This window comes from Copadichromis virginalis, linkage group LG9, assembly GCF_057382275.1.
Source record: "Copadichromis virginalis isolate Kocher_CV1m ecotype Utaka linkage group LG9, C_Virginalis_male_GT1.1, whole genome shotgun sequence".
Taxonomy (NCBI): Eukaryota; Metazoa; Chordata; class Actinopteri; order Cichliformes; family Cichlidae; genus Copadichromis; species Copadichromis virginalis.
In genome coordinates, this window is record NC_140626.1 from 11,777,675 (window position 1) to 11,888,260 (window position 110,586).

The following is a 110,586-nucleotide window of genomic DNA, read 5'->3' on the forward strand; positions in this document are numbered from 1 at the left end:
AAGCAGAGAAGCCCAGACCTCCCTCTCCCCAGCCACCTCCTCCAGCTTATCCGGGGGAATACCAAGGCGTTCCCAGGCCAGCCGAGAGATATAATCTCTCCAGCGTGTCCTGGGTCTGCCCCGGGAGGATTATTATTAGGATTAGGATTATTTTTGTAATAATAATAATGATAATTACAGACTAATGTAAAGACAGAAAATATTTTCCTTTTCTTTTACCTTAAAAAATATTTTATTTTGTTTTTAGCTTTCATTTTACAGTGGATCACTTTCGGCGAACAAATCTGGTTGTGAACACAGCCTAGAAACAGAAACCAAGGTCCAATATACAGAAGTTTTGAACTGTAAATTATGCAAAACTACTCTAGTAGAGTCCATAGCTGGAAACTAGTATTGTAGTTCCTATTTGAGGCTGATTAAATTGCAGCAGTTAGACCAAACGCAGAAATTATCTTCAAGATTTTGACATTATCGAAAGCTTCAGAGATAATTATGTCATCTAAGTCTTCTTTCAGGTTTTGGTTGTATGCAACATGTGTACAAAGTACAACGATGTTGATGGGAATGACATTTGTTCAGTAACTCTTTAGTAATGTGATTATTTGAATTTCTTCCACAGTGAGCCTAAACGTCATTGAAACCACCGAGGCAACACAATTCAGCTCAGTTAACATAGAAAAATTAGCAAGACAGCTAACAGAATCATACCAAATCCTTTCATTTTAAAGCATCTGCTAAGTAGTTGCTTACTGCAAACCAGCAATGCTGGTGGTTGCTTCTGCTAGATTCAATTTCCTTGTGTTTAAGTCATTTAACAAGACAGTCTGTCTTTTGAGACGCCATAAAAACATCCCACAGACATATGAATGATGAACTGAATGTCCCAAGCTGACACTGCATATAAATTATGTTTCAGCCAGTCACAACAGGCACCACATGCTGTTTGTGTTGCGTTTAATTTGTGTCAGAGTGGATTACAAAGTCATTGTGCTGACAGATATAGTGGATCAAGCCATGTGAAAACTGAAGATTCATGTGGCCTGCAGATGTTCCATATTGGAGGTACTATGAAGTTATAATTTGAATGTCATTATAAGTTACGCAACAGTTACTATAGTTTGAGTCTCTTTGTAAGAAATATTCTAGCATAATGTCTGTTTTCCCCTTGAGCCTAAACAATGCTTAGAAAAAGGAGATGTGGCATGTGATATTTAAAGATGCACATTGTGGATCTGGATAGCGCAAGTTGGTAATCATGGCATAGAGTGGTTCTCGGGTACTGAGCTAACCTCTCATTCTCAGGAGTCCTTGCAGCTTATCGGAGTCCGGGCAAAGACGGAAATAACATGAACTGGAGAGCTGTTGTTTAAACAGCATTTCCCAACAAGCATTTGATGGGTGGTGATGGAGAGGAAATGGTAAAGTTCAGCCTACTAGGTTTTACATGATAAGCAGTTTCAGAATCAGCCCAAACATGAGCTTTAAAGTCACAACGATGTAGTGTAACTGTGTGTTAAAACACACCAAAATCACTTTGCCAAAAAGTAAAGCTGCAGTCGTAAAATCTTTCTTTTCTTCTGTTCTGCAGACAGAAGATACTGAAGAACAAATCCCCCTGATTTAGAATCGTGTAAACAGGCTACTTGAGAGATCATTTATGTCTGGCCAGTCCACACACCACTCCAGCCCTCAGCTGTGCTCTGCGATTAATGATAGTACAGGCTGCACTGTCATTGGATAGGCTTAAACAAGCTCACGAGTTTCCTTTTGTCTTCCTGACTATGCAGGGAAAGCCTTGATGAAAGAAGGCAAGAAGCGAGCAGGGGATCAAACACCGCGTCACCCACCGTGGAAGAAGACTGCAAGGGGTGAAGGGAGGTCAGGAATCCAGGGTTGAGGCAGAATGTGAGGAATGTTCCCTCCAGACCTGAACAGTGAAAACCAGCAGCCATAGAGAGATGCTATCTAAGGATTTGCAGAGCAGCAGCAAAGGGGTCAAAGTTAAAGGCTGAGCTATATTAGTGAGGGTCCAGCCCAAATGCATGAAGTCGTGTGAAGGAAGGGCCGTTTGCACCGATGAAGGGCTGCACCTTTTTCAGCAAGTAAAATGAAAACAAGCTGTGCATGACTTTCATGTCCAGGTCACCAATAACTACCACTTAGCAAATTATTATTTCACATTAAAGCACGTAACTCAAAACACGTGCAGTAACATGTCAGTTGAAGCATTTTCTTCCTCCTAGTGGCGTGCTTCGACACCATTACATGATCTTCATCCATGCTGAGGTTTGAGGAAACCACAGAGGGCTCTGGGCATAAGGCTGTTAAGCTGTGGTTTATGCTAGCGCTAGTCAGCTGGTATGGTGACGGATTCTCTTAGCCTGGAATATGACTCGATCAATACGATGAAGACGTGAAAAGTTTTCAAGAAGAAAAGCTGCAATAATGATTTGAATTCCTTTTAAAGTCTACATGATAGTTTTACCCTTCGTTTGAACAGGACTGAGAGTTTATTTATTTATTGCCTCTGTCTGGAAGTAGTTAGTCACAGCAGTGCTTTGAGCGAGTCACTAATGGCAGAATGTTCACAACAACAATGCTGAGATCTGATCTTTAGCAGATGTTTAACACGTTCAACATGATGTTTGTGTTAACATGTTTGCATTCACTGATTAGTGTCAAATACATACAGCTGAGGTTGAATAGCCTTTCTTTAAATCAGGGAGTTACTTTAAAAAATCATTAGAATTGCATATATTAAACTTTAATAATGAAAACATATCAAATGTCACTGATACATTTGGGTCAGGAGATTTCCTCTCCATTGTCACTAAGTGCTTACTCGAGGGAGAAATGTCTCTAAAATACTGTAAGGTCTTTCCCTTGTCATGTAAAATGATCCCATTGCACGATAGTCTCCAGTATACCTTCACCAGCCACTTTTCGATGCAGCTGTTCAACTGCTTGTTAACACAAATATCTAATCAGCCAATCACGGGGCATCAGCTCCAAACATTTAGGCTTGGAGATCTGGTCACAATGACCTGCTGAAGTGTGAACGGAGCATCAGTGATTTAAATGACTTTTAATTTGATGTTCATAGTCACTTAAATCACTGCTGATAGGATTTTCCCACAGAACCATCTGTACGGTTTAAAGAGAATGATCTGAAAAAGATTTATTTATTTTGGGTAAAAATTCCTTGTTGATGCCAGAAGTCTGGAAAATCGTTTTCAACTGGTCTGAGGTGAAAAGCAACAATAACTGACCCCACAAAGCTCGAATGATTTCAGAATCATAGACATGCAGCCAGCAAATCTGCAGCAACTGTGTGATGCTGTCATGTCAATGTGGACCAAAATCTCTGAGGAATGCTTCGAGCATCTTGCTGAATCTATGCGATGGAGATATAAGGCAGTTCAAGGAGGGAGAAGCAACATGTACGTGCACTCAAGTGTCTGGTGAATGCATTACAAGTATATTTGTGCTCTCTGTCACTCAAAATAGGAACCAAAGAAAATAATCCTTAAAATGTCCAATGTTAGCAAATGGTGGGAGCACTTTCTGAATAGAAACCAAAATGTAAACTAGGCCACAGCACTTTGCTCAGCTCAAAGGTCCTTTATTGACAATTTTAGTAAAAAGGTCTTTTACCCTGTATTTTGCTTTGCCATCCTGTTTGATATTTTGTCAGGCCACATCATCCCAATCTGCCCGTTCAGCCTGCGCCCACCCCAAACTGCTAATTATCTCTCTAATGCAAGGGCACCTCCCAGAGTCTGACTGGACCACATTGAGACTGTAAGCACACAGCTGGATTAAAGCAGGCATCTTCCACTTTCTGCAGGCATTTCATGTCCCTTAAAGGTTGTTTCAGCCACAGATTTGTGTCTCGGCGATTGTGTTTCTTTTTTATGTAAAAAGAAACAGTTGTTTCTTTTACATAAAAAAGAAACACAATCGCCGAGACACAAAAAAAGAAACAGTTGTTTCTTTTTATGTAACACAATAATTGAGCATGATTTTATCTTTACTTCACTCTGACATTACCTCAAAGGCTTTTCCCTAAAAAATCAGATTGTCAACACTAGAAAACAGAGAAAAATTATTGAAAACAGCGATTTCAGTCCCATCAAAAAACTATTTTCCAGAAAGAAAAAAAGAAAAGAAAACAAGAAAAGAAAAGAGCAAAAACCCTCCACATTGATCTGACATAATTTAAACACCTCACAAAATATACCAAGTGGGAACAAAAGGCACATACGGAGACCATTCACAAATCTGATAGATTCCAGATACGGCCTCGCAGCTGTGCTCAAAACCACTGCTGCAGAAAACAGGCATTGATTTAATGGTAGTACACACGCATCTTTCTTCTCATAACATGATCATTTTTTGCTTTGGGACGTTAGACTCATTGTTAAGCTTCAAATGGTCTTATACATTAGCTCTTTTCATGCACTAAAATGCTCTATGCAGCCACGTGTGGGATTGCTGGGATTCACAATCCATAACAGTACTGAAGTGATATGGAAGAGATTTCCCATGCAGTTAAAGTCACAGGGCTATTTAAGGACAGCCGTAATGTGGGAAGGATGGAGAAAGATTCCCACCTCTTTACATGTCGTGCCTGCTAGTCTCCACTAACTCTCTTGTCAGGCTGGAATTCTCCAACTCATAGCTGTTGAAATCCAAATCCAATTTATTTATATAGCACATGTAAAACAGAGGTTGGAGTGGGCACAGTAAAAAGAGTGTCAGTCAACTCGGAAAAAAATCCTGTAAATGATAATCTTTTAAATATCCTGTGATGACTCATCAACCTTACATTACTTATTAGTTTACATAAAATCTTAGATATAAATAAGAGATAATAATAATGATCATTCTCTGCCAGAGAGATATAGTGTACTGTAAAGGGTGACAGAATGAGCGAAAGATTTCTTTTATGCGTCCTCAGCAGAGCTGAATCAGGCTGTTTCAGACTGCTGCCTGTTCAGTAAGTGGTGCAACAGCTGGTCAGGATTCTCCATAAACTAACAGCTTGTCAGTGACCTCCTCTCAATCACAGCTTCAGAAGTGTCCAGTTTGCCACCAATCACAGGGTCAGCCTTTCTGATCATTTATTCAGTCCATCTGATGCTGCTCCCCCAGCAGACCACAGCAAAGTACACTTCCCTCATAACAACTGAATACTAGAAAATCTTAATCATTTTGCGGCACACACTGAAGGACCCGCTCCTCCTCTTTCAGCCTGCTATCAGTGCCCAGGCACCCCATCCATCCATATCCTGTCTCAGGATTAACACAGACTGTGTGGTTATTCTCTTCCCTCTGAAATTAATCATCTCTTTGTTCTTATTCACAGAGGATTTCTTTCAGATCACTTAGTGTTTTTAGTATAATGTGATCACTGTTTTTGTCCTTGTCACATGATCTGTAAATAGTGTCTCTGCATGTTTTTACTAACTTGTGTTTAACACCAACCTGCCAGAGGGTCTGCAGGTGGAAATTAGCCCAAGGCTATAATCTGGCATATTTACATTTGTTAAGATGTTCATTAATATGTATTGCCCCTCTTTCTAAAGAAAATAAATAAAATAAATGTCACAAAATCATCCACTTGTGCTCATACTCCTCCTCCTGCCCATCATTAATGCATCCAACCACTGCAGAATCATCTGAGTATTTCTAAAGATAGCATGACCCGGACTTGTGCTCAAAGTTTGAGGTGTTCCAGGTGAACAGGAATTGATACAGCACATGAGCTCTCCCTGCTTCTTTACTGCACATCACAAAATCAGGCAGAGCACTTCCTACTTCCACTTATACATCCTGTCTGTCAGGCAGTCAGTGATCCACGAGATAGTGGATGTGTTTAGCTCTCAGTTGCTGCTGGATCATGTTAAATGCATTTGTGAAATCAAAGAAAGCCATTCTCACCATTCACCTGTCACTTTATAGATGGAAAGAAGCTCTTTGCAGCAGGTTGATGGTCATCCACTCTCAGATTTGGTCTGTATGCAAACTATAGAGTGTTGAAAGGTGTTTTTCAACTGTGGTCTCAGGACTAGTCAAGGCTAGTCTCTCCAGCACCTTCTTCACATGTGATAAAAAATGATGGTCCAGGATCAGCATTGAAACTGAGCAGCCACTGAGCTTATGCTAATTAAATCTGGCTAGCAAACTAACATGAGTAACTTATATTGGCTCAATATTTTACCTCAGTTACACTCAAGAGAATGCATATGTAACCGGTGTGTTCCTGCGTTATGTCTGACAATGAAAGGTAAAAGAAAGAAAGACCTCCAAGTAATTAACTTGCCCGCTCCAGCTCCTCTCCCACAGGGGAATTGTAGAAAAGGGCTGCATTTATTTTTACATTTAACATAAAGTACGAACTTGCATGGAACATTTGATATAAGTTTAAAAAAGGACACCAACACGAAATCAGACATAACTGACAATGAAAGGTAAAAGAAAGAAAGACCTCCAAGTAATTAACTTGCCCGCTCCAGCTTCTACAACCAAATACAAACAGTAGGGAAGAGGGTTAGCTCAACCCACCACAACTTCCAAGCTAGCCAGAATTATCTATTCATGCTAGCGTTAACTGTGCCTATAACACAGACGCGGCACATACGTACTACACATTTACAGGATCTAGGAAAGACAGGCATAATGATGATAAAATTGAACTAAAAACACAACCAGAAATTTCAGGGTTGCTAAATATACAGTATGTGTGTTTTACAGTGTTGGAAAAGAAATTACACCAACCTCTCCCACAGGGGAAGTGTAGAAAAGGGGAGAGGCCAAAGGGGTACCCTGTATTTATAGGGTTGCACCAAAGAAGAAGAAGAAGAATGAGGAGGGGCTCTAACTGATAATGAACACAACTACACGCTTGGAGGTCCTAAAAGTCAGGTTTAAAAGGAATGGTTTGGGGTCACATTTTGTTTAATTATAACAATATGTAATTTATGACCCAGTTACACATATGTCCACAGTGGATACCTCCAAAGCTAGGCAGTTCACGCTAAAATAACCAAGAAGAATACATTTATATAAATCAGATTTTTCTGACATACTTTTTGCAGCATACCTGAACACTGAAGTGCAGTTGAAGTTTACTCCAAGCTTACCTTGGGGCCCTGTGTTGGATAACTTGCACAGACCCAACAGGGTAAAAGAACGTACAAAACAGACAGCTCTGGTTGGGGTTCAGGATTTGATGACTTGTTTTGATTTTGGGACTTCTTCATCAAACTCTCAGAGGGGTTAAAGGCTAAACAAAACAGGGCAACTAAACATAAAAGCAGCATGATACCTAACATTTCCATCCAACCCTTTTTCATTCAGTTCCTGACAATGAGCTAATAAGTTTGCTGGCCAAAATCACAATTGATTGCCAGGATGACAAATTCAACTCATGGACACTCATTCACCCTCTGAGCTATGATGTAGTCAATAGTTACTTTGTAAAAAAATGTTTTTACATTCATATTTTTTTTTTCAAATTCATGCCAAAATGAAAAAGTAAACATTCAATGCACAGTCCAAATACTGTTCATGCATATACTAAGTAATGTCTTTATTTATTATTTAAAGCATTTGTCGGCATTTGTGTTTTATTGTATTTATTTTAGTTTAAGACTTTTTCTAAAGTGTGCTTTGAATTTGCTGTGATTCCTGTGTTTTCAGCAGCAGCTGGTCACAAGTCATGACTGAGTGGTATGAGCACCAGCTTGCAGAAACGTGCAAGCTGCTTGACATGTCATCCATCACAGTGAAATACAGTGAATGCTCACACTTACTTTACTCTTGGTGTTATCACTGCATTGAAATGTTGATGCCTGAAAGGAGTCGTAGGATTTTCCAGCTGCCTGTGTAACTCGCTACATGGCAACTGCAACGTACGGAAAAAAGACTTTTTATTTGGAATGTAGCATCGAGTGAGTTAGTAGTGGGATAATTATGTGGTCAGTTAACTAGCAGAGGGGTTTTGATCACTTTCTGCTGCTTTGGTGTTAATGAAATAACAACAGGTGCACTAGAGGGCCAACAATGAGACAACCCCCCAAAACAGGAATGGTTTAACAGTTGGAGGCCTCTGACATTTTGTCCCTTGTCATCTTTTCTCAATGTTTTTCGCCTAGTTTCATTTGGCTAATGTCAGTGTCTACTGGCAGAATGAGTTGATACCTGGACCCTAAAGACGTTGCACAGATATTTCAGCTCTTCCAGAATGGCACATCAATACATACCATTGCCAGAGGGTTTGCTGTGACTAACAGCACAGTCTCAAGAGTACGATGGAGATTCCAGAAGACAGGCTGTAGAAGACCCTTAAGCAATCCGGAGGACTTGTATCTCCTTTGTGCAAGGAGGAACAGGATGAACACTGCCAAGGAACAATGAGCAAGTAGTGTGCAGTTAAAATGTCATTTTTTTATCCTCAAATCTCCCATTTTTAAGTAAGATCATTGAAAAAGCAGTTTCTCAACAGCTCAGTTACTTCTTAAATCAGAATAACTGCTACGATGCCTTCCAGTCAGGTTTTAGACAGAACCACAGCACTGAAACTGCTCTGACCAAAGTGTTTAATGACATATGTCTGAATACAGACGGTGGAAAAATGTCAGTCTTAGTTTTACTGGATCTCAGTGCAGCATTTGATACAGTTGACCACAACATATTACTCAAACGACTGGAGAACTGGACAGGTCTTTCAGGAACTGTACTAAACTGGTTCAAAACATACTTAGAAAACAGGAAATACTTTGTATCAATAGGTAACTTCACATCCGAGCAGACAAGTATCACATGTGGAGTTCCCCAAGGTTCCATCTTGGGACCCCCTCTGTTTAACATTTACATGCTCCCACTGGCACAGATTATAAAGAACAACAAAATAAACTATCATAGCTATGCAGATGACACACAAATATATATCACAATGTCACCAGGAGACCGAGGCCCTGTACAGGCTCTTGGTAAATGCATTGAGGAAATTAATGACTGGTTGTGCCACAATTTTCTCCAACTAAACAAAAACAAAACTGAAGTAATAGTCTTTGGCGCCAAAGAAAAACGATTACAGGTCACCAGAGAACTTCAATCTATACATCTAAAAACCACAAACCAGGCGAGAAATTTGGGTGTAGTGATGGATGCAGACCTAAACTTAGAAAAACACATTAAGGCAATAACAAAGTCAGCTTACTATCACCTCAAGAATATATCAAGGATAAAAGATCTGATGTCTCAACAGGACCTGGAAAAACTAGTCCATGCATTCATCTTTAGTAGGCTTGATTACTGTAACAGCATCTTTACAGGTCTACCTAAAAAATCAGTCAGACAACTACAGCTCATTCAGAACTCTGCTGCTCGAGTCCTCACTAAGACCAAAAAAGTGGACCACATCAGTCCAGCTCTGAGGTCTTTACACTGGCTGCCTGTCCGTCAGAGGATAGACTTTAAAGTTCTGATGCTGGCCTATAAAGCTCTGAATGGTTTAGGACCAAAATACATCAGTGACCTCCTGACCCAGTATGAACCTTCCAGATCCCTCAGGTCATCTGGATCCGGTCTTTTATCAGTTCCCAGAGTCAGAACCAGACACGGAGAAGCTGCATTCAGCTTTTATGCTCCTTATATCTGGAACAAACTCCCAGAAAGCCTCAGATCAGCTGAAACACTCAGTTTATTTAAATCCAGGTTGAAGACTCACCTATTCTCAGCTGCATTTGAATAAAGCACCAAATCCACACTTTTAAGCTTAAATTTCAAAACTTACACTAACTACTGATCTTATCTATTTCTGATTTTATCTGTTTTGATTTTATATACTGTTTTGTTTGTTTGTTAAGCTTAAATTTCAAAACTTACATTAACTACTGATTTTATCTACTGTTCTGATTTTATCTGTTTTGATTTTATATACTGTTTTGTTTGTTTGTTTGTTTGTTTGTTTGTTTGTTTGTTAAGTGGGTTTAGAGCTCTGGGTAGCTCCCCAACTGGGTCTAGACTGGGTCTAGAGAGTATTTTAAATTCAGGGAATTTAAAATAGAAAGTAGCTCGTCCACAGAAGGACTGGTAGCTCCCCTTACGATAAGGGTTCAGATCGCGCGAACAGGTGTGAAATGTGTGTGTTTAGTTAGTTTGTTTGTTTGCTTGTTTTAATCAATTTTAAATCATGCTTTTTATTTGTTTTTGTTTCTAATGTCTCTGTAAAGCACTTTGAATCACCTTGTTGTTGAATTGTGCTATACAAATAAATTTGCCTTGCCTTGCCTTGCCTTGCCTCTAAAATGGGCAGAGTGAGTCAGTCATCAGCTTGGTTATTTTTGGTTGATCACTATTGAACATTTTCCAGAACATCTTTGGGCTTAGCTAAATAACTGAGTTACTCGTGTTTTCTTTAAGTTCATTTTGACAGTTTAAAAAAAATATTCCCATTCCAAAATGTTATGTGACAATCTCATTGGCTTACAGACTGATGATGTCACAAAGACATCATGAAGGATCTTAGACCCTTTGCATGCAGAAAGGAGAGTAGGAATCAGCAATTTTTAGTCAGTTTGTTCACAGCAGTTGTGCTCGTAGCCTTCAAACGTTTGACCAGAGATACATTTGGAAACCTGTGTACAGACTCCAACATGTATCCACAAAAATGCCAACAAAGAAGAAAAGATTACGCCGCCTCTCCTTCCTGGCGTGGCCAGCAAATTAATCATTCAAAGGGCATTACAAAAAAGTAGGAAGGAAAACTACGACCTACAGAACAAAATTAATCAACTAGAGGAGAAGTGCAGACGAATGGAAGCACAAAATAAAGAGCTGGAAGAAAAACAACAATGCCAGCCAGACATAAAAAGAAAACAAGAAAAGGAGTGCTTCAAGACAGAAACGCTACTATTGAGGTGATCCAATGGGATCTCCAAGACATGGAGCAAAACAATCAGATGCTCAGAGGAAAGCTCTATGAAGCGCTGGAAAAAAAATAAAGAAATCCTCCAACAGAAGGAAGAAAAGGACATAAAGCAGAGAGAAATGGAGCGTTAATTCAAAGGCATGGAGGAAGAAAACAGAGTGCTGAAAGCCAGACTTGGTCAAACACTGCGCAACAATGAAGAGCTTCTTCGAGAAAAAGAGCAACAGAAGGAAAGACAGGAAGAAGAAAAACGTATTCTGCAGGACTTTAAGAGGAAAAACCTGCAACTGCAACAATTCTGTGATAAAATGAAGGGCAAAACAAATGAACTTGAAGGAGAAAAGGAAAGACTGGAAAAACGATCCTCAGAGATGCAGCATAGGATCAGTGGAATAGCAAGAAACAACTCACAGCACATTAAGGTGATGTTGTTGAACTACAATGACTTGAAGCGTGAAAACACAGAAATGCAGGCACAAAAGCAACAGCAAGAGAAAATGAATGAAGACCTGCAGCGTACGCTTCAAGAAGTCCAAAGAAGAAATGAGCAGTTGCAAAACGAAGGACACGAGGCAAAATCGAAAGAACTGAAAGAAAAGCTTGAAGAAACACAAGCAACGTTAGAAGTGAAGCAAAGATACCAGAAACTCGAGAAGCAAAATGCTGAAACAATTGATGAGTTGAAAATCCTCATTCTGGAGAAAAAAGTGTCTGAAAAAGAAGGAAAAAGCGCTTGCACTTGTTCCAAAGGAAAGACATCTCACCCCCAACCAGTCCTGGCAGTTGACTGCCCCCTCCTGAGCCTGGTTCTGCTGGAGGTTTCTGTTTAAAGGCACTTTTTCCTCCCCACTGTCCCCAAGTCTTGCTCAGAGGGGATCGTTGGGGTTTTCTCTCCTCTGTCTTGTTTCTTTATTTACTCATTTAACTTTTTTTGCTCTTCGTATGTAACAAAATAATAAACCGACTGAATTGCTCCTTTGATTATTTTTCATCTATTCATTACAGAATTTTTCCAAAACAATTTCAAACATTCAGATCTGTCTTTTTTTCCCTGTTGAAGCCTCATAAATGGTGAACTAAAAACACTGGAATTGTTTCAATTGAAACCGGCAAAGTCATATGTACGTGTGTGTGTGTGTGTGTGTGTGTGTGTGTGTGTGTGTGTGTGTGTGTGTGTGTGTGTGTGTGTGTGTAAAAAGAAAGAGAGAGAGACATCATAAGGCCACAGAACTCTTACCCCTGCAAGAACCAAGTTTAGTAGACATGACTGAATATGTTTGGCATAGAAGCTGACTGGCTTGCTTTAAACCCTGACCTTAACCCCATCGAGCACCATTGTGATGGACCGGAATGGAGATTGCAAACATCCAACATCGGTGTCTGACCTAACAAACACTCTTCTGAATGGGCAAAAACAACAACAAAAAATGAAGAAAAAAAAAATCCACAGACACTTTAAAAAATCTTGTAGAAATCCTTGGCTGACAAACGTAAGCCATTAAAGCTGGCAATGGGTGGAGGGGATAAAGAACGTGACATCATGCTGTAGGTGTAATGTGTAGGTGGCCCAATACATGTCTGTAGAACGTATCAAAAAAATGAGTCCATTTAATGTAAGTAAGGGAAAGTCTCTCTTAATGTGCATGTATCAAATTAAAGAGAGTATGGTTACAGTGTTTTGTACCACCCAAAAATTAAATGAGTATACTGAACATTTGCCTGTATAAACATCTGTGATTGTAAGTAGCCCAACCCATCATTTTAAATCTCTTGACAGTATGGGTACAAGTGAACTTGTATAAACTCAATATTTGGGTCTTTTTAGTTTGGGGTGAATTCTTAAGAAGTTCTTCGGAACTTTTAGGAAATGGATAACCATGTACGCAAACTGTGTATTAGCATAAGTGGGGTGGTCATGTTTATATGTGAAAGAAGCTGATAAAACAAACGCTAATGCTCATAAACTCTTTTACAATCATATGGTGGTTGCAGACAGACTTGGATCAAACACTGCATCCAAACTCCACCACATCAAATGCGTATGGTAATGCACACACCCTGTCATTTTGTAACATGAATAGCAAACTATAGTTTACCTCCTACAATTCATCACTCAGCCAGTCTTCCTCATGGGCTTCCATTTAGAGGCTGCAGTATTTTCAGTGCCACCCCTGTGGGTGCGCTCAGTTACAGGGTGGGAGGAGAGAGACATAGTGCATGAAAAGGAGCTCTATGAATGAAGCCTGACTCCAGCTGCCCACAGAGCAAACCCGGAAACACGAGGAAGAATATTTTAGTTGATGCCTGCTAAGAAACCTCTGCTTTGTATTGGTGACATGTGTGCAGCTAAGGCACTTGATGGGCTTCTTATAACTTCATTATTACAGGATTATTACTACTGTTCAGTTAACTCACTCCGGTCTTCACATATTATTACATAGTGATAGATGGTGGCTTCCTCACTGACCTATAAAAATGTTTGTTGCTTACAAACACAAAAAACGCTAGCTAGTTGTGGGCCATCCTCCATTACTTCACAGTAGAGTTGCTATCTTGTGATTCAGCCACAGTGTTCACCTGCTTTCTTCACTCATACTCCAGTCAGTCCAAGTTTGCTTCAATCCTTTGTAAAATGTTCTTCTTTATTCAACTGTTGCACGTTAGTGTCACAGCACACCTTGCTCTTCACCTTAACACCTGTAAGAAGAATGATGTGCAGTATGTTTTTCCACAGACTTTTACACGCCACGTTTGTGCAACTCTTCTAATCCTCCATTGTCCTGAGGGCTCACTTTGGAAGCGCCCTGATCAGTTGGTGGAAAAATGTGCAGCTCTCTTTTGATTGGCTGAATGTAGCGCTTCTTTTCAGTGAAGGAAACTGTTCAAACTGTCCATCAATATATTAAATGAAGTTATTCTGATGTGCTCTGGTATGTTTTATGGTACGGCTGAAATTTGAAAATGATTTTCTTTCTTTCTTTTTTTTTCTTACTATGGCTCTCTGCGCTTTATGAGCAAAAAGTAGAACAGTATTCTTAAATCACAGGGCTAGCACACTAGAAATGCTGACTACATTTCCGCTCTGTCTTGTGAGACAAACTTACCCGAGATCTGGATCTGAGCTGTTATTACCTGTGGCTCATATAGCATACATAAAATAGTAATTATTAAGCCATCTGAGTTGTGAATATCACAGCACCCTTGAAATTATACTTTTATCAACCGAAGCCATCATTTTAGATGCCTCTTAGCTACAGCGTGCTCAGACGGAAAGACATTCCTGACTTTCTGAGACACATAAATGGCTTGTTGCATGTCTGGCTGCAAAATTGCTGCTTTCTTTCTCTTATGTGCTGTAGCATTGAGTTGCTTCCCATTAAGAACACCTGTAGACCAGGCCAGACTGACTGCAGTTCATTTCTTTTTCTCTTGGCCCAAAATAGTTGACACAGATTTGTGTTTTTTATCCATATAAACAATAGAGGCATGTTTGGAGGAGCTTTTATCTCAGGCCTGCTTAAAACAGATTGTTAAATTTAATAAGCAACACAAACCCCATATAAATAGTTCTCTTGTGCCCAAGAATATCCTTTAGCCAGATTTTTTGTTAATTATTTGTGTGTGTGTGAGAGCGAGAGAGAGAGAAAGTCGTAAAAGATACATATGTTTATATAAATAGAAAGATACATATCTTTATATTTACTGTGCAAAAGTCTTGAGTCGTCTATCATTTCTTCATTTTTGCTTCGAAGGAACCATATGTTCTTGTTCTTTTTTCAAAGTGGTCTTGAGGAATAGTTCTCCAAGCTTTCTAAAGGTCCCTCAGAGTTTTCTTTGGATATTGGCCTGATCATTTTCAGAGGAATGTTTTTTTAAGCCAATTAACACTGACCCATGAATCATTCAACCATAAAAAGGCACCTAACTGGTGAGACAAACCAATATTGTGTCTTTAGGCACATAACAGAAAATTTAGCAAAGAAGTCATTTTAGATTGTGTTTCAAGAGACTTTGTTACTAGCAGCCTGTTGTAAAATCATGTAAAATGCCAAACATAATATAGTTTGATTGGCACAAGGTGGCATTTTTTAACCAATAAGATGATTCTCAGACTGCTATTAGCCAAAACTTGGCAAAGCTTGGATTTATTCTGAAAACAAACTATCTATACTAACATATGAACGGTATCTGAACAGCCCACCCTTAAGAAAAAGACAAAAAAACACCTGACACACGACCTCAGAGGTACATACGCCCCTTCTGTTGATCTACTGTTCACTGAAGCCTAATCAGAAAAGGTCGCTGTGAAAGGGTTGCAGGGACAAAAAAGCCAAATTATACAACAACTGGACTGAAAATCAGTTTCAACAGGTCTTATGAAGCTATGAATCCAAATGTAACATTTTTTCATGTTGTATGTACAAGAGGGAGGACCAACAGTGACTGTCTAAAGCCCTAAGTTAAACACACTGAAGGCTCCATCATGGTTTGAAGTTCCTTTTCAGCCATTGGTGTTGAGGGTTGAAAGTGATGAGTCAGTTTTTCATCATCCAATATCAGCTTGAAACATCTGATTGTCAACAGTTCAATTTTTCAGCATAACAATGACCCCAAACACACTGCCAATGTGGTAAAAGCTCAACTGGATAGAAAAACACAGTACAGACCTTAAAAATGATGGTAGCAGTGTGGAATCATCTCGACAAAGCGCAGAAAAGGCAGAAACCTCCGAAGAAGAGCTTTGAATGTCCTTCAAGAAGCCTGGAGAACTATTCCTGAAGACTACTTAGAGACATTACAAGAAAGCTGTGTAAGAGAGTTCAGGCTGTGATACCACCAAATATTGACTTTCAAGCAAATTAGACTTCAACTTTTGCTTTATATACTGTATTTCCTTATGTTTGCAAAAGTTTCAATAAACTTCCTTCCTTTTCCTAGAAAATAGAAGCTAATGATTGTTGGCTCAAGACTTTTGCACAGTACTGTATATATCATTTGCAATACAGTAACAGCCAAAAATAATATTACTGAAGTCAGGGAACCTTTTCTTACTTGTTTTAGACAGAGGACTAGAGTGAGTGTGGAGAAAGAGCTCTTTATACTCGCCTCTGTGCAGTGTGTAAACAGTGACAGACAGTGGCTGGAGGGTGGCTCAAGTTTGCCTGTGAAAAGTGCTTGTGTTTCAATACCATGTCAGGTAAAAGTCAAAGCAGGTTAAAGAACTCTAATTTTTACACTTCTGCTTATATAGTATTTTTATTGCAGGTCTATTTTGCGTTAGAAGGGTTCTGTGTTTTGTGCTTGAAATATCACTGACTGCTGTTCCATATGTTTAAATTAAGGTTTTGACAAATGGCAAAATAGTTGCAAATGATTTGCAATCCTTAACATAGATTTGCATATTTGCCACTTTAGCACATTAACACACAAGCTTGCTTTTATGCAGACTGATTTTTATTCTGACCTTCATTGTATCAACAACACACACAATTTCTTTTATGTCTCTTAACACTCTTAGTTATAAAATAGATTTTTTCCTCACATGAATGAATAAATTATAAATCCCTTTATGTGTTACTCGGTCAAATGTGTCGAAATAGTGATAAATTGCTATCAGTTTGCAATTGAATGCGGTCAAGTTGGCAAATGCATCACATCAGTTTGTAATAATACAGTGAATAACTTTGATAAATAACTTTGATAAATCAACAAAAATTGCAAAATTTCAAATTAAACAAAACCTTATAGATCTGAGACAAAATTCAGAAATTCCTCCACCTTTAGTGACACAGCAGCATGGTGATTGAACTGCATAATGACAGAGGCACTTGGGAACCTTGCTTTTACATACGAATAAAACCAGTATACTGCAAACAGCTGAGTTAAGTCTCCAATTTCAGAGAGACGATTCACAGATGTGTTGCATTCTTTGTTGCAACCTGACAAAACTGGTTGCAACATGCTGGAAATCTGTTTGCATTTTTAAGTTAATATATTTGCAAGCCTTACCAGTCTCGGAGTGATTACTAGAGGTTGCCTTCCTACAGGTGACCTTGGCGACCATGCAGTCACCTAGGAACTGAAAGCAAGGTTGAGAGGGTTGCACGTTCAACCGCTGGACAATCAGCTGCTCACCTCAATAACTTGCAACTGGTTAACAAATACAAAGAAAAATCAGCGCAGTCATCAAGCAACCATCAATTCTTCCTAGCTGCAAGGAGGTTACCGACCTATTATAACTCTATTGTGACTGAGCCATAACACAGCATGCTTGAACTAAACCAGTATTAACTCCTCCTACACTTTTCCTACTGTGACCAAATAATAACTAATAAAAGCATTCTCAGCAGTTTCTGGATATACATGTAATAATGAATATTGAATTGTATAACTGTAAATACCATAACCCCAAAGTTGTAGCAGAGCACTACCCAAACTCTTGTGCAGTTATAGTCTTCATACAGCAATATATACTAATTTTGGCTGTAAGACATAAACACTTATTTACAAGTTGCTGAACAGAATCAGTAATCATTACTGTGGAAATAGTAAGAGACTAAAGCAGATAGCCAGAGAGATTATTCATCACTTCTCTGGCAGCAGTTAGTTGGCTTTGGTTCTTTTGGTTTTAGGGCCATCTCATTAGTGGAGATGGTAATAATTTTGAACAAAGGCTGATTGTTCTAATATTCACAGCTGATAACAGCTACATACACACGCTGGCAGTAATTACGGGAGAATATCTGAGACAGACTATATATCACACTGAAAGAGTTTTTATTTTATAAATAGGGACCATGAAACAGTTAAAACGTCATTAAATGGATGTCAACTCTAAAGTCCACCTCTAATGTGTCACTTTAACTATACATGCATTTTGCATACATTACACCCAACAGATTAGGCACATAAAGCTTTCTGGCACTACTTGTATTTAGCTATCTAATATTTATAACAACATAAATAATCACTAAGTACAATTATTTGGTTGCGCCCTATTTCTAAAACACAGGGGAGAATTTGCTTTACTTATTGTCCAACAGGAAATCAAACCAGCCTTAAGTGTGCCTCAATGTCCCCGGGGCTACCATCTGGTGCTGTCACCCTGGCATCTTTGAACTGTACTGTAGCTGATTCACTCACCCCAACTTTATCTCCTTTGAAGTGCACTTCTGACTCTAAAGCAATAAAAATAAGTGAAAATACACACAAAAATAAGATTCTTTGCCCTGAAAGACTTGCCAATCATGCAAATTTCATTTGACCAGATGTTTTATTAGACCAATGTAGCAAAGTTACGTGCATGATTTACATCTGATCAGGAAAATAACAATAAAAACAGTTAAGATCCTACAAGCTAGATACATTGACACCAAATGTGTCTTAAATTTTTAACTGGAACAATTTCTTATGAACCAAAAAATAAAATTACACTCAGGATTAAGCAGACCTCCAAAAGAACCCATGGACGTCACTGGAGCCCACTTTTCTTGAATGACTGCCCCTGCTCTGTGAACCATGCTAGGATGAGATGTAGTATGAAACCATCTCTGACCAGACAGCTATTCTTCCCAGCCATGGATTCGGTCACTGGGCACTGGGACTAGCATCTGATACGATTTGGCTGGGAGCTGGCTGGGCTGGCCTGGGAGGATGAGCTGGCTGAAAAGACAGAGGCTGATCAGAGCTCTTGCCATCAGTGGAGTGAGCCAAAAGACATACAGATCTGACTCCTAAATCCTGGAATGCTTCAACTTCATTCAATTACAAGTTAAAGTTGTTTAAAAGAAAAAAAAAAACAAAAGAAGGTAACTTGCCTTAGTGTGTTGTGGTCCAAGAAATTGAGGAAGTAACTCTCTGTCTTTCTGTCTTTTTTTTCTTTCCTTTAAAAAAACTTTAAAAGCAAAATGACCTAATCACTGATCTAGAAAGCACAACATAAGGTTTATTGGCTTTGAATAAGAGCATGGTGTAAGTATAAAAAAGCGATAACATTAGCAAATAAAATGAAATGTATCTTCAGGTTTTGTTGTTATTTCTTTTTTTAGTTTAACTACACATCAGGAGAACATTACCCTTCATGACCAAAAACAAACAAACAAACAAACAAATAATATTCTGTTAGCTTGTTGAAGGTCAGTGTATGACTAAAATATTCCGTAGGTCTAGTTGGTCTGGATGTTTATGAGGCATAACATCAAAACATTTATTGATCTCTCATACCCCAAAGCAAAACATCTGCATTCCTCTAATTTATTCAAGTGTTTTCTTTCATTCCACACCCGCAGGACCTTTCAGGATCGGTTTTCTTTTCCTTTTTCATGTTTCTGTCCACGGAAAATCCTGTTGATTAGTATTTGTAGTGATGTAAAATATTGAATCCTCAGTGACTCTGTAGCACTGTCTGGTGTTTTGTTTGATTCAATGGTGCATTATAATTCACTACTATTATTTTTGAATGGTGTATAAGAAAACATTGTGGATAACAAATGATGTAGTCTCTGGTGAATTGTAGATATTATCAATGTTACCGAACATCCTGCGTGCACAGTTTTCCCAGGTCATTATGAGCTGTGTCAGAGTTTTCTTTCATGAAAAGCGCTCTGAAGAGACTTCGGGGGGCGCACAACAAAGCCAATGGGTGGACCCGAAGGAGAATTTCCAGCCCCGTGATTTGCTAATCGGGGGCTGGTTCACTTGTCATTTCCCTGTAATCCTTGCTCTGGTTTGTGGAGCTCGCCCAGCCCCCCTGTCCGTGGACGCACCAAGTGTACCGATTGCACTCTTTGCGTTTTGGATAAAGCCCGACTACCTTCACTGTGAAGGCTGGGCACGGTACAGGAGGATCAGGGCCTCGTTGTGGCTGAGAGAAGAGGCTTAAATTCGTCACATATGGCTTTTTTGTAGGACAGTATCTATCATTACTTGGGATTGTGGAAGGGACGTCAGTAAAAATCACTTAAGTCGCCCAGAAGTTTTATACACTTGTGGGCGCGCGACCATGGAGATGCAAAGGTGGTCCACAAGGTGGAAAACGAAAAGGTGGCTTATGGATTCCACTGTAACCGGATTCATCACTATAACCTTGGTTCTACAGGCTGCTAATGTCAGAGCAGGTAAGATTACTATGTCCCAAACGCCTCTAATAAACTTTGTATTGCCGAAAAGGGGACGGTGTACGGAACGCCGACTGGATGGCAAACCTAGGTAACTGATGATGGAGATTGGGGGGTGGGGGTGTAACATACTTACCTGGAGAAGGCAGCGTTATGCTCGCATCGCAATTAGACGTGTTTTCCCGTTTCACAAACAAACGAGTCACAATAAGGTGAGACTGCCCCATATTTAGAAGCCGATGAAAGCCGAACCAAAGGCACCGCAAAGGTGTGCCCTGTTACTGCCACTGTGAGGAGAACCGTTAAATACTTTGAGACAGGCGGCGCAGGTAGTGCTCGTGAGGAATCGCTTGAAATGCGTGTATTAGTTGATCAAAATCCCGTTAATTAAAGCAAATTTTACCTCGTGCTACTTTTACGCATGAATGAAAAGCGTCTGCGGCAAATATGAAACACATGGCCTAATTAAATTCACCCTAAGCCGCTGGTATGCACTTATAAAGATCAGGAAACAGAGCATGGTGCTTTTTCTCTCTCTTTTTTGTAAGATTCACTTGGGCAAAAAGAAACCTCTTTGTTTGAACTGTGGTCCCCTAGGTGGATTGGAACACGGTTAGCAGGGTGGGCTTTTCCAGCCAGATGGCACTGGACATTTGTCGGACCCTGGACTTTGTTCACTTGTTTCTTACAACTGTTTAACTGCACCACTCATATCAGAATGCAGTTCTTTACTTCATGCCTGGCTAAAGATATATTCAACAGTGGATTGGTGTTTAACTTTGGCCGTGATCTGATTGCCAGTCTCATATTATACCGTGGGTGAAATTCTAACGTGTGAACGTGTGGAAAGATATTTAATTGAAGGTTCTTGGGCACAAACATTTTGACGTGAAAGTTGTGGTTTGCGGAACAGCAGCAATCGTTTCATGAAATCCGCTTTTATGAAAGGTCTCAGTGGATCTCCGACCTGTCAGAGCAGAGTGCAAATCAACTGTCGGTGTGGGTGCTAATGTGGTCATGCAGGTTCACCCTATCTCCACACTGCCCTGGTCCACACCAAAGCCCAAAAACTGGCCTGTGCATCCCCCCTCCCCCTTGCCACCCACCAACTTTGCACTTAAAGGTTTGGTCAGCTGCAGGACAAGGCTGTGTTGTGTCCGTGGTGGGAATGCTTCCTCTCTAAGTATTGAGCAGTTATTTGATGATGGTCCTTTTTGAGCTTCCCTGTGATTTAAGAGCCTTCAAAGAGCAGACCTGCGTATGGGCCTAGCCTACCATTACAGCCACAAGTGACATGGTTCAGGATTACATGGGTCTCACATCTTGGCCGACAACTCTGTAAGGACTCCTTGTTTAAAAAAAGGCTGTTGGAGATAAACATGAACTTCATAGTGATATTTATCCAATACCTGCAGTTTGTCTAGTGGGTTTTCAGTGGTAGACTGAAAGCGTGTTCTGCAAAACAAGAAATAAATGCAGTTTAATTGTTTCACTTGATGTTGTGCAAATGCAGGGGTTCATGATTACGTTGTTGTGCATTTATCTACTTCACACAGCATTTTGGTATCATTTGTTGTGTTAAAGTACTACAGAACCTGTTAAATTTGATGAAAATTACTGAATTTATGGTCTAAATTGAAAATGTACCGTTTAATAACTAAACAACTAGAGACATTTTTATACAATTTAAATATCCTCCTGCAGACTTTGTGCTCTATGGTCCTAATTTCTTCGCCACTCTTTATGGCAGTAGGAGCTGTTCCTGCAGGGTGCCCTCTCCATCTAGCAGTGTACAGACACGTTTTCTCAGCCCCTGGGGCGTAGGCTCAGATGTGCATTCCAGCAGACAAAGCTAGCATTTCCAGAGTCTTCTCCTTAAAATGCCCAACTGTGAACAAGAGCTAATCAGCTCCTTGCTGGACCTTTGTCTGCTGAAGCTGTCACACATTTATTGTTATTGTCAGTTCATTTAGAGATTTAAACACAATGGGGCAAACAAACCCATATTTCCATATGGAGGCATACAGTAAAAAGAGATAGTGTGAGGAAAAGTAAAGTGAAGGAAGAGGAGTGGGGGGAAATGCTTTGAAAACTGGGTTGGTCTCAGTGAAGTTTCTTTGGTATGACAGCAGCATAAAGCCGTCTTGTTTTAGCCGGCAGCGTGGTGGAAGTTAAAGGAAGCAGAGAGGGAGAGTGGGGGAGAGGGGCTATATATATAGAAAGAGAGAGAGAGGGAGAGAGAGAGACACTCTGAAGATGTTATTAGAGTCTCAGGGAGCTGCAGGTGAAAAGGTCCTCTTCTATTTACCAGCCAATTTTACATTTCTTTACCTTAAAAGACAAAAATGCTGAAAATGAGAAAGTGAGTGTGGGATTTATTATAGGAGTGTTATGTACAGTTTAGTTAGAGTTGAGAGTATTTGGCCTCAGATGTGAATGATGATATCTTTTGGAACATGCAGTTTACAATGATGTACACTTGTGAACATGACAAATAAATTAAATCTGTCCATTTTGATGTCTTATGGCAACAAAGCTTTATATTGCTCCTCCCATTCTCCTCTTTCTCTATAGTTTGCATTATCATCCACGCAAGGAGTGATGGAACAACAGAGTATTTAGCAGCTCAGGTACTGGTTCCTCCTCCACACTAAGGAAGGTCCATCCTGAGTTCTTCTCACAGCTATGTGGCCTATTTACTTAGCCTTGAGGGCAAACACACCAGCTCATCAGATGCACTCTTTTAAAATCTGTGCACACTCATTTGGCCACCTTGATGGATTGGCCAGTATTGACGTTTTCACAGCACCACTGTATGAGGGTCGTAGCCTGGCCAAATTGGCACATCTGGAACATATGAGTCCTGGAGTCTGAACTGAAAGCAACTCTGCGGGAACTCACAATAAGCTCCTCAGTTCACGCTCCAAAATAAGTAGTTGCTTCATCCTCACAAGCTACAAAAATGACCATGTTGTCCTTAGTGAGGGTATTCCCACAGTCACGGCTGATAATGCTCTCAACTTCGCATTTATTTAAGATGTTTTTAGATACTTTGCCTTATCTTCCTTTGAGCGTTTTATTGAAATGCGAGTGAGTTAATCAGCCAACACAGATTTTTCTTAGAGGGATCTATTAGCGGTTGGTGTTTGTGAACGGCCTTGTGACTTCTTCAGATTTCAAAGTTCAAAGTGCACCAAGTTTAAGGAGATCAGCTCTCTGCTAGCATTTTGACCTGTTGTGACTATCTAATGATCTTATACAAGCCTTCTGTATGAGAGCTGCTAGTGGCACATTCAGTATTCAGTTGTAGATGTTAAGACAGGAGCTTGTTCCCAGAGCACATGCCTCTCCGAATGAATGAAACATGCTCTTTCTTTTCTTTTCCTTGCCATTGCTGGAATGTTAACCAGAAAGTGTTGAGATCGACATCAGTGACTTTTTTTTAACATCCTCTTGTGTCAAGAAGTTAGAGAAATACAAGAGTTATTTGACCTCAACATGCCAACCATAACAGCGGCTTGAGAGCGATCAGAAGAGGCTTACTGATGCTTTCAGGCACCTTTGCATGCTTCCGCTCCAGAAAAACACATTAGTGTTATTACATCCAGCAGTCTGCAGTTGTATTGCCTGATTTATTCAGATACCGCTGTCTGCTTCATGGAGTAAACTGAGCAACTGTCATTTGAGCATATTCAGGAGTTAAACTCATTTGTCTATAAATAACGCTTGCTGAATTTATCCATCAAATATTTCACATTTTTATCAGACCTTGGGCAGGAAAAAAAAATCTTCCAGCTGCTAATGGCCTATATGGCCAATGTTGGTATATATACATATGGTATATGTTGCAGTTGATGTTTTCCCAACCTAATGTTTTATGATGAGACAGTGGTCTGAATAGAAGGCATAATTACAATGCTTTCCCATGGGAGTCCATTTGCACCCACATAGGCTCCTTTATGTAAAGCACATCAGATTGAAGAGTCTTATCAAGGTAAACCTATCCAGGTGTTATAGAGCTCGAATTCTGTTGGTGCATTGTTCATTGGTATGCTTGGCTTAGACATTTCCTGTCAGATGAGATTGTAGAGCCTGGGCAAGGCCACATTTCCTAATTTAACTATTTATTGTAAGAAACTGAACTCCACATTTAACCAGCATAACACACATATTTTTGATAAAAAGCCATAATTTATAAAAATTTAATTTAACATTAGGTAGAAGTCCTGTTAGTGCCCTGCATTTATTTACAAGCACAATGACATGTTTATTTATATAAAAAAAAAATGTTAAAAGCCCCAACACTCATCATTGTTCCCTTAATATCTTTGGACTTTGTTGAGAATGCACCTTCACTTTAGCATACTATCTTGATGGACTGCGTTTTATGTTTCCAACCTGAATCGTTCATGAGGTGGTTATGAAAAGGAAGCGCACCTTCATGTTGCCCACAGAAATCGCTGCAATAACCTGATGTTTTCTTTGCCTTTTAAACAGCAGAGCCAGTGGATGTCCTAAAAGTATTAGCATTTGAAAATTACCCCAAAGGAGTGACAAAAACAACAGGATTTTGCGCAAACCGAAGAGCATCGACGCCAGATACAGCTTACAGAGTTGCCAAGGAGGTCCAGATCAGTGCCCCCACCACACAGCTATTCCCTGGTAAGTACCTTTAACCTTAGACTGCTATGTGCAAACTGCTAGTGACTGCTTTTATCACGACATTAGGTGAGCATGAGAAAAACATACCATGCAGATATGTGTAGATTTCCATGCGCCTTAATATTTTACCAAAATTAAAAGCGAGTAATGTCGCATCATTATAGTGTTATTATTATTGTAATTCACTGTGATAAAATGAGTATTTACTGAGAACGTACTAAAAATATTTATTGGTAGTTATTTATTACTTTTGAAAAGAAAAGTGATGCTGGGCGAAATTAAATTTTATTTATTAGATCATCTCAGTCACATTAACTTTTCTGTTTTGACCATGCAGGTGGTGTTTTTCCTGAGGATTTCGCCATCCTAGCCACAGTGCGTCCCAAATCTGGCATCCAGTCCTTCTTGCTGTCCATTTACAACGAGCAAGGAGTCCAGCAGCTGGGCGTGGAGGTTGGACGCTCACCTATCTTCCTGTATGAGGATCATAATGGCAAGCCAGTCCCAGAGGAATACCCCCTGTTTGATGGTCTTAACCTTGCTGACGGAAAGTACGTCAGATCTCGAACATTCACTCACGTAGTCACGTATTCGAACACATGCACAGGACCTCAGAGGGAATGGGTGTGGAGAGTGAAGGGTGTTAAAATGCAACATGGGGCAAAGGAAACATGCCAGTGCTTTGGCATTTTGCAGCACTGAATAGTTTTGAACAAAGTGATCCAGCATTTATTTATTGGTGCCAGTTTTGCTGGACTATGCGTTCCTATAATGCATTGAATGCTATTTTAATCAGCCTAAAAATAGTTTAATGACCATGTAAAGCTAAATATTTTCTGATTCCCACTGACTTGTTCTTTTTAATAAAAGTGAGAAAACAACCCAGATCTTCCCCTTGTTGCGCTGCAGGTGCTCATCACCGGATTAGCCATCTCATCAGGGGTCTGTGGGCATAGAGACAGGTCAGAGACAGACACTGGATTATTGGGGCACAGCAGGACTGCTATGGACAACCTGACCTCATCTATGAACTCACTGCCTCTGCTATTTTAGAGACAGAGGCAAGGGGCAGTACCAGAAATACAGGCCTCTTAACATTTAGCATAAACCTGATTATCTTCTCCCATGTTCAAAAATCACAAAATGCTCAGTGGGAGTTTTTAGGTCACTGTCAAGAGTCCATGTGCAGGGACAGGCTGGGGATAAATAATCAGAAAGGATGCTGTGCTTTACAGTTTCTTCCAGTGTTATTAAAGGATTTTGCACTTGCTGAACATGCTGAACTTTAGAAGGAAGTCAGAACCCAGTCACAATATTTTTGTGCTCTAAATTGGCTTAAGATGAGTTATAGTATATATGCTGTTATCATAATAGAAATAAGCTTGACAAATCCTTGAAAAGTCAGCAATAATGCTGCTTCGTGAGCATTTTTCAGCAAATGAAAGATACTCTGAGCCGGCTTTGTGCTAGTCTTGTAGGCGGTTTTGCCCATTATGTGCTACTTGCTTTGTTAGAGAGTGCACTGTTTTTGGTGGAGGACTTTCCAGCTCAAGGTCTTGTTTAAAACTTCAGTGGCTATAGCTGCATGCATGGATGGATTCACTGGTACTAGCAAGCAGACACTCAGGCTGAATAGGGAGGTACAATGATCTGCTATTAATGAGGTAAAAAGGAGCATTCTTTTATTTAGAAAAATGGATAAGATATGATGCAACTTAGTTTTGCCATAATTACACTTTTTAAATATGATTTATATAATAATATGCTATTTCAAATATAATCTTACCCCTCCGATCAATATGCACTTAAAGTCTGAGAAAACTGACTGAAGTCAACGATTGCTTTTCTGCCACATAAGGTGACAAATAGTCCTTTGTGCCGTAGTGCTTATCCCAGAGAGTGTTGCACATTTATTTTTCTCCAAGCTCCATTTCCTGCCCTGGAATGTGTCTGTATGACTTAGCTGATATTCAAAGACACATTTTCACTTTTGGTAACACAATTGACCACGCAGATAAATGAATTATCAGAAACAGTTATATCTGTGATTAAAAAAAAGGTCTTTGATTGCTATCTTAAGTTAAGATGTTGTCAGGTCTCATCTTCCACCTGTGAACAATGTTTTGACTGTCTGTCTCCTGCTCTGGCAAGGCAAGCCTTCCTGGATCTTGACACACACTTTCCACAATGTTCACAACGTCTGTCATGCTAAGTAACCCAGAAGGAGGATTAAGTTTGGAGTTTAATGAGTGTAATCCCGTGTTAAACAGGGCCAAAGTGTGGGGGCAAGAATGTGGTCCAGTGCTGCCTGGTATGCAATAGCCCTCAAGTGCAGCGCAAATGGTGCAGAGGCAAGGAAGGTGTCAGACTCACGTGTGACCCCAGTTAACCCATTGCATCGATGGCGGTTGCCGATCAAAATATACCATAAACACTGGAGCATGTATTGTAATGAGTATTGTGAATTTCTTTCTCCTTGAGTTGTGTTGTGAAGCAGTCAAAGTGGACTACATACTGTTAAAGTGCTGATGTTGTTTTAGATTATGATTAAATTAAATTAAATTAGATATCCTAATTTGTACTTGACACCTATAATAATATTTTTTAGCAGCTATCTGCTGTGTCAAGGCCTTTTTATTATGTGAGAATTCCCACAGCAACAACATGCAACAACATTTCAAAAATGATTAAATAACAAGCAGTTAACTTATTGAACTTTATAGATGTTTCCTTTTTTTCATTTATTGCTTTTCTCCTTGTGTGTGTCCTTGATTAGGTGGCATCGTGTAGCCATCAGTGTGGAGAACAAAGTGGCCACTATCATTGTAGACTGTAAGAACAAGGTCACCAAAAACCTCCCCAGGAGTGACCATGCCTCCGTCAGCACCGATGGCATTACTGTGTTCGGCACCAGGATACTGGATCAGGAGGGTTTCCAGGTAAGGTTGTCAACGTGGTGGATTGCATATGTACAGTGTTTGTGATTGAGTTTTCTAATCTGCATTTTGACACATTTGCTTTGTATTTTGGCACATTGTTTAGGAACCATGCATCTGCCATCTGTGACTGAAAAAGTAGAAGTTTAATCCATTACTGTGTGTATTAAATGCATTTTTCCCTTGTTTAATTTGAAAGAGTATTTACTGTCTACCCAGTTTTGAAAGTGCGTTGTTTAGTAGGTTATAGTTTAAATCCCGCTGGCACAGATCCTTGTGATCCTGACAACATGCGTATCAGATATGAGATATCTGAGACCATTTGAGCTTTGTCGCTTCTCATTTTCAGTAAAGCTACCTTGTGGCAACTTTAACATTTGCTGTTTTATTTGATCTTCCCACAGAAGAATTTTCCATAACTAAGGGATATTGAATATAAATCGAATACAAATCTGCTTTTTTCTGCTTCAAACTCCCAGACTGTATGAGTAACTGTCTGGGAGTTTGGGTTTGTTACCATTTGTTCGTTCAGTGTGATGTTTGTTCTGCTTTGAGGCGCAGGTCATCCAGAGGTTGATGGTGGCAGTGGGTCAGGCAGACGTAAATAATGACAAACAGAGGCTGAATTGTCATGATATTTATGGTGAAACATAAAGGTCACTGGGTGGCTGCATGAGAACTATTTTGGACTGAGGTTTGCCTAAGTGGTACAGACTAGATTTACTGCCTACTTTTACTTTTATTTAAAAAAGTAACCATTGCAGGTGTATATTAAAGCATATATTTATGTGGATGATTCACTTATGTATTTTAATATATTCCACAAAGATGAGAAAAGATAAAACAAAGACATCAGTGTCTAATATATAAATCCAACATTAAAGACCTTTAAAAGCTCAAATCAGACACAAAGACATAGACAGCACAAACAGTCACACCACTTCATGTTATGAGAACATGTTTGCTTATCCTGTTTACGTTTATAAAGCATTATTTTGCTTTTTATGTTGTATATCCTGATTATTTTTGTGAGAGCCCCTTAAAAAGGATTGTTCATCTCAAGTGAATAATCTTTCTAAAAACATCAAAAAAATGTTTATCAGCTGACAAAACCAGATTGTAGTTTATGATCTATGATGGCCGACTTATTCCTATTTGTTGTACTATTTTTTTAAACGTTTATAAGCAGATTTGCTTTCACATATCCTGTCAGTTTTGATTAGATTTATGGGGGGGGGGGGCACTGAGGCCCGTGTTTGTATCAAACAGTGTGTCTAGTCAGAGGCTGGCAGTGGAAGGGCTGAAAATATGAGCCATAAGTCACCTAACAGGATCTTCTCTGTGTAGTTTTTGGAACAGGTCTCCTGTCTGTTCTCTGTCCTTGCGCTCTTCAGATATCCTCAGTGCCCATTGCATGCTGGGATGTACAGTAGAGGGGAAGGAAATACCTCGACCTTTTACATTCATGCCAATTTTTTTATAATGAGAGATGATGTCAGACCTCCCCCTGATGTTTTGATCTTTTTTTTTTTTTTGTAAAATTGGTCATTGCTCGAGTTTTATGAGATTTGACCTGGTAAAAATATAACTATGTATAAGAAAATTTAAAAAATGTTTTGAAATGTAAGAAATACAAAATTGCCAGTTTGTCCAAAAGTTTTACTTCTCTGTTAAATGAGTAGTGTTCGATTTATAGGGTTAGATAGCACACATTGCTGTTATGTGTTTCTTTACTCAAATTTTGGAATTTATTTTCCCAACTTCACCTGCATTTTTCATAAATGTCTATTCATGCAGTACCTGCCTCAGGTTTGAGGCGACCACCATGGCAAAGGGATCTGGCTTAGATGAATGGGAGTCTTTCATTGAGCCTTCAGGCCTTCTTAGTTGCTCATCTCCTCCCCTCCCTGCATACTCACCCATGCTCACCACCCCCTCCTCCCACTGTATCCTCCCTAGGTTCAGGCCTCCCTACTGTGTTAAACGAGACTGTCTATTCATGCCTGGTGAAAACACTCACACATATACACACACACATATATATATGTATAAATGCACAGATATATCACTTTGCCTTTTGAGTTCTTTTTCTTACTTGCGCATTCTAGTGTTTACTAGGATTATAAATCACATATTGTTGTAATTGTTGTATGAGGCTGTCTAATTACAGCTGACTGTGGTTAGACTTAAAGGTATGTTGCCTTTGGCTACAGTATGTCAAAGGACACATGCTGATGATAAATTTGGCCAGTGATAACTTGCCTCTGTATTTAGAACTTGAAGTAGGACTTTAACTGAGAGAGAAAAACAAACAAATAGCTAACTGTCACAGAAAAAGGTGACATTGCTGCATGCTAATGGTTCAAAAAATAGATGTTATTTCAATATACCTCTCGATTCCAACAATTTTACTATGCGTGGACCTCTTCCATGTTTATTTATATCCCAAGATGCCTTGTGGTTAGGATGAGGTAGAATGTAAAAAAAGATATATGTCAGAATTTGCCCTTTGCAGATCACAAATATGATTATTTTCCAGGTTTATTTCTGTCACTTTGTGCTACATAAAGTATAAGACAGATGCAGTTTTTCCAAAAAAAACAAACATAACTTTTTATTAGCGACTCCTTGACTTAACTAGTACATGTTAACAACGATCCGTGAAATAAACAAAGACATGTTTCAGATAATAATGTAATAACTGGTAAATTTATTTGAAAATTATAATAATGTTCTTCGTAACTGCTTTGACCCTGCTTATCCTGATTAACTAAAATTAGCATAGCTTTAATTTTAGTTACTTTTCCCTTGTTAGATTCTTTAACAGATCCATTGGATGTGTGGGTGAGGGTGATTTAAGTGTCTGATTACATTTGTTATGGTATTTGCTTTTGTGACAACAGATGCAGTTTACATTGGCAAACTTTGTGTCTGCACACACAGTGAAGAGCTTCCATGCTAACGACATGTTAGCATGTGGCTGTGAGTGCTGTGAGCGTGCACACGTGTGGATGTTGCGCATGCCTGAAACAGACCGCCTTGAACAATTTGGAAATCAGTTGATTGTGGTCCCTGGCTGGTTGATCAGTGCATCTCCGTTTCTTAGTCTTGTATTTTGCTTTAACTTCTTTGCCAAAGCCCTTTGTGAAAGTGGATTTTTTTCAAAGGCATTACATAACTTTACTATTTTGGTAGCATGGGATGCTTCACAAGGTGGATAAAGCAGGTATAGAGTAGCAAACTGATTTCTACAAGGACTGACAAGTATCAGCTGTTGATCTTAGTCCCACTGCTCTTATTCATGCCCTCCCTTTTCTTATTGACCTCTAACAGTGCAGTCATTAATGTATAACCTCATGGGCTTGCTTCCATGCTGCACAGATGTATTCTGTAGCCAGGAGGGGCATATTTTGGAGTTCTGGCTTTACTCCAAGTTGCTTTGGCTTTTTTCACCCCTTTTTTTCTCAGCAGTCCACATTAGAAGACAGGCTTAGAACTGTGGTGTAACTCTTCCCAGGTGTTTCCCAGTACAAAACATCTTTTACCATCCCAGCTGCTCTCTCTAAATCCCCGTCTGTCTCTGGAGCCCTCATGGTGTTACTTTCCAGATTTAATATTAGTTTCTCTCTTACCTTGTCTTGGTTTTGTGGTTTGGCTCTTGTTTGTAATGCAGGTCTGCAGCAGTCTTATTATTTACTGGAAAGACATTTTAATGAACCGTTAAAGGAAGAAGCTGTCTGTGGGATTTCGGTTTATACCTGAGAGATGAAAGAAGAACTTGGCAGGTATATTGATGATGAGATGATTCATATAGATTTGCTTCAACATTTATCATCCCAGCAGTCTCCAAGAATAAAATCTTAAATTTAATTTAAAATGTTTTTATCTATTAAAACTTTACTGGTGTTCTTGATTGTGAATGCCCATCTTTGATCATTTTTTTTCTAATTATAACTATTGTTGAATATGTTGGTCATGACGCAGTCAGAAGTTTACTAATTGTGCTGAGCTGGTTTTGAGTGAGAACACCATGTCTCCACAACCTATTTGTGTGCAGAAGGGTGGCTCTCAGACGTGGACTAATTACAGCTGACTCAAATCAGGGTTCAAGCATTCACTGTTGGTCTTATGGTGACACATGTGAGGTAATACATGTCAGCTTGATTCAGGAGAAAGCTTGATCTTACCTTTTTTTATTGAGTCCTCTCCCCCAAAACACTTGGACTGAGGCACACACAAATCTCTTTCCAGGCTTGATTTATAGCTGTTCAATGATCATTATACAAGTAAAATTTTGATTTAATGAACAATATGGCAAATGTCTTCAAATGATAACACAAGTTAATTTTTTATTTGTAAATGTATACACAGACAGGTATGTTAAATCAAACTAAACAAAAAGACATCACCCTTAAGCTTTATAAATGTGTGTTTGGGCTCTGTGTCTGGCATTTTGCTGCTATTGTTTGTCTCCATTTGTGTCCTTAGAGGGAAGAGACCGGACCTTGGTACTGAGTGGTTACTAAAAGCTTAGTTGTGTGGTATCTTTCAGACACTGTGGGTACAGCTATTTAATTGTCCCACTGTGCGATCCAAGAGTGTGGCTACTAAAATGTAATATATGTAGTGTAATGACTTGGCATGAGCAGAAATGTTGTGACTAGCCTAATAAAACAGAAAGTTTGAATTAGGCATGACAGATAAGATCAGATGTTTGGCAGTCCAAGGAATGGAGCAACTGCAGTAGCTAGAAGAACCAGAGACAGAGAAGATGCTTTCTATGGTACATCAGATAGACTTTTGTGTGCAGTTGCAGTGTGTTTAACTTTAAACTGACAGTATGAGGTTTAATTTTTACAAATGCATTCCTACATTCAGAAACATAGGCAGGATTCTCTGGACTGCCAAAGTGATGCAGTCAAACACGATGCGGATGGATCGTTATACACGGAGCAAGCCCTAACACATTGATGTTTATTCTGAGGTACATGTCAAGGATTCCATAGATCTGTTTTTTTAACAAAAGGAGAGTTCATGCATGCACACACAAACGTGCACACAGACACACAAACACATTCTCCTGCCAAGTTTCAGCTTCCTTGATTCCTCTTCTGTCTGACTTCCAATACTCTGTTCTGCTCTTCGACCTATAGTGCCTCTGCTGACACAGATATGTTGGGATTGTACCTGTGAGCTGCCTCAGATCCAACACCCTTCACCCAGCCATTGGTTCAGTGGTGGTGTAGCGTGTAGATGCACAAAGTCAGTCTGCAGAGACTCAGTTCAAGCAGTTCTAGACGCCAAAGAAAAAAACTGTTTGATTTGGCTGTAAGACCAAGGGCTTGGCAGTGCTGGAGTGGTGTCAAGCGTTGCGGTATCCGGTCACACAGTAAACATTCATAAATCATGTTTGAAATCTACCTTTGTTTGTGTTTTAGGAACTTAAAACTGTGTGCAATACAAATTTTGCTTAATTGGTTGTCTTTATTTAGTGGTCAGCTGAGCTGTAACACAATTGCCTTTCGACACTCACTACAATCGACTTTATGGGTAAACATGTCGTCTTGTGGGTTTGCTAGGCAAATCAGAAAATACTGAGTTTGAGTCAGATAGCTGGCTGACTTGTGAACAAGGATTCGAGGGGAAACAAAGATTCTTGTGTTTGCTTTTTACGTACCCAACATTTTTGGCAAATATGTTTTTTATTTTTTGAAGTGGTGTAAAAAAGCTGTGTGCTGTGGCAGGATATGAAGTTAGAATTAAATGATCAAAACCACAAATGACACTTAAATTTTATTTTTCTCAATGTATATTCCCTGTGCACATGTGATAAGGCATATGTGGGATAAAAACAGAAATACTGCATTGCCAGGATTGTTTGCATTTCATTTTCTTATCTTTCGTTCACTATAGTTGTTGTACTGAGTATAAAGTCTTTTATATTTATAGTAAAACACACGACTACACCAGGTGTTTCTTGTGTCTTGATGATACTCGTTTATTTATTTTTCCTGAGGTAAAATCCAGTACTGATAACAATAATTTCCCAGTGTCTGAACTCGGTTTCCTCCCTGCGCCTTGTCGGTGTGGATTCTGTGGTCTGTGCTTCAAGCTGTTTAATCATACAAGACTCTACTCTGCCAGACTCTATAAGTGTCTATAATTTAAGATTTTCATTTATTCCACTTTACACAGTGTGTGTGGATGTTGTGTGAGTCTGTGAGCAAGATGAGGCATGACCCTCATGCCAGTAGGCCTGGGTACAGCATTGCCTTGTCAGGGAGGTAGTGATCAGGTTTCATAATCCTTTAGGGAGTTGTCAGTACTAGTAATATTCATGCAAATTAACATGCAACGAAATAAGGATTTCAGATGTTGACTGTATATTTTTAAAGCTGGCAAAGAAATTCATGTGTGGTAGAAATTTGCTTATTTTTTCTGTTTTTCTGTTTTCTGCAGGGGGACATCCAGCAGCTTCTGATTGTAGAGGATCCCAAAGCAGCATACGACTACTGTGAACATTACAGCCCAGACTGTGACACTGCCCTCAGCGATTCTTTGCAGGCACAGGAGCCAGAAGAGGTCAGGCAACCACCAGGGAGGGTGGTGGAGATTCCACAAATCAACCATAGTAGCTAACATAAAAATAGGAATATAAACTAAACTGTGACAGGGGAGGGGCTTAGATGTTTTAAAGCCTTAATTACCCTTCTTTTTATATTTTAATGTATTAAAATAAATTCGATATTGGGAAATACTCCCCAGGGTAAAGTGCAATGCTTTGACTTGATCTTTCACTGTTTCACAAACCTAAAGGTTTATGATCCTGGAGAATCAGTTCATCATTTGCACTAGAGTGATGCATGCTGACATACCGACAGACATGCAAAGCTGTTAGGATTTAATAATCATGACTAAAACTTCTACTACTACTGCAATGTTGTATTTTTGTTGCAGACTATACAAATAAGGAGTAAAAGAGTACTGATTGGCTGATTTTCCATTTGTGTTCAGTACAATACAGATATATTTATCCAACACATCCATGAATTCTCGGTTATCTGGAGCTGTCCAAAACCTGCCCTTTATTTTTTCACATACTCAGAAAGATGCCATAAATTGCACTATTGATTATTCATTGGTGAATACACAGTCATGTCAGAAGCTGCTGTACATCTGGCCACAGCGATGTCCTGGAAGGTGTATTTGTACCTTAAGGGCCAATATAAGTGTGATCTACCTGTTTTTGATCAATTAGTAACTGCTAAAAGAAATTCTACCTGCCTTAATATTTTAATCATTTAACCATGAAGGCATCATGTTGAGACTGCAAATTAAAGTTCAAAAGTCACCATCACTCCTTAATAAGGAACTGCTATATAATAGTTCCACTTTTATTTTTTTTAATCAGACCAGGTATTCCAGCTGATCTTAGAAGTCCTGTCGTGTATAATTTACATGACTTCTGTGAGAAATTTCTATTACGATGTCCCTGAAATGCTGCTTGTAATTTAGTCTCTGTTGTTTTTCTCTGTTTTATGAGATTTGACACCATCCCCACCTGTTTGCTTGTAGGTCAAACCTGTATTGCTAGATTCAGTATTAGTTTCCTAAAATAAGACTACTATTTAATTTAGCAACTCGTTGTTATTTGAAGAGACCATCATAAAAAATATTAGCTATAAAATATACATATAATTTTCATGCATACACTATAATGGAATATAACATTGCATTACATTGTGTGTCTTGTAGCAGTTCAGATAATGCTTAATGTAGTTGAACTGTCAACACCTTACCTCAAGCATATTTTCTAACTGTTTGCTGTTTAAACACATCGGATGATGAAGCTGATTTAAATTATGTGTGTCATTTTCTTGTTGAAAGAAGTTGAAAGAAGATGTGTCTTGCTATTGCTAACATGAAAACCTCTCTCCCTCCTCTGTCATCCTCTCCAGTACACTACTGATGATTTAGATTACTCTGTGTTTGATGAGTATTCAGAGGGAACGACAGAAACCAGTCCAACCTATGATGATTTTGAGCCGCAGGTAAATGGAAAAAGCGAAGGACAAGATGTTTTTGCGCTGTCTCATTTAGATTTTGGTTCTTTCGTGTATTGTCTCCGTGTCCCACTGTTATGTTTACATTCATGTCAAAGCTAAAAAGGTCGACTTGCCCTGCGACATGAAAATATTGAGATCATGCCCTTAGTGTGCAGTACTGCAGGTGTAAATTTGAATGTGGATGCAAACATACACAGTGTGCTAGTCCTGTCTTGTCTGTCTACAGCCTTCTCTTGGAATGCCATCTGCTTTAAGTGAATTTCCAGCATATCTTTGAAAGTACTGTATACACTGTGGAATATCAGCAACTCTGTACTCTTCTGTGGATTTCATATCTATGCATTTATTTATTTGTTTTTTGTGCGCTTGTGCCTGACTGTGTCCTAAAATCGTTCCTGTGTGTCACATGAACAGCTCAGTCCTTGATTGTTGTACAGCACCCTGTTCTACCCAACTGTCACGCAGTAGTATTAACATGATCAGGGCTCCAGTTGCAGCCCTTTTTAGTTGATCTGCATGAACAATATGTAAAGTGATACGTGCAGACCAAGTACTGTGTATCCAGCTGCTTCTGGAAACACAATTGTATTGAAAAAATACTGTACATCAATCAAGGAGTGTGGCTTCAAATCATTTCCATTTTCCATTTTCCATGTTTGGTATTATTTATCACCGTCACCTCTTCCAGAGAAAGAAACGTAGTCTGTCCTCGAAAAAGAAGATGACCAGAAAGCCCCCCAGTAAAACTAAGCCCAAGCCCTTAAAAGCTAAAAAGTATTCCACTAAGAAGAAACATCAGATGCCTGGCTACCAGGCTACAGCACCGGAGCAACACCGAGGCGATATTAGGGTAAAAATTCTTTTCGAGATTAGAGAACATCCCATCAAGATCTTCCCGCCCTGAATTCAGAAGGGAAAATCTGTGATGGCAGATTTCAGCCTCGCTAACCTTCTCAGTGTAGAGGTAGCAGCGACTTCAGTCAGCTTGAGAAGACCTCAGCAAATAACCTCTAGTCTGAGCTTTTATGCTAACCTTTATTCTTCTTTGCTTTTTTCAACATGACTCAGATAAACAATTTAGAAGGAGATTACAATACAGACATTGACTACGGAACTGTAGATGGTACTCACACTCAGTCCCCCTTTGCCACGAGTGGACCCTATGAGGTAATTTTCAACTCACTTCTGTGTTAGTTATTTTGGGGAGTATGAACCAGGATTTTACCCAAGGAAGTGCCTGGTATGATATGACAAAGACATGGAGATTCAAGTCAGTGAATCTCTGTCTTTTGACCTTTGAATTGATGGACAGAGGATAATTTTAAATGCTTAAAAACAAAAATACACACACACAAACACACAAACATATATATACATATATATTAGTGCTGTCAGTGTTGATCTCATAAAAATTACGCTGTAACCGCATTAACGCGGCAAATCTCCATTAGCGAGGATTGCCCCGTTTGTGGGGCTGCACGGCGTCAACGGGTTAGCTTGGTTAGCTCGTATATATACATATGTGTGTGTGTGTGTGTATATATATATATACATATGTGTGTGTGTTTGTATGGCAGAAGCTGTGTCATCCAAAAATACTGATTGTAAATTATTTAGCAGAGATTATCTGCTAAACAAAAAATAAAATTTCCTGTTGTCCATCACAACATGAGCCTTGTGTTGGTCACTATTTGTTCTTATTACCTTGAAAAGAACTATGATCAAAAGGCTTAACGCTCACAGCCAGCTATGACTGTGCATTGTATACTGCAGTTTTTGACAAAGTTGATGTGATTATTTTAATGCTTAATTTGCCTAAATGTCCACAGCAAGTGTAATTGCATCCACTTTGTCTTGCTCTAGAACTAAATCCACAGCGATCACCACTGTGTTTGAAAAGCACTATTGTGCCAGGTAATCGTGGTTGTGGTGAAAATCGCTGTGGCTAAAACATTTTAATAGAAATTGATTTGCTAATTTTGATTTTATTTGCGTTTCAGTTACTTCACTTCAAATAATTTGATGTTTTTGCAAGTTGCTGATGTCTTTAGTGACATCTGTTTGAGCCTTTCTTTGCTTTTTGCATCAGTATGCCATTTACAGAACGGCCATACGATGAGAGAGAAAAGCAGGCTCGGATAACATCAAGCCTTTCTTTATATCTATGATTGCCAAACTGATAATGATTATGTTTTGTTATCATGGTAACACTTTATTTATTCCTTTTTTTCTGGTATAACAAGTCAATTTATTGAAATACATATATCACAGTACTTGGCTGTAATGGAGTGATATATTGAAGAGTGAAAAGAGTGTAGTTGTTTTTCTCACATTAAAGATAATCTAAGATTGACAATATGGTATTCAAAATAAGTGAAGTGTTACCATTTCTTTTCTTTTCTGCATTTCCTGTTGAATGAACTTGCAATTTTCTTTAATAACATCTTAAAATGGATTATTTTACCTCAGTCGCTTAACTAACATTGTCATTTCCTTGGTTGCTCACTATTATCCCCACCCCCTTGGCTTGGTTAACACATGAAAGGCTGAGGAGGAAGATGTTGTCGGTGCATATGTCACCGAGGCCACTCACGTTGCTCCAGAGCCCACCGTTGTTGCAGAAGCACAGGACACCTTGGATACTGGTGCGGACGCATATGACTTTAAGGAGTATGACCTAAACCAGTATGACTTGGGCGAGGTTGACAGCAGGTTGTATGATTATGGGGCGTATGATGAGTATGGCACAGCCCTGCCTAAACCTGAGGCGACCTACGATGATGAGGTGGGGCCTGGGGTCGCTGCTGAAACCGATGTTTCGGAGAGTACTGTAAGTATCACACCCGGACCTGGTGACTGACGGGTGTGCGCATGAACAGCATGCATTAGAGACTCTGTGTGTCGTGGTTTCACTTAGTCCTTCATTGCACGTCTTCTTTGTTTGTTTCTTGGCATGGGAAATGCGTCATTGACACGTTAAGTGTGGAATCAGGTGATCTGCTGCTGTTTCAACAGTGTGTGTCTGGTGATTCAGCGGTCATAGGGACTATGCATGCATCTATTTCGCTATAGTTTTTGTTATTAAGGTGGATTTCTATTTAACATAGCACAGACACTTATTCCATACACATCTTTTAATCAGTGTATGCTGACCCAGCCTACACCCACTGATACCAAACAAGGCCTATTGCACCTCCCTACCCACCTCATCTTTCAGCAGCTGGCTGTGATCCCTCCCTCTGCTCGTCTCACTGTGGACTGCAATTAGCCTATAAATCGTAGGCAGCTGTCTGCATAGTGCACCCACACAGTTGTAAAGAACATGCAGACTTTACTAATCAACAGTTTGTCACAGTATGTTATTTAGTCAGTATAAAGACCATATAAATTAACATAACTCCTCATTTTGTGTCTATGTTGGAAAATTTGGCCCCAACTTTGTGCTAAATGTACACAACCAGACTCCATTAAGTGCATTATGTGTCTGTGCGCCTTTGGGTATTGATACTGTAGAATGTTAAGATGAGGCCTTATATGCCTTTTACTACCCATCTCACACACAGCTCACCCAGACTTGCACCTTCTAATCTCACCACACCTTCTCCACCTCCATAAGGAAGAACTTACTCATATTATACATTTGTTATGTTCAGCTACTCATGTGTATTTGCTAAATTGCAATGTTGGAAAAATAATGGGAAATAAAATATACTAAATTTACATAGATAACCGCTGGTATGTTATATTTGGTGATCATTTATTAACCACACTGCTCAGTGACGATGCAATGACAGCACGACTCCATTTCAAGCATGCAGAGGTCCGTTGTCGCTCATGAGGATTACCCTTCTTCTTTGTTAGTGTTTGTTAATGTCTCGCTTTGTATTATCCATGATTTACTTAGTCTAGTGCTATTTGTACCTGTGGAGAATAACTGCTCCATGGTTTAGCTTTACATTTATAAAACTGCCTCCACTTTTCTTGCTTAACTGCAGGTCGCTGGTTCCGTAGCAGGCTTTGGACAGAAGGGAGAGAAGGGCGAGCCGGCTGTGATTGAACCTGTAAGCTCCAAAAAGTCGATAATTGTCCAAATATTATGACTTATTATCACTTTCCTGGTACACATATTTTTTAGAAAAATGTTATTCTCAGAGCGAGCAGTCTCACTTTTATTAGAACTTTAAATCATATTAAACCCAAACGAAATAGTGACAAACCCAAACCACAGTTTTATTTATATACTTCTTTAAAGATCCCATTGCAGTGCTATCTAAACATCTCCAGAACACAATTTTTTCCTATTATTATCTAATCTGGAACTTATCTATGATACTGCTTTTGCATATCCCACTATTTGTGGTGATAAACACTTTGCTTGTATTTTAAGGGCATGCTAATTGAAGGACCACCAGGACCCCCCGGCCCAGCAGTGAGTATATTTTTTTGGGAAAAAAAGAGACCTAATTATGCGAAATTATCAACTCTTGTCAGAATTTCCTGAGTTGACACTCCGTTGGTCTGCTAACTTTGTTTTGCTTATTCAGGGTCTTCCAGGACCAGCAGGCCTACAAGGACCCCCAGGCACCTCTGGAGATCCTGGGGACAGGGTAGGTTTATCATTTATGTCTCCAAGCTCATAGTTTTTTATGTGGATTTACTCTGAATTCTGAATTCAACTATGTTCTTTCCGGTTATACTCTTTCAGAAAATGAATGTCTGGACAGCTTAATAGACACTCCGAATTAGTGAAATTATTTTGTTATAGGTTCATTTATTGGTAGACTTCATTTACGCGTTGAAGAATAACGATCTGTGTCAGTGTTTTATATGTGAAAGGAAGGCAGTGTGAGGAATAGAAATTTTATAGCACACTAATTGCATTGAAAACTGCATTGAGAATAATACTGAATGAACTGTGTGTAGCTTACCATTAAAAGTTAATATGAATATCAAACACTAGTGATCTTGGGGGCATTACTTGTGCTACACACAGTTCACTGAAATTAAACTTCTTGTTGTAAGAATGGTTAAAAGCAAGTTTTAGCACATTCAAACTCTGACAGTCATTCATTTCTACAATAGTGCACTTGAAAGTGTATTAATAGATTATTGTCAGTAGACAGAAATAGTCTTGAGCTGTTATTTTCACTTCCTTGCTGCTCATCATTAGCATAAGCAGCAATAGCCAAGGTGAGTGAGACTATACCTGAGATGTAAAGTATTGTTATAAAAGTCTTAAAACCAACTGTTCCACAGTTCTGCTGCACGCTCACACATGTGCACAAATACGGCTAAAAAGAAAAGATGGAAAAAAGGTTGTTAGTTTTGGATTGCAGATGGTTGTGTTGCTCACCGATGGACACTCCTAGTATCTGTGCAATTAAGCATTTATGTTAATGATATGAATAGAAATAGCACAATATAAGATTAAAACTTAAACTAAAAAGGAGCAAAAAAAGTAATAAATCACCTGAGTAGAGATTCAGTAGTTTTGTGTGTCCAACATCAAACTAGTCTATATATATTGTAAAGTTGACATCTTCTTGTTGCCATCTATACACCTAAACAGTGTCCCGAATGTAAATAGTATAGTTTTGATGCTGTCATGACACAGCCTGTCTACAGACATATGGACAAACAAACACGCAGCAAATTGCTGTGAATCCTGGTATAGCAGGTATCTGCGCGTCTGCCTTTTTGCCGTGATGACACACACATACACAGACACATGATTACAGCCACACTAGCTACATCAGTGTGTCGGGTAAAAATTGTAATTTTGTAGCTCAGATAAAGATACTTATTATGTAGTTACAGATGGACAGAAAATGTAAAAAATGTCAAACAGGGCTGTAATCTGGGAAGAGGAAAAAAGTACTCAGTGAGGGTCAGTGTAACCCATCTTTGACCAGAGCCTTAATCTGAACATGAACTATGCAGTTTAGTTAAAATCTATAGATCGACAGAGAGATATATAAACACCCAGCAAATTAGTAAAGGCAATCATTTTGTTTAAGTGTCAACACACACACATACAGAGTCACAGGGTGCACTGATGAAAGTGCAGAGCATATAGATAATTATGTTTTTACATTTTGTATAAATTTGCTTTCCACCCCCTCGTGTTTGAGTCATTTTAGCGATCTGTACCATCATAAATTCTTGAAATTCAGCCAAAATATAAATGGTAGTACATACAAAGATTCAATTCCATTCAATTCAATTTTATTTCTATAGCGCCAAATCACAACAAAAGTCGCTTCAAGGCGCTTTATATTTTTCCAGTAGATCGCACAATAATAGATACAGAGAAAAACCCAACAATCCTATGACCCCCTATGAGCAAGCACTTTGGCGACAGTGGCAACAAAGATGTGACAAAGTCCACAGGAAACTGCCAGAGAGCTTTTGCCACAACTGATTTGCTAATGGTTAGATGTTATAAACATAACCAGCTATGGAAATGTATTTTTTACACTTTTTTCACGTGCCATAATTTGTTTTCAATGTTGATGCTATTAATAATTTTTTGCCTCTTCTGTATCACAGGGTCCTCCTGGACGCCCTGGTCTGCCTGGTGCTGACGGTTTGCCGGGGCCCCCTGGTACCATGCTGATGCTTCCAGTAAGTGCTCATACAGCAGAACTACATTCCATCCAAACTTATCATATATCCATAACCAAGATCATTTTTAGGATATTGCGTAGTGATGACAGAGTGAGCTGAACAAAATGCGCTGTCTGTGTGTGTCCAACAGTTCCGTTTCGGCGGGGATGGTGAGAAGGGTCCAGTGGTGTCGGCCCAAGAAGCCCAGGCGCAGGCGATCCTTTCACAGGCTAGAGTAAGTAGAAACAACATTTTAAAAGCCACAGGGAAACCAAAAGGCTGTGGACAAACCCCTACCCCCTCTTGCTGGCTACATAGAGCTGTAGGGGGAAAGGAGGGGAAGGAAGACAGAGACAGCATTTTGGTGAGGAGGGGTTGTGCTGCATTTTGTTGTCCTTGTGGGGCTAAAAGGAGACATGCCGAGTGGGCTAAAGAGCAACAGCATGAAAAGGCCACTTTGAACAGGTGGACAGGCAGGAGAGACTGTTAAAAATACTTCAGGGGCTCAGCGTCTGTGGGTGGGCTAAGAAACAGGTGTAGTCTTTGCATCTTTGTGGAAGAGGAGATGGGCACTTAGAAAAAGAGACAATTCACTTTAGACCCAATAACTGAACAGGTAAACCGAATAATTGCTAAATCTGATTATTAAATGTTAAAGTCATCACAATGAGACAGCAACTGGAGGATGATAAAGAATGTTTACTGCAGTCCAGATGAGAGGCATCTCAGAATAGGATGTAGTGATCATGTAGTGTGAGCAGCGCCACAACTTTCTTAACCAAGACCAAAAAAAAGGATTATTAAGTGCAGACATGCCAGGATACTAGAAAACAGACTATCAAAATATGTAAAATGGGAAGGAAAATTCTGAAAAATGCATAAAGATATGCGTCATGTGCTGTTTATGCAGTTTGCAAAAAGTATTATGAATGTTTTTTTTGCCTCAGTGAAATTTGACCTTGCTCTTGTCTGTGCCCATACCTGCAGCTGGCTATGAGAGGACCCCCTGGGCCAATGGGTTTGACGGGAAGATCGGGGCCAGTGGTGAGTGAGAATTTATCCTGTGGAATTTATGCTGCAACACAGCTCTTCAATCTCTAAATATGTTTATTATTCATAGTTTTGTGTTTATTGTATTCATTAAAGTTGTCATTTACAGCCATTGTATATATCTGGAACAAGTATTCAAGATCAAGTTAATCAAATGCATATTTTTAAAAATGCAGTGTTTTATTAGATTGGATTATAAAATATCTTCTTTTGTTGCTTGTGCATTTTTCTTTGTACTGTTGGTACTAGAAGAAAGTACAATCAAATACAGAGTAGTACGTTTTTTTTGTTGCTCAGTGAAACAGAGGAAAAACACGTTAACGAAAAACATGTTAACAGCTGCTTTACATATTGCAACTGGGCAAACTTTTTTTTTCTTGGGCTTGTTGATACAAGATCCACAGCTTATCTCCAGGAAAAGACCCTACAAAAGACTTGCCCAGAGATGAATGCCAGATAAAACACCGATCTATCACTGTACCTGTATGTGTAATCTTAGGCCTCTGGTGCCAGCTAGACCTGGAGCTATCAGGCTAGTCTTGCAAATAAGTTTGAACTCTAACTTGGCACAAAGCGTTTAGAAGCTGATTGTTTGCAGCAAATAAAGATCAGCGTTTAAGCCAGGTGGATATAATCCATGATTCAAAAATCTGATAGGAGTGTCTTGCAGTTTATAATATCATATGTGCCAATTTGTGCTTAAAAATAATCGGTGCAGTGATGTTTATTTTGATGAGCATTGGTATATGGTTTGAGTGCTGTAAAATGTCGCCATCTGCTGTTTTTTTAAAGAACTGTTTTCCATAATCTTTCCTGAAGGAAACTGTGAAAAAAGCTTGAAAAGATGTGTATATATAAGCATGCTTGGTTTGTGTTCTCTTACTTTAGGGTCCACCTGGCATTTCTGGATTGAAAGGTGAAAGTGGAGACCCTGGTCCTCAGGTGAGGGATAAGTTATGACTTAATGAATGAGTGAAAACATTTCACACAAACTGAGAAACAAATAGTGCTGCTGATCACCAAACTGGTCCTCATGTGCTTTTACAGGGTCCTCGTGGCACCCAAGGTCCCCCAGGGCAGCCTGGCAAGGCAGGCAAGCGGGTGAGTGAACTCACTCACCTCCAGCACTCGCACTGCAGTGTGTGTGTGTGTGTGTGTGTGTGCTTGCATGCCTCTGTGTTTGTTGTGTGGTTGTTTGTACTTGTCGTCTCTCCTCAGTAGCTGAGAAGCTTATTTCCACTCCAACAAACAATTGCTTGAGATGTGCTTAAAGGCCTGTGGTCCCTCCAATCCTCGGATCAATGGCTGGGCAGTTAATCTGTCTGAAAATGCCAAAACATTAACACTGACTATGAATGTAGGGTGCAATTAGTGTCACGGTTCAGTCCCTCTGCAGGGCCAAACATCGTGACCTAATTGGATACTAATAAACATAAACCAGTCATTTGCAAGTTAGTAATACAAGCTTAATTAAAATGCAGGACCTTAGCTGATTTTAATGTCACAAAATGTGATTAAATATTGCTTAATTAAATAAACAGTATGCAAGCTAGTTATGTATGGATGCAGTGGATGAAATGTATCTTGCACTGTCATTTCTAACGTTTTCCCTAAAAACTAGTGAGGCAAGGAGGAGATAGAGTTAATAAGAGAAATGTAAGCTGCCCTTCAAAAATGAGTCAAATCTGAAAAATAAACATATTCTTTGGTTTTAATTCATTATTTACTGATTATAACAACCAAACAAATACTCATTTTCTTCATCTATCGGTAAGAATTTGCAACATCCAGGAAGCCAACTGGTTCACAGGAAGAGTAAATCTAAATGAAAAAACAAATATTGACATTTTATCTGATGATATAAATAGAACGTAGTCGCTGGTAGTTTTCTACAGAAATGAAAAAGGAGACTGATACTAAAATACAAAATAGAAAAGTGCGTGTTTTTAAAGCAGATATAACAAAAAAAAATATTATCTTACTTATCTAGAATCCCATAGTTATGTTCTGAACGTCTCCGCGGTATCAAAATCTGTGTTCATATTTTTAATCTCGCTTCTGTTTTAAGGGTCGTGCTGGAGCTGATGGTGCCCGTGGGATGCCTGGAGAATCAGGTTCTAAGGTACAAATGCTGCTACATAACATTTAAAGTTTATTTCACTAGAAAAGAGCAAATAGTGGAAGTGCTCTTGTCCATATAAAGATTGCTTTTGTAATATTGCGTACTGTTTCCTTACAGGGTGACAGAGGATTTGATGGACTTCCTGGGCTGCCTGGTGAAAAAGGACACAGGGTGAGCATAATATGGCACTTCATACGTTAAATCATGTGCAGTCTGCTCCTTTTGCAGAGCTCTCTGATTTAGAATAGCTGTGAGATTTATCCACTGAGAGTAAATATAAAACAGAGCATCGTTTGCCCGAGAAACAACTCTAGATGTTTTTGAGCAGGTGAACAAAACACTGCTTCCTCGTGTGATAAGTCACAAAACTGGCATTAAAACAAACTCTCTCAGTTATACAGGATTAGCCGTCTTAGATTACAATAATAACCAAAGGTTTGGATATCTTGGATCTCTTTTAGTTGGCTGTAGTGGGTGATGTAGTTTGGAATTTCAGTATCTTTCTAAGATCATGTTGAGTAACATCCTTAAATTTCAGTGTGCTGAGTGAAGAACTGTTATGCCAAGAGGGGAAAATTGATTAACAATTTATAATTTGCTACATGGCTTCCACTAATGTACCTGCATTAATCACGCACTGAAGCTCGGCAATTGGTTTGTACATTGAAAAATTACCAATGAAATCACTGTCGAGTACGACATCCTGCCTGTCACCTGGTTATTCGAAATCTGTGTTATGATGTCGTATTTGTTTCATTCCGAGCAATGGTTTATAGCATCAAAGGTTTGGTATGAAGGCTTTTACAGTATAGTGAGATGCAGCAGGAAGTGAAAACATAATGTGTTTAGTATGCAAGGATGAAGAAACAAAAAAGTAACCAGTGTTTGAAAGGACACTAATGTAGTTTTCAAATTAAAAGCTCCAACTAGAAAATTCTACAAAATAAATAAAAGAACATCATAATGTGAGACATTAACCTCAACCTGTGTGTCTTTCTGATCTCTTTCTTCTTTTTCTTAGGGAGAACCAGGACCAATGGGACCCCCAGGTGCCCCTGGAGAGGATGGACAGAGAGTAAATGCTTCCTCTTTTATCTCACAAATACCTGCACTCTGCTGAGATGCATCACCAACATACTTATTTAGATCAGATGTGCTTCACCAGCTCAGCCCTCAGGCAGCAGCAGCTGGGTTGAGACTGGGAACTGGGAACGAGGGGAGGTTGTGTCTAACCTTTTCTTCTTATGAAACTACCTTAACCAACTCCTGGCTGTTGGTGCATTCAGTTATGTTTGCAGTGGTTTAACATAAGCTGTAACTGATAGAGGATTTTGAGCACCTAAAATTAAAAGTGATGATTACTAATATATAATGCAAGATGCCACTGTTTACTTCCTGGTCTGGTTTATTTGAATTAATATGATAAACGCTAAAAGTTCAGTAAAGATCATTATATTTCATTTTCTCTGATTATGTCTGTTTCTTCCCTCAGGGCGAGGATGGAGAGATTGGGCCTCGAGGATTAGCTGGAGAGAGTGTAAGGCTCCTGGTTTTATTATATCATGCCATCCCAGATCTATGAAATTACAACAAGCTGCAACATGATCTTCCTTAAGTCATTTAAAAAAGCTAACACAAGCATCCAGCAGGGGCAGTAGTGCCCCTCTGACAATTATTCATGAATATTATGACCATAAAACAATTCTCAGTTTACTTGAACTCGTTTGTTCCTCATAGGGTCCAAGAGGTTTGCTGGGACCTCGTGGTCCTCCAGGACCCCCTGGATCACCTGTACGTACTCTGACTTTTACCATGTCCCCATGTAGTATCACTGCCTGCAATTAATATGATCGGTCACGAGTCTTGTTTAATGTGTCCTCTGCAGGGTGTTGCTGGAGTTGATGGTCCTCAAGGTCCAAAAGGAAACATGGTACAAACACAGCTTCCTCATTATTATAGTCACCAACATGTGACCATATCAGCTTTTAGTGCTGCAGATCTTCAGACCCTGGGCTGAACTATACAGATGCTTTTACTCAGTGCGCATTGTTAAAGTTAACTTTTAGGTTGTAGAATGCACAGCTGTGAGATCAAAGGTTCAGTGCTCAGTTGTGAGTCTGCTGTGATCATTATATCTTAAAGATGTGTTAAAAGTTACATTATGTTAAGATAAATATATATAAATAACAACAACTTACAGAAATGTGTTATTAATAAGTTTTGCTGCTTTTGAGAATTAAATGTCCACCAAGAGTATAGCCTCTCTTTCATTTATTTCTGTCCTGGACTCCTAAGTAAACATGCTGCGGTATTTTAGGAAAGAGTGGAATTTTTTGGACTTTGCTTTTGTAACCAAAGTAAAATACATTAAGCTCAGTAAAAAGGCAGCTATATTCCAGATTGGAGTATATGAAGCAGATTGGGAAAAGTAGGCATACCAAAATATTTCAATTAGTTAATTAAACTCTTCTGTAACTTATCCCCTGAGATATCATTGTTTTTTCTTTGTGATCTGGAGAGTAAATAGTCCTGGCGACAGAGCACACCTGTTAACAGTGCCACACTGGGTGTAATTCAACTGCACTGTATTTGTGAGAGTTGCTCCGGGAATAATGTTTCTTGTCTAGTTTTGACAGTCTTCTTTTTTTTTCAGGGACCTCAAGGAGAGCCAGGCCCACCCGGGCAGCAGGGAATCCCTGGGACACAGGTGAACGAATCAATCACGAGGTGTCATCACTGCACCTGAAACAAGCAAAGACAAGTGCAGTGCAGGGATATTTTCCATGGACTTATCTTAGGAGAAAAACTATTTGTTTGGTTTGGTTTTCATTGTCTTTGTGTTGGTTTAATTCCTGCAAAGCTTCTACAACTGTTGCTTCAAGCTGACACACACCCACACATACACACACATAAATATATAAGCACATATCAGATAGTGTTATGTTGTGCTTCAGTGGAAAACATTATGAGATCAAAGAAAAGTGTGAGGCAGAATTCATAAGGACCTAGGAAAAGAGAAGTGCAGCGGTCAGAGAATCTCAGACAGCTTAATAATGTGGCAGCGGATGTTGTTGATGTGGTGAAACAGTGTCTCAAAGATGGACTACACAAAATACATCTTAGATGCCTCATGCAGTGTTACTGTGCTGTTACATGCAGGTCTTATGAAAGAGAGAAATCAGTGAAAAATATCACTTTGTTACAAAGGACGGAATTCGGACTCATCATTAAATACAAATAACGTTCACCGGAGAGGTCACCTCTCATTGAAGGTTCAAATTTTATCAGCACGTTTTGGCATCAAATAGAAACGGCACTACTAATGAACATTTAGCTGTCACATGTCAGTGATGCTCATTGCAGTTAATGATGTTCATGTATTATGTCGCTATGAATAATGGGAGGGCATTATCTCCTTTCACTTCATAAAATGATTGGTCTAGTCTATCTACTGCTGAAGGAGGGGATGAAAGAATCACTGGAGCACCTTTCCTTAGTCATTAGAAAATTCATCCAGTTTTTATTAAGGGTTATTATGGCTGCCACTCAGAGAGATTCTGTGTCACTTCCCTCTGTTAGGATTCTTCCTAAGCAAGTTTGACAGTTTGCTTGTAGCCTCTGTATACACTGAGCATTGGTTTAAAAAATGACACACAAGTGGGGAAAAGGGCACATGGGCCGACTGTCAGGCATAGAAGGCAAAGGAGCAAAGGTGGGAAGTAAAAATACAAGACAAATGGGAAGACGAACTTTCACAGTACAACGGAAAGTAACCAAAAGATAAATAACTAATGCTGAAAGACATGAAGACAAAAGCATGGGAAACAAGGACAGAAACACAACCAAACCAACAAATATAAAGGGCAATGGCAGGTAGGGACTCAGAAATGCATATATGGGAGCACATAAACAAATATTTAAGGATTTGCAAGAATGCTAAGGACCAATATACCCCACTTAGAAAGAACAAGCACACTTAAACACACAGGCTTAACATTTCTTTACCAGCTAAACTATTTACAGCTCCAACAAATGCTTCAGTTTATCCAGCTTGCGCATGTGTTTGAGCATGCCTGTTGTTGCTATATCGACTCTCATCTCTATCTGTCTCTTGTTTTGCAGGGTCTTCCTGGTCCTCAAGGCTCCATTGGACCACCTGGAGAAAAAGTGTGTTTATTTCTGTCTTCATTATTTGAAAGCTTATTATTAAAGCATTACGGTTTGTACCTGGTGAATGAAATGTTTGTTGGTACAAAAAAACGTAGTCTTGTGCGAGGAATTATTAAGTTGCCGAATCAGTAAACTGTATTTGATATAAGATATAAAGACCCATGATTTGATGTAACTTTTGCATTATTTGGCAAAATAAGGCAAATTTGGTATCTGCAGGTTAGCAAGATTCATGCTAAGTATGCTATGTACTGCATGCTTCTTTGTCATGTCTCTTTGTTAAGGAAGCTTAGTTGCATTTATCTAACTACAATTTAAAATTTAAATTCAGTTTATTTATTTTTTGTTTATGATAGAATTTCTTTTTCCTTGAGTTTTCTTTCATCAAAACTAAGAATCTATGCTAAAGTCAAAAAGTTGCATTTAGCTTATTTGAACCTGCACGTGACCTTCATAAGAATCCTGGACGTTTTTTTAAATCTGTCTTTTTCTTTTCCTCATGCAGGGACCTCAGGGCAGGTCGGGGTTGCCTGGATTACCTGGAGCTGATGGGCCCCCTGTGAGTGCTCTTGTGACCTAAACACATGCATACTGTATATCAATATTACATACATACATATCCCACAAACAAGATAATCTAACACCACTTTACTCATTTAATATTCACTAAAATTGTGGGTGCTATTTTTTACTTTTTATTTTGTACTAGTATTAGTAGTAGTTTAGTACTGCCGTTTAAATATGGGGAAATTGTGCACTTTTATATAACCACCAAGTTCAAAGATAGCTGCACAGCTAAAGTACTTACGAGATCATTGAGGATTAGCGAAACAATAGACATGCAAAGTTTAGTTTGTGGACAATCCACTTTGAGAGCCTTTCCTTTATTTGTTTTGCAAAAATAAAGGGAAGTTTTAGTTCCCATAGATTAAGAATTTAACTATGGGTGCTGAGTAGATGAAATGGACATTTTGCTAAAAATTGTTCTTAAGTATGCAAACAAAAAGTGCAGTCATTAATAAAAAATCAAACCAAAACCCAAGTTAAATTAGTTACATGCTTCCCCTTAAAAGTCAGGAACCATGTCTGGAACATTGTAAAATTGTGGTGGCCATAACTCACACAGATTGAAAATTTACATGTGGAGGTGGTTTTGAGAATATTCGTCTCACACGTCTCACCTGCAAGTTATCAGAAGTTGTGAAAGCAGAAAAAATAAAAAGCTTATACCGTAAAATAAGAACCATTCATTCAAATGACCTGAAACAACAGTATTCTCTATTGAATCCTCTGCATAAACCCACCAAGTGGAAAGTAGATTGCTAAGAAAACAGACAGCGCACACACAGATGCACACATATACAGTGACTCCTTGACTTATTTGTGTTATACCTTCAGTCTGTTGGTAATGATTTTTGGAAATGGCCCGATTTTTTGTTTGTTTGTTTTTCTTGAAATATCTCATATGCATTTGAGACTATAAATGAAGTTGTTGTGCAAGCTATGTGCTTCAAAAAATGCACATGGACAATATTTTGATTTTTATTTAATCCTTTTTGTGCAACATGGCAGAACTGTACCTCAGACATCTCTCGTGGCATTTTCCATCACCAGAAATTTGATAAATAGCCTACGGGATTTGTTATTTCGACCCGTAGTTGTTCATGTCATACCTCCTTCACTGCCCTTACTTGGAGAGGTGTGTAAGTTCAACAGGCAGACAGCCTTAGCTGGCCTCAGGCGCCAGAGCCTGGTGATTTACAGCCCTCTACCTCAATGTCACACTTCAGATCGGGATGTCAGAGGCCAAAGGATCCATTATGTTTGTGGGCAACCTGTCTGTCTGTACGATAAACCTTACTTCATCAGTGGCCATCACACAAATATCTAATTTAATATTATTACTAGAAAAACTTGTACTTGTAGTATATCTGCTAATATACTATGCTATTGTTTGCAAAAAAGCACCATAGAGCACACAAGTTTACCCTTATAATTAATGCAGCATTGTGTGAATGCACTACAATTCAGCTTTGCTCTGAAATAGTAACTCTTTTGTTGGTTTGCCATGTGTTTGAAGGACAACACAAAAGCTAGAAATTGATCTTAATATGAATTCAGAAAGAAACGCTGGGGTTCTTTTTTGTGAAGTTGCTTCAACATCATAAACGGTTGCATCACGTAGCTCAGTGACACACATTAAGCCACAGCATTCACTAAGTTCAATAGTTTTGCAAGTTTTAACCATGTTGTGATGTCTTTGTTTTGTTTTGCAGGGTCATCCTGGTAAGGAGGGGCCACCTGGAGAGAAAGGAGCCCAAGTAGGTGTTTTGAAGTCACAGAATTTTATCTTATTTTTATTTATTTTTTTATTTTTTTCATTTGTTCATTTATTCATTCATTCACTTTTTAATTGTTATTCATATTCAGATCACATAACCTTTTGTTAACTGAGCTTATGTTGTGCCAGTATTTAATATTACAGTTTAGCTTGGTTCAATAATTGACCAACACTGATTGTTTACGATGCAATTGTAATGGCGAACCATCTTAAATTGACACTAATCGGGTATTTAAATATGTAATTACAAGTTATTATTAATGCCATCTGCATTTATCTGCTAAGCGTTAGCCCCAGTAATCATAAACTCTTTCTTTGCTCCAGGGTCCATCAGGCCCACAGGGTCCCATTGGTTATCCTGGGCCTCGTGGTGTTAAGGTATGATGTTTGATGAGGCAAATTTGATTGTCCAAACGCTTTTTATTATTCTACAGGAGTTTGTCCTGCTAGACATCATTGTCATCATTCTAATCTCTGGCTTCTGTCCTGCAGGGTGCAGATGGTGTCCGTGGTCTCAAGGGATCAAAGGGAGAGAAGGTATATATGTCTTTTTAAAATATATATATTATTTTACACAATTTTTTTATATAAAATATAAACAAAAATAGCTTAATAATTATACATAATGTATTGCTAAAGTCAAAGTAAAGAACCAAATGGGAGTCAGTTCAATGGGATAACTCCCTTGGTTTCTGTTAAGGAAGTTGGCATAGTGAATTGCAGACTGTCAGTCTAAACTTCATCTTGTGATAAAACTGAAGGCATCAAAAATAATGTTTGGGAACAGCTAGTAGATAGTTGAACGTCACAGGCAGGACCTTTCCAACAGTGGCTGTTTACCAGCACTCCCAGCTTTGGTTTGAGTCCTTTGAGCTGGAGTGGACAGCTGCTGGAGCCTGAATGTAGAGGTCAGTCGATAGCCTTCTTCAGCAAAGACGGAGACTTTCTTAAAGTGACCCTCGATCCACTGTTGAATGTAAAGCTGTCATGCTCTAGAATATTTTTGAAAACCCACTACAATCAACTCCAAGCAGTTTCTGAAGTGTTGAACTGTGCATGTATCCATGTAGAATTTAAACTAATATTTTTTATATATAGATAGGCATAACTTTTATTCAAGATCAATACAGCTGTGTCACTGTAAAAAAAATCCATTATCTGACTGAGAGATGTTGTTCTTACTACAATGACAGGTATTCATATCATTTTTTATTGAATTATTTATAGCAAGAGATCCAAAAGCCAAAACCTCGAGGAGAAAGCGTTTGTTATGAATAAAGGATGTGCTTTTCTTGAGGTGTGTGCGTGTGGTCTTTGCGATGCGAGTTGGTGGCAACAGACGTGCTCAGTACTGCATTATGCATCAGAGAGTTGAAAACATGGACAAGTGAAAGTTTCAAAGAAAAGAGTAATAAGTTTGGATGAACTCAATCGTGTCCTTCAGTCCATTTATTCACAAAGTCAATAAACCCGAGCATCATTTGGTGTATTGTAGATATACTGAGTGTCTTGTGCCTTTAAAACTAGAGCAAATTATATAATGTTTTCTAATTTGGTACATCGGTATATAAACAGTCACAAATAAAAGTGAATGGGCACTGCTGCAAATGTAGAGGATGAAAATGTCAACAGCTTTACGTTTCCATGCATGTGCTATTCCACTATCTGACCAGCAGATAGCACTGTCAATCCTGTGATTTACACAGTGAACCTAAGAAGGCTGAAGCTTTAAAAGATTTTCAAAAAATAACTTTTAAAAAAAAGTTTCAGGGAGTTTCTTAGAAAAAATAATCAATTTCAGACAGTTAAACAATGCTTTTAGCAAGAATATAGTAAATTAACCCCAAAAATGCCAGAAAATTCACTAACTTCTCTCATTTCAGGGTGAGGACGGTTTCCCGGGTTTCAAGGGGGACATGGGAATCAAAGGAGACCGGGTGAGGAGCTTGACTGAAATAAAAACACTGATGACTCAACATTTAGTTGAATCTTTACTATTTGGATGGAAAATTAAGATATGTTGTTATATATTTGTTGATTGTAGGGTGAAATTGGTTTGATTGGGTCCCGTGGAGAGGATGGTCCTGAGGGTCCTAAAGGCAGAGCTGGGCCCCCTGGTGAATCTGGTCCTCTTGGTCTTGCTGGAGAAAAGGTAACATAGCTCTGACTGCAGTTGTGCTAAAATTGTATTCCTGTGCTTACTTGTGGTGTTAATGTCTCTCAGGGTAAACTGGGTGTCCCAGGATTGCCAGGTTATCCTGGAAGACAAGGACCTAAGGTACGTTTGTAAAAATCAAGTTTTTTTGTTGGTGTTTTTCTTGGATAATAATAGATAACAAATATTAAATGGTGGTTTACTTTGTTGGCTGTGGTACTTCAAGTCATCGGGTTTGCCAGGTTACTCGGAAATAACGCAGCTGACAAACATCCCATATTATAGCACGCTGGTTATTTTTATTTTTTTTAGTTATTTTTCAAAAAAATATTTTAAAAAAATTGGCATCACTTTTTAATAAGGTGTCACTAACAAGGCTATAATTCCCTAAATGAGTAAACAACACAGCTTTATTTTGGCAGTGCAAAATTTTAGTGTTATTGCTTTACGGAGGTAAAGTTTGCCATGGATTCAATTTTTGTTGAATGTCCCCAATGCAACATTTGAGGCTCTGCAGAATAGGTAAGCTTTTTAAAAAAAAATCCCCCTGTTCACAGTATGATTACAGAAAATGTCACTTTGTCTCGTGTTTAAAGATATTTTGTGCCATGTTGTAAAGTTTCCCTCTTCTTGTTTCAGTGTGTCAATTATTTTATATGGACTGAGAAAATGTTCTTTAACAAGAAGTATAGTGCAGTATAGATAAGGAACAGCTTTTTTTAACCCCCTTATGTTTCAAACTCTAGATTCAGGCTATTTGACAGGAGCGTGGGGTTAACAGTGTAAAAGTAACTGAAGATGACATGCAACAGCAGTGCAGATAAATACAGGATGAGCTTTAATTATTATGCATGTGCTGACCCTCACAGCTTCTCTTGTGTTTCTGTACTTTCCCTCCACGACATATCTACCTCCTGTCGACAGGGCTCAAGCGGTTTCCCTGGATTCCCCGGAGCCAATGGCGAGAAAGGAGGCAGGGTAAGAAAACACATCCATTAAGTTTTTGTGTATGAAAATCACCACGACATCACGGTCCAGCACAAAAGAAAATTGATTCCCATTACAAAGCATCTGCATGGTGACTCGGCACAAAAATAAATAAATAAATAAATGAATAACAGCAGCGAAATCAATGTCAGGGAGAGAACAAAAGGTGCGGAAACAATTGTGCTTTCATTGAGCCCATGGCCTCATTTCTTGGCTTGAAAAAGAGTTGCACTCACGCAGTTTTGGAGAGTTGCTGAGATGCTGTTTGAGTTTTCATATTTGCACGTTCACCACTGACGTGTGCAGTAAGCCAGATATCCCCAGCTCAACACCATTCGTTTTATTAAAGGTGGAGGTAGTGGGAGAGAGTATTAGTTTGAAATCCACTTTAATATAAAGATTATTAAAAGTATAAAAAGTTATTAAATAAATTGGCTTAAAAATCTTTTATTAAGTGGATACTTTAAACTGTATTATTTGACCAAAGCCAGGTCCATCTAACAGCTTTATTTGGCACACAGAGGTTATTTTGTGAAATAAAGCAATCCAGCCAAAGTCAAAATTTCTCTTCTAATGTGAGAAGCCAAATAGTTACTTAAAAATTCTTTGCTTTCAATGAACATAACTCCTGTACTCTTTATTTATATTTCCATATGAGCCGTTTACATTTATTAATGGGATCACAGTTTAAATTCAAGGTTTTCTTAGCAGGCCCATACAGGTAAATGACATTGCACTGTGTCCTGTAATTACAAATTATTGTTTATTTATCAGTTAAAAGGAAATAATGAGTCACTACAGTGTGTTCCCTGCTTGAACAGGGAACACACTGTTCTCTGGTTGTTGCTCGATGTAGAAGAGATGCTTTGTGTGGAACACATGTTAATGGGGTTTCATATGTTAAGTGGATTAATGCTGGATGAGGACAGACGAGCAGAATCTGTGCTTAAGCCTTTTTTAATTTTTTTGTTACCTAACAGGGCACTGCTGGCAAATCTGGTCCGCGAGGACAAAGAGGTCCGACGGTAGGTCCTGTTCACGCCATATTTTTTGTGATTAATGGGCTATTAGTGTAAACATTGTTGAATCGTTTAAATTATTCTTCCAGTCAAATTATGTGCATATATTATAGCTGTTGAACTAGACTGTTGTTGCCATAAAGTCGTGTGCTTAACATGACTTTGTCTCTCTCTCTCTTTAGGGTCCCAGGGGCGCTCGAGGAGCCAGAGGTCCAACAGGAAAACCTGGACCCAAGGTCCTGATGCTATAGCCGTTACAACAAAACACTACTCACAAAGAGTCAAGACTTTTCAATTAAATTGCTACTTTGTCACATAATTAAATAGAGCTGCTTTTTTTTTTTAAATTTGAGCTGATGATGATTTGTTTTTGTGTGCTGAAGGGCACAGCAGGCAACGACGGTCCTCCTGGCCCACCTGGTGAGAGAGTAAGTCCAACACACTGAGCCTGCAGTAGCTGTTATGCATTTTAAAAGCACACAAGGTTTAGGTCCATACCAGTTTGTTTTTGTTGTCCTTGCATTAGAAATATAGTTGTAATTGTTGGTATTAGGTCTATCTCATCAAACTGGATTCTAAGCATTAAAGATAAATAGTAAGAAAAGATGCTAACCTATATGCTTTTTTTCTTCCCAGTAGATCTCTAGCATCTACTAAAATGATGGCTGTGCCTTACTTTTACTTTTCTAGTTCAACAGGAGGATAAATAATAATTAAGAAATTAGTTAATCAATCGATAAATCGTTTGTTTCATTTTTAATGAGGGGTAATTCAGGCATCATATAATATTATAATAAGACTTCTGTTCTATACGTTGTTGTCAGCTGGGATTTTGCCTTAATGCTATATCACTGTTCCTACAGACAGCAGCATTTTTGTTTTGTGTTTTTTCACCCTATCACTTGGCTCCCAGCATTGCAATAAAGTAAATTGCTCCTTTGCTGCATTTCAAACTGACACTCCGAAAGGAAAGGAGGAAAGAAAGGAAAGAAAGCGCTTCAAAACTAGATGTTTAGTGCTGGGTGGCTTACTCAGCAAAACAAAGGAAAGGAAACAGTGTGCAGTTGCTGCACAAAAAGAGATTCCCAGCAGTGACACCTTATTTAATAACTTTCATTAGATTTTGTTAGGTCTCTAGTGCCGTTTTAGTGGAATTTGATTTTGTTGTGTATCAAAGAAATGAGAAACATTGGCTTGATTTAGTGAAGGCCTGAAAGAAGGAAGGCTGTTAAGCACCTGCAGCAAATGCTCTGTTTCCATTAGCATTTACCTACCAGCACTATTTGTACTGACACAGTGTGATGAATTTTAGTTGATCGGGAAAACTGAGCCTCTTTCCTGAAAGTTGAAAGTTGGTAACAACAGAAATGAAATAATGGCACATGTTGCTCCTACTTGTCCTCGGCTAGGTACAGGGATTTCATCATTAATCAGTCATAAAATCGTTTTTTCAGTCTCAAAGGTAAATGTTTATCATAGATATGCTTTCACAGACTTAAAGTTTTCTTTTTTACTGATCTAATACAGTAATGGCACAGTGATTGAAGCAGATATTAATGGACTGCTGTCAACAGTTCTTTGATATTTAAGCTATCTGAGATGTAGTGTCATGAACTCTGTAACAGTATGAACATCCTCTTTTGTTAAACTCCTATGAACATGGACAAGTGAGGTGAAATAAATTTGAATCTGATGAATAAGGATGATTAAAAGATAACCTTAAATGATGGAGTCAGCTTTGAAGCTTTTATTAGACTGCAGAACATTAAACTTGTATTAGATGTTTCATCGATTTATGTTTAATCTCCTTAAATAAAACACTTGTTACCTCAATAATGTAAAGTAACTGAAATCCTTCTTTAGCATATTTGACTCTACAGACTCGGATACACAACCCCACAATATGAATGTCTCTATTTGTAACATTGTGGGTGGCCAAGACACTTTTCCCCCCTTAAGTAATTAAGATACTATTTGTATAACAGCTTTTAGTCATTACCCTGATTTTTTTAACATGCAGTTTAGCTTTCAGCTGGTTTCAACCCCTCATTAATTATATAAGCTGAGGTCCCCCTGGTCTTTTCTACAACAATGAAAAGTAATATATTAGGATACAACAAAGTTTATTTGGAGTTAATGTTTATGTTGATGAACTTGGAGAATTCAAAAGGTATTTTTGGCTTATTATTATTGCCATGATTATAATCCTCCCTGTGATGTTGTCTGCTTGATTTAGTCAGATCAGATAGGGACTTTTTTTGAAGTTATCTTTATAACAATATAATATTGGATTTCAAAAAAATATCCATGCTACTGAAATTTTAAGGTTAGCTGGACAAATAAATCATTGCAAAGAAAAACTCCAGATACACTTTTACTCTCACTACTTTTCTGTGCGGTTAGAAAGTGAGGCGAGTCTTACCAGTAGTCACATCATATCATTTATGACCTGAGGCACAGTTACTCACCTCAGGGTGAGGCTAGTTTTTCAATTCGAAAAGCTCCACTTCTCCAACCTTGTTTCGAAATTAGCCATAAGCAATCCCAGAGCCTGACACTTTTTCACTTTTAGGTTTTGTTTTGCCTTTTTGCATAATGTCATAACCTTAATTTGACCATGTGTTGATTGCAGGGACCTCAAGGACCACAGGGACCAGTAGGTTTCCCTGGACCAAAAGGCCCCCCTGTAAGTATTTCTCCATCCTTGGAACAGAAGAAAGCCACTTGGCCTCTCAGACTAAAAAAGCATCTACGCTGAGGCTTTGTGGTTTTGCAAGGCTCTGTGTCTAATCTCTTACTTTATTTACCCTTCCTCGGTGTTGCAATAGCAAAATAGCCTGTTTTCAAACATTAGAAGTCACAATTGATTCAATTTGAAGAATTCATAGGGTGTAGTAATACATAGCAATATCCCTAATTCTGTTCAGAGGTCATTACTCTAACTGTTATTGAAGCGGAGCTCATTTTCTCACTACCCAGTCAAGGCAGGAGACAAGTGGTAATTTCCACCTATTGATTCCGGTTACATTCATAGCTGGCTCTCACGTCTCAGCCCGTAACGATGTTTATTTCACACAAAAATAAACAAAAAAACTCTAGCCCTGAGCCTATTTTCATGCCATTCAACTACTTCGAGATATTCAAGGGTTTTTCCTTTCTCAATATTATGTTTACACTGCCCACAAACCATTTGCACAAAATTGTAGTAATAAAACTTGTTGCTTAGAAAAAAAACTTTGAATGAAAAAACTGGTGAATGTATGTCTTGTTTTCTACCTGACAGGGACCACCTGGCAAGGATGGGCTGCCCGGACACCCTGGCCAGCGCGGAGAAACAGTGAGTAATTGCAATATCTTGTATGAACGTTACAGACCTCACGTTGAACTTAAACCCAGCATGATCTAAGAATTATACATATTGGCTTTTTTTTAGCTTTCTACATTTAAACTACTTCAAAACAAGACTTATTATTATATTATTATACATAAGCATATGTATAGTGCTTTCATATGCAGTAGATAACGATGAAATCGTTGGCACAACATCTCAGTGGGATGCCAGAGGTGCAGACCCATTTCGTAAAGCAAATTCTAAAAGAGAAAGCCCTTGTGAATACTGCCTGAGTCTGCTGCTCAGCTGGTCTTTATTCACACAGACAGAATACACACAGACACCGTCGAGGTAAATCCACAGGGCTCAGACTGTGGGCTGTGTAGCCATCCACTTCTGATGGAGTTTCTATCTTATTGTTACTTTGGCATATTTGCAAATATCCAATGAATAGATGCTAAGCCTTGACTGTTTAGTTCCACTAAGGTTTACTTGTGTATCACTGCCTACTGTCTAACAATAACACCTTACAGATAACTAAGCCAGCATAATATTTGTTGCAGCAGGATAAAACAGTTTGTTGCTTTTTTATTTGTATTGTTTGTTTATTGTTCCAAAATGTGCATGAGCTAAATGAAAAATGGCTGAATTGGTACATAGATAACAACAATAAAAAAACAAAGCGGAGTAAGATTCGATCAAATGAAGTTAGAATCCCCCGCTTTTCGATTCCTCTGCGCTTGGTATGCATCAGTGCACCATGGTTTGACGAGGCTCGGAGGACAATGATTCTACTAAAAGCTTGACTTTGCCTTTATCAAAGCTTCCTTTTCCATCTGCCTCTTTCCCTTAGATAATATAATACAACACACACAAGTGCTTCCCTGCCTTTTCTGTAATTCAGGCCCCAATAGTAGTCTTCATTAAGGTGTTTATGTGCTGATGAGTGGGCTCCAAACAACAATAAAGATGCTCATAGATGCACATCATCAGAAATGCAAGTTACATTTAAGTAAGTGCAAATAAAGATTTGAGCCGGTGTCTCTAAGCCGATGCTGCAGCAGCCTGGCTTGAGGGCTTCCTTTAAAAAAGACATCATCATAAATCACAGCACATAGTGATCAATAGGCCTGGAGTCATAAGTCTTTCAGTACTGACTTTGTAAGAAGTTTGCATTTGAAACTTTGTTTAGTTATAGGATAATAAGTTGCAAATCAAATGTGCTGCGATTGTAATACCTCAGTGTGTACAGGTTATAGAAAAGGCCAGAGAATGAGGGATCCAATAGAAAAAGCTGATTTCATCTAACGCTCCTCTTGTGCTGATCCTGGGGTTGTACTTGTTTGCTTCTCAGTAACTCTCAGGAAGCTTAATTAAGCTGTACACTGTTCACTGTCTACAAGTGTGTAGCCTTATTACAGCTGTGATACAGGTAGAAGATACCATTCTTTATCTGCTTGTATCAGTACACTTAATAGTGTGTTTTAAGAAAACTGTTTAATTAGTATTTCAGGAATATACTGGAGTGCACTTGGACTCTGGTCAATGTGGATTGGATTGTTCCTCTCCCTGAAGACAGAAGTTCATCGGATTTGCACTGCACTGTCGGATTCAATGCTCGGAAATTCTGAACTTGGATCTTTTTTGTCACGTCCTGTTTTGCTGTTTAAATGTGCTTAAACGTATCCACAGGGAGTACTTCAATGCAAATCAGCCATATGCTGTGAATGTAAACTTAAAAGTTAACTACAACTAACTGGTCTGTATTCTCCCAGAGAACATATAACTTAATGGTGACTTGTACACTTAACGCTGTATGCAGTAGTAGTAGAGCAGCTACACTATTATACTGCTGGCTTTGAAGTTGGCTAGTTACACATTGATACACAACATGACAGGAGTTTTATGTCACCTCAATGACATAAAGTCAGTATTTTATTAAAGATTTCAAATTAAATTCAAGAAAAACCCCAACAATCAGATGAGTTGGTGCTTGCTCAAGGGACCATAGGAGGTCCCTTTTAACAGAAAGAAACCTTTATCGGAATCAGGCTCAGGGAGGGGCAGCTATCTGCTCTGACCAGTAGGGGTGAGGGGAGGAAGACAGGACAATAGATACACTGTGGAAGAGAGCCAGAGATTAATAATAACTAATGATTAAATGCAGCGTATATAACTAAGGGATGTTTAAGGGTAACTATATGCAAAATCGAAAAGGGAAAGTTTGAAGCCTAATCTTAAAAGTGCAGGGTGTGGCTGTCTCCTAAGTCCAGACTAGGAGCTGGTTCCACAGAAGAGGGGCATGAAAGTTGAAGGCTTTTATATACACTATGAACCACGAGTTAGCCTGCAGTCTAAGAGTGACGTGTTCTGTTAGCGACCAAAGCCCAGTGTAAGAAGAAGGACAGGACTTAGAAGCCAAAATGTTCATAATTTTGCACATTTTTATTCCTCATGTAGAAATCCATCACTCTCATAGCAAACAAATGAAAATGTCATGTCAAATCTGTTGTCTGTTGTTGTGTTATTTTCAAATCTTAATTACAGCATCCAAGTACAGGTACCCCACTTTATTGTCTGAGTGTCTTTATTGCCTGGTTTGGTTTAAAGAAGAGGCGTATGTTGTGTGACCCTTCCTTTTCATGTCTACTTTGGACTGCAAGCAAAAAAAGCTGTAAAGCTTATTGCATAGACTTAATGTCCACATAGACATTAAGATATACAACATATTAAACAACTGTACATATAACTCTAGTTATTTACTACCCTGCACTGTATTGCAAAACAATATATCCTTGACTGTAGATAGAAGCTGAAAAACTCTTGTTCCAGAATCAAGGAAACGTCAGACCCAAACATATAGTAAATCCCTGCTCATCATCATAAATAATATCACAGTAATTGCTGCACATGGGCTTGAATAGATACAATTTATGTCTCCAATGCTGCTGTAACTTGTATAAATAAGGTTTCATACTCTCTCTCTTTTCTTTTTTCAGGGTTTCCAAGGAAAGACCGGTCCTCCAGGACCAGGAGGTGTTGTTGGGCCCCAGGTAAGAGGAGATATACAGAAGAGGCAAATACATATATTACTAAACAAACAGCAAAGCAGAAGGTGATATAAAGTAAGTGCTGTATTCGCAGTGCTGTGGATCAAATTCTTCTATTTTACAATTTTATTCCAACAAGAAGTACTGTGGGCAATTAAAAGAAAACACATAATTGCTCATATACAGTAGATCATCATTTACTCAGTTGGATCTTGGACACCTACTGGCTTTGAGCTCTACTGTACTGGCGTAAATTATAAGTGAAAACTGATAAGCTTTATTTATATGGCACATTTTAAAGAAGGTTACGAAAATAGAAAAGTTAAAAAACAGCTGTGAAATTCAACCTTTCATTACTTATTTTCTAAATGTAACTTACTGATTTGTGGTCATTTTCATACGTTGACCTGTAAATCCAAATGCGTGATAACATCTTAGGGACCCACAGGAGAAACTGGTCCCGTCGGTGAGAGAGGCCACCCTGGACCTCCTGGCCCACCTGGAGAGCAGGGTCTTCCAGGTGCTGCTGGCAAAGAGGGAGCCAAGGTATGCATATTGGATTCCCTTTAATTTTACTTTTCCAATTTATTTTAGATATAGTATAATAGCAAACTATGCTTTTCTAGCAGCTAACACTTTTACACACTAACCTTCTGAAAACACTCAAAAACAAACAAGAAAAGTGGCCTTGGCTTTTCTTGTAAACTGAAGAAGAGGATGCTCATGACATTGATAGGAAGTTCAAGAGGGTATAAACGGGCTGCAAATTAAACCTACACATTGTTCTACATGATTTGATTTTGCAGACTGAGCCAGCTGTCCTCATAAACACTTATACTTTTGGGGGGCATACAATGCTTGATAGATTACATATTCCTTTGATAACAGTGTGGGATGTGTTTCGCAGCAATCACCCGACTATCACCATTGCTCTCTATGCTAGACAGTGCAAAATTGAAGGAAGTGACTGCTGAAGATACAGAGGATGAGATTTGAGCAGTGTCTGGCTACGTTCTCTCACTGGGCCTCCCTGCTCGAGAAGTGAGTTCCCATTAGGAGCAGACAGCAGGCATTTTGTAGACGTATGGGCTGCTCTTAACCAGCCCCCTGATTCCTAGGGCCACTCAGCATACCCTGCTCCTCAACCCCCACAACCCTCAAATCCTCATGTGTTCTTCTTTCATTTTCTTCCTGTCTTCCCCAAGCAGACAGTTTAATCAAGTCTGTCGGCTAACTCCAAACCCTGTGCCAGTCAGGTCTACTCCGTTCAGACCTGCGCATCAGTATGCCAGGGACACTTTGAAGAGACCTTGGCAGCAGAGCCCAAATCCTCTTATACCTCTCAAGCCTACTCTTCTCTGCCTCCCTGTTTGCAGATAAAGTCAGCCTGCCAGCACTAAAGAAGAGAAGACGAAGCCAGAAGTTACTTTTTCTGAAGTCAAATGTCCTTGTTTTAGAATTGCACCATATAAAAGAAAAAGAAAAACAAACAAACCAGAATAAAAATCTGTACTCAGTGAGGATGCAGTACAAAGTTTTTTTTTTCTTGTAGGCAGAACACAAAAGAACTTCTGAAGGAGATGTCTTATGTTAGGGAAGGGTTGAGTTTGTGCAACCCTTCCCTAACATAAGACAGAAGGATGTGAACTTTGTGTTTTTTTCTCTGTTTTTTGGGTTTTTGTTTTGCTTCATTGCAGCAAGAAACTGGCTGCTGGAGTGGAGCACTCTTGATTTTTGATTTTCTTTTTAAAATCTGACTGAAGTCTTTATGTTTCATATTGTGCCTGATGATGCAAAAGCAATACTGCATTGGTATTAAGAGTTATTTATTGACTGTGTAATGACAGTACTAATGAATCCACAGGAAACATGTGTCTGTAAAACTAATTGCATCTAATAGCTCATGATGGCTGTCAGTTTTGAAACAGGTTCACTCCTGTCCCTGCCGGGGAGTTCAGAGGCATTAGTACACATATTTGCTCATTTTCCCAGTACTATGTATCTCTCCCTCTCTCTCTACCTCCTGCTACTCAGCAGCCAGCACTGCAGTATAGTCCTTTTTTAAATACATAAATGGCTGCAATGCATATTCCACCAGTGGGATGAGAATCATTAAGTGACTTGGTCATTTCATAAGTTTCTCAATTTCAAGGTTTTCTTTGTAGTGCAACTAAAAATCCTTTGGTTTTTTTTTCACATGTGTTGCATCTCCAAACCCATACTAACATCATCAGTTCCTATGCAGTAAAGTTACGTTAGCAGTTGTTATGTAGATGATGTCGTTTTGTGTAAAAATCTCTCTATATATATCAAACATACCAAAACAGTAGTTGTAAGTCTTTTTTATTACAAGGACATACTCCTGCAGTAAAGAATGAAGACCTTTTCAGACTGAGACTATACGAAGAGTGAAGCTATTCAATACTTTTCTATGGAAAGTGAGCTTTTGTTATTCAGCAACAGTGCCTGAATTAATCTTTGTGAATGGTGACAGATGATTCATCTTTTATAACAGTCTTAATGTAAAGAATTAGTATGGTACAGGAAAGTTTCAAATGACACATTTGTAGTTATACTCAAAAATTAATGCAACATTTTGAATTATAGTAAGTCCAATTAAACACATGTTATTGCTTGTGTAGGGTGATCCTGGGCCACAGGGATCCCCTGGTAAAGACGGTCCCCCTGGTCTTCGTGGCTTCCCTGGAGAGAGAGGTTTACCCGGTGCCCCGGTAAGTGCTCCATTTCACCTGCATCTATTCATCATCATCAGTTTTCCTTTACACGTGTTTGCTAGTAGAAAGTGACAGAACATAGCTACATAATAAATGAACCAGCATCTATCTAGAGCAAGTCACTTCATTACCGACTCCGGCCCCGGAATTCACACCAAGTGATCAATCTGATGCAGAGGAAATCCAAAGCAACATTTTACAAATGAACAGGCGTGCCTCGGCATTGCTCTGCTGCCACCGACGGCGCTGTTTTAACAGCCGCAATGGATCTTGGGCCTGTATTACAGAATTGGGAATTGTTGATTAGGGATTCATTTGTAAAAGTTTAACTCAAACATTTTTTCTTGTGGGGAGGGCAAAGTTATGTGCTGTTTCTATATGCATTATTTACCTAATAAATTATTAAGTGAGAAATGTTGGCAATTAGACTGGGTTATCTGGGAATGGATATACTGCAGGGAGAGGAAGTGTTGTGCTTCCTCCATCCTCAAGGTCAGTCGGGCTCTGCAGGACAGCAGCACCACTGATTGTTTTCTGCCATTGTAATTTACTCCAGCAAACAGCCAGAGCCAGCAAAAACTCATTACCCATACTGCTATGTGTTCTTTTGTGGCCCACTGGGGAGCTGCACATGCACATGATGGGAACTGACAAATATATAAAACAGCACACATGCGTCTAGCCTATTATGCACACCCCTGCATGAGCAAAACTGAATTTACAAGCTTGCATATGCAGAACAAGATGGAGAAAATTGTATGCACCCATACAATCGCTTGCAACTTTAAGCAGCCATCTATCTGCAAAAGAATCCCACTACACTTTCCCTGCAGTATTCACAACAACACAATTATAGATGAAATGTGTTTTTTGAAGTGTTGTATATTGTGACTGAGATATGTATTACAGATATTAGATTTACAATACACTAGCAATCTATTGCTTTGGCCTTTGATTTGTGTTTACTAGGATGAAAATCTCAGCGCTCAGCTGTAGTGGAGATTGGCTTGGTTAAATGCAATTAAAACACAAAGTTCAACAGCTGTGTGAAGGTATTTATGTCTCTTGTTCCATCTTCACCTCAGGGCCCTGCTGGTCTGAAGGGAGGAGAGGGTCCCCAGGGTCCACCTGGTCCTGTTGTAAGTACAGTACTGAGAGCTATGTAAAGATAACTGTTTTTATGCTCTCTGGATTGTGTTGGTTTGCATGCCATTTATATTATCATCTTAGATTCTTCTAGATAGTTATTCTAGATAGTTCCACTCTATACATTTGAAGTATTATTAAGACTTGAATATTCAAATACTACTTTAATTCAGATATTTGTTTGTTGTGTCATCATGACACTTGCGCAACACAGTACTGGCTAAATAGAATATAAACCAGATTTAAGTTTTTATTATTTATTTACATATTTAGGGTTATTGTTATGTTGAACGTTGTAGTGTTTTAAGTTTGATTAGTGTAGTTTTAATCAATTTTAAATCATGCTTTTTATTTGTTCTTGTTTCTAATGTCTCTGTAAAGCACTTTGAATCACCTTGTTGTTGAATTGTGCTATACAAATAAACTTGCCTTGCCTTGCCTTGCCTAGAACAGCCTCAGTAAGCCAAAACTACCAGTCGTTTGTATGAATTTATCATTTAAAAAAAGAAGATGCATCCCTGTCTCTACATAAAGCATTTGTTCAATAAAAACAGAGTCTAAATGATCTGTTTGGCTTTTATACTCAGAGTTTTTATCTTGTGTTTCTGTAACCAAAATTAGTGTGTATGCAGGTTGGTTCACTGCATCAATAATATAAAACAAAAAGTGCTGAGTGTCATTCATAATCATGTTTTATGGATTGAGCTGAACACTGAGTAGTATAATATATATGCAACAGAAGTCTGCTTCATTTTGTAATGCAGCTGCAGGTGAGAGTTGCTCAGGGCTTGGAGAACCACTAAGACATCGGCTCCCTGACAGGAGATAATGCTGACTACTTTCAATGAGCTTTGCTCTCTTTTAGAACTTGAAAGCCACCTGATACTGCATGTTTCTGCTAATGTTTTCACACTTTCCATTTTAAAAAGAGGGTTTTGTGTGTAGCTGTGTATCTATTGATATATTATTAACAGAAAGACACAGTGGGGTCTTTGTTTGCCATCTTCCTAATGTCCTCGGTGTTTGTTCAGTGCAACCAGGCCAACAAAACTGAAATCTTTAAAAAATCCTTCTGCCCTTGTTTTTCATTAATATTGTCCGTATTGTGCTCATGCTTACAGGGTTCTCCTGGTGAGAGAGGTGCTGCTGGCCCAGGAGGTCCAATTGGCCCATCTGGTAGACCTGGCCCTCAGGGTCCCCCAGGTCCCGCTGGGGAGAAGGGAGCACCTGTAAGTGTTACTTTGCTCCTAAAGCTTCATTCTTCTTGTCCTTTCTTTGGTTACCAATTTTCAGAATATAATTAAAAGACATTTCTGTCTTCTTATAGGGTGAGAAGGGGCCTCAAGGTCCAGCTGGTCGTGATGGTGTCCAGGGTCCTGTAGGTCTGCCTGGACCTGCTGGACCCCAGGGCCCACCTGGTGAGGATGGTGACAAGGTCAGTTACCTACATTCAGCACCACCAATTTCATCCTGTTACAGCTGCTTGTGTTCCCTAAGTGGGGCATGTGGGTAAATCAATCATTTTCCCATATTAATCTGCAACAAAAATATATTCCTCTTTTTCTAACTGTTGCTTATCCATCTTCATAAACAGATGTAACAGAAAGCACAATTGCAGGAGATGCTGTTGCATCATTCATTTCTTGTAATTATTATGGCCTTTAGGGTTACTATCAGACATTCTATAAAAGCTGCCAAACAAATGCTCATGCAGAGATTTGCAGTGAATTAACTTTGACTGACAAAATACATTTCTGTACTTGTATATACATAGCGTGAACTCTCGGGAAATAAAGTACCTAATTGCACCTTGACAGGAAGCACTTATTTTCTTCTTGAACCTCATTCTTCCATTACACAAAATTAGATTAAGAATGAAACTTGTCACCGTGTATTAAATGCTGTAATTTATCTTTAATTGAAACTGGGAATGAAAACAATATTCAGCCTAACCTAACCATTTTCTGATATTCCACCTTAATATCGAGAACAAATATTATACATATGCATACCTTTATGGCCCTCAGAAAGGTTGACATAGGTCTAAAAATTAGTCCCAGGAGTGCATTTGTGCAGACTGTGTCGGTATACCCTCTCACCATTACAGTTATAGATAATGTATATTTCTGTTAAGCTGAGGTTTTCAATGATTTTGCAATAACAGAATGTAGTATTGTGCTCATTTAGAAGTCTTAAATCCTACATTTGGTGTTTGGGCTTGAATTTGCAAATATGCAGAGAAGAAGAATATCAGCACTAGCTGATAACTATTATTGTTGTTGTTTATTGTTGGGTTTGGGACATGTTTTGTTTATTAGTCAAGTCATTTTTCATTATCTCAAAAACTGACTGTGTGTTTGTTTCTTTACCAGGGAGAAGTTGGAGAACCAGGTCAGAAAGGAAGCAAAGCTGACAAGGGAGAACAGGTAGGTGATACAGAACATTTATATCCATCCTTCTTCAAAATAAAAAATAGCCCGTTAGACTTCTACTCAGGAAGTGATTCGTGGGTGCTTGGATTTGTCTTTGACTCTGTGGGGATGTGCATTTTGGTGGCATTATTTTCACTGTATGTTTCAGGGTCCTCCTGGTCCAGCCGGTCTCCAAGGTCCTGTAGGCGCTCCTGGTCCTGCTGTAAGTACTGACAAAGAATGAGAAGTTAAACCTGAGCAGGAGGTCACAGCAGTGCTGTTCAAATCTTTGCTTTTGTTTGTTGTTAATAAGGGAGGTGATGGAGAGCCTGGTCCCAGAGGACAACAGGGCATGTTCGGACAGAAGGGAGATGAGGGCTCCAGAGGTTTCCCTGGACCTCCTGGTCCTATTGGTCTGCAGGTTTGTGCCATAACTATGAATACAAATTGTAATATATAGCTGTCACACAGGATAATATTCACGTTATTTTTTTCCATTCTGTCTGCCTGCAATAGTGTGTCTAATGATGTCACACGTTATAGTCAGAAACACTCATTTACCTTTTTTAACTACACTGTGACCTTCAGGTTACAAGCTACGGTGGAAAAATGGTAGACACAAACAAATTCATATTTACACTATTGCTTAAGCACTTTAATTGGATCTGGAATGTCACGTCCAGTAAACTTGCTTTGACCTGCAACGATTGCACCTCTCACCTCCATTCAACGGCAAAATCCTTTTTTCATCACGGCCTGGCTTCTCTGTGCAGTGCCAGTCTCAGCCCCCGCAAAGAATTCACAAAAACCAACGAGGCCTGCCAGTGCGTGTATTGCAAAATAGATTATTATCAGTGGCGTACTTTTCTTTTCTATGTATTCATTGGTGAGGAAATACTTGAGGCCAGACTAAAGTTATTGGGTGCATTTTAAAAACCCAACACTTTGACACAAAAAGATACACATAAACTTTAATGATGTTTTCCTGAACTATGATAATATTCTAATGAGGTAGGACCTTTCCCATAGATAGACCTCATTTCTTTGTAATTATCTGTTTATTAGTAATCAACTTCTTAAGCTAGACGTGTTGGGCATTTACTGCAGAGATTGGGGTCATTGTCTTGATCAAATTACATAGACTGCTATTTATCAATCCGAGGTGCTATCCTGTCTCTGCAGGATTTTATTCAATGGACTTTTAATTGGGAGTAATTCACTTCCCATCACGATTCCATTAATTGCATGGACTAACCCACTCCAATAGCCTGGCCTCATTGAGCACATTTACTATTCTACATAATGAGTAGCACTGCTAATGATCTTAGACTAGACGGGACCTTTACACAGATTATATTACTCAGCACAGGAGACATTAGCATGCATCCACACACCGTTTTTTCAGCACCCAGCAAGCACACACATGCTGAGACGCATGCATGCACAAGCTCAAAACAGTCAGCACAGGGTCTTTGTTTTCATTGTGTGTCCTCAGTGTAATGTGGGGAGAAATAAATTCTTCGATCTCCCCCAGCAAACCTCCACCACTCACTCACGATCAACTCCTAAATCACACAGAAGCAAAGCAACCTTCAGCAGTGATATCGTGGCAATTACTGGTAGAAATGTCACAGATCAAAAACACATGTGAGGTCTGGACCACGCAGCTTATTTTACAAGAATTAGTGAGCAGGATTTATGCCTGCACCTTGGAATAAGGATGTACAAGTTACTGACTGCAAAAGGGAGAAAGAAATAATAGATTAGTGCTCTCTTACATGTCTGCAGAGCTGCAGGAAGAATTGTAGAATAAAAACATGACACCTTCACCGAAGAATTCATAAGGGAGCTTAACCCCCCCCCCGTTTTGCTCAGGCAACAAGTACGTAACATAGAGTCTAACAAATTCAACCTTTCAGGGCAGCAGTTTTCCTTGACCTTACTGATCATACTCACTGGATGTTTAATTGAACACGGACAGCAGGTGAAACATGAATTCAAGTAATTCATTTGTGCACATTTGGCTCACAGATACATTTAATATTTTACAGCATCACTGCATCAGTAGTATCAGCCGTTGTGACTACAGTTAACAACTCTAGTAAAATGATTGTTTTCTTTTCTAATAACATGATCATTTATTCATTTTATTTGTCCACAGGGGCTTCCAGGACCTCCTGGGGAAAAGGGTGAGAACGGCGATGTTGGACCTATGGTAAGAGAGAAACCACTCGATATTTGTTAGTACTTATAAAAGTTTGTTAAATACACTGTAACACTCTCTGACTCTTTCCTGCAGGGCCCCCCTGGTCCACCTGGTCCCAGAGGTCCTCAGGGTCCTAGTGGAGCTGATGTACGTACAAATAGTTGTTAACAACTGTACTAAGTACAACTATACTCATATGCATACTAGACTGTGACTTTTTTTTTTACTTCTATCAACTTACATTGTGAGGCCTTTATATCATTACTTGTCCTTCCCTGTAGTGATTGATGATGATTTATCTCTTTCTTATGTCCTGCTGCAGGGTCCACAAGGTCCTCCAGGTGGTGTGGGCCCCATGGGATCTGTAGGTGAGAAGGTAAGAATCAAAACTTGGCACCCCAGTGTTTTGTGCCTGCACTGAAGGATGTTAGGCACTGAGACTGAATTAGAGTCTGTTACACCTTCCAGCCAACTTCAGACAACCCAGTCACCTTCTTGTTTTTTAACACCGTGTGTTCATTTCAGTATGTTTTTTATGACTTAGAGCTTGGACACAATGTCGTTTTTAAAAAAAAAAAAAAAATTATAGCACTTCCAGGACTAGGACTACGAATACTTTGAATATAGTAGCACATTATTAGTCAGCTACAGTTATAGACTTAATAGAGTTAACTGTTAGTAATATCATTATTTATTCTGACAATAATACTTATTCTCATGTATGACTTACGTAGTTATGGCTCAATTTCAGATATCATATCTGAATTTGGAAAAAAAAAAAGTGTGATATTGAAGATTTATTTGTTTTGACATTGACATTTGTCTAACCACAGGGTGAGCAAGGTGAGGCTGGAAACCCAGGACCACCTGGAGAGTCTGGAACTAAGGTAAGTAAGCTCTTGTTTTTGTTTTCTGTCAAGCTAAATATGTGTTGCTAATGTATATTTGTGTCACTGTGTTACATGTTAGATGTTTACACACTGGACCACGCTTATCGACATACATTCAGTATTTTACTGTAGATTCTAGCACTGTAGCATGATTGAAGGGCCCGTCTTTAAAATGGATAAACTCACTTTGTGCACACCATTGCAATTGAATGGTGACAAGGAAAAAAAACAAGACTCACTAACTTTTGGTATATTTACCACTAACTCCAACCTAATGAGGAGGTGTTTTTGTTTGTTTTTTGTAAGTGACACTGTGTATTCATCACCATGATAGTAATTGTTCCTCACATTTAACAGAAGAAGAGTCATCTCAGCATGACTCTTCTGCTTTGCACCCTGGATCCACATAACCCGCCAAGCTGAGTCTATTCCTCTTAAGATGCAGCCTAATTAGCAGGAGGATCTGCACACTGCTTCTGACCTTATGAACAATGATTGCAGCAACCCTGAAGCAAGTTGCCTTTAAAACATCAGACATCCGTGTTAATGCAGCTTAAGTTGTGATTTGTCCTCCTTGATAGTTACATTGGGGCTGTTGCACAAGAAATCGGAAGTGCTCTTCAGTGCCATACTTGTTTGGAGTTACTTCTAAAAGCTTTAAACTCATTAACGTACTGCAGTCATACACTTGACCTTGCTGTTGTCGAAGAAAAACACCCATCAGTGTTTGCTTTTTAGCTCTTAATTTATCATTATTGAGGTACAACAGCAGATTGAAAAGTTGTAAAAAAAGTGTGATTATAGGTGTCTGTATGCCCTCTATTAGTTCCTCTTTGAATTGCTGGTGTGACAGTTTCAGAGTTAGGGTGAAGTTTACATTCCTATCATAAGCAATAGTGTTGGTACCGTATAGTTTAGTTAGTATAAAATAAATCTAAATCTAGCTGTCATCCTATTTGCTTACACGCATGAACCTTTACATGCTGTACATCAGATTCAGACACAATAAATTAATTAATAATACAAATATTAAGAAATGAAACAGTAGTGGACTACATGAGTTTCTAGTTTTCTGTTTCTTTGCTTGTTTCCACATCTTAACTGAACTGTGAATCATCTTACTTTAAGAAATGTTGCAGAAACCAAGGACATTAATTACCAACTCGTACGCTCAAAGACTTGATTTTTCACCCACATAAACATGAAGCAAAAAGTAAAAATAGCCTGAAATGTGTAAAAGTAAAGATTTATTTACTCAAATTATTGATCAGTAAGGATCTTTGTATAAACTGACTATATACTGACCAGATTCCATTAAAGTTACAATCAAATTACTTTAAAGTCAGAATTTTCAGAATAAAAGATTTTTTCGCATGTATCCAAATCTTCTCCTGATTTCTCACCAAATCAGCTTTAATCCTTTACAACACTTAACAGCTGGACTTGCAAATAATAGACACGGTTTGAAAACTTGAAAATCATAACCAGCATATTTTTTCATCAGGGAGGTTTTAAAATATATTTTATTTATCTATATAATTTAAATAAGGCTTTTAAAAATATATATGTTGCACCTCATTTCACATCAGTGTTTTTGACCATCCAGGGTTGCTGTGCTCTGTTACCAACACTGGGATGATCTTTGGATCCAGTGTCTCTCAGCAGCCTCTGACTGCTTGTCTGTTTTTATCACCCCATCCTGTTCAGTGTCAGCCTTGGAAGAAAAAAATGCTCCCTCTTGTGGAATTGATGTAATGAATGCCCTCCCTTGCCCCCCATCACTACAGGGACCTAAAGGTGAGAGGGGAGAGAAAGGAGAAGCTGGCCCACCTGGAGCTGCTGGACCTGCTGGTGCCAAAGGACCCCCTGGAGATGATGGCCCCAAGGGCAACCCTGTACGTCTGGCACATACTCTCAATATCTCTATAAGAGTTTTTTAGGATTGACTCAGACAAGCTTAAATTTACTGCTCCAAAGGAAATATCTCTTGCAGCCATAAGGCAGGCAATTTTAGCCTAGAACATATTCATGAGCTAAAAAGCCTTTTTATTGATGGAGATTATATTTTATACCTGCATAGAAATGGGATGCAGTGAAGCCTTTTCTCAAAGATTTGCAACATTATCATTAAGTCCATCATATTTCCTTCAGAGGCTGTAACCAAGTACACCAAGTCTAAATCACTGTCGAAATTACTAACCATGTCCTTAATGCTTGAAGCCAGGAAAATTATGTCTTTTTTTAAACACGGATGCATCTCATCATCTTATTTCTTTCTTCCAAAGGGTCCTGTTGGATTCCCTGGAGACCCTGGCCCTCCTGGAGAGCCAGGTGTAGCTGTAAGTATGAAACCCTTATGTTAGCCCTATATAGAGTACAGAGTACGTATAACTCTGTTCCAGGTGGATCATGTTTAATGCAAGAATTAAAGAGTATGGTCCTAATGGATATTCCAGTGTCAGACTAATCTCTAATGTCTTTTTTGCAGGGCACTGATGGCGAACCAGGAGAGAAAGGAGAGGATGGAGAGGCTGGCCAACCGGTAAGTTGACACTTTTTTATAATTTGGAATGAAGAAATGACTGCATGACCTTATATCACGTATAACATTTGGTACACTTGGTGCAAGCACATCATATGAGGACATCAGCTTAATAGTCAGTTTCTCTGTCAAAGTGCTTTTATTAATTTTTTAGTTTTATATTAGACTTTAGTACTCCACCACAAGTTTGCCACTAAATGCTCTAATTATATTTAGTGAGTAAATAATTTACACTGCGGCATTTTAATTCATGCTAGTTACCTCATAGGTATGGGTGTAGGGTAAATGGACTTATCTGCTTTGTAGATTCATTAAGTATAATTAGAAATAAAATCCACGTATTAATGTGCTGGCCCTGTGTAAAGTGCAACGAATGACAACTCTGAATATTTATGGATGTAAATAAGCCTTTATCATTGCCAGAGAAAAACTCGACCGATGTTACATATTCTGTTTTTTTTGTTTGTTTGTTTATGAAGCCGGTTTGCATCTTTGAATGCTGCAGTGAAATATGTTGATTTAGAAGGTATATTAATACATAATGTGAACTTCATATGATGGCTTCCCCTTCTTTGAAATCAGATCTACACACAATGACTTTTGTATTTATATGTCACTGTGCAGTCATCCCAAAAATGAGCTGATTAACACTATGAATATTTACCAGTTTGAATGTTTAAAAAAAAACACTCTGATTGTCTGCAATTAACTCAGAGATAATTGGATGAAAGTATCTCAGGGAACACAGTGTGTATTATTTCAAGCAGTGCTGTGCACCATCCAACTTTGGGTCTGGGTGTAACTCTTACAGACTATGGAGGGGTTTAGCATTCCCAAAATGTGTATTCGGCCTCTGTGTTATTATCCTTCTGGCAGACAGAAGACGAATGCTGTGCTTTCATAAAAAATCATAATCAGTACAGATTTACTTGTTTATGCAAACTGTTAATAGTGTTTCTCTGTTTTCTTTTGTTTTTTGGCTTGCTTCTTTTAGGGACCTCCAGGTCCATCAGGAGAAGCCGGCCCACCTGGACCACCTGGCAAGAGAGTAAGCCTGAGGCAGTTAAAACTCATTTCAAACTGTTTGCATCACTGGTATGGTTCCAGCTACAATCCACAATCGACCAATCGGATGGTCCCATTGTTACAGTTGTCATTGCTGACTAACGCTTTTATCAGCTACAACATCTTAACTTATTATGCTCATTTGAGATGTGTATTAGGTCGTTTTTAAAATAGATAAAGGAGGTGGGATTTCTGTTGGCACTGTACAAAGCCTCTTTAGCCAGCGGGCGAGTGTTCTTCCTCGCTTTGCGACAACTCCTCCTCGACAGCTCAATTTTGGCAGTAAAGCCCGGAGAGACTCATTTTCATTAAAAGTAGAATGGGGACAACAAAGTGGGAGATTTAAGGGTTCAAGGCGTTACGCTGTCTGCGAAGAGAAGCCACCTTAAAGCCTACTGAGAGATGAACGTCAGGATGTGAAAATCATGAATCAATTTTTTTTTTCATAGCAAGAAATTGGAAAGGCTTACCGAAAAAATTGCTGGTAAGAGGAGAAAAAAAGCGAGAATCTGTGGGTTCCAAACTCATTTAGGTCCATATGGCAGAAAGAGCAAAAGCGAGAGAGAGATATAGCGAGTCTGACACACTATTGATCCATGGGTGCTAGACTGACAGGCAGAGCAAAACAAAAACATGGACATGGAAAAATTGCTAGGATGTTATTAAAAGAGAAGAGCTGAGTGATGTCAAAGCCAGGACAGTGCACAGCAACCAGTCAAAGTATGTGTGACAGCTGAGATTTGTCACCACTGCGGTTTTGGCTGCCATAATAGAGGATTTCAACGTTGGGAGAATCTTCTCAAGGTTGCAGGCCTGATTTAAAATGTAAAAAACAAAAAAAAAGCATATAGCCACACTAAAAGACAACGTGAGTAAAGCAGATGTCCTTCATATACTTCATGAGGCTGAGATTTCGGTGAAAAATATCAAAGAAAATAAATTGCTGAACAGAATGTGCAGGTCAAGGATTGAACATTAACATATTTTCAATCCCACATGAAATTCAAAGTCCACATGAAAATGAGCAGCTATTCTCCCAAATTTGAATGAAAAGTTACAATCGTGAGTGCCTCACTGCATTTCAAAGAAAAGCACTGGGCTTCGGTCCAATGGGATAAAAAAACATGTTGTGCATTTATAAACCAGGGTTGATTGCTTTTCTAATGTCTCCAGTCAAATTTATATTCTGAGTCTTTAGCATGGTATCAGCATATGCTGCACCTTAATGTCCTAGGGATTATAGTTAGGATAAGGGCCATTTTTCCCTCCACGCAGATCCTTGGTAGTCCATGCCCGGTCGCTCATACATAACTCCTCCTAACACTTTTTTGTAATTTCTCTGCATTTGGCCTTTTAAAAATCTGTAACCGTCCTTAAATCGTTGTCTGCTTCAGCCTGTGATTCTTAATTAGTCGGTTGAGCCTGTCCACAAATTTAGCTTCATTTATTCTTATAATGCGTTAATGCTGGAAATTTATTCACCTATGCTCCCTGAAAAAAGAGAGGTGGGAAAACGTATTAACCCCGTCTGGCTTTAATTCTTTTTATTTGGGTACAGGCCACAGCTTTTCTTTCTTTTTTCTTTTTTTTTAACTGGAACACTAATAATCTCTGTCCTAAACACATGGCATATGTCAAGGTGCTTTAGAAACCTTGACATAAACCTACTTATTGACTCTAGCTGCTGTATATTGTGCCACAACTGAAATGGTTCTTTGTGCTGATCAAGAGCCTGCCTCTTCATCACCAGTAAGAGGTGCACATCAGGAGAAGATGAAAGCGCCAAGACAGGAGGCAAGCTCACATTATAGGCTCTCAGTCAATAGCACTCAGGCTGCAGTCGGCCAGATCAGAGTGGAATTTGGATGGAGAGTGGATTTGAAGAGGGTGGAGTTGAAAGAAATCATTGTGGGCCTCGAAGAGCCTGACCAGAAAGATAAGAGGATCCAACAACTGTTGGCTCTGACCGAAGACGCCTGTGTTTCTTAAATGTGATTTTTTCTGTTTTTAACTTGGCTGATTGCAAATTATTGAAGGCAGACATAGAAGAGTCATTCAGATAGATCTTTGCATAATAGACCTGTTGTACTTCACACTGGATGATAGAGAAAGATCCACCCTGTTTGAAGAAAATATCCACCAAGAATTTAATTAGAAAGACAACTGACAAAAATTTCCAGCGATTCCCCTTTTGAGACCAAAATATGCATGATGCAGAGTTGCATGTAACTTGAAAAAATGAGCCAACAGACAGAGTAACAACTTCTGTGAATAACTCTGGTGTTCATTTCCTGTACGCGTTTGTGCAGTCTTCTTGTACAGTTGGCTTGTGCTGATGTTATGTCGGAATGCTGAAGCAGTGTACTATCATCCTCCTCAGGGACCTCCGGGGGCTGCTGGTGCAGAGGGCAGGCAAGGAGAGAAGGGCGCTAAGGTAGGAAAATCAATTCTTCCTTTGCAAAGTAGAGCCGTCTCAGCAAGTCCCTCGGACTTCCTCCTCCCTCACTGCGCCCACATTGTGGAATTAAAATCGCAAAAAAAGCGCTGAAGTCATTTAATTTCCATCGCAGATTAGATGGAAATTTATGAACACAGTCTATTTGAGTAAAACCAAGATTCACTTGTTTCTCCTATTGTTCTGTGGCTTAATTTCGAGGCCTACAAAGGAAGTCAAGGCTATTTACGTATAGCCCTCAGATATTCTTCAGTTATCGTGCGTTTCTCTTTTTTGTGCTCGCTGAAATTCCTCTTGAGTTTGCACTTGTTGTAAGCCAATTTCTTTGTTTCATCATTGTCTAAATGTACACACATACTCTGCTGCTTTGTGCATAGGCAAAATCATTTAACACCAGATGCTGCTTGCAACAAGATGCCTCTCTGTTTATGGATAACAGGGAGGATGTGGATGTTAACCTGAAGAAAATAATATTTTTTAATGCCAGTAGTGTTGCACACTTTGCATACATGTTTGATAATCACTGTTAATGAATGACACTCTACGGTGTTCTTAAAACAGAGATTTGGCCTTAACTATCTGATTCCTGATCGAAAACATTGCATATGTCATACACAGTGGTCATAATAAATTCAGTAAAGTTGTTCTGACAGCTTTGCAATAAGCCTTTAATCTGTAAGTGCCTTGCAGCTCAGACATGGTTTATTTCCATGTGCTCTGTTTGCATAATGCTGTGTTTCAGATTACAGCTTGTCAGTATTCAGCTGTAGAACATGAGGACTTTATGTTCTCATGAGCTTTTTATTAAAACATGGCCAGAGTAACTTCCATCTATTGGGCCAATTTTCAACCCTGTGTAAAGCAGCAGCAACATAACTTTGAAAACTCAGGATCTTTTTAATTTTATTCATTTATTTATATATGAATTTTTTACTGGCCCCCATTTACCCAGTCTAAAGACGAGATACTTTCTCGGCATAATTTAAAACTCAAAGCAGCCTGCAGTTGAAATTAGTCTGTAGTGCTGAGTCGCTTCAGAAAAATACTTAATAAACTAACAAGGTTGTGTGTGTGTGTTGCAGATCGCAAACGCCACACACAGTTTTTAATCTATCCCATTATATTACACACTGCTATTACACATTAAGACTTTTATGAATAACCAGCTATATACCACTGGTTTTGAATCTGTGGTGAGTGCTTGCAGGCTATGCTTTCCTAAAAACCGTGTGCATGTTGATTTATTTGTTTGTTTTACTGCTTGTAGGCTCCAGGACACATTTCCTAAATTTCTTCAATGACTGAACACTTTGGACTAGCTACTTTAAAACCTGCATTTGCTCAACTGTACAAAACTTTGCTTAAGTTATACCATTAGATCATTTGTATGTCCACATACAGGGTGAGTCAGGTGTGGAGGGTCCAGCAGGTAAAACAGGACCAGTTGGCCCCCAGGGACCTCCAGGAAAACCTGGTCCAGAGGGTCTGCGTGGAATCCCTGGCCCTGTTGTAAGTTGAAGCTTCAGCAATGATGCCTTCCTGTTCATACGATATACTCCAGAGAGATACGCATGCTTAAACTAAGACTCACACTCAAAGTGCACACACGTTTTTTCAAAAAAAAAAAAAAACTACGGCTAAGGCATGATGATAGACTTCATGGAATAATCAATACTCCCATTTGGCTTATACTTTAGTTTCGCTTGTTTATTCCAGCACACTTTTCTTCCCTGTTTGGGCTATTAATCATCATGCTGGGCACAGAAAATCAATGGCAGACCAGAGAAAATGCAGCAGCCTATAATGCTCACTACAATTGAATGGTTTTTCACAGGGTGAACAAGGAATGCCCGGCTCCCCAGGACAAGATGGCCCACCAGGTCCTATGGTTAGTATGCATAGCGTCCCCTACACTCTCCTGCCTTCTACCCTTGGCATTTATCTGTCTAACTAGATCTGGTGCTGTTGGAAGGGGATGTTTTTGAAACAGTCTTGCTTCCAGACTTGCAGAGGTTAACTCACATTAGACTTGTTCCAGATTTGGTTGTTTAACAAAACCATAGCCTATCCCCTTAAATAATGTCTCAATTGAAAGTGTTTTCATCTTTTGTGTTGTTTCTTTGCTTCCCTCTCTGTGAAACGTGTGATTTTCGAGTCACTTATTTTGTTCCCTCTCATTTTGACACTCCAAGTTCTCTCTTACTGTCTTCTCTTTCTTTCTCTTTATTGCCTCATTTAAAAAAAATCAAGTCTTGTAACTTTACAGTTTTGCTTGTACTGTCATGAGTTCTTTTCTCTTTTTTTTTTTTTTTGTTCGTCTCTGTGAAAATTGATTTTTAACTTCAGTTATTGTTCTTCAGGGTCCTCCCGGTCTTCCTGGCCTGAAAGGTGACCCGGGTTCTAAAGGTGAAAAGGTGAGCGTAGCACTTTCTTCTTCGTCTGATTGCAGACTGGTTTCATTTCTCATTTTTGATATAGGAGATAACCCTATAATTAGAGAGAGGAACTCTGGGGCAGAAGTGAGTCAAGACTACAACTTCTACCCAGCTTCCATGCCTTTTGGAAATTATCAAAAGCAACAGATTTAATTAAGAAGACAACTATACCCTTAAATTAAAATGAACCAAAATGAGTTCTGTCATACTTTCTGTGAGGAAAAATGCCTTAAAGTGATTGAATATGCAGTTGAATGTGATGTATCACTGTAAATCTGTCTAAACTAAACACTGTCAAATTTGCTGATGAAATATAACTGCAGAGGATATTCAGACAGCACACATTGCTAAGCTAAATTGCCTCCCACCCACTGACAGGGTCGGCTTGGGAGTGAGCAGTTTAAAAGTGCACAATTTAGGCACCGTGTTGCATGTTGTCAATTTAGCGGGCCCGGTTAGAACTCACCAGTTTCTCAGTAATCACGTACTTGTGAATTGGCCTGGCTCATGTTTGATTTTCAGAGAAGTTCTTCGGTGTGTGCTGTAAGAAAAGCATTCCAGTTTTAATCCCTGAGGATTTGTACTGTAATGAAACTTCACCCTTTGCAGCCTCCCACGTGCATTTCATTTTTGCGGATAAAGAAATAACTTCACCTTTGTCAGGAGATATGAACATTTTTTTATGGTAGAGTTCACAAGTGACATTTGTTTTCATCCTGCAGGGTCACCCAGGTTTGATTGGTCTGATTGGACCCCCTGGCGAGCAAGGAGAGAAGGGAGACCGAGGTTTGCCCGGGCCTCAAGGTTCTCCTGGTGGCAAGGGCGACGGTGTAAGTGATTGATGACTCTATTCCCACACTGGTCCACAGGCCACTTGCCCTGCACCTCTTGCCATTTTTAGCCCATTTGCCCTTCTACTGTGGCCACAGATCTTGCCACAGTCACTTGTTTTTGACTACAGCTTTTTACTAGAGCTCTGCAATGCACTGCACATCTCTTCTCTTGCTGTATCCAAAACATTTGTCTCATTGGATTACTGATGCAAATTGCTTAAAATGTGTAGAGAAAACTGTATAATTATGGCTGTGAGGTGTTTAAACCAAACTCTTTAGTTGACACTGCTTTAGCATGTAGAATATCAACATCATGGAAACGAGCAGTTCAAGTATATGAGCATCAACACTAGTATAGATGTTCTTTGACGACTCATTAACACCGTGGTCAGTTCCTATGTGTGTGTGACACTGCTGTTATAATATCACACTGTGTGATGTGAAAAACTGCTTTCATTCTGAGTCACATCATTAAAAATCAGACCGCTTTTATTCTGTCTTTTCCACTTAAATAAGAAGCAGTACTGAAAGGAGGACATGACAGCCTTCATCCATTAAAAACATACACACACTGCAGGATCACTGAATATGTTACATTTGTAACACATTCTGCTGTAGTCTTCAGCCTGCCTTCGTTTAGTGATTTAAGGTGGTGTGCTGGTTATCTATCCATGTGATACTGCACTGCCTCCTTTTATCAAAGCTAAAGAATGTAAACATTTTTATTCAGATTCGTATGTTTACTTTAAGGCCTGAGAAGCAACAGGCCTGTCACAAGTGCAGTGTTTGGCCACTTTTGATAGTTTTCTTTGAATGTCACTGGTTCTCTTATCGTATTTTTTTTTATGTCACCAATTATTCAAGCTTGACAGTAATTCTGTTCCCTGCAATGTTTTTTGTTGTTGTTTTGTTTTTCTTCTCAAATATATGTACCTTCTACTTCGATCTGATCTCATAACAGGGTATCGCTGGAGCCAGCGGTCCTCTTGGTCCCCCAGGCCCACCTGGTTTGCCCGTATGTTTGTTACTTATTCTACTTATATATTAATGTCATAACAGAATGACTTTGCTAATTTGCTGTACTGTGTTCTTTGTCATACAGGGTCCTCAAGGTCCCAAAGGAGCCAAGGGTTCAAGTGTGAGTACAAACCCATGTTTCTAATAATGCATTGCTGCTGCGACAATCAGCATTTACTTTAAATGGAGCTTTAATAACATGTTTGTAAACTTTAAAGGGTCCTGCTGGTCCAAAAGGAGACACTGGTACAATTGGTCCTCCTGGTCCTCCTGTGAGTCTTTCAAACTACTGTTTTCATTGTTTCCTGTACAAAGTCTGTTGTATATTTTTATATTGTATGAAATCTAAAACACCTTACAGGGCCCACCAGGTGAAGCTATCCAGCCTCTGCCAATTCAGTCACCAAAGAAGACAAAGCGCTCCAGTGATATCCAGTCAGATGGTACCATCATGGATTATGGCGAGGGTATGGAGGACATTTTTGGCTCCCTCAACAACCTCAAGCAAGATATTGAACGCATGAAATACCCCATGGGCACCCAAAACAACCCCGCCAGGACATGTAAAGATCTGCAGCTCTGCCACCCAGAGTTTGCCGATGGTAAGTTGAAGCCCAGCAAGACTTCAGCCTGAAAGGAAAACACACCCATGTTGTTGTCATGTTTCATTGTATCAGCAGAGAGAAGCAGCCACCAGAGATTCTCCTCATGTTTTCAGATACTAATGCTCATCCTAACAGCCATTATTGTGACAAATGGATTCTCTATTGAAAAAAATAAAACCGGTATAACAGTGATTGGCAGACCTGCTCTGAAAGAATTAAATTCATTAGTGAGCATTAGTGTTTGTTTGATAGCTCTTTGTATATCTCCTTTTTAAACCTTTGTGCCCTGTCTTTGCCTTATAATTAATGCATGAATTTTAGGCCGTCTCTCCTCTCGGTACAATGTGGGATTATCTGCTTCTAAAGTCTATAACCATAGCTGTTGCTGCGCAGTAGGTTTATTACTGCTGCTTTACTTCCTTTGAGGAATAAAATGTACCTTGGCTCAGGCATAAAAACATCATTTAATCCAGCTGTGTGTGAGCCATGAAAATGAGCAACAAATTTTTACTTAAGGTAAAGAAATCAAGCACACTAACGTTTGAAACTGAGCTTTCTGCAATTTTCTGTCGATGTAAGTTGAAGAGAAATTTTGGCTGTTCTTGGTTCTCTTCAGGTGAGTACTGGATTGACCCGAATCAAGGCTGCTCAGGGGATTCCTTCAAAGTCTACTGTAACTTCACTGCCGGAGGCGAAACCTGCATTTATCCAGATAAGAAGTCCAGTGGAGTAAGTAACTTAGGTTTTTACGAGTTATTTCAAACTGACTATTGTTAATCATCCTTTCTAAATTACTATTAAGCCATTATGCTAAGACAATGATGCAACAGAAGGCACATCACAAGGCTGCCATTGTTTATAAGAACTTGTTTGATCTGCTGCAGGTAGAAACCTGTTCAGATCTGATTTTGTGCAAGCACCTCAAACACCACCGACAGGCAAACACTACACACAACTCAAGAAGTTTGTGAAAATGTTCTCTCGGAGATATAAGTTTTATCTTCTTTCCCAGATGATAAACTTTGATGCTATGCTTGAGGCATTGCTGTATACAGCAGAAATGTTCACATATTATGCCTGTGGTAATCTAAAATATTAATAAACTTTGTCTTTTTATTTTCCAAAGGTCAGAATATCTTCGTGGCCCAAAGAAGTCCCAGGATCATGGTTTAGTGAATTTAAGCGTGGTAAAATAGTAAGTTTTCTTTTTGTTTTCATCTCTCATCCATCTCTTAGAGATCTAACATAGACTGAAACATATTTAGTCAGCTGTTGGTTCAACAATATGATTCAGCACCTATTAAAATAAAAAAAAAAGAAGCTTAGTTTGAATTTGGCTGCAAACTCTTTCAAAGTTGTCTCTTTGAGCAGTCCTGCTAGGTTTCAGTCACTCAGTCAAAGTCCCATTTTCACTTGGAAGTGTTCATTTATCCCAATTGCTGGATCAACTCCAGTGTGTCAAAACAGGGGCAAATACTCCAGGCGGTGTCCCATCATTGTGTTGTTTTAGCAAAAACTTCAATAAAAAAAATGCAAAAACCTGTTACCAGTTTTTTCTTTTGGGCAAGATTCACAGTTGTAATTGTAAAAAAAATATTTTTTTTTTTAAAGAAAGAAAGAAAGATCGATCTGATCTAATGCACTTTCTCCTGACTTGGAGGCCCAAACTGCAACATAAGTAGGGATGGGTATTGATAAGATTTTCACGATTCCGATTCCATTTTCGATTCTGTTTAACGATTCGATTCTTTATCGATTCTCTTATCGATTCTTTATAAGAAAGGAGAACACTAAGTTCGATTAGCTTGGAACTTCGTTTTATATCTTCTCTTTGAACAAGATAGAAATTTAGGAGTAACATGGCCTTACAAACCCAACAGTGAGATCTTAAGAGATCCACAGCCTACGGCTCTTCAATGGGGTGTCACAGGGTCCCCAGGAAAAAAATTTGTAAATGTAAAATAATAAAATAAATATTCTTCTGTAGCAATAACAAAATATAACATAAATTATTCAGTAGCAATTATACAAGAATATCCAGTAATGTCCCTGCCTACAATTAAACACATTCACTTACCTAAAATCGGGGGCATCTGCTGTGGCAAATGGGTGCAAGCCTTTGACCACAAACTTAGACACTGCTGGGTGACATTCGTCTATCCTGGCCTGAAAGGAGACGCTACCGGTAGACTGCAGCGACAACTGCCAGCATCTGAGCCAGACTCTGTCTGTCTCTCTCATCATGATCACCTAAACGCACAGTAATGGCAGGTTTTGTAATAAGGCAGATCGCGCTAACATAATATGCACTGTTAGTTGACCGCATTAACGGGAGAGGACGTGCAAACGTTACCGCTGCTGCTGGGTTGAGATTCATGAGTCCGGAGCGGAATTAAAAACACGACATTCATTTAAGGTCATCGCGTGTTTTGTGAGCAAATGCTTTTGCATATTCGTAGTGTTTCCTCCCTTAAATGAAATCTCTACTTTGCAAGTATTGCAAGTTGCCCTGTTGTCATCCGTTCTAGTAAAGTGTAACCAAACTTTTGAGCGTTTGAGCCGCTTACGCGCCGTGTTTCCTGCTAGGTAAATGATGCTCCGCACCGTGGTGACGTCATTCGGGGCGACTGGAATCGATAAGGGAATCGTTTGCAAAAATGGCAAACAATTCCAAGGAATTGAAACAGTGGGAACCGGTTCTCAACAAGAACCGGTTTTCGATACCCATCCCTAAACATAAGTTTCAGTCAGTTTGACACAGAAGTTGATCTCTGCCAAACCTGAGATCAAGATAATATCACAAATGCAAGAAGTCAAGGAGTCAAAAATGGACTCTTAGTGAGTAATGTAAATGTAACAGAGGTGCTGGAAGCACTGCACTGCTTTACAAGAAGATGACCTTGAGAGTGAAAGCAATCACATTTAAAGCAGGTATGGATTTGCTTTTTATGGGTGCATACACTGAAGTTTTTCATTGAACTTCAAAAACTTGCTTAGACAGTAACACCACACATAAATGGTTACTGTTGAAACATTTCTGTAACCAGACTTTGCCATATACAGAAGAAAGTATCACTAAAATATCAGAGTGAAGCCGAGGAGAATTCTTCAGGATGTTAGCATTCCAGCTGTCCTCCTTCTGTCCCTGGACAGTGAAAATCTCTCTCTAAACGTCATCTATTTACTGTATTCACCAATGAAAGAAACAGGTTTGTCCCGCTCCATCAAACTGGTGTCATGGTTCATTCCACAACAGCACAAAGGCTGGCTGTGACAGAAAATGACACGACTTTGAGGTATTGAAAGCCCGGTGCATTTCCTGACTTTGGATAGTGAGTGCTTTTAATGCACATGTTCAGACATGAGTTACACAAAGTATCTGTCAGAACTGTGTCGTGTCTAAAGGTCTTGTTTCTCTTGAAGCTTTCCAAGACTGTGCATGTGTATGGATGCAGAGCATCCATACACATGCATTACTATCCACATGAGTCCTTCAACTTAAAGTATTTAGGGATCTGAAATTATTTTGCACTGTTTTTCACATAGTTTGTACGATCTTGCATGGAGAGACAGAACATTTTGTTCTTGTTAAATAAGATCAGGTATCAGTCATCACATTTATTTAGATTTATTTCACAAACATTTGGTAATTGCTGCTCATTCTCTCTCTTTCCATCTCTGTCCAGTTTTCCTATGTCGACGCAGATGGGAACGCAATAAACATGGTACAAATGACCTTCCTCAGACTACTGACAGCCTCAGCCAGGCAAAACTTCACCTACAGCTGCCACCAGTCTGTGGCGTGGTACGACGCCTCTAGCGACAGCTACAACAAGGCACTGCGTTTCTTGGGTGCCAATGATGAGGAGATGTCCTACGACAACAACCCTTACATCAAGGCCATCTCAGATGGATGCGAGGTAAGCTTGACCGCCTAAATAAGAATGTTTATTGCGGTGTATTAAATTAAAGATAAAGAGCAGTCCTGTTCTGAATGGCTATAATCTCTGTTTGTTATCTAATTCACATTTGTTGAATAGAGCTATTTTAAGTATTTCATTTACTTAAAAGAGACAATGCAGTTTGACATGGTTCCAATGCTGGCCTTTGTTGGGCTTTTACATCTACAGTTGAATGATCTAAATCACAATTTAAATCATTCAACTGATTCCAAACCTTCATACAATATGAAAAATGAGAAAATATCAGAGAATGGATAAAAAATTGAGCTGCTGGCACCTTTAATTACTTTAATTACAACTTTTATTACTCATGCAATTAAAGTTATCAGTTGGTAACATCTTCCTTCAAACAGAGTTTTTCCAGTAGCTTTTTTCTCTAAGATATAAATGAAATGGCTTTATGATGAGCTTACAGATTGAGCACACAGCTGAAGGTCCCGGTTTATTTTCCTGATCATTTCTCATCTGACTGCTTGTTTTTAATGTGTTCCTCTCTCTCTTGTTGCAGACGAGGAAGGGCTACGGAAAGACTGTGATGGAGATTAATACTCCCAAAATTGATCAGGTTCCAATTATCGATGTCATGTTGACTGACTTTGGGGATCCGAACCAGAAGTTTGGGTTTGAAGTTGGGCCTGTCTGCTTCCTTGGCTAAATACAAATGAAAAAGTCAAATAAAAAAATAAAAAATAAAAAAAAGGACTTGATGGGGCCAACAAAGAAAGTCAAGTTGAGACATTCTGGGTACTACCAAACCCCATTTTTAGCCCCCCACCCTTTTCCATGCCACATGCAAGTTTTGAATAAGAGATGGTGTAGCAAACATGTCTTTCCATGTATGTATGTGTAACCCAGGAAAATACTTGTTGCCCTTGTGGGGCTCGAACCACATGACTTAACCACGTCACGGAGCAAAGGTGAAGGACAATCGAATCGTGTGGCAGAGGAGGGTGAATCGGACATAACCGAGGGGGGTGACACGCGTCTCCTCTCTGGACTCTCCAGGTGCTGTATGAAAACAACAATGGTGCTTGTTCAAAACACACACAAAGTCTAAAAGAGGTGATACAAAAGAAGGTGTATTTTGCTAATTATAAAATACTGTAATTATTATTTTGTACAAAACTTTTATTTCTAAATCCACTTTCAAAACTTGCATGTGTATCAGATTTCACTTTTGGCTCTTTCATTTCAACGCTGGTTTAAAGACATACCGTGTAAGTTAAAGGCATCATTAAGTCAAGTCAATTTATAATTCTGTCTTTTTGTTCCAACACTTACTGTGTACATGTCATGAAGAAAATAAAAGTGAGCATTCAAACAGTTCTCTATTGCTAAATTAGACTGTATGCCCTTTGTATATATTGACAGTCCAAAGCTTGAGGTTACTTGCTGTTTTGCCCTTGTGACCGTAGGTGAAACAACTGGAAGTATTACACCTGCACGTATATGACAACATCTCCCACTAATGTTGTGATCCCGTGCTAGTAGGAAGCAATCATGGCATTCATCTTCTTTTATTTAATTCTATTTTTCTTTTGTTTTGTTTCTTTGTTTTTTCCATTTTCTGACAGGCTTTCATTTTGGTTGGATACCTCAAACTTTCTTGATAACCTTTAAGATGCAAGGTTGCCATGCCCTGTATATACCTTGGTTAAGCAATTAAGTTTATATATATTTGGGTGGGGATTTTTTAAAAGAGAGAAATACATTAACTGTTAGAGATCCACTGTTCAGATCCCTCTGTGAATGCATTGAGAATCCCTTTCGGTGACCCATTTTTGTAACTAAGATGTTTTAATGTGCTTTTTATAGTTCATTTAAATATTAAAAACCGGATTCTAAACAACAGTGAACTGAATGTCTCAACAGTTTGTGTAAGATGATTTTGGAGAAGATCTACCTACTGTACATGTGAAATGCTTTAAATCAAGGATATGTTCATTCAACTAAGACTCTGGGCTGGTGCAATTCCATCTCTTGAAACCAATAAAGTACCATCTTACACTAATTTACGTTCATTTGGAGTACATGAATGGAAACATAAAATGTTTTTTATTTGCCATGGAATGGATGAAAGAGACTTACCTGCCTTCATTTTTAAATGTTTCAGTATCTGCTGCTTATTTACCCCTGATCAGCCTGTGAAATACATGCTGTATTTCACTATGATGCCTATTTGAGAAGCATGCGCACACAATAACACTTAATTCCAGGGAATACACTTTATTTCATTCAGTTGGTGGAAAAAAAACTGGGCGTATACAGAAAAGGATGTAAAGACTGCAGCAAGTGGGGTTAGAGTATTATTCTTTGCATATAGATGTTACATGCTGGGCGCAATTTACTTGAGGGGTTTTCCCCCACTCATCTATGTATCCTTGCCTCTCCTGAAATATTTTTAGCCCTGGTGGGGGAGGGACCTTCACCAAAGTCATTAATAGTACTTTAAAAATAGATATACCAAGATATGCTGTGACCTTTCAGTGTGGTGCCAAGCACAGCTACCTAAACGAAAAGGATTTAGAGCAGCAGATATTCCTATTTTACAGCACTCTTACAAAATAAAGTGGAATTTATAACTGCTGAGAATGAGGTTACAATCTCATTCTACAGTATCATTAAAGCATCTTTATCCTTTTTTTTTCTATCTGATAAGTAAGAATACAATCGTAAAAAGAAAGTTTTCATAGCACTCTGCAAACCTGTGAGAAACTGCATACGCCGCATGATTCAGTTGCTCGTAGAGCTACCATCAGCAGCAGGGACTATCAGTAATAGCACTTTGGTCAGGTTTATGTCTGGTCTCAGACTGGGCCACTGCAACACTTCGATTTTTTTTCTTTTTTAGCCATTCTGTTGTGGTTGCTGCTGTGCTTGGGATCATTTTCCTGTTGCATGAGCCAATTTGGACCAAGCTTCAGCTGTTGGACAGATGGCTTCACATCTGATTCTAGAATGTTTTGGTGCACTGACTAGGTCACAGTTGGCATGGCAACTGCAAGGTTCCCAGACCCTGTGTCTACAAAATAAGCCCTAATCATCACACCTCCACCACTGTGCTTGACAGATGGCATAAGGTATTTGAGCTGATGTGTTGTGTTTGGTTTCTTGACTGTGGCACTGCACATTTGGGCCAAATACCTCCACTTTGGTCTCATCTGTCATTGTTCCAGAGGTCTTGTTGTTTGTACAACTTGCAACTCTTCCAAACAAGCCAAACTACAGTACTTCAGCCTTCTTTCTAATGGCACTGACATGAACTTTAACATTTCACATGCTAACTGAGTCTCAGATGTAGAGCTTGGATTTTTTTGCAATTTCTCTGCAAAGTGCACACTTTGACCTTGTAGTGAATTTGCTGGGTGGTCCATTCCTGGTGAGATTCTGGTGAACACTCCAGACCACCAAACTGCTAAGCTTAATCAAGTGCATATGATTAACAGCACATGGCTACTACTAGCAATACTTTGTCATCAAATCGCTAATTCATTTTTTTTAAACAGAGGAAAATTGTGAGTACAGTGGTTAAGTTCAAGTTAGAATTGGAGAGCTAAGGCCTGTTTTAACTCCTACAATCCATAATGTGTATAGACCATAAAGATGAAATGCCACCATCAAGTGTTGTAAATATGAGCCAGAAGGCTAGCTAGCTAGCTTTGCTTAACAGAATAACTGAAAATATGCAATCATAATGAACTATCCTGGCTGTGTCCACGAGCAATAAAATTCCCAAAAACAAATTACATCAAACCTGACCATTTAATTTGCTCAATGTTTGTGTCAGAGAGTAATAGAAACACTTTGCTGGTTAATGTAATGACCAGTTAACGCAATGAACAGCTAGCTTGGTCTGCCTCTGCGCAAAGGTAGCAAAATCAAATCAGGAGCATATTAAAAGTGCAATAATTAATAATTAAATATTAAAATTGCTATCGAAATATAATCATGGAAACAGTATTTGCAAAATACCACATAATCACTAACTCTGGTGCATAAAACATTTTCAGAGTGTAATCAAAAAGAGAAAATCCAGTTTCTGAGTACATCTTTGGTGCACTGAGAGAAGGAAAAGTTTGGCTAGTTTTATCATTGTTTAATAGAGACATGAGTTTAAATTAGCCTTTGAGGTCATTAGAATATAGCTGATCTCCACAGGTTTGTTCTAGAGTTGAAAGTTCTTGGTACTTGGCCTTGCTTTTTTATCAGTAACTTGAAAAAGCTGAATGAAAGCGTGTATGGCAAGTATACAGTGTTGTGTGTCTTTGCTGATTCCTCTTGGACTCCACAGTAACTAGACGTGATTGTATTAACGAAAACAGAGACAGGCCTCATCTATCTAATGAGAAATCAAATAAATGCATTTCAAATGTAAAACTATTGCTCTACAGTCTTAAGTCATCCTGAAAGTGCCCATTGTCTTTCTAATAAATGTAATTCCATTACAGTTGTGTAGGTTGTTCCAGCCAAATCACTGCAGTTCTGCAGCTCCTCTTCTCTCCTTGAAATTATGAGGGGCAAAACAGGCCTAATTAGTATTCAGTCCTCCTGTGCCTTCTTGAAACAAATGTTAGCAATGGCCTGTGTCACTTCAAAGGACTGACCACCGCTAAACCTTTTATTTTCTCCTTGAAAGGTGTAGAAGAAATCCTCATAATAACAACTGACATGTCTGTGCTAGGCAGCAAAAGAAATGGACTTTGCATTTTCTTTTATCTTTTTTTTCCCCTTTAGATAGTGGGTCTTTGTAGGGAAGCGACCAAAGAGAATACTCATGTGGAACTGCACACAAGCAAAACAATCAAGAAATGCTCCCCGTGGGTTCAGAAGCAAATTCAGCTCCACAACTCACGCTACCTTCTTTATAGTCCTTTAGCAAATACCACGTTTGTCTCAAGAGATTGCTCACACCCTTAATAGCTCTTTTTAAATATTCAATTCACAGTTTATTCAAATGAAGCAATCAAACTTCCTCGAGTTGTTGTGAAAGATAGTTGTAATAATAATCTCCTACATTACCATATAAATGTCAGTTTTGCTGCATTTGCTGTCGTACACTGTGAGGTGAACAAGATCTCAAAGAGTCCCGCTGACAGAACATCATTCTTTATTAACAGGAGATCAATGGGCAAAACAAGCTGCAATTGCACTGCATGAATGATTGATGATTAGTGAGTAGCGCGGCTCAAAAGCATCACAACAATAGCTTGTTAACAACAAAGCAAAGATACACTAAGCTGCGCAACTTGAAAGAAGCCAAATGTCAAGTGGGGGAAACCCTCAAATTTCAGCGAAAACACAATATTCTGGTTGTCCCTAACACAAGATCATGTTTCCAGCAGCTTTTTAATAACATAAATCTTTATTTCATGTCCCTAACTGGATATGATAAAGATCGCTTTGGAATAAGATATCCAAAACCTAAAACCACAGCACTTTTATAAGCTGTTGATGGGTCTAGTTTGTTTCTAAACTCATTCATAGACCTAATCAAGTCCGGTTTTACTGACTCCAGCAAATGTTTGTGTTGGTTCAGTGTATACAGAAGGTAAATAATTACAAGGACACCACTCACAGGGAACATTAAGTCTTCAGTTGCTTCAGCAGAGAGGTAGGAAAAGCATTTGGCTGTCCAAATTACTGCTCTATTCCTCTGGATCAGTGGATATGAAAAGATTACACGGCACCCCTAGGATCACACAGGGACTTCACAGTCACAGCAAGAACTAAGTGTGGCTAAGATACTCTAGTGAGTCAAGAAAGCGGTAATTCTTAATCAAAATCACCTTGAAGTGTAGCATACAGCTCCTTTTTAATGAAAACAAGACAGGATTGATTTAGCAAGCTCATATACAGCAAGCTAATATGCCTGACACCGTGGCATGAAAATGAGGAACATGTTATTTATTTGGAGATTGGGGTGTAGACGTTCCAACAGTTTCTCATACAATTATAATACAAGGGAACCTCATACCACTAAAAACAGAAAACATATAGTATTGAAAGCAAAAGATATTTAGAATAAATGGAAATAAGATTAAATGTTTTCAACGGAACAAACCCTTTCTGGGGATTACAAAACTTCTCAGGATTTACTAAAGTTGTTAAAGGTGTGTGATGGAAAGGCGTGGGCTTCCCCTTTCAAACAGCTACATTTAGGGGTTAAATTTAATCATACAGGCTTTACAGTCACACAATCATACAACTTTGCTTTGGTCAATTTCCTGCTTATATCATTGTAGACTTAAAAACAGCATGTCAACCAATTTCTACTTGATGTGGCTTCATTTGCAGGTGGTGGGAGGAAGTAGTAAAAAAAGAGAGAGAGAGATTAAAAGCTATAGCTGGCTGCCTGTAACTAGGTGTCACAACAGCAGGTAGCTCCACATATTTGATTTGTCAGAGTTTTGCTTACTAAGTGAATGTGTACACCACAAAACAGTCGAGCTATCAGAGAGAGAGAGAGTCGTTTAATAGAAAAGTAAGATATATTCAATTATCAGAACTTATCAGTTGCTAAGAAAGATTATTCCAAATTTATAATAAGAATTATGCAATGCCCTCGGTCACAAAACGTCTTGAAACTCTTTTTTTGTTTTTGTGTGTTTCTGTGTTTGCTGCCTCTCCTTTTTAAGAGCTCAAGCAGGGCTCTAACAACTCTTTCACAAGCATTGTAAGGTCATGTCGTGCCTACAGTACACGTCTAGACAACATTTAAAAAAAAGGGGAAATTCATGGGCTATTAAGCTGAAGATTTGAACTATTTTTTCTTTTTCTTTGTTTTAAATGGCTTTAGGATCCTGGATGGATGTTGGTGGATGATTTTGGTTAAGAAAAAAAATCCTACAGATGCTGGTCAGGCCTACAGCAGCTTTGACTGATAAGCTCGTGTTATCTTGTGCAATGTACTTTGTCCGCATTCTGCACATGCATTTGCGGGCATGCTGTGTTACAGATGTCCTTTTTGCTGGCAGGTTAGGTTTTGCCATGTACAGTGGGGCAAAAAAGTATTTAGTCAGCCACCGATTGTGCAAGTTCCCCCACCTAAAATGATGACAGAGGTCAGTAATTTGCACCAGAGGTACACTTCAACTGTGAGAGTCAGAATGTGAAAAAAAAATGCATGAATCCACATGGTAGGATTTGTAAAGAATTTATTCGTAAATCAGGGTGGAAAATAAGTATTTGGTCAATAACAAAAATACAACTCAGTACTTTGTAACATAACCTTTGTTGGCAATAACAGAGGTCAAACGTTTACTATAGGTCTTTACCAGGTTTGCACACACAGTAGCTGGTATTTTGGCCCATTCCTCCATGCAGATCTTCTCGAGAGCAGTGATGTTTTGGGGCTGTCGCCGAGCAACACGGACTTTCAACTCCCGCCACAGATTTTCTATGGGGTTGAGGTCTGGAGACTGGCTAGGCCACTCCAGGACTTTCAAATGCTTCTTACGGAGCCACTCCTTTGTTGCCCGGGCGGTGTGTTTTGGATCATTGTTATGTTGGAAGACCCGGCCTCGTTTCATCTTCAAAGTTCTCACTGATGGAAGGAGGTTTTGGCTCAAAATCTCACGATACATGGCCCCATTCATTCTGTCCTTAACACGGATCAGTCGTCCTGTCCCCTTGGCAGAAAAACAGCCCCATAGCATGATGTTTCCACCCCCATGCTTCACAGTAGGTATGGTGTTCTTGGGATGCAACTCAGTATTCTTCTTCCTCCAAACACGACGAGTTGAGTTTATACCAAAAAGTTCTACTTTGGTTTCATCTGACCACATGACATTCTCCCAATCCTCTGCTGTATCATCCATGTGCTCTCTGGCAAACTTCAGACGGGCCTGGACATGCACTGGCTTCAGCAGCGGAACACGTCTGGCACTGCGGGATTTGATTCCCTGCCGTTGTAGTGTGTTACTGATGGTGACCTTTGTTACTTTGGTCCCAGCTCTCTGCAGGTCATTCACCAGGTCCCCCCGTGTGGTTCTGTGATCTTTGCTCACCGTTCTCATGATCATTTTGACCCCACGGGATGAGATCTTGCGTGGAGCCCCAGATCGAGGGAGATTATCAGTGGTCTTGTATGTCTTCTATTTTCTGATGATTGCTCCCACAGTTGATTTTTTCACACCAAGCTGCTTGCCTATTGTAGATTCACTCTTCCCAGTCTGGTGCAGGTCTACAATACCTTTCCTGGTGTCCTTCGAAAGCTCTTTGGTCTTGGCCATGGCGGAGTTTGGAGTCTGACTGTTTGAGGCTGTGGACAGGTGTCTTTTATACAGATGATGAGTTCAAACAGGTGCCATTCATACAGGTAACGAGTGGGGGACAGAAAAGCTTCTTACAGAAGACGTTACAGGTCTGTGAGAGCCAGAGATTTTCCTTGTTTGAGGTGACCAAATACTTATTTTCCACCCTAATTTACGAATAAATTCTTTACAAATCCTACCATGTGGATTCATGGATTTTTTTTTCACATTCTGTCTCTCACAGTTAAAGTGTACCTCTGGTGCAAATTACTGACCTCTGTCATCATTTTAGGTGGGGGAACTTGCACAATCGGTGGCTGACTAAATACTTTTTTGCCCCACTGTATTTGATCAATTCCTCCACTAACGTCAGTTATTCCACACCGAGCAGTTCCTCTGCTTGTTCTGTAAAATAAAAACATGTATAAAACCTGTACTTATTTTTAGTCATCACTCACACCATTTTGTGGTCTGCTTGATTGCAAAACAATACGGAAATGATAAAGGTGAGTCTGTTCTCATACATTCAAACGCCGTCAGTAGATCACACAAATACATTTCTAAGTCTGGTAATGTCTGCCGGTGTGATTACCTCTCCAGATCTTGCTTTGTCAGTATAATTACAGAGCTCTTTGTTGCGCAGGCTTGGCTGCTTTTGGCTGTAAAGTAGTTTAGCAAATCACGTTCTTCTGCAGGGAACTTGTGCGTCAATGCCAGTGTGCCTTGTGTTGGAGTGAGATCATTCATCTACTGCATCCTGCTGATTCAAACTGCATTTTTGAATGACGTTATTACCATTTTGGTACTTTGATGTTACCTTTGCAGGAGGTAATTTTGTCATTTTGTCAATACACACAGCCTGAAAGGCTAAATCACGAGGGCTGATGGCTTACTGAGTCACATCATGTTTTCCATTACTTAATTATCATTATTTTATTTTCAATGTTATGTTTCACAAAAAAAAGTGCAATTTACTTAAAATGACTTAAATCGAATGCAATTTGAAAATAGGGAGTTGTCAGTGCCACAATAGTAGGCTCTGATTGGCTGAAAGCAACAGAAGCTTCATGGTTCAAATGAGGTAAACTAGCTAAGCGGAGACTCTCGAGCTTTAATGCAAACTGAATTTTCTAGCGGCAATCGGGACCGGTGTTATTCACTTCAAATCTGACCAGACAGTTTGTGGTTTCAGTGTTCAAAGACAGACTTCAACTGTTATTATGGAATTAAAATTGGCTAATCCTCAAACTATAAATGATTACAGCAGAAATTTCCCCCAAATGTTAAACTTTAAAAAGAAATAACAGCAAAGCTCAGCTCTGAACGGCTATTTCTCTCCCTTCCAAATTTCCTCTCACTCTCTTTTCGGTTCAGGACATCTCTACATGACAGCTGGGTTATCGCCAGATGTGCACTTCTTCATTTTTACTACTCCTATATGACTCTGCAACTAAAAGCAGTGCATCACACATGCTGGCTGATTGCTCAGTCAGCACAGAACGTGAGTGGCAATCATCTGAATGCACCAGCCTGGATTTCTGCTCAATGCAATAGTCAAAAATAAGGAAACACAAGACACTGGCTGGGAAACTCAAGGAAATGATCTCCTGACAGTCACTATCACATTCAAACATGGACAACTTTATGTGTGTTTGTGTGTGCTCTAAGCAATTTTTGTGTTTGAATTAATTAGCATCCTCATTCCCACATGTTACTGTATTGTCTAAAGAAGATGAAAGGGCTGAAGGAAGCCGGTGAGCTGAAATTACATCGATAACAACTAGCAGTTACATGGGACTTTTTAAACATTTTTTTTAAAAATGTTTTACAAGCTTGTCTGTAATCAGCTGAAAGACTTTGAAAATATGCTTTACACGTTATTTAAAAAACTAATTTCAGTACAAAAGCAAACAAAAAAGAAGATGAAGAAATGTGAAATAAAATGACAAAAACACTAGATTGTCATCTAAATATTTGTGTCACATTCTAGAGATATCAGCAGCAAGGCAGTGGATAAAAATGTGTCATCAACAAAGATATTTGGGTCTTTCAAAGGATATAAGAGGAAACATGTTTTGGATGAAACAGTGTACTACTTGGTGCATCAAATGCCTGATATGTATTTTAAAATCTGATTTTAAACACCATCAGACTTTGGCAAAACATAAATGAACCTGTAATTCCAGGGAACGTCCAAAGAAGACTGTGATGGCCAAACCCATGGCCACACTCTAGAGTTGGTAACTCTTGTGTATTTTTATTTCTTCACTTGAACACAATAACACATTTTAGTTTCCAGTAAGTTTATTTATTGGTTTAGGTACATTTGTTCTATTTGCAAGCATGCACATTTAGTTTACTTATGTCTTCATACCAGTTTATTACTTTGTTTGATTTTTGACTAACCTTTGTTTCTTTACTTGCTTCTTACCTGCCATGATCCCTGGGGGTTGCCAGACAAAAGGTGGTTTGAAGCCTTTAATACAAAGAGGGATAATTGGACCACACCACCACTTCCTGCTGAAGGGGAGAACGTGTATTTTAGAATAGAATTCAACTTTATTGTCATTGCACATGCACAGGTACAGGGCAACGAAATGCAGTTTGCATCCATCCAGAAGTGCTTTAGTGATATAGATATATTACAATATATATTAGCAATAATATAGATATGTGAGTATATTACAGAAATGGGTCTATTATGGTATGTTATAATGTACACGGTATGAAGTATGTTGTGAATATTCTATAACTATAAGTATGTACAGGCTGTAGTGAGTACAAGCTATGTACAGGATATGAACAGGATATAAATATGAAAAACTATACAGAATATGAAATAAATAACTTTACAGAAATCTGAGATATACAGTTATACAGAAATGGGAACTATGCAAGTTGTAAACAGTAGGATTAAAAATGATCAAATGTACAGAATGATTATTTAAACAGAGCTATACAGTAGTGCAGTTAAGATAAGTGAGATATAATTCCTACAGAGGCTATATAAAGTGCTAGTGGTTGTGAGTGGTGGTTCAGTCCATGTTATTATTGTGTGTTTGAGGGTTTGAAGACATAGCCACAAGACACAAGTGTATTTTAGCATGGCATTTTAAAACGGTGATGTCATGGTCCGTGGTCCTGTGTCTGTGGAATGCGTGATGCTCGGGTAGCCACACACTGGGCCATCACCGGCACACCTGCTCTCCATCACGGTGACTACACGAGGATCTACTTAACCCGGCGCTGACGGATGCTCCACGCCAGTCCGTAGTCACCCCCACAGTGGTAACTAGACTTCCACGAAAGCGTGCATTCACTTCTGGTTGGAACTGTGTTTAATCCGCCTACTTGTGTCCAGGTTTCGACTCGGCGTCTGCCACCTGCCTGTCCTCCGGCTCAACTGGATCACTCGGTGCATCTTCTGGCCCATTCGCTATCCCCACGGACTTCCTGCTCACGGACTGCCACACTTCCCTCCCGAGCTCCCACGGTCCCGTTCTATCGTAAGCCCCCTACTCTAACTCCGTCCTGATGTGTTTTCCCCGCTTCCCGGCTCCCTAGTAATCATTTCCCCTTTCTATTGCAGCCTCCCACGGTCCCGATCCCGGCTTCCTCGTGTCATTGTTTCCCCGGGTTTTTAGTTTCTTGTTTTGCTCCCTAGTTTTCCCAGGTCGCCTTTCGTTATTACAATAAAGTGTCTTTTGTCAGCGCGGAGTCTGCGTCTGGATCCTTTTGTGCACGCGCGCCGCGGCGCATGACAGGTGGAAACATTTACATTTGGGGGAATTCCTTACCTGGGTGATTGAGCATGCATCAAGACATTGCCTCTCACAGTTGCACATTCTTGGTTCCAATTAAAAGAAAATCTCAGTCTCAGTACTCCCATATTTACTGTGCACTGCTGGGCATTTGGGAAATAATTCCATTATTAGGTAAATAGGCATTTTGGGGGGGCTCGACTGTCTTGACAAGTATATCGGAGTAAGCAATTAGGGTCACTCACTAGTGTTGCATGCTCACTGATTTGATTTAATTATGATTTAATGACTGTCATTATGTCAACAGGCAGCACATTTTCTTTGGTTCTTTGTCTACAGGGAGTGCAGAATTATTAGGCAAATGAGTATTTTGTCCACATCATCCTCTTCATGCATGTTGTCTTACTCCAAGCTGTATAGGCTCGAAAGCCTACTACCAATTAAGCATATTAGGTGATGTGCATCTCTGTAATGAGAAGGGGTGTGGTCCAATGACATCAACACCCTATATCAGATGTGCATAATTATTAGGCAACGTCCTTTCCTTTGGCAAAATGGGTCAAAAGAAGGACTTGACAGGCTCAGAAAAGTCAAAAATAGTGAGCTATCTTGCAGAGGGATGCAGCAGTCTCAAAATTGCAAAGCTTCTGAAGCGTGATCATCGAACAATCAAGCGTTTCATTCAAAATAGTCGACAGGGTCGCAAGAAGCATGTGGAAAAACCAAGGCGCAAAATAACTGCCCATGAACTGAGAAAAGTCAAGCGTGCAGCTGCCAAGATGCCACTTGCCACCAGTTTGGCCATATTTCAGAGCTGCAACATCACTGGAGTGCCCAAAAGCACAAGGTGTGCAATACTCAGAGACATGGCCAAGGTAAGAAAGGCTGAAAGACGACCACCACTGAACAAGACACACAAGCTGAAACGTCAAGACTGGGCCAAGAAATATCTCAAGACTGATTTTTCTAAGGTTTTATGGACTGATGAAATGACAGTGAGTCTTGATGGGCCAGATGGATGGGCCCGTGGCTGGATTGGTAAAGGGCAGAGAGCTCCAGTCCGACTCAGACGCCAGCAAGGTGGAGTACTGGTTTGGGCTGGTATCATCAAAGATGAGCTTGTGGGGCCTTTTCGGGTTGAGGATGGAGTCAAGCTCAACTCCCAGTCCTACTGCCAGTTTCTGGAAGACACCTTCTTCAAGCAGTAGTACAGGAAGAAGTCTGCATCCTTCAAGAAAAACATGATGTTCATGCAGGACAATGCTCCATCACACGCGTCCAAGTACTCCACAGCGTGGCTGGCAAGAAAGGGTATAAAAGAAGGAAAACTGATGACATGGCCTCCTTGTTCACCTGATCTGAACCCCATTGAGAACCTGTGGTCCATCATCAAATGTGAGATTTACAAGGAGGGAAAACAGTACACCTCTCTGAACAGTGTCTGGGAGGCTGTGGTTGCTGCTGCACGCAATGTTGATGGTGAACAGATCAAAACACTGACAGAATCCTTGGATGGCAGGCTTTTGAGTGTCCTTGCAAAGAAAGGTGGCTATATTGGTCGCTGATTTGTTTTTGTTTTGTTTTTGAATGTCAGAAATGTATATTTGTGAATGTGGAGATGTTATATTGGTTTCACTGGTAAAAATAAATAATTGAAATGGGTATATATTTGTTTTTTGTTAAGTTGCCTAATAATTATGCACAGTAATAGTCACCTGCACACACAGATATCCCCCTAAAATAGCTAAAACTAAAAACAAACTAAAAACTACTTCCAAAAACATTCAGCTTTGATATTAATGAGTTTTTTGGGTTCATTGAGAACATGGTTGTTGTTCAATAATAACATTATTCCTCAAGAATACAACTTGCCTAACAATTCTGCACTCCCTGTAATTAAACTGACAGACCTCGAGGGGAGTCCAGTATCAGGTTTTTTAATAAGTAGCTGTTTATTTTCCTAATAATTTCACATTTTAAAAGACTTCAAATTTAGGCCCTTAAAGGTTTGTACAATTCGATTTTTTTCTGTACTTCACCACAGTGGGCTTTAAATAAAACAATCAACTTGTGGCTGAAGTGCAGACTTACAACTTTAATTCAAAAGGTTTACCACAAGCTGGTGATGTATGTTCCCTCGTTATTGTTCCTTCATTATTATTGATCTGGAGTTGAGTCTAGATTTTGAGAACCATGACTGTTGTCCAATGGTAATGTGTACTTTTCACTGAGAACTAGAGAATCCAGAGAAGATGTACACTAAGACTTCATTTTTTATGTAAGTGGCCTCTCTAACTCCCTGCTCAAACCAGTGTCCCTCCCTTCACGGATCATGTACATCCTGTTCATTGAAAGAGTGGTCACTGGGCTATGGATGTAAATGCAAAGTTCGGGTCTAAGGTAGTTCTTCTGTGTTGAGCCATCCACTTAGGTAAAGGTTGTTTGAGTGTATAATTCATGTAAATCCTCTTGGCACTTAACTACGTGTGCTACGTTGGTCTGTTTGTGCCGGGGGATCCGATTCGTAGGGTGGACTGATTTCTAGTATAGAGTGTTTTGGGGTTTAGAAGTCACAAGACTTTTTTCAATATGCATCTGAGCTGTTCCAACAACACTCCAGACACACAAGGGCTCAGTGTCGTTTCAATTCAGTTTCTTTAAGAAGAAAGCAACAGACATACTTATTATATGTTAATATTATGCCCTCTTGATTGTTAATCAGTGGAATGCTTTCTTCTTGCTGAACATCATCAGGTATGTCTCAAGGTCTGCAGTCTTAATCATGTCATAGACTGACTGCAAAGACAGAACCATGTAGGAGTTTTCTGGATGAGTTTAAGGAGTCCGAGTGGACAGACTGGTATCAGTCACTCTCAGAACATCCTTGGAGAAAAACCTTGGACTGTTATCAGTGATTCATTGAATAAAATGGCCTGAATTGGTAGCTAGTGTATTTGTTCTTGTTCTATATTTGCCTTTTAAAATCCTCTAGTGGACTTCAAGGTCACACAATTAAAAAGAAGGGTATAAAGAAGCAGAGGGAGTGATCAGAGAAGCACCCGAAGTGATTGTGAATAAGCCCTAAGGCAAATGCCAAGGCTCCCCTCGTTAGAAAACCTGAGACTGTCAACGGCACATCCACTGGGAACCATAACAAAGCTCACCCCATGCAATGCTTCAAAGACACACTCTCATTTGAATAAGTTTAGATGAGTTCTGCGCTCCACCCTCTCATTCTATGCACCGGGTGCTGCAGCCGGTGCGTGGCCATGAATCTCGAACAGGACAGCAGGCTCTCTGACCTCACTACCAATAAATTTTAGTACATCTCCTGGGAAGTAGTGAGCCGATACGCTCTTAAATAGCAGGTAAGGGACAAGCGTGAAGATTGTGTTTACCAGCCAAGGACACCCCAGGCTGGGGGAAGACAGGGCAGGCGGAATAGATCTTGGCAGCACCTGTTAAAACATTTAACAAGTCGACTTTTCAAAAGTAATTTCTTTACTTGAAAGGGCAGGGATACATCTGAGGAAACAAAGGGGCGATACAGAGAGGGAATTGAGGCTCTGCATTTACATTTAATTATAAAGTTGTAATAAAGCTGATGTCAGACAAACAATACCTCAAAGTAAACAAGTTCAGCAAAAACCTGCATAGTCTGAGTGTATTATAAGCATCTTGAGTGAAGTCTGTGGTCTGTCTTTAGGATTACATCAAATATTAACTCTCTGAAAATGCTGCAGTTACTTCTGCTTACTTGGTCGGTTTGTGTGTGTGTATGCGCGCGTGTGTGTGTGTGTGTGTGTGTGTGTGTGTGTGTGTGTGTGTGTGTGTGTGTTTACTATACTGTGTCATTAAAACTCACACTACATTATTCCCATCCCTGCTGTATCTCCCTCCCTTCATCTTTGTTCTCTTACTTGGAGCTTTTAACATTCTTTTTTTTTTTCCTGTTTTTTCAGATTGTTTCCACCTGCTTCCACATATCCTCCCCCCTTTTCTTTATGCTAACTTACACAACTTCTCTCATCCTGTGATCTGGAAAATCATCCTCCATCATCATCATCATGGATAAGCTTTCAGTTTTTTAATTGAACTTCAAGGTGAAAGTAAAGAGGCAGCTTTTGGAGGAGCTTAGAGAATGGGAACACATTTGTATTCTACAGAGATTTGTTATCAAGTGGTGCGCCATGTGACAAAAAGCCACGCCTCCTCAGTCTTGTGACTGGCTGAAGAGCCAAAGTCATTTGGCAGCTTTGGCTTTTCATCTCTTCCTTCTCCTGATTCCAGCTCTCACTCACATATTGGCTAGAAAGAGCTCAAAACTGGAGATGAGAGTCGAGTGAAAAGATTATGTAGACATGTTAGCTGAATTAAAGGCACCCTTCTGCTTAACTGTCTGTGTGTCCTGCATCCTTTCTGAGTGTCTCTTTGTGCCGTCACATTGTCCTCTGGGGGTTTGCTGTGTAGGAGTTACCTAAACCCTAACCCAGCAACTCATCAGCCACCTGTTGTTATTTCACTGTCAACCTTTGTTAGCTTCTCTCACAGACTTTATCCAAGTACCTTTGGTTTATTCTACCTCACTGACTGCTGTTCATCTTTGCAATCAGGTCCTTTTTACTGAACTCACAACAGCAGTTTGTGTAGCAGAATAATACATAATGATACTTTTTTTCCCCCGGTCTAACAAATCATTTTACTCCCCTTCATATATAATTAAATATTGCATTAAAATATTATTTTTAAACTGACTGTCCATTTTTTTGCATGCTTATCAAACATCTGTGTTAACTTTATATGCATTTAATTTGCATATTAACTACTGTTTTTCAGTATGTACTTGAGTGTATTTCTAACAAATTTCCTGATATTATACTTGGTCCTTTCACATTTTTTTTAATTGAAGAAAAAGGTCTGAATAGTTCTTCAGTCACAGGATGGCTGGAAAATAAGAGAAAGCCATGAAACTCTGACAGGATTCACTTTCACATTCACTGCTTCCTTCTGCAAAGAATGCCGTTTGCTTTTCACAGGTAAGAATGTTCTACACAAGGTCGCACATATCCACCCACCACTGATGGATCTGATCTTTAGCGTGCACCTCCTCGACAGCCTTATTCACATCACGACCACTTGAAGTCCTGACGTCCAAAATAGTCTACCTGAAAGACTGACATTTTCATTTGGACATAAACTATACGCCACTGAGATGCTGTCATCCTTTCAGAGCCAGCTGCTTTCTTTGTTTGTCAATATGGCTGTAGATGGTTAGCCTGTTGGGTTCCTATCACTATTTTTTCTTTTATCATTGTTATTGAAATTGTGTTGCTGAATGGTGATGACCTTCAAATGACTAACAACTTTCTGACTCATTAAAATTGGTTTAGAAATCTACAGAAAATCACCCTGGTAAATATCACTGTGTGTTCAACCTGCAATGAAAAACTTGTTTTGAACCAAATCTCTTAATTGAGCCAAAAATTGATGATGTTTCACATCAACAGTCTGAACCTTTGACCTGAGAACCCCCTCCATGGCTGCACAACGTGGACTATATTGTCCTACTTGACAATGCCTTTATGTTTATTAAGTGTCCGCTCTTATCCCTTATGTATTCCTTACATACATTAACACAGAGGTTGTTTTCTGATTTTAAACAGGCCCTCGGTGCAGTAAATGACATGATGGAATGCGGCTGTCCTCATTCAGCCTTCACATAACATAACAATTTTTCCACAACATTCAGCACAGATTGTGTGAGGAGAAAAAAACTCACTGGAGTAGAGGACATTAATGTTCTTGGATATGAAAGCATTTGTTCCTGCATTCAAATGCTGATAGAATTTCATTTTATGTCCATGCAAAGTTCAAAATTAAAGACATCAACCTTGTTCACACATTGCAAATTTCATTTAACAGCCTCATCACCTCAACGGATGTTGATTAAAGGTGGTTGTAAAGAGAGGCAGAGGTTTCAGCCTCTCACTATTACTGCATTTATTGACAATAAATTAAAGTAGATGAAGACCAAAGACAGGAGTAAAGGATATTCTTGCATTTAAATGTGAAAAACTTGGGAGGCATTTTTCCCACTGAGACTTGAAATTAAGACCCTCGGGAATGGTGAATTGAAAGCAATCATTGCTCATTTGACCGCGATCCATCTGGCCTGACATTTTAATGATACATCTCCAGAGCAGTTTCATCTCTGTGTAGCCTGAGCAACAAAAAAAAGTGTCACAGCATTTCTCTTCTCAGGAGGCCGAAGAAAATGAACTGATCTTCACCTTAATCTCACAAACACTTACACATAGGAGAAGATCGTGGATGCTGGAACCTTTGAGATAGGGCATGTTGACATGGAGCCTGACATTTTACCTGGAAAATTACATCTATGAAGCATGCTATTCTGTTCCCTGTAGAAGACAGAGGGGGGGAAACGAATCATTTCTGTGACTGTAGCTCAGGTGGTAGAGCAGGTCACCTACTAATCAGAAGGTTGATGGTTCAATCCCTGTCTACTCCAGTCTGCATGACACTTAAAGTTTCGCTCAGAGCGTGAATGTTAGATAAAAGTGCTTCTGTGAATGAGGCAAGTTGTGTAAAGTGCTTTAAAAGCCCAGTTAGAGTAGAAAAGCACTGTACAAGAACCAGCAGTCTTTTATTGTAGTTTAGAACTAATTAGTCATAAAATTAATTAGGTTGCAAAACAATTAGGAGACAGGTAATTTATAAAAATGTAGAAAGCAAATTCATGATTTCTTGCTTGATGTCTCTACTCTGTTAAATCACAGTGAAACAATAATCACAGCTATTAAGAATACTCAAAAGACGGCAGCTGTTGTTAACACAATGAATAGGTGCTAAGAATAAGGTGAAAAATCGTTGCCTTGTTGATGCCACTCAGTTCTCTTCAAACGAACTTTAAGGGGATTTTTTAAAAATGCATGCCTAAAAATTGTATGGGTCTTAGCTTAAACATTCACACACATTTAGCTTTAATACCTAGGAGTTTGTGTGATGAAAAATGTCTAAATTTACTCTGCTGTTTTAGCCCCTTTCAGTTTACTTCCTTCACTAAACCTCTTTTTCCAGAAGGACTTTGAACAATCCCCTAAGAAAAGTCCTTGTTGAATCCAAATTTTGGTTAATAGTACAGCTGGAAAGGAGTGCAGGAGTCATTCACAAGTAAAGGAGTGTGGCAAGATGTGCTCTTCACAGCCGCACAATGGGTCCACATGTTTCTGACAATGCTCTCGAACATTTTGCATTAGATGGAAGCAATTGATACTGAAGATGGGTTAGTGCTGGACTAATAAGCAGTGTTGGGGTGTTTACTCATAAAAAATAATTTGTTGCACATTACTTGTTACTTTTCTAAAAAGTGTTGCATTAAATTACTCAGTTACTCACTGGAGAAAGTACTACTCATTAGATTATATTCGTATTACTCCATAAAAAGCTACAGTCCCAAACACCAATACAGATCCTCCTCCTAATAATAACAACAACGTATACTTTATTGATCACCGTGGGGAAATTCCTCTCTGTATTTAACCCATTCACTCAGTGAAGCAGTGGGTAGCTATTGGGCACCTGGGGAGCAGTGTGTAGGGACGGTACCTTAGGGTAGCCGTTCAGTGGATTCGAACCCTTGACCTTACAATCATGGGGCCACCACGCTACCTGCTGAGTTATCCCTGCCCCTAATGAGGACACACTATCTTTCTTTTAGTGCTCACATGTGAACATAATGTTGACAACACAAGGCAAAATTGAAAACCAGCCTAACTAGACTTCAATGCGATCTCCACAGTTATTCTGCTGAGAAACATGAACAGATAGAAATGAATGCTGCAGGTCTGACCTCTCATTGCTGCCTATTTAAGTTCAGATTCTGGATGTTGGGTTGGGGGTCAGCATACACTCAGCTTGAACATCATTCTGGATTTTTGGCTAGCTTTTTGTTAGCATGCTGTATGTGCAAATGCTTGCAGAGAGCCAAAGTTGTGTTAGCAGTATAATGCCATTGTGTTTTTGTTGTGGTGGCAGTTTGCCATTTACCATTCCACACTTCTTCTTTCGTGCACTAAGAATAAAAGAAATGTTCATATCTTCACTCATGAACAGCTGTAGCCCACACCACCATTTTCCTGCTGCTGTAAGTATCAGCTGATGAGCTGATACTTACAGAAAAAAAAATTAAGTGAACTTACAACAAAATTGTAACTGTAATTTGATTACTGATTTTAGTGCTCTAACACGTTAAATTACTTCATTACTAAAAGATATGACGTCATTACAATACTTGGTGTGCCAAGGTGTACCGTGTACAAAGTAACGGGGTACACTGGACTTTTAACTGCTGCCAGTGTCCCCTGTGTGAAGGCCAACAGCAGCTTTGGTCCATATTTTTATTGTTAATTTTGCTGAATTGTAATCCACACTGATTCAGCAGTGTTTCAGCATGAGCAAGCTGACATTTCCCCAAGACTTGCCAGTCATGCAGCAAGAGTAGTGAAATTACTTGTCCACGCATCTCAGTAGTATACAATATTTCATGTCAAAACAGAAGAAGAAAAAACACAGAGATCTGAAAAGTGGGCTGAAAAGAGGAGAGGATATAGAAAACAAACTAATTATATTTGCAGCAAGGATCCAGGCCACTGTGAATCATTCAGAATCTGGTGAGTAACAGTGGGAATAAATCAATGGAATAATTCACCCATGTCATCAGATATACTCAGGGTGTTCTTTATAAGCGCGATATTAAACTTAAGAGTTCTAGTTGGCATCAAAAAATTGATAGTAGATTCTTATATCCAGACATAAGTCTGCACTAATATTCATAGAGTGTACATATTTTAGTGTTTATTAGCAGTGCTTTGTGATCTCTGTCTCAGGGTTTGGTCTCTCTTCCAAACAGAAAAGCAGCTCTCTTAAAGAAGTGAGTGAGCAGAGATCCACGCCTTTGGTATGTTGAAAGTGAGGCTGCATTGTGTTAGCAGGACTTTTCTTAATATTTACCTGATACCACTATGAATATGTAGGCTATGCTTATTCACTGGGGTTGAATTATTAGACATTACTACCATTTTGGTGGGTGGCCAGTTAGGATCAAATAACAATACAAATAATCCGTTACCATGCACAAGTATTTAGCCACCCCTCATTTTATGGTTTTGAGTAAAGAACCTATATTAAATAGTACGTTTTGGCACTTTGTTGCTGGCGATCTGTTACAAAAACATATCATTTGTTCCCATTTCTTTAGCTGAATCTATTAAAAATGCCAGTGATAACAAACAAGGTGATTAACCAGTTATATGCCAAAAAACTTGGTATGGTGTGCTCTGTGCTCATGAACATTTTAAGGAAATGAGAAAAGTGGGTGACAAAATAAGTAGTAGGTAGATCTAAAACTGTATATGGTAGAAGAACCTATGAATCTGAAAGTCCCTAGGAAATAGGAAAAAAATACAATAAAGACCTGACACAGGTCCTGAGAGACGCAACTGGCTCTTCAGTTGATCTGAAATGGCCTCAATGGAAGGGCAGCTGTTTTGTTCTTATGTCAGTAAGTAGTAAAGTTTAATTTTATAGAGCTTTTCAAGAACAAAAGTCACAAAACGTGTTACAATATAAAATGAGATACAACCATTAAGTATGAATAGACAAAACTAAATTAAAAAACTAAAGCACACATGTGCAGGTAAATCTTGGGCTTCTTTTAAAGGTATCAACAGCGGCCACAGAAAGTGCAATGGAAGCAAGGTCCACAACCTGGGAGTCACAACCTTTAAGTCTCCTTGTCTCCACAGTCTTCTTGTGTCCTTAACTTGGACCTGGGCAGCACCAACAACCATTGATGAGCTGACCTTAGACATGGGACCTTTTAGATGACCTGGTGAGAAGCCTTGCAGCAGCATTCTGTAAGTGATCCAGGGATGTTTTCCTTAGGCAAAGGAATAATGGATTGGAATAATCGATGCATGATCAGGTAAAAGCATATATAATCATAATGATAATCTTGGCTGTTTTTTAGAAACTTGTACAAAACAGCCAAGATGCTTATCAAAGCTGAATACTGATCAAAACACCCACATTTTTCACAGGAGGATGAAATGAGTCCATGGGAAAAAAAGCTAAGAGAGACAAAAATGATTTTTTTAAAGAGAAATAATTAGCTGCCATCCAGTTCTTTAGAACATTTTTGTATATTCTGCATGATTTATATAGATGGATATCATCTGTGTAACAGTGGTATGTCATGTCCTTAAAATCATTCAGGATGTCCAAGTGGAAGCACGGGAGTGACAGGGAGAGAATCAATTCAGCGCTAACCCAAAGATGCTGGCAGAAGAAAGACCTAAAAGTACAGGAGCAAAATATTAAACTCTTTGCATTAAATCACCCAAAATTGATTCTGTTCATCTGGATGTAGCGTTTCCAGTGGGAGGAACGTTTTGTCACTCATCCAAGTGACTTCTCCAGTCTCTATGCATTAAAATATATATAAAAATTCCCCACTCGCCCCTGTGGGCGGTCAATCCTTCAAGCTCGGGTCCTCTACCAGAGGCCTGGGAGCTTGAGGATCCTGCGCAGTATCTTAGCTGTTCCCAGGACTGCGCTCTTCTGGACAGAGATCTCCGATGTTGTTCCCGGGATCTGCTGGAGCCACTCGCCTAGTTTGGGAGTCACCGCACCTAGTGCTCCAATTACCACTGGGACCACTGTCACCTTCACCTTCCACATCTTCTGGAGCTCTTCTCTGAGCCCTTGGTATTTCTCAAGCTTCTCGTGTTCCTTCTTCCTGATGTTGCTGTCATTCGGAACCGCTACATCGATCACTACGGCCGTCTTCCTCTGTTTGTCTACCACCACCATGTCCGGTAGGTTAGCCACCACCATTTTGTCCGTCTGTATCTGGAAGTCCCACAGGATCATATATACATACATACATACATACATACGTACGTACGTATGTATGTATTGTCACGGTCGCAGAGAGTGTGGAGAGTGTGGAGGACTCAGGTGCAGACACAGGCGTGGACACGAAAACTGAGGTCGAACGAAAAGCGAGCCTTTATTGTGGCTGAAGACAAGGAGTGCAAACAAGGCAGAAGCGCAGTGACAAAACTAAACTATAACTAAACTGGGGAAGTGATACCAGGATAAACTATGAAGACACAGGAAACCATAACTATGAATTCAAAAGACTGGCTGTGACAACATGGAGAGTGGGAACACAGACGACGCGACACAGACTACATGAAACACAGAGACTAAATACACATGAGGGATGATCAGGAGAAGTGGCCACACATGGGAGCACAGCTGACACACATGAACCTAACGACAGGACAGGACATTTTTGCACATGTCGAGGAGCGTGTCAGGCTACATTTCACTGTGTGTTATACTTGTATAACTATGCATGTGACAAATAATAAAGAACCTTGAACCTTGAACCTTGAGAGGTGAAACTGAATACACTGACATTGAATACAGACTTTCAAAGTAAAACACGAAACATGGAGATTAGACATGACATGAACTAAACATAACCACGCAGACATGACGCATGAACCAGGGAGACTTAGTACAGGGGGAGATGACATAAACAACTAAGGAACAAGACTAAACAGCAATCTAGAAATTAACTAGGTGAACTAAGCTAGGCACAAATGAATACAAAAGATACATAAAACTCAAACA

The 110,586-nt window shown here is 39.2% G+C and overlaps 1 protein-coding gene across 1 annotated transcript; it reads left to right on the plus strand.

Annotated features, from left to right (window-relative positions):
• Positions 1-19,769: 19,769 nt before the first annotated feature.
• On the plus strand, positions 19,770-88,852 carry col11a1a (collagen, type XI, alpha 1a). The gene is made up of 67 exons (XM_085467757.1): positions 19,770-20,055; positions 24,553-24,717; positions 25,055-25,268; positions 27,494-27,656; positions 34,113-34,235; positions 35,612-35,704; positions 36,788-36,886; positions 38,265-38,549; positions 39,715-39,780; positions 40,107-40,148; positions 40,264-40,326; positions 42,269-42,343; positions 42,477-42,560; positions 43,313-43,369; positions 44,264-44,317; positions 44,423-44,476; positions 45,444-45,497; positions 45,615-45,668; positions 46,519-46,572; positions 46,990-47,034; positions 47,235-47,288; positions 47,383-47,427; positions 48,151-48,204; positions 49,620-49,664; positions 50,173-50,226; positions 51,944-51,988; positions 52,333-52,386; positions 52,501-52,545; positions 53,892-53,945; positions 54,053-54,160; positions 54,233-54,286; positions 55,088-55,141; positions 56,131-56,175; positions 56,352-56,405; positions 56,553-56,597; positions 58,802-58,855; positions 59,453-59,506; positions 62,500-62,553; positions 62,989-63,096; positions 65,193-65,282; positions 66,371-66,424; positions 67,553-67,660; positions 67,759-67,866; positions 68,804-68,857; positions 69,012-69,065; positions 69,156-69,263; positions 71,004-71,057; positions 71,142-71,195; positions 71,371-71,424; positions 71,882-71,935; positions 73,726-73,833; positions 74,224-74,277; positions 74,427-74,480; positions 75,475-75,528; positions 77,926-77,979; positions 79,402-79,509; positions 79,835-79,888; positions 80,361-80,414; positions 81,158-81,265; positions 82,230-82,283; positions 82,371-82,406; positions 82,504-82,557; positions 82,647-82,887; positions 83,507-83,619; positions 84,017-84,085; positions 86,577-86,810; positions 87,361-88,852. Exons 1-67 carry the CDS (start codon positions 19,941-19,943, stop codon positions 87,505-87,507), a joined length of 5,427 nt encoding a protein of 1,808 aa, XP_085323883.1. The 5' UTR covers positions 19,770-19,940; the 3' UTR covers positions 87,508-88,852.
• The last annotated feature ends 21,734 nt before the right edge of the window (positions 88,853-110,586 follow it).

Excerpts from the sequence above, each read along its gene's own strand:
- col11a1a (XM_085467757.1), top strand. The coding sequence starts at position 19,941 with ATGGAGATGCAAAGGTGGTCCACAAGGTGGAAAACGAAAAGGTGGCTT. Across the intron at positions 44,318-44,422 it reads GTGGAGACCCTGGTCCTCAG|GGTCCTCGTGGCACCCAAGG; the intron begins GTGAGGGATAAG and ends GTGCTTTTACAG. Across the intron at positions 71,425-71,881 it reads TGGGATCTGTAGGTGAGAAG|GGTGAGCAAGGTGAGGCTGG; the intron begins GTAAGAATCAAA and ends GTCTAACCACAG.